The sequence below is a fragment of the Giraffa tippelskirchi genome, chromosome 7, assembly GCF_054371585.1.
Source record: "Giraffa tippelskirchi isolate mGirTip1 chromosome 7, T2T-mGirTip1v1.2.pri, whole genome shotgun sequence".
Lineage (NCBI taxonomy): Eukaryota > Metazoa > Chordata > Mammalia > Artiodactyla > Giraffidae > Giraffa > Giraffa tippelskirchi.
Window position 1 is genome coordinate 43,826,856 of NC_137281.1, and position 144,179 is coordinate 43,971,034.

General features: G+C 44.2%; 1 protein-coding gene, 1 long non-coding RNA gene and 1 pseudogene across 4 annotated transcripts; 2 read left to right on the top strand and 1 right to left on the bottom strand.

The window, feature by feature from the left end:
- Positions 1-13,802: 13,802 nt before the first annotated feature.
- On the top strand, positions 13,803-20,009 carry LOC145512392 (transcription initiation factor TFIID subunit 11 pseudogene; annotated as a pseudogene). The gene has a single exon (XR_014058491.1). The product of XR_014058491.1 is annotated as a transcription initiation factor TFIID subunit 11 pseudogene (transcript).
- Positions 20,010-38,080: 18,071 nt separating this feature from the next.
- On the top strand, positions 38,081-95,886 carry N4BP1 (NEDD4 binding protein 1). Of its 2 annotated transcripts, none has more exons than XM_081507938.1 (7): positions 38,081-38,523; positions 74,700-76,393; positions 83,400-83,530; positions 85,111-85,207; positions 87,303-87,410; positions 89,330-89,437; positions 91,112-95,886. In XM_081507938.1, exons 1-7 carry the CDS (start codon positions 38,326-38,328, stop codon positions 91,467-91,469), a joined length of 2,694 nt encoding a protein of 897 aa, XP_081364064.1. In that variant the 5' UTR covers positions 38,081-38,325; the 3' UTR covers positions 91,470-95,886. The 2 variants fall into 2 exon arrangements, with proteins under 2 accessions (XP_081364064.1, XP_081364065.1); XM_081507939.1 differs by lacking the exon at positions 38,081-38,523 and adding an exon at positions 43,730-46,350.
- Positions 95,887-126,872: 30,986 nt separating this feature from the next.
- LOC145514507 (uncharacterized) lies at positions 126,873-131,445 on the bottom strand. Its single transcript, XR_014060189.1, has 5 exons — positions 130,691-131,445; positions 130,398-130,476; positions 130,173-130,286; positions 127,327-129,651; positions 126,873-127,008 (listed from the first exon to the last, which is right to left on the bottom strand). It is a non-coding gene; the product is annotated as an uncharacterized LOC145514507 (long non-coding RNA).
- Between the last annotated feature and the right edge of the window lie 12,734 nt (positions 131,446-144,179).

A 144,179-nucleotide genomic window follows, 5' to 3' on the forward strand; every position in this document is an offset into this window, starting at 1 on the left:
ATTAGGAATAAACAACAAAAAAAGTGAAAGATTTACACACTGAAAACTACAAAACACTTCTGAAAGAAATTAAATATACAAACAAATGAAGATACATGTTCATAGATTGGAAAACTTAAATATCCTTACTACCTAAAGAAATCTACAGATTCAATGCAAAGTCTATCAAAATCCTAACAACTTTTTTTGCAAAAACAGAAATGTCTATCCAAAGTCTCAAGGAACCCCAAGTAGTCAAAACAATCTTTTTAAAAAATCTTTAAAAAAAGAATAAAGTTATAAACCTCATATTTCCTGATTTCAATACATATTGCAACTATAGTAATCAAAACTGTAGTACTGGCATAATAGCAGACCAATGGAATATAACAGAGATCCCAGAAATAAATCCTCATATGTGTGGTCAAATGAATTTCAAAAAGGGATCCAGGACTACACAATGGGGAAATACCTGTATCTTCAATAAATGGTCCTGGGAAATCTGAATATCCACATGCAAAAGAACAATGATGGACCTGTCCATACCTTATACAATAGACAAAAATGAACTCAAAGTGAATCAAACTTAAATATAAGAGCTAAAACTATAAAAACCCCTATTAGAGTTTTTACCTAAAAGTAAAGTGTCATGTCATTTGGCAATGATTTCTTGGATATGACACCATAAGCACTGACAACAAAAGAAAAAATATATAAGATGGACTTCATCAAAATTAAAAACTTTGTGCATCAGAGGGCACTACCAACAGAGTGGAAAAAGCAACTCATGGAATGAGAGAAAATATTTGCAAGTCATATACCTTATAAGAGGTTAGAATCCAGAACACATAAAGAAGTACAACTCAAAAACAACCACAAAATATCCCACTAAAAATTGGAGAAAGGAGACTTCCAGAGTCCAGTTCCACAAGAAAGGAGCTCAATGGACAGAAAAATTAGCAACTCTCTGTGGATCCATAAGAGAGATGGGTTCAAAGCTAAACTCTGTCCCCAAAATTAGAGAGATAGGCAGATACAAGGAATCAAGGTGTACTGCAGCAGAAACTCACAAATGGAAACTGTGTTGAGAACCAGTGTGAAGAAGGGCAGGAACAGGAACAAAAACCTTTGCTATAATTAGCTAATTGCTAGAGACTTGGTGTGGACAACTCTAGAGTTAAAAACTTCAGAGGGATCCAGTCATAGAGGGGCTCCCACACTTGTGAGTTTTACCTGCCAGAGAACCTCCAGGTTCTTACAGTAAATAATGGAGAGAAATCCTTTCACGCTTCCAGCAGGGGATGCCTTAATAAAACCTACCCTCAGGAGAAACACGTTAGCCAGAGTTGAACCTGCTGGGGTTTAGCAGAGCTCAAGGGACCTGGAGGAAGAGAAACACCCAACTCCAGACCATTCGAGCCATTCTATCCCAAATAAGATACGGGGATGGTGGGGAGGGGATGGTGGGGAGAATTCAGAAACATTTGTGAATTCATTGTCCAGGTACATAGTCTCACTAAAACACTGGAACATAACGGTAGGACTGCAGAATGCTTTCCCTCCTCCTCTCATACGTTACCACCATATTACTAAAGACCTACCACAGTAGTTTTTTATCCAGTACATCATGTCTGGACATCAAGAAAAGGTTAAGGTATACTTAAAGTTAAAAAACACAATTTGAAGAGACAGTGCAAGTATGATAACCAGACATAACAGGGATGTCAGAATTATCAGACTGGAAATTTTAATCAACTATAACTAATATGCTAAAGGCTGTAATTGATAAAGTAGACAGCATGCAAGAAAAGATGGGCATGTAAACAAAAAGATGAAAATCCTAAGAAAAAAAATTAAAAATGCTAGAGATTAAAAACACTAACAGAAACTAACAAAAATGCCTTTGTTGGGCTTACCTATACTGGATCCAGATGAGGTAAGACTCTCTGAGCTTGAGGATATATCAGTAGAAATCCTCAAAACTGATAAGTAAAAAGAACAAAGACTGAAAAGAACAGAATATCCAGGGACTGTGGGACAACTACAAAAGTTGTTGCATGACATGTAATGAGAGTACCAGAAGAAGGAGAAAGAGAAAAAAGGAACAAAAGAAATATTTGAAAGAATAGTAATTGAGACTTTCTTAAAATTAATGTCAGGCAGCAAACCATATATCCAGAGAGCTCTGAGAACACCAAACAGGGTACATGCCCAAAACAAAAATAACAAATAAAAAACTACACGTAAGCATATAATTTTCAAACTACAGAAAATCAAAGATAAAGAAAGAACCTGGGGGTGAGGGGGAATTTTACCTTACAAAAATAATCATTACATCCAACTTCTCCTCAGAAAGCAGGCAACCAAGAAAAGAGTGAAGCGAAATACTAAGTGTTGACAGAAAAAAAAAAATCTAGACCTAGAATTTTGTACCCTGCAAAACTATTCTTCAAAAGTGAAGGGAAAATAAAGACTTTCTCAGACAAACAAAAATTAAGAGGATTTGTTGACAGTTGACATGCTTTGCAAGAAATATTAAAAGAAATTCTTTTGAGAAAAGAGAAATACTATATGTCAGAAACTCAAATCTGCATAAAGTAAGAAAGAGCATCAAAGAAGGGATTAGTGAAGGTAATTTTTAAATCATTTTTCTTATTTAATTGATTTATGGAAAAAAATTCAAAATAATAATAGCAAAAATGTATTCAATTATGGATGCTTACATAGATTTAACATATACATGCTACGTATGCTTAGTCATAAGTGAAATGAATGAAAGCAATAATACAAGGAAAGGAAGAGGGAAATTAGATTAATTTATTATTATTTTAAGCACTTACACTACCTGTGAGGTGATAAAGTGTTAGTTGAAAGAGACTTGGATTGACTGTAAATGTATATTGCAAACTCTAGGGTAACCACTATAAATTATTGCTGCTGCTGCTAAGTCACTTCAGTCGTGTCCAACTCTGTGCTACCCCACAGATGGCAGTCCAACAAGCTCCGCCATCCCTGGGATTCTCCAGGCAAGAACACTGGAGTGGGTTGCCATTGCCTTCTCTGACAAATTATTGAAAAAGAAGTATAACTAATATGCTAAGAAAGCAGAATCACATGATCATCTCAATAGATGCACAAAAAGTATTTGATGAAATTCAATATCCACTTCAGTTCAGTTCAGTCGCTCAGTCATATCCGACTCTTTGCAACCCCATGAATCGCAGCACGCCAGACCTCTCTGTCCATCACCAACTCCCAGAGTCTACCCAAACCCATGTCCATCGGGTCGGTGATGCCATCCAACCATCTCATCCTCTGTCGTCCCCTTCTCCTTCTGCCCCCAATCCTACCCAGCATTAGGGTCTTTTCCAATGAGTCAACTCTTTGCATGAGGTGGCCAAAGTATTGGAGTTTCAGCTTCAACATCAGTCCTTCCAATGAACACCACTTATGATATAAAAAAAAAAAAAAACTCCACAAACTGAGTACAGATGGGATGAATGTGCCTTAACATATTAAAGGCCGACATGATAAGCCCATAGCTAACATCATACTCAATAATGAAAATGTTCAAAGTGTTAACTCTAAAATCAAGAATAAAATGGGGTTGCCCACTCCCACCACTTTTATTCAACATAGTACTATAAGTCCTAGCCAGAACAAGTAGGCTATAAAAAATAAAAATAAATAAACAAAAGGCATCAAAATGAAAAAAGAAGAATAAAACTGTCTTTATTTGCAGATGATATGACACAGAAAACCCTAAAGACTCCACTTAAAAATTGTTGGAGTTAATAAATGAATTAAAGTCACACGATACAAAATTAATATACAAAAATCAGTTGTGTTTGTATATACTAACAACAAACCATCAGAAAGAGGAATTAAGAAAATAAACCCATTTATGAGTTCATCAAAGAATAAATATTTGGAATAAATTTAATCAAGGATGTTAAAGACCTCTACACTGAAAACTGTAAGACATTAATAAAAGAAACTGAAGAAGATACAATAAATAGAAAAATATTCTATGTTCATGAATTGGAAGAATTAATATTGATAAAATGTCCATACCACCCAAAGCAATCTACAGAGTCAATGCAATCCCTATCAAAATTCCAAGGGCATTTTTCACACACACACAAAAAATCCCCAAATGCATAAGAAAACCATAAAAGACCCTGAATAGACAAAGCAATCTATAGAAAGCAGAACAAACCTGGAAGTATCACACGTCCTGATTTCAAAACTATATTACAAAGCTATACTAATCAAAACAGTGTGGTACTTGCATAAAAGTAGTCACATAAATCAAAACAAAATAAAGAGCCCAGAAATAAACTCACACATATATAGTCAACAAATTTATGACCAAGGGGCCAAGAACAACAGTGGGGGAAAATAGTCTATGCAGTAAATGATGTTTAAAAAAAACTAGATACTCACATGCCAAAGAATGCAATTGGACCCTTATAAGACACAAAAAGTAATCCAAAATAATTTAAAGACTTAAATGTAAGACGTGAAACCACAAAACTCCTAGAAGAATACAGGGGACAATCTCCTTGATATGGGTCTTATCAATGATTTTATTGGATATGGCACCAAAAGCACAGCAAACAAAAGCAAAAATAAACAAGTGGAACTACATCAAACTAAAAAGTTTCTGTAAACAAAAGAAACAATCAACAAAATGAAAAGGCAACCTCACGAAATTTACAAAAAATTAACCTGAAATAGATCATTGGCTCTAAAAGAAGACAAGGATAATTTTGAAGTAAGTTGGCAAAATTTTTTTCAATAGGATACAAAAAGCACAAATCTTAAAAGAAAAAAAAGATAAAATTAAACTGCATCAAAATTAAAAACTCCTCCAGGGTTATGTAAAAATTCCTCAGATGTGCCTTCACTTTCCATTTCTGAAGTTCTTTGGAATTACTTGAGGTTAACCCACCCAGAAAGTCTAAGTCTCAGCCCTGCACACTTGATGTGAAATTTGAGGCTGACACTTGCACTGTTACAGATGGCAATAAATTTTAAGGAAGATAATAATGCACACAAGGACTGCTGTTTAATTGGTTGCTTTGAAAAGAACGAATAATCCTTTTGGAATTTGTACATATAGTCATCTATGCTTACATTTATTGTCTTCGCAAATGAATTTGTCTACTGGTGAGTCTTTGAGGTCTTCCTCACATCTTATAGCTGGAAAGAGGGAAGCAGGGAGTTGCTGCAGGCAGGAAAAGACCCCAAAAGAAAGATAGAAAGAAGAGTGGAGACAGAGGATGTGGGAAAGAGCACGTAGGTGTGATGAGTCCCTTCATCACCTAACAGACCAGCAGGAGATCCACAAGGGGAAAAGGGGAAAGATGAAAATCAGTGTTTCCCAAGGCAAGGACCCCAGGAACATGGCCAAGAGGTGGGGTTCCCCCTGACTCCTGCTTATAAATGACAAGCGTGTGTGCCCTGGTCTAAGGACAGAGAACCATGAGGGACCCTTCTCAGTCACAAGTCAGAACTCCTTGTGGACTTTGAGAATGGGAATTGTCAGCCTGCTTACCACAGTGCTAGGCAAGTAGGGCTGTTAAACTCACTACTATTCTGCAAATTCTTGGACATTAAAACAGGCAAGGAGGGCTTCCCTGGTTGTCCAGTGTCTAAGACTTTGCACTCCCAGTTCAGGGGGCCAGAGTTTGATCCCTGGTCAGAGAACTAGATCCTACATGCTGCACTAAAGAGTCCATATACCACAATGAAGAGAGAAGATCCCACATGCTGCAACTAAGACCTGGTACAGCCAAATAGATAAATAAATAAAAATAGACAAGGTCCCTACCCTCAGAGTCAAGTGGGAAAGACAGATATATAAACCCACCAAGATAAGATTGCAAAATCAGCACAAGTGCTACAGAGAAAAAGAAGAGGATGTTTCTATTTTGATTCACAGCATCAGATGTTGCAAAGGTAGGGCCCCAGCAGGGAAGGAGTGCCGGAGTCCAGCTCCAGCAGGTCCAGGGGTTCTCTCAGGATGGACGGCGTCAGCGATGAGAATGAGAAGACACAGCGAGTCTCGGTGTTTCCAAGTGTCTCCCAAGTGTCTTCCAACTTTATTATTTTTAAGACAGCTTTTATATTTTTTGTGGTACATAGAAACAAATGTAAAGTATAGAGTCATACCAATTCAGCTTAGTGGGCATACCAATTTAGCTTAATGGGCATATGAATTCAGCTTAACGGGCCTATCAATTCAGCTTAATAGGCCAGCAGTTTTGACCTTCATCGAAACCATTTTCATGTTTTTAGTTACCAAAAGCCTCATTTTGTTTACATCATCTTCTGGCCTGGTGGCCTGCTAACACCTTGTGACTCTCTATTGATAAAGGTTGATCAATCAGAACACTTTTGTATAGGGCACATCAGGAAAGAATTCATCAACAGGAAGTTTCAAGGTAAAACCTGTTTTTGGTAATTTACTCTACGCCTTGAGCTTAACAGAAAAGAATGTAGTTCCATAAAGTCAAAGAACAACAAGCTGAAGTTCAGCTCTAAGTAAGAATCATCAGTTAAATCAACAATTGTCTTATTATTTGTATTAAAGCCAAACTTTTATAAATTTTTAACTATTATCCTTTCATTATATAGGCTAAATACATTAAGAGTAAAAACATAGTGAGTAAATATAGACTTAAGTAACAGTTTCATAAAGCAATATTTCTTATATTTCCTAACAAGCCTTTTTCCTGCGAAGGGTGTTGTGCCCATAGGGGCTTTCTGTGCGGAGGCTCTCAATGCTGTTTTATTATTAAGGAGTAATCAGGTATATTAGCTCTAAAGGCACAGGCTTATTTATTAAACAAACTAATATGTTAGCAAAAGGAATTTAGATCAGCACACTCTATATCCCAGATAATTTTATTTAGGGTGCTACCATTCAGGGGCCTTGTTGATTTGAGGTTTCAGAATGATCTATTTTAGAAGGGAATCAGGAAAGGCCTTTTGCCTAAGTCATAGAAAATAAGAAGAGGTTTATTATAGTAAACATCAGAAAGACAGATATCTTTAAGGTGAGCGCTGAGGCAGCCTTCCGAGAATCCCTGAGGCCTGAGAAGCCGTGCTCAATCATTCCTCTTTCCCATGACTCTGTCATGGGTGGGATCTCGTGAGCTGGCTCCCGGCAAAGGAGCCTACCCTGCTGACCCAGGACTCATCTTTGGTCCCTCTCCTCTGCAGCCAAGATGTCTGGGCCAAGGCACTTCCTAGCTGGCATTACTGACTGGGAGAGAGTCAGGGGGACAGATGGATCCCTCCCACACAGTGTGGTGAAACACTTACAGCAAAAGGGACTTGGCCAGAGGAAGACTGGGGACCAGGGCATGTTATGTGAAAAAATAAATAGCCTTCCCACTTCTTAAGCACCAAAAGAAAATGTGAAAATAAAATCTTGAGAATCCACTTAGCAAAAGAAAAGAAACATTTTAACTCCTGCTCTTCTAAAGATATTTTTAAAAAAATGAAAGTGCAAGCCACAGAGTGAGAGAAAATACAGTATATATATTTGAAAAAGGATTAGTGTCCAGATAGTGTTTTAAAAAATTCCTACAACTCAATAATAAAACGATGCCCAATAAAAACTGATCAAAAAAATAAAATAAAATGTGAGTAGACACACCACAAAAGAAGACATAAAAATAACCAATAAGCCCACAAAAAGATACTCAACATCATTAGTCATCAGGAAAGTCCAAATTAAAATCAAAATGGAAAGATACCAGTGCACATTCACTAGAACAGCTAATACTAAAAAGACTGGGGACTTCTCTGGCAGTCCAGTGGTTAAGATTCTGAGCTTCCACTGTCAGGGGATGGGGGTGGGGGGAGGTCAGGGCAGGTTCAATTCCTGGACTGGGAACTAAGATGTCACAGTATGCCAGTGCAGCATGGCCAAAAACAAATAAATAAAAGGGGGCGGGGGGGTGGGAAAGATCGACATGACCCATCATCAGTATGGATGTGGAGCAACCCAAGATTCTTATACATTGCTAATGGAAATGTAAAAAAATCTCCTTGGAAAGTAGTTTGGCATTTTCCTTAAAGGCTACCTGTTATCATATGTCTCCTCGGTACCTACCTAAGAGAAATGGAAGTATATGTCCACACAAAATCTTAAACAAGGAATGTTCATGACAGCTTCACTCATATCAGCTAAAAACTGGAGACAACCTAAATGTCTACCAAGAAATAAATGAATAAACAAATTAGAAAAAATACATACAACAGAATCTAGTCAGAAACAAAATGAATACACATGATCTATATGAGTCTCAAAACATGCTGGGAGAGTAAAGTCAGCCATGAAAGAGTACTTTATGCAGGAGTCTACTTAAAGAAAGCTCTAGAAATGGCAAATCACATCTTCAGTGGCAGAAAGGAGACCCGTGAACACAAGGAAATGTGGAGTGATGGTCAGTGTTCTATATCTGAATATGGTGGCAGTGGACACCTGGGTGTAAACATTGGCCAGCTCTTGTGGAACTGCCCACAAAAAGGGAATGCATGTTATTGTATGAATACTATACCTCAATAAAGCTGGCTTTAAAAATATCTCAGGCCTGGAGACTTAAAGCATGACACCACTGAAACAAGGAAATCTGGAGAATTTTCTTGGTGAGATAAGCGAGTTGAAACTTGCCTCTGGCCCTACCCTCTCTCTTGCCAGCTCCACCCTCTGCTGGCTTTTTCTCCCAGTGAGTCTAGATTTTCCAGCTGCCCAGAGTAGTGTCTCATCCATACAACAGTCCTGCAGAGAATTTTCTAACAATCCAGTGGTTAGGACTCTGTACTTTCACAACTGAGGGCATGGGTTCAATCCCTGGTCAGGGAATTAAAGTCACACAATCCTAGTGGTGCAGCCAAAAAAAGAAAAAAAAATAGTCTTGCAAATAGGTAAAGAAAGGAAAATACTAGGTTGTAACAAGTCCTAGAGTGAGGAACCAAAAGCCCCTCAGCATTACCACCCACCCCTCACTCCCAGCTGGGCAGCCTTAGTCAAGGAAGACGCTTCACTCTGTGGCCCCTTGGCTTCTCGTCTGTAAAAGCCCTGGTGACTTGGAGAGCGCAGCTTGCTGGAGTGACGAGGCTGGAGCTGGACCAAGGGGACTGAGAAGGGAGGTGCAGGAGAGCACAGTACTCTGTGTCCGCATCTCATCCAGCTTAACCACAGAACTCACAGTTCTTAATTCAGTGGATTAACACCAATGAATCCAGTCAAGAAAACAGGTCTGGGAGTTTCACGATGGGCCAGTGGCTAAGACTGTTTGCTCCCAATGCAGGGAGTCCGGGTTTGATCCCTGGTCAGGGAATTAGATTCCACATGCTGCAGTTAAGACCTGGCACAATCAAATAAATTAAATAAATAAGTCAATATTTTTTTAAATAAAGAAAACAGACCTGTAGGCCCTTTGCCAATTGTGAAGAGCCTAGTGGCTCCAATGGTCAAAAATCTACCTGCAATGCGGGAGACCCAGCTTCAGTCTCTGGGTCAGGAAGATGCCCTGGAGAAGGGAATGGTGATCCAATACAGCATTTTTGCCTGGAGAATCCCACAGACAGAGGAGCCTGGTGGGCTGCAGTCCATGGGGTTGCAAAGAATCAGACAGGACTGAGTGACTAACACAAGCAATTGTAAGAGATTGGCATTTTGTCCCACTCCTCTTGCATTTTCTCTCTTAGCTTATTTCCTCAACAGATCTTGACAGGACAGTTTTCTCCTGCCTCGATGCGTGTGCCTGCACATGGAGCAGGCACCTTATTTCATAGGAATTCCCTTTCTAACACTCCAAGTCCTTTTCCTTGGCTCTGTGTCCTCTTTTCTGTATAATCCAGTCTTTGGTGGAATTGACAGTTTGAAGCAGCTTCGATACATTCACTGTATTCAATCATTTTAATATTCATGTTCAGACCCATACGCAGAGATGTAGCACTTTGTGGGGGAGAGCACAACTCAACACTAAGCCTCTCAGAAAAACAGCCAGTCCTCACCTCAGCGGTTCCCCGGCGGCAGTCATGTGAATACACCTTCCTTATTCTGCTGAATTGCTATTGCATATTCCCTCGTGCAGCACTTAGTTGCTCAGTCCTTTTCGACCCCATGGACTGCAGCACGCCAGGCTTCCTTGTCCTTCACCATCTCCCGGAGCTTGCTCAAACTTGTCCATTGAGTCGGTGATGCCATCCAACTATCTCATCCTCTGTCATCCCCTTCTCCTCCTGCCTTCAATCTTTCCCAGCATCAGGGTCTTTTCTAATGAGTCAGCTCTTTGCATCAAGTGGCCAAAGTATTGGAGCTTCAGCATTAGCATCAGTCCTTCCAAAGAATATTCAGGGTTGATTTCCTCTAGCATTGACTGGTTGGATCTCCTTGCAGTCCAAGGGACTCTCAAGAGTCTTCTTCAACACCACAGTTCAAAAGCATCAGTTCTTTGGCACTCAGCCTTCTTTATGGTCCAACTCATACATCCATACACGACTACTGGAAAAACCATAGCTTTGACTAGATGGACCTTTGCTGCAAAGCAATGGCTCTGCTTTTTAATATGCTGTCTAGGTTTGTCATAGTTTTTCTTCCAAGGAGTAAGCATCTTTTAATTTCATGGCTGTAGTCATCATCTGCAGTGATCTTGGAGCCCAAGAAAATAAAGTCTGCCACTGTTTCCATTGTTTCCCCATCTATTTGCCAAGAAGTGATGGAACCAGATGCCGTGATCTTCGTTTTTTGAATGTTGAGTTTTAAGCCAATTTTTTCACTCTCCTCTTTCATCTTCATCAAGAGGCTCTTTAGTTCCTCTTTGCTTTCTGTGATAATGGTGGTATCATCTATATATCTGATGTTATCGATATTTTTCCTAGCAATCTTGATTTCAGCTTGTGCTTCATCCAGCCCTGCATTTTGCATGATGTACTTTGCATATAAGTTAAATAGGCAGGGTGACAATATACAGCTTTAACATACTCCTTTCCCAATTTTGAACCAGTCCGTTGTTCCATACCCAGTTCTAACTGTTGCTTCTTGACCTACATACAGATTTCTCAGGAGGCAGGTAAGGTGGTCTGGTATTCCCATCTCTTGAAGAATTTTCCACAGTTTGTTGTGACGCACACAGTCAAAGGTTTTAGTGTAGTCAATGCAGCAGATGTTTTTCTGGAATTCTCTTGCTTTTTCTGTGATCCAACGGATGTTGGCAATTGGGTCTCTGGTTCCTCTGCCTTTTCTAAATCCAGCTTGAACATCTGAAAGTTCTTGGTTCACGTACTATGGAAGTCTAGCTTGGAGAATTTTGAGCATTGCTTTGCTAGCATATAAAATGAGTGCAATTGTGTGATAGTTTGAACATTCTGGCACTGCCTTTCTTTGGGATTGGAATGAAAACTGACCTTTTCCAGTCCTGCAGCCACTGCTAAAAGAAAGTGAAGTTGCTCAGTCATGTCTAACTCCTTGCAACCCCATGGACTGTAGCCCACCAGGCTCCTCCGTCCATGGGATTTTCCAGGCAAAAATACTGGAGTGGGTTGCCACTTCCTTCTCCAGGGGATCTTCCCAAACCAGGGATCATACCCAGGTCTCCCATATTGCAAGCAGACTCTTTACTGTCTGAGCCACCAAATTTGCTGACATATTGAAAGCAGCACTTTTGCAGCATCATCATTTAGGATTAGAAATAGCTCAGCTGGAACACTATTACCTCCACTAGCTTTGTTTATAGTAGTGTTTCCTAAGACCCATGTGACTTTGGACTCCAACTAATCTAATTTTCTTTAAATCAACTTCACATCAATTTATTATTTTTTAAATATCGATTTATCTGACCGCACCAGGTCTTAGTTGCAGCATGCAAGGATCTTTAGTTGCAGCACGTGGGATTTAATTCTCTGACCAGGAGTCAAACCCAGGCCGTCTGCCTCGGGAGCACAGAGTCTTAGCCATTTGGACAACCAGAGAAGTCTCCAGTTTATTAGTTTTTAACTTACTACACTCTAAACAATAATAACCACGAAATCATGGGTATATGGGTTAATAATACATTTTCCCATTTTTCAAATAGAGCTTCCACTGTATATGCTCTGTCTAGACTGAGTTTTTTTCTTTGAGCGCTTATATTAGTTTGCTAGGGCTGCCACAACCAATTACCACAGGCTGGAAGGCTTAAACAACAGAAGTGTGTTTCCTCACAGTTCTGTAAGTCTGAGATCAAGTTGTTGGCAGAACTGATTTCTCCTGAGGCCTCTTGCCTTGGTGTGTGGATGCCGCCTTCCTGTGGAACAGGCAGAGATTCTATGAGGTAAACAGCTCAAATAGTATTACCCGCTGTCCCACAAACTTGGAAAGATTAGGTGAATGACTTGCCTGCGACTCCCTGGGTGGGAGAGAAGGGCACTCATGCCAGAACCCAGGTCTCTGACTCCTGGCCCAATGCTCACTATATGGCTCCAGTAAATAAAATAGCACAGGTCTAATGACAGTCTAAAATGTGGGGGTGGAGAAGGCAATGGCACCCCACTCCAGTACTCTTGCCTGGAAAATCCCATGGACGGAGGAGCCTGGTAGGCTACAGCCCATGGGGTCGCTAAGAGTCAGACACGACTGAGCGACTTCACTTTCACTTTTCCCTTTCATGCACTGGAGAAGGAAATGGCAACCCACTCCAGTATTCTTGCCTGGAGAATCCCAGGGATGGTGGAGCCTGGCGGGCTGCCGTCTATGGGGTAGCACAGAGTTGGACACGACTGAAGCGGCTTAGCAGCAGCACACCAGAAAGGCCTCCTTTTCTTGCTACAGAGGAAATATATCAAAAACTGTTAGAACTGGAGACTTCCCTAGGAGTCCAGAGGCTAAGATTCCATGCTCCCAGTGCAGGGGGCCAGGGTTCGATCCCTGATCAGAGAACTTGATCCCACATGCCTCAACTAAAGAGCACATGTGCGTTTGAATCAGTTTTAATGAGGTGGGTGAAACTGGAGCCTATCATACAGAGTGAAGTAAGTCAGAAAGAAAAACACCAATATGGTATATTAATGCATATATATGGAATTTAGAAAGATAGTAACGATGACCCTATATGCAAGACAGCAAAAGAGACACAGATATAAAGAACAGACTTTTGGACTCTGTGGAAGAAGGCGAGGATGGGATGATTTGAGACAATAGCATTGAAACATGTATATTATCATATGTGAAATAGATCGCCAGTCCAGGTTTGATGCAAGAGACAGGGCGCTCAGGGCCAGTGCACTGGGATGACCCTGAGGGATGGGATGGGGAGGAAGTTGGGAGGGGAGTTCGGGATGGGGAACACATGTATACTCATGGCTGATTCATGTGAATGTATGGCAAAAACCACTACAATATTGTAAAGTAATTAGCCTCCAATTAAAATAGATAAACTAATCTACAAAAAAAAACAAAACAAAAACCAAGGAGGGAAACCATTGAGAAGTTTGCATTCTGGGGCAATTCCAAAACAATAAATTAAAATGACTAATAAATATATACTGTTTAAAACTTCAAAAAAAATAAATAAAGATCACATGTGTGGCAACTGAAAAAAAAAAGATCCTACATGCTGCAAAGAAGATTAAAGATCCTGTGTGTCATAACTAGGACCCCACACAGACAAATAAATACATAAGCATTTAAAAAAAAAAAAGAAAGAGGGGCAGATCCTGGCTCTGAGTGGATTGTGAGTGACGGTGTTTCTCAGCCTCTGACTCTGCAGCAGGAGGGCCCAGGGCCCAGCTTTCTGAGCTAGGGTCTTTGACCCAGCGCCGGGATGGACAAGGCCAGGGCGTGGCTCTGGGACCAAGGTCCGGACCTGGGTGTGTCGCGGGAGGCACCAGGCGTGCCCCTGGGCCCGGAACCCAGCGACCCAGGCCGAATCCTGCCTCGGGACCCAGCCCAGGAAGCCAGGAAAGCCTCTGATGAGGAAGGCGGTGAGCCCACGCGTCAGGACTGCCCGCAGCCAAGGGCAGGTGAAGAGGAGGACTCCTCCTCATATCCCCCTGCAGCCAAGAGAAGGACAGTGGACACCAAGGGCAAGAGAGCCAGGCAACGGGAAGTGGACGAAGAGGAGGCCCAGAAGATGAGAACCCTCGTGGCTGCTATGAGCGAAGAGCAGCTGAACCATTACCAAGTGTTTCGCTGCTCAGCCTTCCCCAAAGCCACCATCAAACGTCTGATCCAGGCCGTGGCCGGCACGCCGGTGTCCCAGAACGTGGTCATCGCCATGTCTGGAATAGCCAAGGTCTTCGTCGGGGAGGTGGTGGAAGAGGCCCTAGACATGTGTGAGAAGTGGGGCGAGACGCCCCCACTCCAACCCAAGCATCTGAGGGCGGCTGTTTGCAGGCTACGCGAAAAGGGACAAATGCCCAGCACCAACCACAAGATCCTCTTCTTCTAGGCCTGAGTCCGGAAGGGCCTGTTCCTGAGGAACCGGGCCCTCCAGCCGACCAGCCTCTTAACCGTCAGGCTTTCTTTCATTGCGTTCCCCATACCGCACCCCTGCCCCTCAGGGAACCCGGAATCCCGTGGCCATTCCACCAGAGGACTTCACCAGGATGGATCAACTGCCTCAAAGGGGAGAGAGGACACCCAGCACCTCTAGCTGCTCCTTTGAAAAGACCTGTAACATGCAAAAGCCTCTCTCGCCCGGAGGCATGCTGGCGAGAGACCTGAGACCCAGAGTTGGATTCCTTGAGAGACACGACCTGCCGCAACGCACCCGTGAGAACAGACCCCTGAAATGGCGCCTCCTTGTGTATCAGAGAAGCTGAATCCATACACTGTAACCATGCCTGACTGGGAATACCAGGCCCTGGTGGTTTCACTCAGGGAATTCTAGCAAACCCATCCAGGCGACATATGAGAACCTCTGTAATACGCCGTCCAGGAGCCGGAAGCCCAGGGAATTCTTTCAAACTCACTGAAGGAGCAAAGCCTTGGTGTTCCTCCGCGGAGGCAAGGCCTTCCCAGAGGACACCAGACGACGATCTCACACGCAGAGAGACGCCAATGCGCTTCAGTGCCTTTCAGCCAACCACATCTGGCTGTGGGCAAGAGAAAGCCTAGGCCTCTGGATGCGCTGCCTCCCAGGTGTCCGGGGCAGTCTCAGCCTTCAAAGGCCAGGGGATGGGATCCCCGAGCCTTCCGTGGTCCCAAAAGGAAACCTCAGAGAATCCTTCCAGGGGTAGGGCGTGAGGAGTGAGATCCCAGCCTTTGACCAAGTCCCCCACTCACCAATTCCTGATCACATTTGGGCAGGCGGGGCCAGGAGACTGGCTTAGGACCCTCTTGCAAAGAATCAGAGCTGAGACCCTCGCACCAGAAAGGTGATGAAGCAGCGAAGTTCTCCCAGGTAGATCCGGGAAGAGGCAAGCCTCTGTCCTGTCCACACGATTGCTCCATTGGGCCAGTGGGGCTACCTCATGCCCCAGGTCACTCCAAGTTAAGAGACGGTGTCCAGGAGTTCAAATCTGGAAGAAAGCCTCCTGTCTTCGGCGGGTGGCCAATCAGAAACTCAGGGCCACGTGGACCTTCATTCCCCTGGCGTCTTCATTCCCATGGGGGCCCTTCTACCTTGAGTTTCTCTCAAAGGTGGGTACAGTGTGTGGGCCCACAGGACATGCTGTGCACACAGGACTCCTACCTCGAATATGCCTTCCAAAGTGCTGGAAGTCAGCAGCAACCAAACACCCCTCGGAGCCTGGGGATGAGAGGTGAATGGATCATGCTTGGCAACTCCATAAGCAGGACTACTACCATTGGCACTCGAGGGAACTGAGTCATCAGGCCAAGTCCGGAAGGGTGGGTTGAACTCCAAAGGCATACTTACACGGGAAAGGAACCAACGGGGAAATGGCCACAGATCTCAGCCGTCCCAGGATAGGGACACAGGGGATAGACTTAAGCCCTGGTGACCCTGAAAACCTTTACTGAGGTCAGGGATTCGGACAGAGGAAGTGTGGACCAGGCGGAGCAGAGAGCAGGTGGAGGTCAGAGAAAGGCCATTCCTTCCCGGCCTGGCTCTATTGAGAGATGCGTGCCTCGACTTTGGAGGCTTTGTGAAAACTCCAGGGAATAGAGCTCAGGGATGGCGATTCCTCATGGAAGAGATGAACCTTGGGGAAGAGAGTGTGTAGAGGTGGCTTCTTCCTGAAGTGAACGTCTGTACCCCACCCACCCCCAACACAGCCACCCTACTTCTGGGTTGGATGTCTTGATCAGGATGGTAGGGGAAGGTTTGTCTGGTTGGGGAGTGGATTTGTGTGGCTGCTGTGGGGGAATAAGAGGGAGAGAAGCAGGAGGGTGTTGAGAGGTGAGAGGAGGGAAGTGGGTGGAAGAGGGTTGGGGGACTGATTGCTTTTTCCCCTGGGCAAATTGAAGAGCATTTCCAGAGCAAGGTGGAAGCCTCCCCCATAGGCCTGCTGACCTATCTTCATGTCTGTGTCATCGGGGAGAGGATGGTCAGGGGCCACCCTCGAATGGCAGGAAAGTCTTCCAGAGCAGAACTCCCTGGGCTTTCTGGATTCGCTATCACCCCACAAGCCAGCCAGTCTGCTCTGAGGAGTAGTGGAGAGAGGACTTGGGCTCTTGGGCTGGCTGCTGGAAGGCTTTCAAGAGGCAGCTGTGAGAGACAGGTCTTCTGAGGACATGTCTACATTTCCATCGTGGCTCAAGATGAAGGGTTCAGGAACTCTTGAGTCAGGAGAAATCCTAGGAGACTGGTGGGACTGGCCCTCCCACGGTCCAGGGCAGCACAATCCGGCCCCGCCCTTTGCCTGGGGCAGCGGGAGGAGCCCAGCCAGCCTCCCTCCCGCTGTGCAGGATTGGCTGAGAGGATTACCCGACTTCCGGGTGGGCGTGGCTTCAGGTCCCCCCAGACCCTTATATAAGGGGGCTGGGCCCAGGCATGACTCAGGCGGATGCTTCCTCTGAGGACACTGAGGCTGGGGGCATTTCTTTTCCGCTGATTTTGCCTCAGAGAGGACCCAGGGCCCGAGCTTTCTGAACTAGGGGACTTGGTACCAGAGCTGGGATGGAGAACGCCAGTGCGTCTGGGAAGCACCAGGCGTGCCCTCAGGCTCGGACCTCAGCCACCCAGGCCGTATCCTGCCACGGGACCCAGCCCAGGAAGCCAGTGAGGCCTCTGACGAGGAAGGTGGGGGGGCTCAGACGTCAGAACTGCCCGCAGCCAAGGGCAGGTGAAAAGGAGGACTCCTCCTCACGTCCCCTTGCGGCCAAGAGACGAAAAGTGGACGCTGAGAGCGAGAAAGCCAGGCAACAGAAAGTGGACCAAGAGGAGGCCCAGAAGATGAGAACCCTCTTGGCTGCTTGATGGAGCAGCTGAACTAAGTGTTTCACCGTTCAGCCTTCCCCAAGGCCACCATCCAACATCTGAACCAGGCCATGACTGGCATGCCAGTGTCCTGATCGTAATCATAGCCATGTCGGGAATGGCCAAGATCTTCATCGGGGAGTTGGTGGAAGAGGCCCTGTTCCTGTTTGAGATTGAAGCAAGACGACTCCACTCCAACCCAAGCATCTGAGGGAGCCTGCATTCGCAGGCTAGGCGAAAAGGGGTATATGCCCCGCATCAAGCACAAGAAGTTTCTCTTCTTCTAGGCCTGAGTCCGGAAGGGCCTGTTTCCGAGGAACCAGGCCCCCTGGCTCACCAGCCTCTTAACCCTCAGGCTTTCATTCCACCCATGTCTCCCACTTCTCACCCATCTCTGGGGCAATTTCCATACCCTGTAACCTTCAGTTTGCCCAAAGAATGAAACAGTGTGTGTGCTCACAGGACAAACCATGAGCACACATAGGTTTGGTGCTAGAATGCTCCTAATTTTGGAATCATTTGTTACCTGATGCATCCTGGGGCATCAGGTAGTGGTATGTCTGGACCGGGTTAGGAGACAAGTAGTGTGGGCCCTCGGAGGAAATGAGTAGTCTGGTCAAGGTGAGATCTGCCTGTTAAGCTCCAAAGGCAAACGTTCCAAGTTAACTAAACCAGTCTGTGGTTGCAGACTCTCCATTGCTGTCCCTGGCAAACTTGCATGTTAGTTATGTTCACAACCCGAACAATCCTCTTTCATGGTTGCCTGCATGACCGTTTCATCAGAGTTATTGCGCTGTCTTGTTTTTCTGAGTTGCTCGAAAATGACCCATGTAGAGAGTCTTGTTTTGGATGGTGAAGACACTTTGTAGCTCTAGCTTTCCCCCTAGAAGTACAATATAATATAGAATGGTAGAAAGTCCTCTAATGTTAGTGCTTAGTTGGAACTGAATGGTGCTGAGAATTATGACTTTTCACATAGTTTGCCTTGGATGGAGGAGGCAGTTGAACTGAACTGGGATTTGCTTTTTTCTCTGCAATGTTTGTGCTACCACATTAGTTCTACTTATTTGCTGAATATAATCCAAATAATAAAGAGATGTGAATGAGCATATGAGATAGGGAATAGAAAGCAGACTCAATAGGAGCATGAAAAGACCTTTATACTCATGTTTCAAAGACTGAGACTGGCATGAAGAGTCACTATCTTCCTCAATATAGTGGCCAAGAAGAAGCATATATTTCTTTTAGCTCTGAAAATGCAAATTGCCCAATTCCTTATGTGCAGATTTTAAAACATGAAGTTGATTATTATTATTATTTTCTGATGTAATCCATACAGCTTGCATCCACTCAAACAAATGTTTTAGACCATTAATATTTATCTCTTGCCTACAAATATGTCCTTTTTTGAAGGAACATTTGTTGATTATTTGCCAAGACTAAGCACTGAGGATACACTATAAATAAGATATGGTTAAATAATGATTTACAGAGGATACTATATTCAAGTAGTATGTAAAAGATAAATTGCATATATATTGCAGCAAGCATTAAAGTAGAGGTATGGATAAAGTATTGTAGTGCAGTCATAGAAGGATGGAGTAACTGCTTCTGCTTGCTATTTGATTTTGTGGGTGAAGTCGGAAGAGTCAAAGACTGAAAGGTAGAGAAAGGGGAGGTAATAGAAAAGAATGTTTCAGCAAAGAGAAAGCATGTATAGCCATAGCATAGTGTGTGGGAGTGGAGTGATAGGAGATCCACCTCCAGAGGAAAGATGGAGGTTGATGATGATGATGGGGCATTCGGCTAAGATATAAGTGGGGAAAGAGGTGCTGGAAAAGACTCCTGAGAGCACCTTGGACAACAGGGAGGTCAAACCAGTCAATTTTAAGGGAAACCGACCCTGAATACTCATTGGAGGAACTGATGCTGAAGCTCCAGTATTTCCATCACCTGATGGAAACAACCCACTCATTGGAAAAGACCCTGATTCTGGGAAAGATTGAAGGCAGAAGGAGAAGAGGGCATCAGAGAATGAGAAGGCTGGATGGCATCACTGATGCAATGGACATTAACTGGGGAAAGCTTCAGGAGATGGTGAGGGACAGGAAGGCCTGGTGTGCTGCAGTCCATAGGGTTGCAAAGAGACATGACTGGGCAACTGAACAACAAGAGGTGATGAACTTGGATGATCCTCATTATTTCAGCCTTGCCAACCTCTCCTACCTCTATCATTGGCTACAGTTTCCCTCAAATGCAGGAATTTTTTCAGTCTCACAAGTCTTCTCACTTTGAAGCATTCATACGTATTGTATTTCTGTCTGAAAAGTGTGTTTCACCTGACTATTCTTTCTTGCCTTTGTCCACACGTAATCATGCTTGGGAATCTGCTTCCTCTCATTTCCCAAATTAAGTTCAATTCAGAAAGACCTTCCTTACACCTCTGACCTACTTAAAAGTTGTGGGCTTCCTCTTGTTATCCTCATTTTAATTTTTTTTCATGATATCTGTCACAATTTAGAAGTATATAAGTGATTTATAATGCACATAATCTATCATTATTTTTGTTATCTTGGTGTTTTACTTTCCTTGTTGACTTAAAATTCCCAACCAAGTTCCTAGAAAAAAAAAAAAGAAGAAGAAAGAAAGAAACTGTTAGAATTGTTTGCTCTGGAGCCAGGCTACCCTGAGTTCCCTCCTAGGTCCAGCCTTCACCTCCCAGGGAGCCTGAGCAAATCACTTCATCCCTTTTCATCTCTGCTCCCCCAGCCCTGCAACATGGGGGTAACAACAGTACCTGCTTCAAATAAGCTAATCCATGAGGAGGACTTGGCACAGAGTATAAGAAAGGCTCAGTAGGATGTAGCTATCAACTATCCTGTTAATCACAGACCGATTTCATTCTCCCCAGGGGCATTCTGAACGGTAATGCCAAGCTCTTGCCACAGGGTGGCACTCTTGTCTCTGGCCTCTGTTCTTTCCTGAGATAGTAAAGCTTCATTTCTCAAAATGCCAGATTGGGCAAGGATGAAAGACAGACACGGAAAAAGATGAAAAAGTCTGGGTACTACAGCCAAAAGGGTGTCCACCCTCTCACATCAAAAGTGCAGAAACTGCTTCATTCATCTCTGCTGGCTCTTACAACTATGTTCCCAAGCCTGGCTGATCCCCAAGCTTCAGAAAAGGCCGAAGGAGCTGGTAAAACTGGATGGTCCAGCCCCACCCACACACACACCCTGGTGAGGGGTCAGGAGTCTGACCTGGAAGGAGTCCGAGGGAAAAGGGTGAATGAAAGACACTGCCCCAGAGCAGACTCTCAGACTTTTCCTCTTCTTTTTTCCTTTTAATATTTACCTTTATTTATTTATTTGGCTGCGCCAGGTTGGGTCTTAGCCATGGCACATGGATCTTTGTTGTGCCATGCAAGATCTTCCTTGTGGAATCTTTAGTTGCAGCATGTGACTTAGTTCAGCATGCAGGATCTAGTTCCTTGACCAGGGATCAGACTCAGGTCCCCTGCGCTGGGAGCAGGTCCCCACTGGACCAGCAGGGAAGCCCCTCTCACAAACATTAATGCATATGCAAATCACCTGGGGACCTTGCTAAAATGAAGGTTCTGATTCAGCTAGTCTGGGAGTGGGGACCTGGAATTCTGCGTTTCTAACAAGCCCATCAGTGACAGACTTTATTTTCCTGGGCTCCAAAATCACTGCAGATGGTGACTGCAGCCATGAAATTAAAAGATACTTGCTCGTTGGAAGAAAAGCTATGACAAACCTAGATAACATATTAAAAAGCCGACCCATTCCTTTGCCAACAAAGGTCCATCTAGTCAAAGCCATGGTTTTTCCAGTAGTCATGTACGGATGTGAGAGTTGGACCATAAAGAAGGCTGAGTGCCGAAGAATTGATGCTTTTGAACTGTGGTGTTGAAGAAGACTCTTGAGAGTCCCTTGGACTGCAAGGAGATCCAACCAGGTCATCCTAAAGGAAATCAGTCCTGAATATTCTTTGGAAGGACTGACGCTGATGCTGAAGCTCCAGTACTTTGGCCACCTGATGCAAAGAGCTGATTCATTAGAAAAGACCCTGATGCTGGGAAAGGTTGAAGGCAGGAGGAGAAGGGGACGACAGAGGATGGGATGGTGGGATAGCATCACCAGCTCAATGGACATGAGTTTGAGCAAGCGTTGGGTGATGGTAAAGGACAGGAAGGCCTGGTGTGCTGCAGTCCATGGGGTCTCAAAGAGCCAGACATGACTGAGCAACTGAACAACAACAAGCTCTCGGGGGATGCCTATGTAGCTGGTCCTCGCACTGCTGTACCTTGAGTACCAAGACCCTAAAGGACCTGGCCCTTTGCCTGGAGAAGAGAAGCAGCGTACACTCTGTGCACTTACTATGTGTAAGCTCCTTATGGGAACTGATTCATCAAGGCCTCATGGTAGCACCATGCAATCAGGACTATTGTCCCTCCTTTACGGATGAGAAACAAAAATGCTAACTATCCCAGAGTCATAACAGCTAATTAGCCCCAGATCCGAGGCTCACAATACACTTTTGCTAAAGCAAAGGTTACACATGGCCCAGCTTTCTTCCCTCACTTTCCAGGACAAACAGGAAAGGCCACAGAGGCAGCAGAGCAGTGAAGAGCGCAGATTCTGGAGCCAAGCTCCCCAGACTCACAACCTCAGCCCTCCCACTTACGAGCTGTGTGACTTCGCCAGGTGGCCTGACCTCTCTGTGCCTCATTTTCTTCATCTCAAAACTGAGGCTAATGATAGCACCTATTTCAGGGAGTCGTTCCAAGGACAGAGTGAGGCGCTTGAATAAGGTGCTGAGCAGGCACCCGGGACATGATCAGGGCCCAGCGTTGCCTGTGCCCAGCTGGTTCCTCCAAGGCTGAGAGAACAGCAGGAACAACGGAGTCTCCACTTCAGGTTTTCAAGAGCTCAGAGTTCAGTGGGAGCAGCGGAAGAAAGTGCTAGTGGAAGGGCCATCAGAGCACTCACGGGGTGACCCCGTGCGGCACTGAAACAGATGGCACCCCGGCACGTCCGCGGGCAATTTATATTAATTCACTTGTGTGCATCCTCTCCCCACAAAAAACATTCAATACCTTGAGTGACTCCACCCACCACCCCACCCAGCTGCCAGTGGTCTCTGGCAGCCGTGGCCTGCAGCGGCTTGAAGCAGGATTTCGATTTCTGGCCAGACAAGGAAGTCAGGCCGAGGCAGTGAGAGCACTGAATCCTAACCACGAGAACACCAGGATCCATGGCCAGGGACAAGACCGTGACCCATCAGCTGTATAGAAATGAATTTCCACATAGAGATGGAAAGTAGTGAAACAAGTGTTTATTAGGAAGAAAAGGAGCACCTGTGGATAGACTCACAGGGGTGGGCTCAGAGAGAGACTCGCCACACCCTTGTGATAGTTTGAATCACTAATATGGGCATTTCTTCCAGTCTCCTCTGGCCAATCATCTTGCTTTGCCTGGTTCTGAGCCTGTATTTGGTCTATCCCTGGTGGTTCAAATGGTAAGGAATCTGCCCACAATGCAGAAGACCCAGGTTCGATCCCTGATTCGGGAAGATCTCCTGGAGAAGGGAATAGCAACCCACTCCAGTGTTCTTACCTGGAGAATTCCAAGGACAGAGGAGCCTGATGGACTACAGTCCATGGGGTCGCAAAGAGTCAGACACGACTGAGCGACTAACACACACAGGCCCATGTGTGCAAGGGCATCTCTTGGCCAAGGAGTCTAGGAAAGAGGCCTATGAGTAGGTTGGCATCACCTACTATGGGGTGACACCTCCTCCCTTTTTGATCTTCAAGGAGCCTTTCTGCACCTGTGTAGTCAAGAAGGTCTCCTTGACTTTGAGAATGAAGAATAGGTGGTCTTTTATCTCTTATCTGGGCAGGGCTGAGCTTTTCCTCCCCGTACTATTTTAGAGAATCTGTCCACGGGGGATGAATTCTGGCACTCAGCCTAGGACCCGTCTATTTCCTGCCTCACAACAAGCCCAGAGAGAGCCTGAGATGGGGACTGTGAATCTGCTGGACCCTCTGTGGCATAAGCCTCTCATGGTGTGGGGTGACTGCACCGTGTGAAGACACTTGGTTTGGACCACAAGGCCCCTAAAAGGCACACTTGATACCCTACATGGCATGTGATCCATTCCAGTACTGGATGAAAACCAACCTGGGATTTACTGAGGGAAGGGGTCAAGGGTTGAACGTGGGCCTGTCCATTTTCAAGGGTGAGTCTAAACAGTACATTTCATTTTGATGTCATAGTTTAAACTGTGGGTAAGTTAAATGGGCTCCTTTGGGTCATTAGTTTCTTGTGTCTTCAAGAAACTGGAAACAATCTTAACGCCCATCAGCGGGGGAGTGGTGAGTACAACTATGGTGTCAGTACAATGAGCAATTCTAGCAGCTAACAAAGGCAAGGAGGTGCGGCGTTATTTATTATACAATAGCCAAGATGTGGAAACAACTCAAGTGTCCATGGATGAATGGATAAAGGAGATGTGAATTTGCATGTACACAATGGAACACTATTAAGTCATTAAAAAAAAGAAGGAAATCCTGCCATTTGACCTGGGTGGACCTTGATGGTATTAGGCTAAGTGAAATAAGTCAGAGAAAGACAAACATCATATGATCTCACTTGTATGTGAAATCTAAAACAAAAACCACACCCATAGTTGCAGAGCAGGGAGTGGGAGGGTGGAAAATACAGGCAAAGGGGGTTAAAAGGTACAAACTTCCAGTTACAAAATAGATGCCATGGGGATATGGGGCTTCCCTGGTGGCTCAGACAGTAAAGAATCTGCCTGCAATGCGGGAGTCCTGGGTTTGATCACTGGGTGGGGAAGATCCCCTGGAGAAAGGCTAGGCAACCCATTCTAGTATTCTTGCCTGGAGAACTCCATGGACAAAAGAGCCAGGTAGGCTACAGTCCACGAGGTTGCAAAGAGTCAGACACAACTGAGCGATTAACACTTTCACTTTTCACAGGGATATAATGTACAACATGGCAACTCTAGTTAATAATACTATACTGAATATATATGAAAGTCGCTAAGAGAATTAATATTAAAAGTCCTCATCACAAGAAGAAATTTCTGTAAGGTGACGGATATTAACTAGACTTACTGTAGTTAATGTATACAGATGTTGAATCATTATGTTGTACACCTGAAGCTAATATAATGTTATATGTTGGTTATACCTTGATTTTAAATTTTTCATTATTAATTAATTTTAAAAAGGAATGAGGGGCCTTGCTGTTCTGATATATAAAGATCTCCAAGACATAGTGTCCCAGGACATTAACAAGATGCTGATTGGTATGGATAGTTTGTTACTCTTTGCGCAAAAAAGGAAAGGAATAGGATGTATTTGTATTTACTCATGTGTGCTTTAAAAAGGAAAGATATGAAACTAACAGCATGGTGAGGGGTCACTAGACAACAGGGGAAAATGGGAAGAGAGGATCCTTCCACGGAATGCTTCTTTTTAAAAATTGTGGTTTTAAAAAAAACACACATATTAAAAAATAAATACATGACAAGGAATAAATTAAAAAAACATAAAATTCACCATCTTTAAATCTTCAAGCACAGTGGTTAGGACTGTTAAGTGTATTGACATTGCTTTGCAATGGTGCTGAATATGTTTTAGTATTAATACTTCAGAAAATTGTTGAAGGCTTCCCTGGTGGCGCTGTGGTAAAGAATCCTCCTGCCAATGCAGGCGACACGGGTTCGATCCCGAGTCTGGGAAGATCCCACAAGCCTGGGAGCAAGTAAGCTCGTGTGCCACAACTACTGAGCCTGTGCTCTAGAGCCCCCGGGAACTGCAACCACTGAGGCCCACGGACTGTAGAGCCCGTGCTCCGCAACAAATGAGAAGCCCACACACCACAACCAGAGGGCGGCCTGAGGAGGCCCTCCCACTGCACCTGGAGAAAAGCCGGGGCAGCAACGAACGCTCAGCACAACTATCAATAAGTGAATAAGTCAATCGTTTAAAACATTGTTGAGCCACATACCTGTATTGCCTGTTTTAAACACTAACCTTAAAATCATTATACCCAAATAATACGAATAAAGAAAATCACTGTATTGGGACAAGTTGAGGGAAAAGAACATGTACCTTGAAATCAGAATGAACTGAATTCCAAGCCTCCCCCTGCCATTTACTGGTCTGGGGCAAATCAAGTAATCCTCTAAGCCGTAGATCTCCTCTTTCTTTAAAAGGTACAGAAAGAAGGTGCCCGCACAAAGGGCAGTTGTTGTTTAGCTGCTAAGCCGTGTCAGACTTTTTTGTGACCCCGAGAAGCCCACCAGGCTTCTCTGTCCATGGGGATTCTCTAGGCAAGAATACTGAAGTGGGTTGACATTTCCTTCTCAAGGGGATCTTCCCCACTCGGGTCGAACACACATCTCCTGCCTTGACAGGCAGATTCTTTATCACCGAGCTACCTGGGAAGCCCCTTCAAAGGGCAGTGGTGAGTTTTAAATGAGAATTCTCATCATGTCCATGTGTACTACCTAGCAGGAAGTTTCCCGTCCACAATCAGTTATTTTTTTTACCATACCTGGAAGAAGCCTGGACAAAGGGGTGCCTTTCAGGCCAGTGCAGTGGTGTGCAAACTTTGGAGGACAAGAATCACTGCAGGCGTGACTTCCTGGACCCCAACCCAAACCCACTGCCCCAGAATCTACAGGTGAGACCAGAACACTTCAATTCTAACGTCTGCCGCCCCTGCCACCCTCATCCCATCGAAATCCCCCACCCTCTCACCCCCACCACAACTCAGACCAAAGGGAGAGAACACCTAAGGTGGAAAGCCTGTGCTCCTGGGGGCATCCCAGCCTACAGCTGCAAAACCTAACTGGACTTTGAGCTGTTTGCTCAAGCCTCCACTAAGTGGAGGAGGTGGGGTGCTGAGGGTGGGGGGGGGTGGGGGTAAGAGGTGGCAGGCTCAGGCGGACTGAAATGGAGATGTCACTCTGGATGCAGAGAAGTTCCAGCCTCCTAGCCGAGGCTCCTAAGAAAGAGAGCTTTGGGGAGCAATTTCCGTGTGTGTTGCCGGAGGTGGAGAGAGGGGTTGCCGTGTCTGTACCTTGGATCTTGCATCGCCTTCCTCTCCACTTAAAGTATCATAAAGGATGCACTGTCCCAATTAAATTCACTCATCATCCACTTACTGAGCTTCTGATGCAGCTCCCCAGCTTCTCTCTCCACACGGTGGACGTGGTGGGGAAGAGACCCAGTGCTCCTTGCTCGCCTGCAGGTGCTCTCTCCACACGGTGGACGTGGTGGGGAAGAGACCCAGTGCTCCTTGCTCGCCTGCAGGTGCCAGGTTGTAACCGTTTATGTCCGAGAAAAGCGGCGGGACGGGGATGCTGCTGCCGCCCACTTTTCTTCGGTTCCCTCCGAGGCCCTTCCCGCCGTGGGAGGCTTTTTTTTTTTGCCTATCACCCGGATCTGTTTACTTTGCATTCCGGTTTCGGCCTTGCCACCTGCTCCCAAAAGATCTGCGCCTCGGAATTTCCCTGGGATTCTCATCCTCTGCCTCCGTAGGAAGGGCGCTCGAAATTGGCGGCTGCACTGCGCCATAGAGCCAGCAGGTGGCGCCCTGGGCTTTAGGGGGGCCTTGAGTACCAGATTTTCCTAGAGAGAGGAGTTGCCCGATGCAGAGGGACGTGATAAACGAAGCCAGTGTGCACGTGAAACGTGAAGTCGGTTCCCGTTACACCGTCTCCTGGTCTAAGCTCTAGAGCTGGCAGGAGAGGGAAAGAAGGAGGCGTCGGCTGGAAGGGCGGCAACCTCCTCATTGCAGAAAAGGGGAACTCAGCCCAGGGCAGGAAGGCTCACATAGGCCCCCAGGAGGAAGGGCAGAGCCCAGATTCCAGTTCTGGAGCTGGCTCTAAGACCCACCTACTGGGCTCTTTACAAAGATTTCCATTATTCGCCCATCCCTGCTTACCGGACGGTGTGCTGGATTCTGAACTAAGATGAGCAGTTCCCACATCCAGCCCTTTACATCCCTCTTCGTGATTCTGGCCGTTATCTCCACATCACTCGAGTTATTATCTGGTTAACATCTGTCTTAAAATCAACTCACTTCTTAAAGTTAAATATAATTATACAGGAAACATTTTATTGCTATAATAACTAGAAGCCCGATATTTCTTGCCAAAACAGGACTGTAAAAATAAATACTTAACAATTATGATTCCTTAGAGGTCTGGCTATTTCCCAACGAAAATTGTTTGCCATAGCAGCAGTGTCATGTTTTCCACACTTCAGGAAAAACTGGGATTCCAGCACAAGCTCTCCCAGGAATTCTGAACGAGAGGAGACAGGAGTAGAGATGGGGGAGAAGGGGGCAGGGGGAGCTGGAAAAAGAGAGGCAGCTACACTTTTTACCCGGATGAAGAACAAAGAGACCCTTGACTGATAGCCCATGTCCTTCCTGCAGTGTGCACATATTTCCGGAAACTGCGAGTTATTTTCTACTCTGGAAAGCTGGAGGAAAAGGGTGGAGGCCTGGCTTCCTGTGAGCCTTGCCCTACCCTGGAGCTCTTAAGGAAAGCAAGATAACATCTCAGGGTAAGGAGGTCCTTAGAGTCCCCCAGCCAGAGTGTTAGAGTGGAATGAAAGCAGGCCTCCACCCTTCTGCTTCTGCAGAGAAGTCTTCAATATTCCAGACCTGCTCCACCAGTTCTGCCTCTATCCCTTCCTCGTGATGGAAACCAGATGAGTTCCTTAAACTCCCTGAGTCTCAGTTTCCTCATCTGTAAAATGGGCATGATGCCTGATTCTTAGAGTTGTTTGTGGGGGCTAAATAGGATTGTTTGTGTAGAGTCAGCCAATCAATAATTTCCAGAACACCTACTATTTTAAGTGCTGAGTGCATAGCTCAGTTCCTCATGTAGGGTTAAGCATGCAAGAAGTATTTGGAAAAATAGCATATATAATATACATATAATTTTGTATGGTATATCTTCCACGCCACAGCAATTTTGGCCAATCCCCTCCTCATATGTGGTCTGCATCCTCTGAGCGCCCCTCAGCCCCTCCCTCCTGGTGGTGACAGCGTCCTCCTGTCACTATGGAGACATCAACTTCCCTCTCCTTCTCCAGGAAGACATGCAGGGTCCACTTTAGTCATCACTGCCCCCTCCCTCCCACCCAGCCTCTACAGGATGCCCCGAACATTATAGGCACTCATGTGAAGCTTGTTGTCTGAAATTCCACTGCCCACATAGCTCAGAGCAGAGGTCCCACAAAGCAAACACCTTTTGTTGGGCCATTTTGTTCTGAAAGCTTAACCAGCCAGGTGTTAAATCTGATTACAGTGCGCAAGGTTGAGCACCCAGAGGCTCCCCATCCAACCCCCAACTTGGTGGCCTCCCCAGCACTTGAATCTACAGCCCCTCCTACCTCCCACCCCCCTCCACCCCTGCCCCGGCTCAACCATGCCTCCCACAAACAGAAAATCTCATTACCAGGATGCTGAAGCCCTTGCCTCTGTGATTTGGAGACCTCATTTATCAAGGAATATTGATCATTCTCTGATGACTTTCCATCTCATGTAAAATAAAATCCAACATCCTTCCCCAGTTCACTTGGCCACCCAAGCTCTGGCCACCGCCCATCTCTCAGCTTCAATCCCTTCTCACCCTTACTCCCCAGCTTCAGGCACACAGGTCTTCTTGTTGCTCTGCAAACACACTAATCACTATCTCTGCCTAGAAGCTCTTCTCCAGATGTCCCCATGGCACCCCCATCCAGATTTCCACTCAAATGTCAGCCTCTCCAAGAAGCCTTCCCTGTCCAGTCTGTGTGTTGTTGTTGTTGTTCTGTCACTAAGTCGTGTCCAACTCTTTGCGACCCCGTGAACTGCAACACGCCAGTCTTCCCTGTCCTTCGCTACCTCCCTGAGTTTACTTAAACTCATGTCCATCAAGTTGGTGATGCTATCCAACCATCTCATCCTCTGTTGTCCCCTCCTCCTTCTGCCCTCAATCTTTCCCACCATCAGGGTCTTTTCCAATGAGTCGGCTCTTCGCATCAGGTGGCCAAAGTATTGGAGCTTCAGCTTCAGCATCAGTCCTTCCAATGAATAGTCAGAACTGATTTCCTTTAGGATTGACTTGTTTGATCTCATTGCTATCCAAGGGACTATCAAGAGTCTTCTTTAGCATCACAGTTCAAAAGTATCAATTCTTTGGCACTCAGCCTTCTTTATGGTCCAAATCTCACATCTGTATGTGACTACTGGAAAAGCCATAGCTGTGTAAAGTAGCACAAACACAGCTTCTCCTTTGCAGAATCCTTGTCGCTGTTGGGACCCTCTTTTTCTCCATTTTTTATACTTCCATGTGGAGGGAGACCAGCAGACCATCTCTCTTGGCTTGTCTCCCTACCCATTACTCCCTGTTCTCTGCAGGAGGATTGAGTTGTCTGATGGATGAGTTTGGGGGAAGACACTGAGCAAGCTCAGCTCCACCCTCTTCTTGGGGAGCCAGCCTTTCTGCAGAAAGCAAGTCCTCTTCTCTGTTCTCTGTCTCACAAAAGGGACCTCCCACCTGTCCTGGATGGAGGGGGAAGAAGAGAAGGCCGGAGGGTATGTAGCTGTGCCAGTCACTGGACTCTGTCAAGTTCATGAGTAAAGCACTATCTAGACACATCCTTCAGTCAACATTGCTGCTGCTGCTAAGGCACTTCAGTCGTGTCCAACTCTGTGCGACCCCATAGACGACAGCCCACCAGGCTCCCCCGTCCCTAGGATTCTCCAGGCAAGAACACTGGAGTGGGTTGCCATTTCCTTCTCCAATGCATGAAAGTGAAAAGTGAAAGGGAAGTCGCTCAGTCATGTCCGACTCCTAGCAACCCCATGGACTGCAGCCTACCAGGCTCCTCCATCCATGGGATTTTCCAGGCAAGAGTACTGGAGTGGGTTGCCATTGCCTTCTCCGTCAACATTGCTAGTTATAAGCTTAAATATCTATTGCTCTTATGTCGACCTGTCAATTGGTTATGGATTTAGATGTGTTTCTTTTACCTATCACTGCACAACAAAACACCCCAAACTCAGTAGCTTAAATTAAGAATGTACTATTTTTCATGAGTCTGTGGGTTGACCAGATAGTTCTTTTGCTTCCCAGGCTGTCAGCTGGAATGATGGATCAGCTGGAAAGTCCAAAATGGCCTCACTTGCATAGTTGGTATTTGGCACTAGCCACTAGCTGGGAACTCATCTGGAGCTGTCTGCTGGGCCTGAGAGGGGGCTGTGGGGGAAGGTCTTGGCTTTCCTCCATATAGCTGCTTGGGCTTCCTCTCAGCATGGTAACTAGGTTCCCAGTAGGACTGTTCCACAAGCAAGTGTTCCAACAGGAAGGAAGTAGAAGTCAATGGTCTTCTTTTTCTTCTGTTTTTAAATTTTTATTTTTTTACGTACTTATTTGTTTTTAGTTTTGATTGTTCTGTGTCTTTGTTGCTGCAAGAGGGCTCTCTATAGTTGTGGTGAGTAGGGGCTCTTCTTCGTTGCAGTGCTTGAGCTTCCTAATGTGGTGGCTTCTCTTGTTGTGGTGCACAGGCTTAGTTGTCCCACAGCATGTGGAATCTTCCTGGCCCAGGGATCGAACCCGTGTCCCCTTCATTGGCAGGCAGATTCCTATCCACTGCACCACAAGGGAAGTCTGCCAACACTCTTCTTAAGAATTGGTTCTAGAAGCTGTGGATTAGCACTCCTACTGAATTCTATGGGTCAGTGTAGTCACAGAGCCAGCCCAAAGTCTTGATGTGAAGGGCAGTCTATACATACAGGAAGGGAAGGGCCAGAATTGAAGACTACTTACCACAGATGGGGGATGGAATATTGAGCCCTCCAAACTCCTACAGTTACTTCCCCACACTGTATCATTCAATAATTCATTCATTCATTGTCTCTTCCCTTCCGCTAAGTTCATGAGAGCAGACATGTTGCTTTGTTGACTGCTGTAATCCCAGGACTCAGAACAATGCCTGACACATCCCAGGTGCTCAGTAAATATTTGCGGAATGAATGAACTAAACAGTCATTCAACTGCCCTCTACAACCAACTACAGGAAGTTGAACAGGCCAACAAGAATTCATGAAGGAAGTGCGATTTAAGCTTGTATTTAAAGGCAGGTAGTCCTGGCAAGAACATGTTCTACAGACAGGTTGAGGAGAAGCAGTGATGGGAGCTGAGTTGCTCAGTCACTTGCCTGGTGGACACAGGACTGACCAGGACTCTCTTGAACCCTGCTGTTCCACATTTGATACAGGAGAGCAAATTAAAAGGAACTCAGGGAGCTTTCATTACACTCGATGTGTGTGTGTGTGTGTGTGTGTGTGTGTGTGTGTGTGTCCCACAGGGAGTATGCAGAAGGCAGGAGGAGATGGAATCTGAATTTCCATTAGCTCAGCCCCAGAGACAGGGCTTTCCCTAAACTGGTTGTGTAGCCCAGTCATTCTCATTAGAGGTACTGGTGGGATTAGCACCACCCCCCCTTTCCTCAGGCAATATATCTGGAGACATTTTTGTTGTGGTCACAAGTGGGGTGGGATGGTGCTGCCGGCATCCAGTGAGTGAGGCCAGGGATGCTGCCAAACATCTAATAAATCACAGGATAGGCCCCCGCGACAAAGAATTAACTGCCCCAAATATCGACTGTGTCATTGTTGAGAAACCCTGATGTAAAGAATGATGGGAAAATACTGTGAATTAGGAGCATCTGGGAGCTGGCAGGCAATATTTGTAGTAGCATTTGGTCCAGAAACTGTGTTCCCATTTAAGATGACTGAGTTTTATAAATAACTTCTCCTCAATATTGTAGCAGTTGTAGTGCATTAAATTGATGTTAAAGGAGCTTCAATAGCATGGAAAATAAAAATGCAAAGGAGTTATAGAGGCAGAAAAATACACAATGAGAAGTAGCAGAAGCAGCAGGGTTTTTTCTGCAGTGAAGGAAAGAGCCCCTTGCACTTTAAAAAAGTTTATTTATTTATTTATTTATTGGAAGGACTGATGCTGAAGCTGAAGCTCCAATACTTTGGCCACCTGATGCAATGAACTGACTCATTGGTAAAGACCCTGATGCTGGGAAAGATTGAAAGCAGGAGGAGAAGGGGACCACAGAGGATGAGATGGTTGGATGGCATCACCGACTCAATGGACATGAGTTTGAGCAATCTCTGGGAGTTGGTGATGGACAAGGAAGACTGGCGTGTTGCAGTCCATGGGGTCGCAAAGAGTCAGATATGACTGAGTGACTGAACTGAACTGATTTATTTATTTGGTTGCACTGGGTCTTAGTTTCTGCATAGGGGATCTTCGATCTTTACTGTGGCACTTGGAATCTTTTGGGGACTTCCCTTGTGGCTCAGCCAGTAAAGAATCTGCCTGCAATGCGGGAGACCTGGGTTCGATCCCTGGGTTGGGAAGATCCCCTGGAGAAGGAAAAGGCTACCCACTCCAGTATTCTGACCTGGAGAATTCCATGGACTGTATAGTCCATGGGGTCGCAAAGAGTCGGACACGACTGAGCAAGTTTCACTTCACTTCTAGAATCCTTTGGCTTTGGCATACAAATTCTCAGTTGCAGCATGTGGGATCTAGTTCCATGATCAGGGATCAAACATAGGCCCCTGCATTGGGAACTGGTCTTAGCCCCTGGACAACCAGGGAAGTCCTGAAGTCCTTTCATTTTAATGTCAAGTTTCCACCACCAAAATCCCACTCAAATTCCCCCTCTCTGTCTCCATTCCAGTGTTCCTGGTCCAAGCCACTGTCATCTCCCTCCTAGACCCATGGCTTCCCCACTGGCTCAGCGGTAAGGAATCCGCTTGCAGTGCAGGAACAACAGGAGACACGGGTTTGATCCCTAGGAAGATCCCCTGGAGAAGGGCATTGGCAACCCATTCCGGTATTCTTGCCTGAAGAATCCCATGGACAGAGGAGCCTGGCAGGCTACAGTCCTACAGTCGATAGGGTTGTACAGAGTCCGACACTGAAGTGACTTAGCACGCCTAGACCCATATCCCCTGAATGCTCTTCCCAGGTTCACCCTGCCCCTTTTTCCCCCAGGCTTCCTCCCCCCGGGAAAGGAGAGAGATCCTGGAACATAAAACAAATGCACTTGCTGTTTAAAAACCTGGGAAGGCTTCCCACTGCACTTAAAATGAAACACAGAATCTGTAACTGGCCCACCAGGTTCTGAAGGATCCAAACTTATTTGGGGCTTCCCTAGTGGTTCAGCCGGTAAAGAATCTACCTGCAATGCAGGAGACCTGGGTTCAATCTCTGGGTTGGGAAGATACCCTGGGGGAGGGCATGGCAACCCACTCCAATATTCTTGCCTGGAGAATCCCCATGGACAGAGGAGCCTGGTGGGCTACAGTGTGTGGGGTCACAAAGAGTTGGATGCAACTGAATGACTCAGCAACTAAGCACAGCATAGCACAACCTTATTTTACCTGTGGGTGCCCCCTGCCTCACAGCACACTCCAGCCATGAAGGGCTACTCACCATGCCTGGATACTTCCAGCTCAATCCAGCCTCAAGTCACTGCCCCCATGAAACTGAAGGTCTGATGACATCTGGAGATGGGCATGGACCAATCATGTCACACAAATGCATGTAAAAACTGGTCCTGGTGCTATGAGAGGGCCACAGTGACCCAGGAGCCTGGGACCAGGGGACTTGACTCATCAGAGAGACCAGTGAATGAATTCTTGAACAAATCACTCCGGAACTGAGATCTGATGGATAGGCAGGAGTTAACTCTGTGGAAAAAAAGCTGGAGGAAATAATGGCTTGTGCAAATATCCCCGGGCAGTGTAAGCTAGGCAAAGTGGAGAGAGGAGCAGAGGAGTAAGCAGATGGATCTTGCAAGTGCTGCAAATCAAGGTAAAGAATTTGAATTAAAAAAAAAAAAAGAATTTGAATTTTACTCTGAGCATATTGCAAAGCTCTTGTAAGGTCTCAAGCATGAGATTAACTGACGAAATTTGCAGTTTGAGAAGAGAACTCTAGACACAGCATCAATACTTGTAAATAATTTCTCCCAATCTTATAGCAGTCATCACTCCTGAAATTTAGAGACAGGCCAGGAAGAATTGCAAAGGAGACCCCACAACTGTCAATGGGAAAGATGACATGACTTGAACTAGTGACAAGGGAAATCAGAAACACTGAACAATTTGTCAATGTATTAAAATTTGTGTGTGGCTAAGCACAGTTGTATTCCTGTTTCTTACGCTTAAGTCTTAGGTGTTATTACACCAAAGTAAAGAACCCAGGAAGACCTGTCATCTTGAGTCTGTTTATCAGATTAGTGGGTGAACCAAGCAATGTGACAGGTATAAGTCTATCTAGTTTTGACAGCATCCCAAGGTGAGGAGGATGGAAACATTACGGGGTTGGTGGGCTTCCCTGGTGGCTCAGACGGTAAAGAATCCGCCTGCCATGCAGAGACCCAAGTTCAATCCTTGGGTTGGGACGATCCCCTGGAGAAGGGAATGGCATCCCACTCCAATATTCTTGCTTGGAGAATTCCATGGACAGAGTAGCCTGGCAGGCTACAGTCAGTGGGGTCACAGAGTCAGACATGACTGAGCGATTAACACACACACATGAGATTATATTGTCTTCTCTTACTTAGTGTCAATGTAAAAAACATTTACAACCTAAAAGTTGAGTTATGTTTCATTTGGCAGGAATTTTTAGGACGGCAGCATCTCAAGTAGCCCTGAGAGAATTGCTCTGAGGAAGCAAAGGCAGGAACCAAGTTACATAGAAGTTCTGCAACAAAGGGCGGGTAATGTGAACATCAAAAGAGTGTTAATTAAAGGAAGATGCAAGAGTCGTGGCTCACCCACTGGAATCATTCTTTTGACATGCACCTCACCTATTTGGGGTCAGTACCCTATGTTTTCACATCCTGAATTTCCTCAGGGCTCACCATCAGTGGTGGCTGCAATCACTGAAGACTGCGATATCGCTGTTTACTGATATGGCAGGAAATACTTCATTTCTCATAACTTTTGCATAAGGGCAGAAAAAGGGGCCCATTGCACATAACAGCACTCAGTACAGAGTCAGACTGCCTAGATTCAAATGCCTATTCCTACCACTTCACTTACCAGCGCTGTGGAACATTCCAGAATCTCTCAATGCTTCTCTTTCCTCACCTTTAAAATAGGCATGATAAAAATAGCAACCACTGCTGGAGTTTTTGGAAACCAATAAACACTCTTTCTGCCCCTCCTGCGTTCAGAACTGAGAAATAAAAACAGGTGCCAGACAGGTAGAGATCAAAGTGTCATCTTTATTACTGACAAAGCTGGACTGGAGGATGTGGCTGAGGTGACAATACTTCACCCAGTCACTGACATAGTGAGCAACCACAGACAGCAGACACACCCTCTCTGGGAGCAGAGATCCTTCTCGGAAAGTTGGCAATTGGTGGGGTCTGACGAGTTCTGCTCCTGCCCTGGCGGAGCGTGGGCAAGGGGCACTGCGCCTGTTCTTCCACAGTCAACCCTGCTGGAGAAAAGAGGAATACACCCCCTCCCCTCCCCATGAAAACATGACCAAGGGGAAAAAAGTGGTTCCCTCAACATCCTCTCATTGGTTGCTATAGAGACTAGAGAAAAACTGGTACAGCATCTGTAATGTAGAATCTAGACTCCATGAAGGTCTCTTTCCTGGTGCCAGCTGTCGTGGGTGATAGAAACCAGTCAGGTAGTCAAGGCTGACCAACAGATGGAAGTTGTGGTTCAGAAACTACAGGAAGCAAGGGAGTTTCTTAAAAGGGGATTTCTCCCTCTCCTTGTTCCCTTTACTCAGGAAACCTTGAGAGTTCCCTAAAGGGAAATGCTGACCAGGATAGGAACTGGCAAGTCTTCTAACCACAGGGAAAAAACCCAAAGCTGTATCTCTGGTGATACACTAACCCAATGACTTCTGAACAGAGTCCAAATGCCCAACTTTCTTTTATGGTTGTGCGTATGCACTACTTACGTTGCTTCAGAGTGAGTTTTGAGGGGGAAAGGGGAAGAAGCTGTAGTATGCTTTTTAAAGCAGTGTCTCTCTCAGTCCTAACAATTAAGCAATTAAGACTCACCAGCAGGGAAGTCGTTGGGAGCAAACAGGAACCACCCGGGGAAAGCCCTGTCCAATCACTGAACAATAGCAACTCCATTTAAGGTGAGGGCACTGAGAAGACAGGAAATAACATGCTGTGCTGACTCCAGCTCTGAGTGCAGTCTATTTGGGAGGCCACTGTTCTCCACCTGACCTGCCTCAGCCAATCTCAGATCATCTACCTGATGGATGAAGGTGGCTGGCTACGTGGATACGCAGGGAAAAGCCCAGGGGAGCAGGAAGTTGTCGTCTGTAAGCCTAGTGGTTCTCTTCCCTGTGCTGAGTCACCTTTCGGTGGGGCACCAGGGGACCACACCTGTCTGAACTTCTGAGGCATATGGAAAACCCCAGCAACCAGGATTCTTGAGAGGTTTTACCTTGGGTAATCCCTCTTACCAAGACCTTTCCCCTTTGGCCTTTCCAACTGCAACATTTTTAGATCCCCTTCTTTCTCAAGGGGTAATCCATACAAAGCAAGGGGGCCCCCAGGCTCACTAATTCAGTATGGCTGCATAATCCACACAAAGCCTTTCTGTGAAAATAGAGCCCTAAATATGTTTCTAATTTAACAATAATAATAGCTAACATTGCATGCTCACTTATCGTGCCTAGGTACCATATTGATTTTCACAACAGCAGGAAGTACTGGTGTTATCCACATTGACAGATGAGAAAATGTGGGCTTAGACAAGTAATATGCTCATGATCCCTAAGTATCTATTATATGACAACATTTAGGACAGAGAAAGGAAACCACTTTATCTTCCAAACCTGTTTTCATGGAGTCAGAGAACATAATATCTGGAAAAGACTTCGGAGATACCTGGGTGCTCCCAGGTATCTAAACCCCAAGAGGGTTTAGAGTGTACTTGCCCACATCCCACATTAAAAATCACACAGGAGCCCCTAATCCCCCACATTTTATACTTCTCCTATAACACATCCTCCTCCTCCCCTCCCAGAAGAAAACACTGTTTTGATTTTTCCTTAATCATTCCTTTGCTTTTCAATTCTCCATACACTTTATTCCCATTTTCTTCTCTTCCTGTTACCATTTTTACTGAAATAACGACGGAAATAGGGAAAACAAAGGAAGCGGGGAGGAGGGGGTAGGAGAGGAGGAGAGAGGAGAGTGAAAGGAGGAGGGAGGAAGAGAGAGAGAACCATCTATCAACTCATGAGAAGCTGGATAACTCAATTTGCTAGAGCCCTAGGTTGGGCTTCAAAATGTCTGAAAGCAAGCCAAATCCCTAGCGTGACACTGGGTCAGTCTCGCCTACTGGCTCGGGGCTTCAATTTCCCTATCTGTGAAACCATTAATTCACCAGCCACCAGACCACTCAAAAGCCTCAGTGCCCTCACCAGAGACCACCCGGGGGCCTCTCGAGCGCCATCGTTGTGCCAACAACAAACATGGCGACTGAGCGTGACGTCGACTTCTATCGCCTCCGCCCCCACCCCAACCCCCGGGGCGTGGCGACTCTCAATGACGGCGGCGGGCGGGGCGCATGCGCGGCGGCGGGGCCCGGCCCGCGGTGGCGGCGGCGGCGGTGGTGAAGGGGCTATCTGCCTTCAGTTGCCCAGTTGCGGCGGCCGCGGCGGGATGGTGTAGTTGGCCTTCAGGCCAGGCGGCGGGGCGCGGGCCGGGGCGAGGCGGCCGAAACGGCCGACGCCGCCTGACGGGCTTGGGTGCAGCGGCAGCACGCTGAGGGGGCGTCGCCGCCGCCGGCCCCCGGCGCCGCCGCGGGAGGCCGCGCCCGCCATGGCGGCCCGGGCTGTGCTGGACGAGTTCACGGCGCCGGCCGAGAAGGCGGCGCTGCTGGAGAGGAGCCGCGGCCGCATCGAGGGCCTGTTCGGCGTGAGCCTGGCCGTGCTGGGTGCGCTCGGAGCTGAGGAACCGCTGCCCGCGCGCATCTGGCTGCAGCTCCGCGGGGCGCAGGAGGCGGTGCACAGCGCCAAGGTGAGTCCGGCCGCCGCCCCCGCGCGATCGCCTTCCCCGGCCCGGCCCCCTCCCGCGCGCGCGCGCGCGGTCTTGGGTTGATCCGGGGTCCCCTGGGCGCCCCCACCCCATTCTTCCCCGCGCCACCGCAGCCAGGCGCGATGGTGAGAGCGCCGTCCCGAGCCTCGGCTCTCAAACCATGTGACCTTGGCTAGCGGTTTCATCTCCGGCGCCTCAGTTTCCCTGTGTGTAAAGTAGCGTTGACGAAAGCACCTGACTCGGAGGGCTGTGGCGAGGATTCGCCTAGGTGATGTGCAGAGGCTGGCCCGGAGTGAAGGCGTCCAGAGAGTTGCCTGTTGTTATCTCCCCGCTCGCCCCAGCCCGCGGGCTGGTGCGTAGGGCCTGCTGGCTGGGCGCGCGACCTCCGGGCCCACCACTTCAGCCACTCTTCTCTTCCCAGGCCTCCGCTACAGGGATTCTGACCCTTCGAGGGATGTCAGTCCCTCTGAGAATCTGACAAAACCATCGTAGTAGTGCAGTAGTCAGAGAACATTAAGAAGAGAGGGAATGTTTAATAATGGTGCTAAAAATAGCATTATTCCTCGTATTGATTTTGTGTACCACTAACATTTATCGAATGGTTATAGCACATCAGACGTTATGTGCAATAGTTCAGAACGATTATCAGTTGCAGTCCTTAGAAAAAACCCAGTGAGGTAGATTTTATTATCTTCCTGTCTGTAACAGCTGGGGAAACTGAAACTTTCGGAGAGGTGACTCACCTTCTCTCTAAATCAGCATTTTAGACTTATACCTACTTCAGACATCTTCAGCTACTCCCGTCCCTCCGCGAGCCAAAATACTGCAAGAGTACATCCTCCCCTCACCCTCACCCCACCCCCACCAGCCAACTTTCTCCAGTTTTTCCCATCAAGTTAGTGGGAGAGTCACAGCTCAGACAGAGGCACTTTTGTTTCCAGAGACCTTGTTCTTGATAGCTATCTTCGAAATGATGAGCACTGGGGGTGGGGGGATCCTTTGTTGGCGTCCTACTTCAGAAATTTCACAGTGCCCTTGAAGAATTTGATTAGCTGTAACTCTTGACTTTTCTTAGCTTTAAAAAAAAAAAAAAACCTGGTTGCTTGCTTTTAATGTGTTTAGAGAAGATAGGACATTTAACTGTATGATTCTTCTCCAAGCTTAAAGCAGTGCAGATGTTGAATCAAGTTTACTTCCCGGTTCTTGATTTTTTTTTTTAATTACTTTCCTGATTTCAGACAGCTGGTCTTAACTTCTTCCCAGTCCTCTCCTGGTTTTCTCCTCCAGCTACCCAGTTTCTTCCCACTCGCCAGGGCTGAAAAGTTTGACATGACCAAGTCCTGTAATGGCTTCTGAGGTCTCTTCCATGCATTCATTCCTTTCTTTTCCATTACTTTTGCAGCAGTTAAGACCTTCTTTCTTGGTATGTGCCCTTTCTATTTCATTGCCTTCCCTCTCCCCACTACAACTTACATGAGACTAATCCTCCCACAATAAGTCTCCTATTGCCTAGCTCATTCACTCTAAACTTTTCTGATTTACAAAACACTTATTAATCCAAGCCCACTTTATTTTTGCAGTTTTCTGCATTAGCATCTCTCAGCTTAAAACTCGGCTGTAGTTTGACTAGTCTCACTGCTTTTATTGTGTACTCTGCCTGCTCCAAGTTCAGCTTCACTCATGGCTCACTGCAAAGTGTGGCAAGTGCTGCTTTTGCTCTGCAGAAAAACCCTGCCAGACCCTCCCAGCTCCAGTCCTCTTGCCTGTCCCTGCTGTGCAACTCAGCATAAGCTAATTGGAAAAGGTGTGTCTTACCTTATCTTGGTAGTATGTGTCACCTGCCCACTTATCTTTGTTATGTGTGTTGTGCATAATCCAACCTTCCCAGTTGTAAGAAATCCGTTGTTTTTTCCCCTTTGAGAGTTATGGGTAAGAGTTGAGTGCCATACTCAAAGGCTTTGTTCTTGTTAATTCGTTTTGGAGTTTGCTTTACCTTCTTTTGAGAAGAGAAAACTTGATTTTTAAAAATTAACTTGATTTCTAAAAACTAAGAACAGGAGGGACTTCCCTGGCGTTTCAGTGGTTAGCACACCGTGTGTCCACTGCAGACAGGGGGCATGGGTTCATTCCTTGTCAGGGAACTAAGATCCTGCATGTTATGCAGTGCAGCCAAAAAAAATTTAAGAATAGGAGAACAAACTTCAGCATCTACTATATTTTAAGTTAAGCTGTGGAGGAAAAGATTTAGGGAAGGAAGATTCAGGGGAAGGACTTTTTATAGCTTTTTTAGCTGATATGTGTATGTGCTTAGTTGTGTCTGTCTCTTTGTGACCGTATGGATTGTAGTCCACCAGGCTCCTCGGTCCGTGGGATTCTCAAGGCAAGAATACTGGAATAGGTTGCCATTTCCTTCTCCAAGGGCTTTTCCTGACCCAGGGACTGAACCCACGTCTCCTGCATCTCCTTGTACTTGCAAGCGGATTTTTTCCCACTGAGGCACCAGGGAAGTAGAGTCTCTGATTAATTGCAACTTTCTGGGTCTCATCAAGTGGTTCATCTTGTTTTCCTGCTTTAAAAATGTTAATTCACTACTCTTCAGCAAATGCTCAGGTAGAGGAGAATGTGGAGGTTTAGTTAGGGCTCCATGGAGAGGTGAGGTGTAGCCTCTGGTAGAAAGTGATAATGTTCTGGGAAGTTTGTTTTTTTTTTATAAAGGCACATGCTCTAGGAGTGACCACTTTTGTCAAAGGGGAATTTGTTGGAGGAAGTAGCACTTGAGCTGGGCATTGAAGAACCAGGACATTCCCAGGTAGAAATGGTTGCATGCAAGGACCTAGAAGCCAGAAAAACATGGAGTGTTTGGGTAGGAAGTATCAAGGTGCCCTGTGAGAGATGAAGCCTCTAGGGACCCAAATGCAGGCCAGTTGGGCCTTATCAGTAGGGAGTCAGTGAGGATTTAGGGAAAGGAAGGATTTGCTTGAAACTCTGTATTTGAAGATGGTTAAGACCCAACTGTGGAGGGAACATTGTTCCAATTTAGAACTAGACATGAATAGGTGAGGAGGTTTTCACTAGGCCTGGCAACTAAGTGTATGTAGAGACTGAGGAAGAGATTTGAAGCTCCTCTGCAGGAAGGATGGATGGTGGATACATTGTTTGACCTGTAGGTTGGTGGGATCAGGTTTCCCATACTTAAAAGAAAACTTCTGTGCCAAGAAGTATGTTAAGTTGCCTCTTGACTTCAAGGAACCCACAGCCTAATAAGCCTAATATGGGAGACAAAGTTGGAAACATTATTAAAGAGTTGATGTGCAGTGTGTTACAGTAATAGGGGAAAGGGAGGGTTGCTCTGCCCAAGGGGGTGTAAGGCCGTCAGATTTACATTTCTAAGCATTGCCTGCATAGTCAGTGTTTATACCACTTGGCTTATGCTGCTTAGTACTACTTGCTGGTTAGTGATGATATGATTACAGAAATTGGGGATAAGTGTTTAGCAACTTTTATAGCAACATGACATTACTACAAGGGCTAGAGAAGCAATGTCTGAAAGTGAGAGGAAAACCAGAAGGGGGCATTGTACATAAGGGACCAGTGGGAGGGGACTGAAGTCTAAGGTGGCAGACATCATGGAAACAAAGGAGACTGACTTGCAGAAAGGAAGTGGAGGCACTGATATGAGCTACCCAATTTACAAAGAAATCAAAGATGCAAAGCAAGAGTGGGATCCTTGGAGTCTGGCATTGGTGGGGAGAGATGAGGCTGAAGAGACCTCAGCTCCGGAGAGTGCGAAGAGTTAGATCCTTACTTTAGATCAAAGAGCCCCTGGGACCAGGTAAAGAGACTGCATGGGGAAGTGGCTGGTTGGGAGGAAGGAACTGGTGAACCAGGGTGCTCGTGCACTGTGTGGGCCTGGTGATGTCTGATCTCACCCAAAGGAAGCCAGACGTCTGCATTTCATAATGGGAAATCTGTTTTAAGAGACAACTAATTTTTGTTTTGAAAAGCATGCATGCTGTGAATTACAGCCCAATAAAAGTTCTATACCACTATATTTTTAAAGTACATATTCCGAAAAAAAAAAATCAATCACGCATACTAAACAGAACATGTCAGTGGACCAGGTTCAGCTTTTGAATTACATTTTTAGGACCTCTGTTTTAGATAGTAGGAGACAAGATGAATGAAGATACACATTTTTTTCCATTTGGGGAAGAGGGCATTTGAAGGCCTATAGTACTGTCTTAGTAAAATAGGATGCCAGTTTACACCCAGAGAGGGAGGGTAACAACTTGAAGACAGTGCAGTATGTCAGCATAGATGCAGTGGAACTGTTGAAAGTGCATTGGAAAGGAACAAAAAAAAGTAATGGACTTGAAGTAAGGACCAGGGAAGATTAGATGGTTTGAATTTATTATATCACTTGATCTAGAAATTCTCAAGTAGGTGATGATTTCCAGCACTCAGAATGTTGATGAAGCCAGCACATAAAGACTGCAGGAGTCTAAGGTGCAATTGAGGAAGGCAAAATGGGGCCCAGGAAATGTTTCTGAATGGTCATCTATGACAGTCCAAGAATATGCAAAACTTACCTTCTACTATCAGTGAACTAATAGCTTGAGAGATTCAGACCAGAGAGGAGGGAGGTGAAGGCAGAAAGGACATAAAGAACTGTAAGAATCAAGGAAGGGACAGGACCTTTGACTGTGTCCCCTCCTAGACTCAGAAGACCCTGCAGGCAGGACAAGTTCAGTCAGTGATGAAGAATTCTAGAGGTGGTCGTTAGAGAGGCAGTTCAGAGATCAGAATCTTGGATATGGAAGGTTTCTGAGGATGATTCTGAGGACCAAGGGGTGGTGCCTCAGTGGTCACGGGTAAGGCGAAAGCATTCTTTTTAACTTAGAGAAAGAAGTGAGAGGCTAAAGGATGATAGAGTGGGACATCTAGAGGTAATGCAGTGCTGGTCACTGAGGTCCATAGCAGGGAGTTGGGTGCTAGAGTTAGCGCGTGAGCTAGAAGCCTGTCCTGGAGGTTAACAAACAAGGAGTGATTGGAAGTGAACAGCATGGCTGCTTGTTGTATGGCTTCTCCATGAGCCTTTACAGTACTGTATTTGCTACCTACAGCTGCCCATCAGTTGGTGTTATCTCAGGCATTATTACTTCATGGCAATGAATAGCCACCATGAAGCATAGCCAGGGACCTACCAAAACCATCAATCTGGAGGACTTATAAGGAGGGTAATTTGGAGGACTTATCCATCTTAAACACTGAAATTATTACACAATACACCTGAGAAGCTGTGGTAAAGTAAACTAACATCCAACTTGCTTTTAATTTGGGAGGAAAAAAAGAGAGGGTCTTACGAAGAGTTGGTGATTGTCTTTACCTGAGTTTTTGCTTACATTTTTGTGGAGTAAGAGAGGAGAAAGATAAGGGTAAAGAAAATGCAATTCCAGTAGAAGTGGTGTATTACTTCACTGACTTCAGAGGGTTAAAATGGACCCTGTGTTGTTTAATTTCCTTTTTTGTTAGAAGAATTTGGTATCTGGTTTCATGAACAGTTTCTTGAACAGTAAATTTATTCATGGAGGAAATAATCCATAGATGTAATAGTGGGTACTGAAAGTTTTTGATTTGTTTTGATTTTACCAGAAGAGGTTGGAGGCCTTTTTGCATTTCCTGGAATGATAATTTTTAACTGACTGTGGTTGTGAAAATCATCTTCTTAAGAAAAAGTGATTTGTTTTTTAATGGTTAATATTTTGGGGTTATACCAAAATGTTGAAATAAGGGATACTCACACTGCTCGTACTAGGGTCAAAATGATTGCTTATGACTGTAGTTTCCTTTTCCCGATTTGTTTACCAGCTAGTATTGTAGGGTTTTAATTAAATCAGGGACATCTTGTTCTGTGTTGACTTTCTACTAAATTAATATAATTGTATGAAGTTAGAAATCTTGCATTTCAAGAACAATTATAGGGAGAAGATCCTTACAGTAATTAATAAAAGATCTGCTTTTAAAAAAATCAGTTATATCTTATGGAAAAAACATAGGAAAATCCTTTTGTTAAAGAAACCAAATTATTTCTTTTTTCTGGCTGCACTGGCTCTTTGTTACTTTGTATGAGCTTTCTCTAGTTGCAGTGAGTGGTGGCTTCTCTTCATTGTCACTGCGATGTGCAGGCTTCTCGTTGCGGTGGCTTCTATTGTGGAACACAGACTCTAGGTGCACGGGCTTCAATTTTTGTGACTCTCTGGCTTAGTGGTGCACAGCCTTAGTTGCTTCTTGGCATGTGGAATCTTCCCAGACCATGGATCGAACCTGTGTCCCCTGCCTTGGAGAAGATTCCTATCCACTGCACCACCAGGGAAGTCCTGAATAATTCTTTTAATTGTTAATTTAAGAGGTTCCTTTCAACTTAGAGAAAATTGTGTTCAGTTTTAGTGCTGGCAGAATTAGTTACATGAATTGGTGAGTAAGAGCTCTGTAGAGTCACATCTGAATTTTCTGTGTAAAAGTCAGTTGTGATTATGGCACCTTTTCATCCAAACTGTCTACCAGTCACCTGGGATCTATATCCATTCTTGAACCTACATGTTTAGTTCACAATGTGTTTCATTATTAACCCTGGTATTTTTGAAATTAAGATAGTTTAGATTAATGCTGATGATATTATCTCTAATAGGCTGATAGATCAAGATTTGGCTGAAGTGACAGAAATCTATACAAAATGGTTTAGTTTTCTTAAGAAGTCTTAAGATAAGCAACAGTTTAAAGCTGAGTAGTAGTTAGGAATTATCAGGGTGAAGGTCTCTGCAGTTCTTTTGGCCTTTCCCTCATGCTCACAAAATAACCGATGCAGCTCCAGCCACGACATCTCTATTTCAAGAAGGAAGAAAGTAGAAACAATACCTTTCAACAACATCCTAGCAGACTTTTCCTTATGTCTTGTTGACCAGGATGATGTCATATGGCCAGTATGGAAAAGGAGCTAGGAAATGTTCAGTTTTAACTAGATACATTGCTGCCCTGAACAAAATCTGGATTCTGTTGTTAAAGAAGCAGAACATGGATGTTGGTAGACAATAGGAAGGACTGCTGCATCATGTCATCTACTTCTTAAAATATGCCCTGAATCCCCACTGTTTGTTTTAGTTTTCTTTTCATGAATAGGAATTTTTTAAATGAGCACTTTAGTTTCACTTTTTAAAAAAGTGTAATTTCTAAAGATACAAAATGAGCATACATCAAACATTTATTTAACTCGTCTGTGAAATAACTAGCTGCATAGGAAAACTGGCTCAAGAAACAGAAGATATGATCAGAGGTACTGAAAAAAGAATGTTGGAATAAGACTGCTACACTGGATACAAAACTTGTTCATATCGTACAGGATAATGAAACCATAATTTTGGAGGTTTTCTCAGAAATCATCTGTGTCTTTACTGGACAGAAATCTGAAAGTTAATGTGTTGTTGCTTTTCATACATGGGCAAACTTTTTCCATAAAGAGCCAGATAATAAATTTTTCAGACGTTGTGAACCATACACGGTCTCTGTCTCATATTTTTCTTTGTTTTTGCTTTTTACAACCCTTTAAAAGGTAGAAACAATTCTTTGGGCCTGTACAAAAATAGTTTGAAGTCTGGATTTACACTGTCCAATATGTGGCCATTACCACATTTGGCTGTTTAATTAATGAAATTAAATATTCATTTCCTCATTGTATTTCAGGTGCTCAGTGGCCATACATAGCTAGTGGAATACCAATTTGGACAGTGCAGATATAGAACATATGTCATCACAGTAAGTTCTGTTGAATGGTGCTGCTCTAGCTATTAAATAACCCTTGGTTGGACAGAACTGCTAGATAGTTCTCTAGTATGGCATTGAAAGAGCTTGCAGCTATTCTTTTACCTTAATTCCAGTGTTTCTGTAATTTGTGTCCCTTTTAGTCATAAATAGTCTCAAGGATTACTCTTGATCACACGCGTGAATGCATATACATACAGACTAGCCTGGTTGTATGTAGAGTATGGCAGGAGGTATAAGCAACAACTAAGACTAGAGAATTATCCTCAGGAAATTTCATAAGGAACCTTAGGGTGCCTTTTCAGTAGCCAAGTACTTATCATTTGTTTTTAATTGCCTCTTTTAGCTCTTCTGTTTTAAAGCTAGGAAGCAAACCTCAAAAAAAAAAAAAAAAAAAAAATCAAGAAAATCGTTTCTACATATTTCACCTGTAGCATTTATACATTTGGATGAATTCTTCTCTCCTCAAGATTCCCAAAATATGCTAGAATTTCTGGCTTCCCAGGAAGGGATTTTTTTTTTTATATTGCGTTAATGCCACAGAGTAGGTATCAGAGCAGTTTTGGTTGGTTCCATACATGAACTACAATCCTTGTGTTTTAGTGGTAACCTTGCCATACCTGATTAAATGAAATTTATTCTTAAATATGACCTTGTAGTTGTGCCCTGGGTTGCATGATGAATTTGTCTAATTTTGCCCTAGTAAAAGGAAGGACAGATTCTTCACGGTCCTATGCAAATAACTACATTGCCATGAAAGGTGAGGAGATTCAGTAAAAGTGGACCCAGCTTCCCTTTTGATTTGACACAGTTCATAAATGTTCGCAATTTAAGAAATTCCTAGTACCCCAAAGAAAGGAATAGTTTTAGCATCCTTATGAGGTGAACGAGAAATCTTTGTGATTGATTGCCTGGTGACCTTTGCAAAACATCAAAGATAGTTTAGGTGTAGAAGACTTTCAGAGTGGTATACTACAAAGTGATAGAAAAGAACAAATTACTCAGACATTCAGTAACATGGATGAATCTCAGAAATATTATGCCAAGTGAAAACAGGCTTACACAAAACAGTGCATAGTAATTCTATGTGTGACGTACTAGGCAAGGCAAGACTTAATTGTGTAATTATGGTGGGGGAAAAAATCAGAATAATTAGAGCAGAACAACTGGAAAAAGACATTAAATACGAACTGAGTATTAGATGATACTAAGGAATTATTGTTCATTTTGTTGGGTACGGTAATGACATTGTGCTTATATTAAAAAGAAAACATGTAGTGTGTGTGTTTAAACTATGCTTGGCGTCTCTCACTTGGAAATTAGCCATGTATCCAAAGAATGTCCATTAGGGAACCATTTACTGTTAGTCCAACCAGGGTCTTAAAGTTAAGTAAGGATATTGGAAATTATGCTTAAACTGACAAGTACTGAGCAACATATAACTTCAGATATATAAAAAAAAGTTATAATTCAGTGTAGTTAAATGTGTACATTTTTCTTCTGCATAATCAGTCTTTTCATGAAAGAAAAACCTTAAAGTAAAAAAAATCTTATGCATGCATTGTTCTCTGCACTGGTAAAATCAGAGAAAGGACATGTGTTTTTAAGTTTGCATTAAAATGATCAAATCAGATTGATTTGTATAAGGAATTTTTCTAGCCATGCCGTGTGACCTGGATTATCTTAGTTTTCTACCGGGGACTGAACCCAGGCCAGGGCAGTGAAGGCTCTGAGTCCTAATCACTAGATCACCAGGGTTTGTTTTTCTTACATGAATTTATATTCTAAAAACAAGTGCCTTTGGAGTTTCAGCTTCTGTGCATTTTAGGTTGTTTTTGTCGTTAAAAAGTTAACTCATAAGTTCAGATGTTTAGTTTCTTTTATTTTCTAGGAGTAATATAGATTTATGTGAAAGCTTGTTCTCTATAAACCAACTTGAACAGAAGTTCTTTAGGAAACTTTATTATCTACTTTATTAATAACACCTGGAGATAGGAATAGATTTCACATTCACACCATGAAGAAATAAATGCTTTTTCTCATTTATAGACACAGAAAGCTTTTAGCTTTGGTTCCCTAATCTTAGCCACAGGTCTAAGTAATCCAAAAACACAAAACTGTTCCAGGTTTCATAAGGGCTAGTCTGTCAGTAGGCCTGAGACACGTTCTTGCACAAACAGAAGAACAGAAAAAGCTAAAACCAGATATTCCTGTAGTCTCTCATGCCACAAAATGTGGCTCCCTGTTGCCTGCTGACAGGTTACCATACGATCAGATTGTAAAATCAGATTCCTACAGACTAGATTTATGTGTGAGACTGAATAGGTAGAAATGCCCAAGGGATAGTCTGTAGCCTAACAGTATTAAAGGCTAGAGATGGACATTTGGAGTTATTGCCAAAGAAGTAAAAGTTATCTTTGAAACTTAAAAGAGCCTATTAGAGTGTAATTGAGGGAGAGGACCAAGATAGAACCTTATGGAATATCTGCATTTAAGGTACAGTAGGGAAAAGCAGCAAAGGATTTGGGGGGATAGTCAGAAAGATAGGCTTTAGTTATTATTCAGGAAAGTGGTTTCAATTTGAATGGGGGCAGAATCCAGATTACAAGGGGTTGACAGGGAGTGGGGTTTGGGATACTTTTTCAAAAAGTGTGAAGAGGAAAAGACAGACTGGTTCTATGTATATGCAGTTGGGCTGAAGGAAGTGTTTTTTAGGATCAAGGAGACCCACGCCGGTTTGTAGACAGAGGGACAAGGATGGGTGGATGAAGGGGGAGTGATGAATCAGGGTCTGAGAAAATGGCATGGCTTTGAAGGAGAAAAAAGGAGAAGGGTTTGTGAAAGGTAGAATGTTTAGATGAAAGCAGAGAGGCAGTCAAAGGAATTCATACATTCCCGGCTCATTTACTAGGCGTAAGGAGAGTGACAGATATGACGTTGGAGACCCAAAGAGCTTACTTGGTTAAGAGTGAAGAGTAAGTTGCTCAGGAGAACTGAAAGTTTTGGAAGCTGTAGGATTTCAGAGACTTACAGTTGTAATGGGGGTGAAGTCTAGGGTAGAGTGTGGCTCCTAGCAATATTATTAATGTTGCTGGTCAGATAGAGACATGTTATCTTAATGGATTAAAATATTATCTTAACCTGTAACAGATTTGTTAGTCAGTTCAGTTGCTCAGCCTGACTCTTTGCGACCCCGTGGACTGCAGCATGCCAGGCTTCCCTGTCCTTCACCAGTTCGCAGAGCTTGATTAAACTCATGTCCATTGAGTCGGTGATGCCATCTAACCATCTCATCCTCTGTCATCCCCTTCTCCTCCTGCCTTCAATCTGTCCCAGCATCAGGGTCTTTTCTAGTGAGTCAGCTCTTCGCATCAGGTGGCCAAAGTATTGGAGCTTCAACTTCAGCATCAGTCCTTCCAATGAATACTCAGGATTGATCACCTTTAGTATTGACTGGTTGGATCTCCTTGCAGTCCAAGGGACTCTCAAGTCTTCTCCAACACCACAGTTCAAAAGCATCAGTTCTTCAGTGCTAAGCTTTCTTTATGATCCAACTCTCACATCCATACATGACTACTGGAAAAAACATAGCTTTGACTAGATGGACCTTTGTCGGCAAGGGAATGTCTCTGCTTGTTAATATGCTGTCTAGGTTTGTCATAGCTTTTCTTTCAAGGAGCAAGTGTCTTAATTTCATGGCTGCAGTCACCATCTGCAATGATTTTGGAGCCCAAGAAAATAAAGTCTGTCACTGTTTCCATTGTTTCCCCAGTTATTTGCCATAAAGTGATGGGACTGGATGCCATGATCCTAGTTTTTTGAGTGTTGAGTTTTAAGCCAACTTTTTCACTCTCCTCTTTCACTTTGATCAAGAGGCTCTTCACCCATGGCAGATTCATGTCAGTGTATGGCAAAACCAATACAATATTGTAAAGTAAAAAAAAAAAAAAGAGGCTCTTCAGTTCCTCTTTGCTTTCTGCCATAAGGGTGGTGTCATCTGCATATCTGAGGTTATTGATGTTTCTCCCAGCAATCTTGATTCCAGCTTGTGCTTCATCCATCCCTACATTTTGCATGATTTACTCTGCATATAGGTTGAATAAGCAGGATGACAGTATGCAGCCTTGACATACTCCTTTCCCAATTTTGAACCAGTCGGTTGTTCCATGTCTAGTTCTAGCTGTTGTTTCTGGACCTGCATACAGATTTCTCAGGAGGTAGGTAAAGTGGTCTGGTATTCCTATCTCTCTAAGAATTTTCCACAGTTTGTTGTGATGCACACAGTCAGAAGCTTTGGCGTAGTCGATAAAGCAGAAGTAGATGTTTTTCTGGAACTCTCTTGCTTTTTCAATGATCTAGCGGATCAATTTGATCTCTGGTTCTTCTGCCTTTTCTAAATCCAGCTTAAACACTGGAAGTTCATAATTCACATAGTGTTGAAGCCTCGCTTGGAGAATTATGAACATTACTTTGCTAGTGTGTGAGATGAGTGCAATTGTGTGATAGTTTGAACATTCTTTGGCATTGCCTTTCTTTGGAATTGGAATGAAAACTGACCTTTTCCAGTCCTGTGGCCACTGCTGAGTTTTCCAAATTTGCTGGCATACTGAGTGCAGCACTTGAACAGCATCATCTTTTAGGACTTGAAATACCTCAGCTAGAATTCCATCTAGCTTTGTTCGTAGTGATGCTTCCTAAGGCCCACTTGACTTCAGACTCCAGGATATCTGGCTCTAGATGAGTGTTCACGCCGTCATGGTTATCTGAGTCATTAAGATCTTTTTTTGTATAGTTCTGTGTATTCTTGCCACGTTTTCTTAATATCTTCTGCTTCTGTTAGATCCACACTCTTTCTGTCCTTTATTGTGCCCATCTTTGCATGAAATGTTCCCTTGGTATCTCTGCTTTTCTTGAAGAGATCTCTAGTCTTTTCCATTCTATTGTTTTCCTCTATTTCTTTGCATTGATCACTCAGGAAGGCTTTCTTATCTCTCCTTGCTATTTTTTGGAACTCTGCATTCAGATGGGTGTAGCTTTCCTTTTCTCCTTTGCCTCTAGCGTCTCTTTTTTTCTCAGGTACTTGTGAGGCCTCCTCAGACAACCATTTTGCCTCCTTGTACTTCTTTTTCTTGGAGAGGGTCTTGATCACTACCTCCTATACACTGTCACAAACCTCTGTCCACGGTTCTTCAGGCACTCTATCAGATCTGATCCCTTGAAAATATTTGTCATTTCCACTGCATAATCGTAAGGGATTTGATTTAGGTCATACCTGAATGGTCTAGTGGTTTTCTTGCTTTCTTCAGTTTAAGTCTGAATTTTGCAATAAGGAGTTTGTGATCTGAGCCACGGTCAGCTCCTGGTCTTGTGTTTGCTGACTGTATAGGGCTTTTCCATCTTCTACTGCAAAGAATATAATCAGTCTGATTTTGATATTGACCATCTGGTGGTGTCCATGTGTAGAGTCATCTCTTGTGTTGTTGGAAGAAAATGAAAGTCACTCATTCATGTCTGACTCTTTGTGACCCCATGGTCTATACAGTCCATGGAATTTTCCAGGCCAGAATGCTGAAGTAGTTTGCCAGTCCCACCTCCAGTGGACCACGTTTTGTCAGAACTCTCCATCATGACCCATTACAGATTTGTAGTTATTTGTATTAAATGTTTGTTTTATGCAAGGCATTGTAATGCTTCTAATTTACATACATTCTGTAGGACTCTTGTATCAATTTCTAAAAATATTAGTCTTCCTCCTTTTTTTTCTCTTAGAGATAACATACAACACCATTTATGCAAGAGCATCCTGAGTTATAAGAAATCTTTAGAATCCTTAAGTGTACAGCCAAAGTAGAGAACTACTGATCAGAACGATTTAGAACTCAGCCTGTAGTATATTAAAGCTTCCTTGCCTGCATGGTTTCTCCTTCCTCACTGATGTGTGGTTGACTTGTGTATCTTCTGTTACATTGTGCCAGGGCACAATTACACTCTTGGCATCTGCCAGAGTGTGTCAGCTCTGCACTCATGATAGATGATCCCACGTTGCTATGTTTTTCAACCATTGTGTCTTCCTTATTTTTGCACCTGTGCTGTCAATTATTTGCTGTTGCATGCTCTGCAAGTAGCACCCTATGCTGTTCCTTTGATACTTTTATTCAGCTGCTTCAAACCATATGTGATTTGGGAGACAAGCTGATGAAGTCCTTCAAGTGTGTGCCCATAATAAGAGATGGTAGCTGGTGGACAGTGGTGCCAAGAACCCTTTCCCCAGGCACACATAGTCTGGAACAGCCACTTTGATCCTTTCTGCTTTTAGCTGTTGTGAGTAGCAGGGGTTGCCAGGAGCTTCTCCGATACATGAATTGTTACGATAGAGTTAAGAAGAACTGAACTTAGAGAAAGTAGAATAATAGAAATTCATTTTGCCATATGAAAGGGAAGTTACTGTTGTATATATTATATACTTTCCCTCCCCACCTTTTTTTTTTAAAAGCCTAAGTAAAACAAAACAGTATTAACACTACAAGATGGAGGAAAACAGTTTTTGACTGACTGACTGAAATGTTCAGATGCCAAATACGGTCAAATGCAAATGATGACTACTTGGATCCACAGAATCTTTCTTATCAATACAGCTGATGGCCAAACATCTAGAATGTAATAACACTGTATGCCTGTATACATTATTTCTCACTCCTGAAAGTGAAAGTGAAGTCCCTCAGTCGTGTCTGACTCTTTGCGACCCCATGGACTGCAGCTCACCAGGCTCCTCCATCCATGGGATTTTCCAGGCAAGAGTACTGGAGTAGGGTGCCATTGCCTTCTCTCACTCCTGAACTGGAGTATAAAAGTCAATTGTTGCTACTTAGTAATTTCCCAAGAGTAAATTATTTATGAAAAAAATTGAGTCTGAATCTCAAGGGATAATTACTCATTCCTCTTGGGGAACACTCAAACAAAAAGGAGTTTTGGGTAGGTGAAGCTGTGACATTAGCTCCTAGCACAGTTCTTCCTCAAGTCTGTGCAGTTAGTCTTGCATTAATAGTTTCGGGTATTTGGGGATAATGTCAGACAGCTCCACTTGTATTGGGCATGTCTCTGCCAGTCTTCCTAGCGCTTACACAACAGGAGTTCTCCTGAGGCCCTCTATAATCTTGTCATACAGCATCAGAGCATGTTGTACATCCACTTTTAAATTTTTTAAATAAAATTAGGAAGAAGGGAGGGTAATAAAATAATATTTGCATATGGTTAAATCAGATATTACTGAAAGTTTTTATGACGAAGAGTAGCAGTCCCTTTGTTTCTTCCCCACCCCCAACTTCCTAAAGGCATCTACTGTTTTTAGCTGTTTGCTCTGATGTTTACCTAAATAGTTATGAATAATATACTGCTATTTCTTATCAATATTGGACTTTATTCACTTTCTTCAAGAAAAATGATGAGGCAAAAACCAGATCCATTTGCTCAGTTGCTATGGTCTGAATATTTGTGTCTCCTCAAAATTAATGAATTAATGAATGTTGAAATTCTGATGCCCACTGTGATGGTATTAGGAGAATGGGCTTTTGGCGGGTGATTGGGTCATGAGGACAGAACCCCCGTGGATGAGATTAACACCCTTAGGAAAGAGGCCTGAGAGAGCTCCACTGCCCCTTCGCCACATGAGGACATGACATCCACAGTCTGAAAGGGGGCCCTCACCTGACCATGGTGGCACCCTGATTTTGGACTCCCAGCCTCCTCCAGAACTGAGAGAAATAGATTTCTGTTGTTTATAAGCCACCCAATCTGTGGTACAGCAGCTCAAACAGACTAAGACACCAACTTTTTTTTTTTTTCACTTAAAGCAAGCTTCTATAATTATGATGTATGAATGCTACTCGTTGCAAGGGCAAGTTCTATATGTATTACATTATGTTCTCTTTCTGATTTAGCCTTTTTCCTAGGATTTTTATCTCACCTACTTAGGAAAGTTGCTTTAAGCGCATCTCTGATATTTTATAAATATTCCTTTATATCAACTAATCTTTGAGTCTCTTTTTCCAGAACACCCCTAGAGCCCTCTTCTCTCCTCCAGTCAGCTGGTTGCTCATCTTATCTGCTGCACGGCTGTAATCTGTGGACTTCTAGTCTACTCTTGGATGGAATTTAGTAATTACCTCATCTCCCATATTTTTGGTGGCCTTCATCTTAAAATAGTTTCTCAAGAAAAGAATCTGTGGGAGTAATTTTTTCAGCCTGTAGCATGCTAGAAATGTTTTTATTCTGCTTTATGTTTGGTATGTATTGTGGACATTATAGATTGAAAATAAGTTTTCCTTAGAATTTTGAATGCATTGCTAACCTTTTCCCCCTAATTTTCCAGAATTGCTGTTGAGAATTTGACATTCTGATTGTCATTCTTTTGTGTGTGTCCTGTTTCCACCCTGCACCCAGGATTTTTCCCTAGTGGACCTTTAAAAAGTCATCATGTTTGGATATTCTGTGGACCCTCTCAAAGTGGGCTTTGGGTGCACTGGCTTCCAAACAAGACTTAATGTAATTTTTTGACTAATTATGCCTGAGGTCTTCGATATTTTAGTTTAAGGAAATGATTTGTGTTATTTCTTTATTAAGTGTCACTCGGTCTTTTTGGAATGCTTGTTATTGAGATTTAGGATATCCTCGATAGACCTTTAAAGTTTCTTTTCTCTCATTTTTTTCTGATACTTTTGGAGGGATCTCTTCCACTTTGCCTTTCAGTTCTTCTGTTGACTCTGTTAATATTTTGACCATTATATTCTTTTCTTAAAAATTTTATTATTTATTTGGACCGCACTGGGTCTTCTTTGTGACACACAAGCTCTAGAGCTACAGGCTCAGTAGTTGCAGCATGTGGGCTCTCCAGCTGTGACACCGGTTTAGTTGCCCCGCAGCATGTGGGGTCTTAGTTCCCCAACCAGGGATCCAACCACAGCCCCTGCTTTGGAAGGTGGATTCTTAACCACTAAGACCACCAGGAAAGTCCCTGCCCATCATATTCTTAATTTGCTGATGGTCTTATTCTGATTCTGTTTCTTTTTTTTTTAAACATTTGATTCCTGTTTTATGAGTTCATTATCATCTTACATCTGTTTGAAAGCACTAATTAAAATTTTGTTAAAGTTTTCTTTTCTACCCTGAATTACCTACTTTCCCTTTATTTTGTGTTCTACTTTATTGGTTTCTGTCTTCATATTTGCCAAAATTTCTTCTGACAGGCTTTTTTTTTTAATATTTCATTTCAAATCTGAAAAGCTGATTGGAAGCTTTGTGTCTGGGCAGGATCTGTTGATAGGTGCCCTTTATTTTAGATCAGTTAGAGAATCAGCCCTTGTTTAAGAGGGTATTTGTTTTGGAAGTCTGTTATCTGGAGAAGAAACTTCTCTCCAGGTTGGTTCACTGTTGCTGAGTGGATGTAACCAACTTTTTCTTATCCAGTAGCTGCATAGTAGTCTCAGCAGTATTTGACCCCTGTGAATTCAACCTTACTTACGCTAAATAGGCAACATCATTTACATATTAGCAGGCAGCCGGGAGCAACTCCAGTTCTGAGTAGGACTCCACCCTGCCACTCATACTGATACAGTGATAAAACTTGGACAAAATGCACTGAGCATCTACTTGAGAACTCTGAAAAGTAAACAGCAGGCAGAGCTGGGAAGAAGACCCTGGTTCACAGTACAACCAAACCAGTGGTGAGTTTACCAGTTTTACCCCTCCGTTATCCCTCAGCCTGGACTCAAGACAGCCTAACCAGGAAGCGGAAATGGGCACTAGGGCACAAAAAGAGCACCAGGAGAAGCCCTCCAGTTTTAACTCAAGGGACAGAAAATGGACTATCTATGATAGAACGTAAAGGTCTGTTTTTGTTTTTCTACCTGCCATTGGATACCAGGTTCTGAACACCCATGATGGTGGCAGTAGCTTGCAGAAGCCAGAATTCTGAGGGACGAGAACCTTCCCCTCTGATTGGTGGGGTTGTCATCCTGAGAGGATAGGGCCAGTCTTGTTGCTTTCTCTCCCTCTCCGTCCTTTGGCTGGACCCAGGCACAGTTGCAGAAGTGCAAGACAAAATGGGGTAACCAGAGCCCCAGCTTTCTGACTGAAGGACTGAAAAGAGGAGCCCAGGGAACCAGAAAGTACTAGAAAGATGGCAGAGAGGGAGGAGCTCAGAAAAATGACTCCCTAATAGTTGTTTATGATCTCCCAGGCTCATCTCCAAGCCACACACATGCATGGATATACTCCTTATCAGCACAACAAAAACTTTCGAGTACTGAACTAATAGGAAAACCACCAGCCACGTCCCAGATTGGCCACTGGGTACCACACCTGTGGGACAGATACAAATAGCACTGCAAAGGCTTTTAAAAATGAACTGATATTGGAACCACAGCTCACAGAAGACTGGGTACATCTTGCAGCCTGAATCTAACTAGATTGAATACCTGCTAGAACAGAAGTGCTGACTTTCATCACAGATTTATTTAAATGAGCCAGAACTCAGTATTGAAAATGCATACAATACAAAATTACTTAGCATGTGAAGAACCACGAAAATGTCAGCTCTCAAGAGAAAAGATAGAGGACATCAGTGCCAAGATAACACAGGTGTTGAAATTCAGTTCAGTTCTGTTCAGTCGCTCAGTCGTGTCCGACTCTCTGCGACCCCATGAATTGCAGCACGCCAGGCCTCTCTGTCCATCACCAACTCCCAGAGTCTACCCAAACCCATGTTCATCGAGTCGGTGATGCCATCCAACCATCTCATCCTCTGTCGTCCCCTTCTCCTCCCGCCCCCAATCCTACCCAGCATTAGGGTCTTTTCCAATGAGTCAACCCTTCGCATGAGGTGGCCAAAGTATTGGAGTTTCAGCTTCAACATCAGACCTTCCAATGAACACCCAGGATTGATCTCTTTTAGGATGGATTGATTGGATCTCCTTGCAGTCCAAGGGACTCTCAAGAGTCTTCTCCAACACCACAGTTCAAAAGCATCAATTCTGCGGCGCTCAGCTTTCTTCACCGTCCAACTCTCACATCCATACATGACCACTGGAAAAACCATAGTCTTGACTAGACGGACTTTTGTTGGCAAAGTAATGTCCCTGCTTTTAAACATGCTATCTAGGTTGGCCATAACCTTCCTTCCAAGGAGTAAGCGTCTTTTAATTTCATGGCTGCAGTCACCATCAGCAGTGATTCTGGAGCCCAAAAAAGTAAAGTCTGACACTGTTTCCACTGTTTCCCCATCTATTTCCCATGGAGTGATGCGACCAGATGCCATGATCTTAGTTTTCTGAACGTTGAGCTTTAAGCCAACTTTTTCACTCTCCTCCTTCACCTTCATCAAGAGGCTCTTTAGTTCTTCTTCACTTTCTGCCATAAGGGTGGTGTCATCCACATATCTGAGGTTGTTGATATTTCTCCCGGCAATCTTGATTCCAGTTTGTGTTTCTTCTAGCCCAGCGTTTCTCATGATGTACTCTGCATATAAGTTAAATAAGCAGGGTGACAATATACAGCCTTGACGTACTCCTTTTCCTATTTGGAACCAGTCTGTTGTTCCATGTCCAGTTCTAACTGTTGCTTCCTGAGCTGCATACAGGTTTCTCAAGAGACAGGTCAGATGGTCTGGTATTCCCATCTCTTTCAGAATTTTCCCCAGTTTATTGTGATCCACACAGTCAAAGGCTTTGGCATAGTCAATAAAGCAGAAATAGATGTTTTTCTGGAACTCTCTTGCTTTTTCGATGATCCAGCGGATATTGGCAATTTGATCTCTGGTTCCTCTGCCTTTTCTAAAACCACCTTGAACATCTGGAAGTTCACGGTTCACGTATTGCTGAAGCCTGGCTTGGAGAATTTTGAGCATTACTTTACTAGCATGTGAGATGAGTGCAATTGTGCGGTAGTTTGAGCATTCTTTGGCATTGCCTTTCTTTGGGATTGGAACGAAGACTGACCTCTTCCAGTCCTGTGGCCACTGCTGAGTTTTCCAAATTTGCTGTCATATCGAGTGCAGCACTTTCACAGCATCACCTTTGAGGATTTGAAATAGCTCAACTGGAATTCCATCACCTCCGCTAGCTTTGTTCGTAGTGATGCTTTCTAAGGCCCACTTGACTTCACATTCCAAGATGTCTGGCTCTAGGTGAGTGATCACACCATCGTGATTATCTGGGTCATGAAGATCTTTTTTGTACAGTTCTGCTGTGTATTCTTGCCACCTCTTCTTAATATCTTCTGCTTCTGTTAGGTCCATACCATTTCTGTCCTTTATCGAGCCTATCTTTGCGTGAAATGTTCCCTTGGTATCTCTAATTTTCTTGATTGAAATTACCTAACAAAGAATTTAGAACGTATTATAAAAATGCTTCAACAGGCAATCACAAGTACTATTAAAGCTATTAGAAAAATAGAAAGTGTCAGCAAAGAAGTAGAAGACATAAAGAAGAACCAAATGAAAAGGTTAGAACTGAAAGCTACAATAACCTAAATAGCACCTCTCTGGATGAACTTAGATTTTAAGTGGAGATGACAGAGGAGTTCAGTGAACTTTCTAATCTGAACAAGATGAGTAGAGGACAAAGTGTGGTTCTAAAAAAAATATTTGGAGAAATAATACCTGAAGACCTCCCAAATTTGGCAGAAGATGTAAACAATTCAAGAAGTTGTGAATGCAAGCATAATAAACTCAAAGAATTCCACACCCAGACATGTCATAACCACACTGCTGAAAACTGAAGACATATTAAAAATCATAAAAGCATCGAGACAAAAAGTTCAGGGAACAACTATAGTGAGTAAATGATCAGAAACCATGGAGGCCAGAGAAACAGCACATTATTACTTAAGTAGTGAAAGAAAAGGACCAAGAATTCTCTGTTCAGTGAAATTATTCTTTGAGAATGAAAGTAAAATAAAGCATGATAAAGCATTCCTGGCTGAGGAAAAAACTAAAGAGAAATCATTGCCAGTAGCCTGCTACAAAAGAATTGCTAAAGGAAGCTCTTCAAACAGAAATGATAGCACTGTATGGTAAATATAATAGATTACTGTCTCTTCTTGAGTCCTTTAAAGTGAGTTAGTGGTTGAAAGTGAAATTTATGACATTGTCAGATAGGATTTCAACTTTATACTTGTGTAATTTATGAGATAGCTATAACATACAAGAGAACAAGGAGGGTAGACCAAGGGTAAAGGAACTCATATGATGAGTTTCCTACAGGAGTTTAAGTTATGGAGGTGACAGAGTGATGGCACAGAGAAGTCAATGCCATTAAAAGACGATTTTGATTACTTACATTTTCCAAGAAAAGAGAGCATGCCTCCCCTTGCCAGGCCATCAGGTTTTTGGTTGTTGTTGTTGTTCAATCACTAAGCCATGTCTGAGTCTTTGCGACTCCATGCAACTCCAGCACGCCCAGCTTCCCTGTCCTTCACTATCTCCCAGAGCTTGCTCAAACTCATGTCCATTGAGTCGGTGATGTCATTTAACCATCTCTTCCTCTGTTGTCACCTTCTCCTCCTGCCTTCAGTCTTTCCCAGCACCAGAGTTTTTTTCCTATTAAGTCAGCTCTTCACATCATATGGCCAAAGTATTGGAGCTTCAGCTTCAGCATCAGTCCTTCCAATGAATATTTGAGATTGATTTCCTTTGGGATTGACTGGTTTGATCTCCTTGCAGTCCAAGGGACTCTCAAGAGTCTTCTCCCACACCACAGTTTGAAAACATCAATTCGTTGGCACTCAGCTTTTATGGTCCAACTCTCACATCCATACATGGCTACTGGAAAAACCGAAGCTTTGACTATGTGGACCTTAGTCAACAAAGTGGTATCTCTGCTTTTTAATACACTGTCTGTGTTTGTCATAGCTTTTCTTCCAAGGAGCAAGTATCTTTTAATTTCATGACTGCAGTCACCATCCTCAGTGATTTGGGAGCCCAAGAAGATAAAATCCGTCACTTTTTTCACTTTTCCCCCATCTATTTGCCATGAAATGATGGGACCGTATGCCATGATCTTTGTTTTTTTGAATGTTGAGTTTTAAGCCAGCTTTTTCCACCCTCATCAAGAGGCTCTTTAGTTCCTCTTCACTTTCTGCCATTAGAGTGGTATCATCTATATCTGAGGTTGTTGATATTTCTCCTGGCAATCTTGATTCCAGCTTGTGAGCCATCCAGCCCAGCGTTTCACATCATGTACTATGCATATAAGTTAAATAAGCAGGGTGACAATATACAGGAGACAGAATGCCAGGTACTACAGCAGTAAAGAACCTGCCTGCCAATGTAGGAGATGCAGGTTCGATCCCTGGGTCAAAAAGATTCTCTGGAGAAATAAATGGCACCCAACTCCTGTATTCTTGCCTGGGAAATCCCATGGACAGAGGAACCTGGCAGGCTACAGCTCATGGAGTCACGGAGTTGGATACGCCTGAGCAGCTGAGCACACGTGCAGCAGCAGGAGTGAGGGGAAGACACGGCAGGGCAGGGGGCAGCAGTTTGGGACTGTCTAGTTTGGAGAACTCCTGCTGGCTTTGGGGCATAGGGGCTGCCCTTAGTTGTTTGGTTCCTGGCCTTGGCTTGTTACAAGGCTTGGTATGTGAATTAGATAAGGAAAATGGGCCTGTGTATGTGAAAGGGAACCTCTAAGCTGGCTGCCCACAACTCCGAGGAATCAACTAACCCTGGCTGGAGGTGGGGGAATCTCTCCCCATGTCTGAAAGTCCTCCCAAGATGTCAAAACATATAAAGTTATAGGAAATAAAAAACACAATAGTATGGGTGGTAAGGCTTATACATTCTTCTTGAAATGGTAGAATATTGATTTTAAGTGGACTGTGAAAATTAAGTGTATATTGTAGTTGATAGCATGACTATTATAAAAAATACATAAAGCAATACAGTAAAAAGAATGCAATAAAATTGTAATACTAAAAAGTGTTTGTATAAGGCACAAAAAGTCCAGAGAGGGGAAAATGCTAGGCTTAAATCCAAACTTACCAATAATTTCATTAAAATTAAATAGTCTAAACACACCAATTTAAAAAGAGATTCTCAGAGTGGATTTAGAAAACAACCAAACTGTATGGTGTCTTGAAGAAACTTGTTTCATTGATATAGGTGAGTTAAAATTAAAAGGAAAGGAAAATATACTGTGTAAACATAAATCAAAAGAAAGCTGGAGTGGCAATATGCAGATAAAATATTCAGGCAAAATATCCTTCAAAGTGAAGAGTCAGTTCACTGAGAATACATAGCAGTGCCAAATGTGTATATTCCTAATAATATAACTGCAAAATAAAAATGAAAAACTGATAGAACTGAAAGGAGAAATTGACATATTCACAGTTATAGTTGGAGGCTTCAACGTGTTTCTCTTAACAAATGATAAAACCATTAGACAGAAAATCAACAAGAATATAGGAGAACTCAACACCATCAACAAACAAGATTCTAATCAATGTTTATAGAACATTCTGCCCAGCAACATCACAGTACACATTCTTTTCAAGGCCTACAGAATGTATATCAAGATAGACCTAACCTGGGCATAAAACAAATAACAAATTTGAAAGAACCAAATCATATGGAGTGTGTTCTCTGATCACAAAGGAATCAAACTAGAATTGAATAACAGAAAGATAAAAAGAAAATATCCAGATACTTAGAAACTCAACAACAGATCTCTAAATATTGGATAATTTGAAGAGAAATTTTAAAATACATTGAACTGACAAGAAAATGAAAATAATATATATCAAAATTTGTGAGGTGTAGCTAAAGTGAAAGTCAGTCAGTTGTGTCCCATGCTTTGCAACCCCATGGACTGTAGCCTGCCAGACTCCTCTGTCCATGGAATTCTCCAGCCCAGATTACTGGAGTGGATAGCCGTTCCCTTCTCCAGAGGATCTTCCCAACCCAGGGATTGAACCCAGGTCTCCCACATTTCAGGCAGATTGTTTACCTTCTGAGCCACCAGGGAAGCCCAAAGAGAAAGTCTATTTCCACCCAGTTTCAAACCGGGCACCTTTTGCATTTGAGGCAAATGTGATAACCACTACACTGTGGAAACAAGGTCTGTGTAGCTAAAGCAGTGATGAAAGAAGTACAACACATAATTAGAAAAGAAGAAAAGTCAAATCAATAAACTTTCACCTCTAGGAGCTGGAAAAAGATGAGTAGAATAAACCCAAAGTAAGCAAAGGGAATGAAATAAAGAGTGGAGATCAATGAAGTTGAAAATAATAGATAAACTTGATTAAATAACAAGCTTGTTCTTGGGGGGAAAAAATCAACGCAACTGACAGACTTCAGCAACACCGAAGAAGACATAAATTACAACTACAGTCCCTGCAAACATCAGAGATAAGGAGATCCTATAATTTTACACACATAAATTTAACAACTTAGATGAAATCAACCAATTCCTAAAAAAGTATAGACTACCATAACTTACCCAGTATGAAATAGATCATTTGAATAGATTTACAGCTATTAGGGAAATTGAATTAATAATTTAAAAATTCTCATAAAAGAAATTACTGGGCCCAAGTTGTTTTACTAGAGAAATCTGCAAGGTGTGTTTAAGAGTTAACATCAACTCTATACAATCTCGTGCAGAAAATACAAGGAGAGTGAAGACTCCTATATTCATTTGTAATCTGTATTTTCTCAATGTCCAAACCAGACAAAGGTGGTACAAAATAATAGCAAGTAGAATCCATCAGTATACAAAAGAATTATACATCATGACCCAGTGGTGATTATCCCAGGGATGCAAGGCTGGTTCAGTATTGAAAAATCAGTTAATGCAATCTATCATGCTAACAGGCTGAAAAAGTAAATCAGGACATGATTGCATCAGTACATTTAGTAAAGCATTTAACAAATTTCAACACTTGAGTTTCATGTTCATACTCATAGCCAAGTAGGAATATAGGTTACCATTGTATCTACTACCGGGGGCAAGAATTCCTTAGGAGAAATGGAGTAGCCCACATAGTCAACAAGAGAGTCCAAAATGCAGTACTTGGGTGCAAATCTCAAAAGGGACAGAATGATCTCGGTTTGTTTCCAAAGCAAACCATTCATCACAGTAATCGAAGTCTATTCCCCAACCACTAATGCCGAGGAAGCTGAAGTTAACTAGTTCTATAACTACCTACAAGACCTCCTAGAACTAACACTAAAAAAAGATGTGCTTTTCATATCATAGGGAATTGGAATGCAAAAGTAGGAAGTCAAGAGATAACAGGGCTTGGAGTACAAAATGCAGCAGGGCAAAGGCTAACAGAGTTTTGTCAAGAGAACACACTGGTCATAGCAAAAACCCTTTCCCAGCAACACAGATGCCTTTACAGATGACTTTACCATCACCACATAGTCAATACTGAAATCAGATTGATTATGTTCTTTGTAGCCGAAGATGAAAAAGTTCTATACACTCAGCTAAAACAAGACATGGAGCTGACTGTGACTCAGATCGTCAGCTCCTTACTGCAAAATTCGGGCTTAAATTGAAGAAAGTGGGGAAAACTACTAGGCCGTTCAGCCTAAAATAAATCCTTTATGATTATACAGTAGTTGTTCAGTTACTAACTGGTGTGTCTCACTCTTTGCAACCCCATGAACTGCAGCACACCAGGCTTCCCTGTCCTTCACTGTCTCCCTGAGTTTGCTCTAACTCATATCCATTGAGTCAGCGATACCATCCAACCATCTCATCTTCTGTCGCTCCCTTCTCCTCTTGCCCTCAGTGTTTCCCAGAATCAGGGTCTTTCCAGTGAGTCATCTCTTCGCATCAGGTGTCCAAAGTATTGGAGCTTCAGCTTCAGCTTCAGCATCAGTCTTTCCTATGAATATTCATGGTTGATTTCCTTTGGAATTGACTGGCTTGGTCTCCTTGCTGTCCAGGGGACTGTCAAGAGTCTTCTCCAGCACCACAATTCAAAAGCATCAGTTCTTTGGCACTCAGCCTTCCTTATGGTCCAGCTCTCAAATCTATACATGACTACTGGAAAAACCATAGCTTTGACTACACAGACCTTTGTTGGCAAAGTGATGTCTCTGCTTTTTAATACACTATCTAGGTTTGTCCAGAGAAGTTGCTCCGTCATGTGCGACTATTTGCAATCCCATGGACTGTAGCTTACCAGGCTCCTCCGTCCATGGAATTTTCCAGGCAAGAGTAGTGGAGTGGCTTGCCATTTCCTTCTCCAGGGGAACTTCCCAACCTGGGAATTGAACCCGGGTCTTCCACATGGCAGGCAGACGCTTTACCCATTGAGCCACCAGGGAAGCCACCAGGTTTGTCATAGCTTTTCTTCCAAGGAACAAGTGTCTTTTAGTTTTGTGGCTGCAGTCACTGTCTGCAGTGATTTTGGAGCCCAAGAAAGTGCATTCTCTCACTGTTTTCTCTTTTCCCCTGTCTGTTTGCCATGAAGTGATGGGACCAGATGACATGACCTAGTTTTTTGAATATTGAATTTTAAGCCAGCTTTGGCACACTCATCTTTTACCTTCATCAAGAGGCTCTTTAGTTCCTCTTCACTTTCTGCCATTAATGTGGTATCATCTCTATATCTGAGGTTGTTGATCTTTCTCCCAGCAATCTTTATTCCAGTTTGTGCTTCATTCAGTCCTGTGGTTTCGCATGATGTACTCTGCATGTAAGTTAAATAAGCAGGGTGACAATATACAGTCTTGATGTACTTCTCTCAGTTTTGAATGAATTCATTGTTCCATGTCCAGTTCTAACTGTTGCTTTTTGACCCGCATACAGGTTTCTCAGGAGGCATGTAAGGTGGTTTGGTATTCCCATCTCTTTCAGAATTTTCCAGTTTGTTGCAATCCACAGAGTCAAAGACTTTAGCGTAGTCAGCAAAGCAAAAGTAGATTTTGTTTTGAATTTCCTTGCTTTTTCTATGATCCAGTGGATATTGGGAGTTTGATCTGCTTACCCTGCCTTTTCTAAATCCAGCTCTTATATCTGGAAGTTCTTTGTTCATGTATTGTTGAAGCCTAACTTGAAGGATTTTGAGCATTACCTTTGTAGCATGTGAAATGAGCACAGTTCTGTGGTAGTTTGAACATTCTTTGGCATTGCCCTTCTTTGGGATTGGAATGAAAGCTGACCTTTTCTAGTCCTGTGGCCACTGCTGAGTTTTCCAAATTTGCTAACATATTGAGTGCAGCACATTAACAGCATCATCTTTTAGGATTAGAAATAGCTCAGCTGGAATTCCATCATCTTCATGAGCTTTGTTCGTAGTAAGGCTTCCTAAGGCCCACTTGACTTGGCATTCCAGGATGTCTGGCTCTAGGTGAGTGACCACACTATTGTGGTTATCTGGTTCATTAAGACCTTTTTTGTACAGTTCTTCTGTGTTTTCTTGCCACCTTTTCTTGATGTCTTTTGCTTCTCTCAGGTCCTTGCCCTATTTCTGTCCTTTATTGTGCTGATGTTTGCATGAACTGTTCCCTGAGTATCTCCAGTTTTCTTGAAGAGATCTCTAGTCTTTCCCATTCTATTGTTTCCCTCTATTTCTTTGCTTTGTTCACGTCTTTTTTATCTCTCTTTGCTATTCTCTGGAACTCGGCATTCAGTTGGGTATATCTTTCCCTTTCCCTTTTCTTCTTTTCTCAACTGTTTGTAAGACCTCCTCAGAAAACCACTTGACCTTCTTGCATTTCTTTTTCTTGGGTATGTTTTTAGTCACCACCTCCTGTACAGTGGTACAAACCTCCATCCATAGTTCTTCAGCTCTCTGTCTACCAGATCTAGTCCCTGGAATCTGTTCGTTACCTCCACTGAGTAATCATGAGGGATTTGATTTAGGTCATACCTGAGTGGCCCAGTGGTTTTTCCTACTTTCTTCAATTTGAGCCTAAGTTTTGCAATAGGGAGCTGATAATCTGAGCCACAGTCAACTCCAGGTCTTGTTTTTGCTGACTGTATAGAGCTTCTCCATCTTTGGCTGCAAAGAATATAATTAATCTGATTTTGGTATTGACCATCTGATGATGTCCATGTGTAGAGTCATCTCTTGTGTTATTGGAAGAGGGTGTTTGCTATGACTGGTGCGTTCTGTTGGCAAAACTCTGTTAGCCTTTGCCCTACTTCATTTTGTAACTCCAAGGCCAAATTTCCTGTTACTCCAGGTATCTCTTGACTTCCTACTTTTGCATTCCAGTCCTCCGTGATGAAAAGGACATCTTTTTTTTTTTTTTTGGTGTTAGTTCTAGGAGGTCTTGTAGGTCTTCATAGAATTGTTCAACTTCAGCTTCTTCGGCATTACTGGGATAGACTTGGATTACTGTGATGTTGAATGGTTTGCATTGGAAATGAACTGAGATCATTCTGTTGTTTTTGAGATTGCATCCAGGAACTACATTTTGGACTCTTTTTGTTGACTATAAGGGCTAGTCCATTTCCTCTAAGCGATTCTTGCCCACAGTAAGTAGATATAATAGTTATCTGAATTAAATTTGCTCATTCCCGTCCATTTTAGTTCACTGATTCATAAAACGTTGATGTTCACTCTTGCCATATTCTGTTTGACCACTTCCAATTTACGTTGATTCATGGACCTAACATTCCAGGTTCCTATGCAGTATTGTTCTTTACAGCATCAAACTTTTACTTTCACCACCAAACACATCCACAACTGGGCATTGTCATCACTTTGGCTCAGCCTCGTAATTGTTTTTGGAGCTGTTTCCTCGCTCTTCCCCAGTAGCATATTGGACACCTACCAACCTGGGGAGTTCATCTTTCAATGTCGTATCTTTTTGCCTTTTCATACTATTCATAGGGTTCTAAGGCAAGAATACTGAAGTGGTTGCCATTCCCTTCTCCAGTGGACCACATTTTATCAGGCCCTGATTAGCAGGGACGTGCCTTTCAGCCACTCCACATATCTAGATGACATGCCTGGCACACTGGTTGTCCCACTGCTGGTCCTTATTGAGTGTATAAATCTTCACTGGCCATTCACTGTTGGTCAGTGTGCCGCCTAGGGGCCAAGGCAGAGGCCCTGCTGGAGTTACTGGAAAGGGATCTGGAGAAGGCTGGAGCTGATGTTGGAGGATGCCCAGGAGCAGAGGGCTCCCCAGCCCCACAACTGCTGCTGGCCACCTCAGGCCAATCTGCTCCCCAGGAGCGGAGGGCACCTCACCTCTTCACTGCCGCCCACTGCTCTAGGATCATTCTGCTGCCCAGGAGCAGATGGCACCCCAGATTATACAGTGGAGGTGATGAATAGATTCAAGGGATTAGGTCTAGTAGACAGAGTGCCTGAGAAACTAGACAGAGTGCCTGAGAACTATGGACAGAGGTTCGTAGCATTATACAGGAGGTGATGACTAAAACTGTCCCCAAGAGAAAGAAGAGGTGGCAAGAATATACAGAGAAACTATACAAGAAAGGTCTTAATGACTGGGATAACCACAATGATGTGATCAGTCAGATAGAGCCAGACCTTCTGGCGTGTGAAGTCAAGTGGGCCTTAGGAAGCATAATTACAAACAAAGGTAGTGGCGATAGTGGAATTCCGCTATTTCTAATCCTAAAAGATGATGCTGTTAAAGTGCTGCACTCAACATGCCAGCAAATTTGGAAAACTCAGCGGTGGCCACAGGACTGGAAAAGGTCAGTTTTCATTCCAATCCCAAAGAAGGGAAATGCCAAAGAATGTTCTAACTATTGTACATTTGCGCTTACTTTGCATGCTAGCAAGGTTATGCTCAAAATCCTTCAAGCTAGGCTTCAACAATGCATGAACCATACAGACTGGATTTAGAAAAGGCAGAGGAACCAGAGATCAAATTGCCAACATTTGCTGGATCATAGAGAAAGCAAGGGAATTGCAGAGAAACATCGACTTCTGCTTCATTGACTCCGCTAAAGTCTTTGACTCTGTGGATCACAACAAACTGTAGAAAATTCTGAAAGAAAAAAAAAAAAGAAAATTCTGAAAGAGATGGAATACCAGATCACCTTACCTGCCTCCTTAGAAACCTGATGCAGGTCAAGAAGCAACAGTTAGAACATGGAACAACACTATGGTTCCAGATTGGGAAAGATGTACAACAAGGCTGTAATTACTACCCTGCTTATTTAACTTATATGCGGAGTATATCACACAACATGCTGGGCTGGATGAACCACAAGGTGGAATCACTATTGCTGGGAGAAATATCAGCAACCTTTCATATGCAGATGATACTACTCTAATGGCAGAAAGTGAAGAGAAACTAAAGTGCCTCCTGGTGAGGGCGAAAGAAGAGAGTGAAAAAACTGGCTTAAAACTCAACATTCAGAAAAATAAGATGGTACTGTCTGGCCCCATCACTTCATGGCAAATAGATGGGGTGAAAAGTGCAAATAGTGATAGATTTTACTTTCTTAGGCTCCAAAATCACTGTGGATGGTGACCACAGCCATGGAATTAAAAGGCACTTGCTCAATGGAAGGAAAGCTATGACAAATGTAGACAGTGTTTTAAAAAGCAAGGACATCACTTTGGTGACACACGTCCCTCTGGTCGAAGCTATGGTTTTTCCAGTAGTCGTGTATGGATGTGAGAGTTGGAGCACCATAAAGAAGGCTGAGTGCCGAAGAATTGACACTTTTGAATTGTGGTGCTGGAGAAGACTCTTTAGAGTCCCTCGGACTGCAAGAAGATCCAACCACTCAATCCTAAAGGAAATCAACCTTGAATTCTCATTGGAAGGTCTGATGCTGAAGCTCCATTACTTTGGCCACCTGCCTCAAAGAGCTGACATTGGAAAAGATCCTGATTTTAGGAAAGATTGAAGGCAAAAGGAGAAGAGGATGGCAGAGAATGAAATGGTTAGATGGCATCACCAGCTCAATAGACATGAATTTATGCAAACTGGGAGATAGTGAAGGACAGGGAAGCTTGGTGTACTGCAGTCCATGGGGTCAAAGAATGTCAGACACAACTTAGCAACTGAACAACAACAGTCCTTAATGTGATAAAGAATATACACAAAAATCTAACTTGGTAGTGAAAGACTGCATATTTTCTTTACCTCTCATTACTGCTCTTTGGCACAGTGCTGAAAGTTCTAGCTAGTACAACAAGGTAGGAAAGTAAAGGCATATAGATGAGAAAAAAAAAATCTAAATGATGTAATTGTCTACCTGGAAAACCCCAGGGAATATAGAAAACTCCTGGAATTAGAAATCAGATCAGCAGGGTCACAGGATATATGGTCAACATACAGAAATCAGTTGTATTTCTGTTTATTAGTATTGAACACATAGGAGCCAAAATTAAAATGCAGTGCCATGTTCAGTTACTCAAAAATATGAAAAACTTGGGTGTAAACCTCACAAAACATGTATAGGACTTGTATGCTCAAAACTATGAAACAGTGATCTAGAGAAAGCAAAGATCTAGAGAAATGAAGAGACAGCATGTTCATGCAAGAGTCTGCAGACGTAATTTATCCTCAAATCAAAGTGCAAGTTTAACATAATTGCTAAATAAGATTAAGTTAAAATTTGATATGGAAAGCAAAGAAAGTAGAATAGCTGAAAATAATTTTTAAAAGAAGAAAAATGTGGGAGCAGTCCCTATCCAATTTTAAGACATTAGAATAACAGTAGTTGATACTGTATGGTATCGGTGTGGTGTTGGTGAAGGGATAAATTCATAAGTTGATAGAACAGAATCGGGAATCCAGAAATAGCCCCACACAAGTATGGCCAGCTGATATTTGATGAACACGCAAAAGCAACTTAATAGAGAAAAGATAGTCTTCTCAGGAAATGATGCTAGAGCAGCTAGATACCCACAACCAAAAACATGAACCTTGGCTTAAACCTTGCATTTGATACTAAAATTAACTTGAAATGAATTCTAGATTTAAACATAAAACTTTTAGATGCTAACACACAAGAAGTCTTTGGGACCGAAGGCTTGATAAAGAAAAAAACCAATAAGTGGACTTCATTAATATGAAAAATGTTTCCCATCACAAAAGATCCTGTTAAGAGGATGAAACACAAGCTATAGGAGAAAACATTGCCAGCCTCTTACATCACAAAGTATTCATGTCTAGAATACATGAAGAACTCTCAAAGCTCAACAGTAAAATCTACACAGTCTGTTTTTAGAAAGTGAACTAAAAGAAATGAACAACCAGTTCACCCAAGAGAGACTATAGATGGTAAATAGAATATGTGAAATGTTCAACATCACTTGCCATTAGGGGAATGGCAAAGACCATGATGAGATACACTGCACTCTTTTGGGGGCGGGGGGCGGGGGGACTACCTCATGAAACCCAATCTCACAATTTATGAACCTGTTTTTAAGATTTTTATATGAAATGGAAACATTCTGTTTGACAACAGAAATATAAACTAGAGTAAACCCTGAGAGTTTTCATTACAAATAACTTTTCTACACTGCACCCTTATTGGTTTGGTTTAGCTGCTAAGTTGGGTCCAACTCTTTGCGACCCCATGGACTGTAGACTCCCAGGCTCCTTTGTCCATGGGATTCTCCAGGTGAGAATACTGGAGTGGGTTGCCATGCCCTCCTCAAGGGGATCTTCCTGATCCAGGGATCGAACCCAGGTCTCCTGTGTTGCAGGCACATTCTTTACTAACTGAACTACGCGAGAAAAACTCTTATTAGAATTTCTAAAATAAAAGCTCATGGCAATACCAAATTCTGGAAAGGATGCAGAGAAAGTGGATCTTTTATACATTGCTAATGGCAACATAAAATGGTTTAGTCATTCTGGAACATACTTTGGCAGTTCCTTGAAAAACTAAACATGTACTTACCTACCACCCAACAGTTGCACTCCTGGGCATTTATCTCAGAGAAATGAAAATGCAGGTCCACGTGAAATCTTGTACATGATTGTTCAGAGCATCTTTATTTGTAATAACCCCAAACAGGAGCAACCGAATTGTCTCTCAATAGACAGATGATTAGAAGACTAGTGAAGAGGACTTCCCTGGTGGTCCGTTAGTTAAGAATCCACCTTGCGATGCAGGGGAGGTCCACAGAGCAGCTAAGCCTCCATACCGCAACTAGAGTCTGTGTGCCGCCTGCAGCAAAAGATCCCACATGACACGATGATCCTGTGTCCCACAGCTGAGACCCGACACAGCCAAATAAATAATCCATATTGTAGAGTAGTACTCAGTGGTAACAAGAAATGAACTGGTGATGCATGCACCAACTTGGATGGATTTTAAAGAGTTAAGTTGAGTGAAAAAAGCCAGTCTCAAAAGTCACATATGGTATAAGTCTGATTATATAACATTCTCAAAATCACAGATTAGTCGTTGCCAAGGGTAGGGATAGTAAGTGGAAGTGCAGTAAAGTGTAATTATAAAAGAATACCATGAAGGAAATCTTTGTGGTGATAATTCTGTATCTTGATTGAAGTGGTGTTTTCATGAATCTATACTTGTGAATTAAAAGATGCTCCTTGGAGGAAAAGCTGTGACAAACCTAGACAGTGTATTAAAAAGCAGAGACATTACTTTGCTGGCAAAGGTCCGTATAGTCAAAGCTATGGTTTTTCTAGTAGTCATGTATGGATGTGAGAGTTGGACCATAAAGAAGACTAAGTGCCAAAGAATTGATCCTTTTTTGAACTGTGGTGTTGGAGAAGATTCTTGAGTGTCCCTTGGACTGAAGGAGATCAAACCAGTCAGTCCTAAAGGAAATCAATCTCAAATATTCATTGGAAGGACTGATGCTGAAGCTGAAGCTCCAATACTTTGGCCACTTGATGTGAAGAGCTGACTCAATACGGGAAAAAACCCCTGATGCTGGGAAAGATTGAAGGCAGGAGGAAAAGGTGATGACAGAGGATGAGATGTAATGGCATCACCGACTCTATGGACATGAGTTTGAGCAAACTCTGGGAGCTAGTGAAGGACAGGGAAGCCTGGCATGCTGCTGTCCATGGGATCGCAGAGAGTCAGACATGACTGAGAGATTGAACAGCAATGCTTGTGATAAAATGGCATAGAACTGTATGCACTCGCTGTATCAATGTAAATGTCCTGTTTTTGATTTTGTACTACAATTATTAATATGTATTATATAATGGTTGGAGGAATCTGGTTAAAGAGTACTCAGAACTTTTATGTACTATCTTTACAACTTCTTTTGCAATTTCAAAATAAAGTTATCTTTGGAATTTCAAAATAAAAAGCAACTTCAGACCACAATCTACATGCAGCATAAGTTCAAACAAGTGATAGTAGAATGTTGCCCATTTGGAAATCTTAAAAAGATGCTCACATTAATATTTAACACTGCTTGTACATCTAGGGAAAAAGGACAGTTGATAACTGTATTCTGTATTTAACACAATTACCGTGGTACAAAAGTCAGTTCAGTTCAGTCAGTCAGTCGTGTCCGACTCTTTGCGACCCCATGGACTACAGCATGCCAGGCTTCCCTGTCCATCGCCATCTCCAGAGTTTACTCAAACTCATGTCCATTGAGTCGGTGATCCCATCCAGCCATCTCATCCTCTGTCGTCCCCTTCTCCTCCTGCCTTCAGTCTTTCCCAGCATCAGGGTTTTTTCCAAGGAGCCAGCTCTTCGCATCAGGTGGCCAAAGTATTGGAGTTTCAGCTTCAGCATCAGTCCTTCCAGTGAATATTCAGGACTGATCTCCTTTAGGATGGACTGGTTGGATTTCCTTGCTGTCCAAAGGACTCTCAAGAATCTTTTCCAACACCACAGTTCAAAAGCATCAATTCTTCAGCGCTCAGCTTTCTTTATAGTTCAGCTCTCACAAAAGTAGCTCTAATAAATTGTCCCTTTTTTTAATGCTCCTCTGTCCAGCATCAGTTATCTTTATTCTTTACTAACAAGCCCACAAATATTCCAGGTCTATCCAAACGAACCTAAGGAAGTAAAGAACTCGTGACTGAACCTTATACTACTTGAGTCGAGCTTTTCCCCTTGTTGTTTTCCTTGTATTCCGTATGTTTCATCTCCTCATCAGGAATTTTGAATTCTAATTGTGTAAACACAGAATATGTACACATTTGTATGTAAATTCTAATAGAAGTTATGTGGCCATTGTAGTAGGTATACATGGTAGGTGCAGGTTTGTAAAGCCTCATAACTACATAGGTTGAACTTTTAAATAGCATCATTTTGGATAACACCATTCTAATTTTACTTTAAAGTTTAGATTGGGTGTCCCCAGGCCATCTGTCCAGAAAGCTTTCACTGATAATTTAAAGTAACAGTGTTTCTGTTATTTGGAAAACACTTGTGTCACCCTATTGTTAGAAGTTTACATTCATTATTTCATTGAATTTGTTTATAGCATCTCTGAAATTACACTAGCCTGCCTTTCTCTCTCTCTCTCTCTCTCTCTCTCTCTCTCTCTCTCTCTCTCTCTCTCTCTCATAGTTGCAGAAACCGGGCTCAGAAGGATTAGGTAACTTGAGCAAGGTCACCAGTTGTATGGCTGCAATTTGAGCCGGGAACTGATTCCAGTGCCTGTTATTAACAACTATGTTCCACTGCGGGTATGAGGGCTCACATGTTTACTTGATTCACACTTCTGCCTCCAGTGGCAACCTAATTGCTCAAGAACTCAGTTCCCTTTCTTAGCTCCTGCAGGCCTCTTTCAGTACCAGATTTCACTAGAAACTATAGCTTTATATCTGAGAATGGTGGTACTATTCAGCATTCTCTGGTTCTTTATATTTAGATCTACATTTAAGTAGTCTGGTCATTCTTAGAAAACAGACATAAAATTACATAGCGTATATACATTGTTCCAGCCAGCTAGAAAAATTTTTGTTGTTAAACTGATCTTGTTTTAAATGCCTTCAAAAATCAGTCTGTTTTATCTGGAAACAGTAGTTGCAGAGAAAAAGCCAAGGTTTGTTTTAGAGTAAATCCTTTGACTTAACTCCTCTCTGAATTATGTCATAGTAGTAGTAAATGATAACTAGTAGCAAGCAAAGATGTTTATTCTTTATAGGCGTAAATAAATCCAGTCTTGGTCATTATCAACTGTGCAGCTGGGCAAACTCCTAAAGATACACTACTGAAAATGTTACAAATAACCTGCCTTTTAGGCTTAGATGCAGTTTTCAGTTTGTCTGAAAACAATTAAACCGCTTATATCTTTTATTTTAAAAACATGGTATTTTTTTCAAAGATATTAGCAGGCATTTGACTTTTGTAAAGTTTGGTATTTGTAATTTCGTATGTAACATCATATGTGCTGTAAAGTGCTTTTGTAAATGGATCTAATTTCTTATCTTCTCTTTACAGGAATATATTAAAGGAATCTGTGAACCTGAACTAGAAGAAAGAGAATGTTACCCCAAGGCCATGCACTGCATTTTTGTTGGGGCACAGAGCCTATTTCTGAAGAGCTTGATTCAGGACACCTGTGCCGATCTCTGCATTCTCGACATCGGTCTCCTTGGCATCAGAGGAAGTGCCGAAGCTGTGGTCATGGCCCGGAGTCACATTCAGCAGTTTGTAAAGCTCTTTGAGAATAATGAGAACCTACCCAACAGCCAGAAAGAATCAGAGGTAAAAAGGGAATTTAAACAATTCGTTGAAGCTCGTGCAGACAGTTACACAATGGATTTGTTAATTTTACCCACTTCCTTGAAGAAAGAACTCTTGGCACTCACCCAAGGTGAGGAGAATCTGTTTGAAACAAGAGATGATGATGTTACTGAAATTAGAGATTCTACACAAGCAGAGTTTACACAGAATGCTGCCACAGGGCTGACTGTTTCCAGAGATGAAATTGTTTTGCAGGAAGATGCAAGAAATAAAGCTGGGACTCCCATTTCTGAGCTTACAAAACAAATGGACACAGTCTTTTCTAGTTCACAAGATGTACTTTTTGTTCCAATAAATGGTGTAACCCCAGATGAAGAGGCACTTTCCAAAGACAGAGTTTGTCACAAAAGGAGGTTTTCTGATTCTGAAGAAAGGCATACCAAGAAGCAATTTTCTTTGGAAAATGTTCAAGAGGGAGAGCTTCTACATGATGGTAAGACATTAGCTGGAAGTGTAACCATTGACGTCTCTGATTCTTCTACTGAGGCCGAAAATTTAAGTCCAGATGTAAAAGACACTACTGAGGAAATGGAGTACAACATTCTCGTGAACTTTTTTAAAACCATGGGCTATTCCCAAGAAATTGTTGAAAAGGTCATTAGGGAGTATGGGCCATCTACTGAACCATTATTGCTCTTGGAGGAAATTGAAAAAGAAAATAAAAGATTCCAAGGAGACAGAGAATTTTCGCCTGGTACTGTGTATCCAGGGACTAGCAGAGCCAAAAATAAAGGTGTTTGTAGCAGCATAAATGAGCTTACAGCAGATTCCACTCCAAAGAAAACACAAACTCACACACAGCAAAACATGGTGGAAAATTTTTCCCAGTTACCATTCAGAGTTGAATCAAAACCATGTACCTCAAATTGCAAAATTAATACTTTCAGAACAGTGCCAATAGAACAGAAACAAGAAATCTGGAGTTCAAATCAGAACTACATTTGTAACATAGACCTTGAAACCGATGGCCTTTTACCCTCTGTTGTCCCTTCAAGTCCCAAAGAAGTTGTCAGTTTTGTTTCAAGAGGAGCTTCAAGTCACCAGCCCAGAATTCCGGTTTTTCCTGAAAATGGTTTGCAGCAGCAAGCAGAACCTTTGCTTACAAATAGTATCAAGTCTGCCTGTGAAAACCGCTCAAGGTGTTGTGGCTCTCCTCAGGCTAAGCCTGGTTGTCCACCCCTTTCTCCACCGATGCCGCTCTCCCAGCTGTTACCTTCAGTTACTGATGCTAGGTTGGCGGGACCTTCTGAGCATATTGATTGCTCAGTTACGGGGGTTCAAAGATTTCGAGATACTCTGAAAGTGCCCTACAAGCTGGAATTAAAAAACGAACCAGGGAGGACGGATTTGAAGCACATTGTTATAGATGGAAGCAATGTTGCGATTACGTAAGTCCACTCTCTTGAAATTATAGCTTTCAGTAGGGCTCTTAGCCATGTCTCAGAATTGCAGTGTTTATAGGAACTATCCTGTGTGTAGTTGACCCTGTTTTCTTGCATTGTAAACTCTTTCTTCACTCCGCTGAACCTATATTTCTGAGGACAGGGAATGATAGAAAACTTGGCTTTTCACATTGCATTTCCCAGTGATAAGCAGCATAGAGACTTAAATCCTCAGGTTCTTAATGCTGTCTTAACACCACTGGGTTCTGCATACAAGGATGAAGCTTAAGACAAAAAGGAGATTTCTTTCTCTTTTTCTGTACAACATGCACCCAAGAATGTGCAGTGATATAGGCATGATGTACTTCTGTTACACTTTTGTTGGTAAGAGTGACAGCAGTTTCCTTTCTAAGGAATTCTTCAGTTTGAGTTTTTTTTATGGGCCTCTGCTCTTACTGAAAGTTTGTACAGTAAAAGAAGTTAAATGATCATTTGTATCTAGCCTGTCTTAGAACTCTAAGGGGCAGTTTGATATGAGGAGAGTGTAGGGGTCCGAGTCAGAGTCTCCGCCCCTGGGAACCAGCTGTTTGACCTCAGGCGGGTTTCAGCCTGCTTGGTTTCACTTGCTACAACTTTTTGCCCTGAGCTAAAGGACATTTTTATCATTTCTATTTCAACAACTGCTAGGTAAAATCTCTCTCTGGTTTTCAAAACCAGTCATTCTACTGATTTTGCAGATGTCTTTAGTTCAGTTCAGTTCAGTCCCTCAGTCGTGTCCGACTTTTTGAGACCCCATGGACTGCAGCATGTCGGGCCTCCCTGTCCATCACCAACTCCCGGAGCTTACTCAAGCTCATGTCTATTGAGTCAGTGACGCCATCCAACCACCTCATCCTCTGTCATCCCCTTCTCCTCCTGCCTTCAATCTTTCCCAGCATCAGGGTCTTTTCAAATGAGTCAGCTCTTTTCATCAGGTGGCCAAAGTATTAGAGTTTCAGCTTCAACATCAGTCCTTCCAGTGAACACTCAGGACTCATCTCCTTTAGGATGGACTGGTTGGATCTCCTTGCAGTCCAAGGGATTAGCATTTTAAGTAGCTGCAATTCAAGAAAAGGGGCACCTGGACATGGAATGAAGGAGAAGTTGAAATACAGTTGGCCCTTTAATGATGTGGGGTTAGGGGCCGTCGACCCTCTGCATGGTTAGAATTAACTTTATTGTCAGCCCTCCATGAAGCTGTTCAGCATCTTATAGTACTGTAGTATTTACTACTGAAAAAAGGTCCATGTTTAAGTGGACCCTGTGTTCAAACTTGTGTTGTTTAAGGGTCAGGTGTACTTTCCTGAATTGCTGGATGCTTATATGACCTCTTTCCTTGGAGTTCTAAAACATCAATTAATCCCCTGATTTTTCAGGAATACTTGATAAAATTGAAAAATGAATTGAAAACTATTATTAAATTATGCATTTATTACATATTTGTTTTTTGTGACAATTTTCAGAGAAATTCACAAGAAGATAATATGATGAATTCCATCCATGTTGGGATTCACATTCATTTGAGATTCACATATACCCATCACCTAACTTCAGTAATTATCAACTCATGGCCTGTCTTGTTTCATCATTTCAGACTTTGTTTCATCTGTACCCCACCTGCTTCCTTTCACCCATTTTAAAGGAATTTTCAGATATCTCATTTCCATCTATAAATATTTTAGTATATATTTTTTAAATATAAAGATTCTTTTGATTTTTATTTTTTGAATGGTACTATTCTTTGCTGTCAAAAATAAGAAAAGAAAATGCCAGCATTTCACATGTAAAAGTGAATATAGGTAGTAAAAATATGTAATATGGTTGTCTTCATTTCTAAGTAATGCTGTTTATTGTCATTTCACTTTGTTTTTTGGCAGTTCTTTTGGGGGAAACCCAGCAAATGGCCCAAAACTGTATGGTATTATCTAAGTAAAAATGTAAAGTGCAATTTCAGTTACTCACAGTCCAAGCCCCACAGCAGTTCCTCATTGTTATAATTTCTTGAGCCTAATGATGATATAAAATTTAGGTCACGATTGTGAGTAATATTAATCCTTTTTCATTTTTCTGTGTGTGGAGAGATTTCTGAAATTGGTGTTCAAAGACTAAGAAATGCAAATTAAGATAGAATGAACAGTGATAATGATACTTTTAAAAAGCCTTTTTGTAGTAATTAGTGTATTTCTCAAAGGAGTTACTGTTGGAATTTAGAGTCGCACTGGCTGTACAGAACAGGATGTTTTTGCATATCTGGTCCCTCCTACTTTGCCCATACTGCCCCCAAGCCATTGTGACACCCCAAAACACTGTTACGTACTTCCTAACATCCTTCAGTACGGTACCCTTTCTTTTGAAAACCACTGAATTGGTGCACTAAGGGAAACCACAGGCTGATTGAGAGGATTTTAATTTTCTTTGAATTCATAGATGTCTCAATTAAAAGCAATTCTTTTACAAAGGATGTATTATCCTAGGAAGACAGACTTATACTTAATTTGATGGAGATTGATCTGAAAATGTCAGTAATTAAAATTAACTCTTATTCTGGGAAGAAACTGTTTAATGGGTACAGGGGTTTATTTTTTTTGGAGTGATGGAAATGTTTTGGAACAAGATACAAATGGTGGTTGCACAACATTGTGAATATACTAAATTCACTTTAAAATGATTATTTTACATTGTGTGAATTTCACCTCAATTTTTTTGAGTCAGAAAAAAAATTATTCTAAATCAGCTGCATCAATTTAAATGTGAATTATAGACTATAAATTCCATAAAGGAAGTGATTCGTATGTGTTCGGCTCACTTAACTATCCTCAAGGTCCATTGTGCCTGGCACATAGTAACCACTCGGTGACAATGTTTTGAATGAATGAATGAATTAAAGACTTAATGAAGATTAGGATTGTTTAAATGACTTTTCACAACCTGTTTATAGCTTGCTATTCCAGTTGCTGTAGTAAATCAATTTGGATTATACTTCAACAAATATTTGGAATCTTGAAACTGAAACACTTTTTATATGTCAGGTACTGTACTTTATCTTTTAAAACGTAACCTTTACACCAGTTTTGTGAGGTAAAAATTATCTGTAATATACATAACATGAAATGGCTTGAAAATCTTGTCCAAGATTATGCAGCTACAAAATTTGGACCCATGATACAGCTCACAGCCATCGTGCACCCCACCTCTTCCCACAGAAGTTGAGATTGAATTTTTAGGCCTTAGCACCATTGGATACATTACTCCTGAGTTGCTTAGGCACTGCTGAGTAAATCTCACTAGCTTGATCCAGCTAGTTGGGGAAATAGTTAAAAAGGAAACTTGAGTATTTGAGCAATAGGTTTGAACCCTTCCTTAAAGCCACTCAGGCCCACCCATCCCTGGGTTTCTGCAAAGTCTTGTTTATTTGCCAGGCCAGTGTGATGTCTGCAGTTTATAACACACTGTGAGAAATTCCGAAATACCCTAATTAATGCGGCTGATTATGCATATCTCTACTTGGTTTTTCCCCTTTGTCACCATGAATGAGTCAAACAATGAGTAAATGGAAATTGTATGTGGTGTATGGCTAGACATCACCGCAGTGGCCAGATAACATTTGGTCTCTTGTCAGTCTGAAACTTCAGCAAAGAGCACCTGACTTATCTGAATAGATAATTTTCCATGTAGATGAGGTTTGTCCCTTCACTTGCCTGTATATTTTAACCATTTTTACATGGTAGTCTTGTATATCAGGGTTCCATGGCTCTTGTTATTAAATGAAGGGTATAGAAAAGAATTACTCTTTCCTGGGTAACCCAGAAAGGGTTTTTTTCTCTTTCCCCACACTGCCCTGCCTGGTTCTGTGATGGCCCTGTGTTCTTACCAGTTTTATCAGGTATTTATCACCCATCTCCTCTCTGTTTTGAATCCTCTTCTTTCTACTTGACTGTCTACTACAATACAGAAAAGGAAGACAACACAATGGTGTAACTTGTTTCCAAGTATATGGAAACAGAAGTTTAAATCTCCCTTGAGAGCCTGCACATCTGGCTTCTCAGGCTTAATATCTGTTAATTCTCCATTTGCATCTGGGAGCCCCAGAGCTTTGGCCTTCACAAGGATAGAGAGGTATTACTGTATGTGTATCCTTTGTCTCTGAGTCAAAAAAGACAGTTGGTCTGTGTTCACCTGTCAGCAGGTTGCTTTTCTGTGATTGCAAAGAGGCTAGGAGACAGCACATTTTTTGCTTGGTCATGATATGAAAATAAAAGTGGGACCTTATTATTTTAAGCTCAATAATTTGGCTCTACTTGATTTTATTTCTGTTGTTTTGTTGTCTGGATTAGTCCATCTATTCTTTACCAGAAGTTTGAACTGCGATTTATTCCTGAATCAGCTCTAGAAATTTTTCAGGGTATTAAAAATGTTTTGCTCTTATCCCTTTGGAATTTTTTTTTTCCTTTTTTTTTTATCTGTGCTGGTTCTTCATTGCTGCTCAGGCTTTTCTCTAGTTGTGGACAGCAGGGGCTACTTTCTAGTTGCAGTGTGCAGGCTTCTCATGGTAGCTTTCCTTGTTGCGCAGAGCACAGGCTCTCGGGCACGCAGGCTTCAACAGTTTTGGCACATGAGCTCAGTAGTTGCGGCTTCCAGGCCATAGAGCACAGGGTCAATAGCTGTGGTGCACGGGCTTAGTTGCCACTAGGCATGTGGGATCTTCCCAGACCAGGGATCAAACCCGTGTTTCCTGCTTTGGCAGGTGGATTCTTTACCACTGAGCTACCAGGGAAGCCCCTGCAATTTTGTTTTAGTTAATGTTTCTAGAAACTCCACTTTCCCCCTCTAAGCTTGGGAGGGGTTCCAGGGCAGTAGAATTTTATCTACTGTCATTTCCCTCCTTTTCCTTGAAAAGTGTTAAGTCGCTTGACCGTGTCCAACTCTTCGTGACCCTGTGGATTGTAACCCGCCAGACTCCTCTGTCCATGAAATTCTCCACGCAGGAATACTGGAGTGGTAGCCATCCCTTCTCCAGGGATCTTCCTGACCCAGGCATTGAATGCAGATCTCCTGGATTGCAGGCAGATTCTTTACCATCTGAACCACCAGGACCCAAAGGAATGGACTGAGACTTTATTTCCACTTAGTTTCTGCTGTTGCTATCAATAGAAACATTTAAGGAAAAGAGGAAAAAAAGTTCATATACATTTGTGTCTGATGAATCAGCTAAGAAGGCACTTAATAAGCTTTTTTAATGTATGTCTCTCAAGACTAAGACCCTCTGTACAAAAACTACCCCCCTCAAGCCAATTTTCCAGTAACAAATGTCATATTGCTACATTCCTGCCATATTTAAATGCTTTTAGATAAACAAGCCACTAAGTTATTTCATCAAGAATGGGTTTGTTTACTTTTATACATTTCCTGGAGTGGAGCTGATGCCTGTGCAGTCTCTGATTTATGATTCACTGAGCATATTTAAAAGCAGAGACATTACTTTGCCAACAAAAGTCCGTCTAGTCAAGGCTATGGTTTTTCCAGTGGTCATGTATGGATGTGAGAGTTGGACGGTGAAGAAAGCTGAGCACCGCAGAATTGATGCTTTTGAGCTGTGGTGTTGGAGAAGACTCTTGAGAGTCCCTTGGACTGCAAGGAGATCCAATCAATCCATCCTAAAAGAGATCAATCCTGGGTGTTCATTGGAAGGTCTGATGTTGAAGCTGAAGCTCCAATACTTTGGGCACCTCATGCGAAGGGTTGACTCATTGGAAAAGACCCTAATGCTGGGTAGGATTGGGGGCGGGAGGAGAAGGGGATGACAGAGGATGAGATGGTTGGATGGCATCACCGACTTGATGAACATGGGTCTGGGTAGACTCCGGGAGTTGGTGATGGACAGAGAGGCCTGGCGTGCTGCAATTCATGGGGTCGCAAAGAGTCGGACACGACTGAGCGACTGAACTGAACTGAACTGAACTGAGAAGAGTGGGTTTTAGCCTCTAAAAGGAGGCATTTCTGAGCCACTCTTCTGGATGTTTTAGATGTTTATTACAGGTCCAGCCCATTCTTGCTCCATGAAAACGTAGATTTAGTTGGGGACAATACTACTGGGGATAGTTGAAAGGGTTAAAACTCTGCTTTTCCTTAACTGCTGGAGAATAATTTTTAAATATTTTTCTTCATTTCTTTTGAAATTGGTTTGGGGGAGGGGACAGTTTTTAATCCTCTGTACCATGAGTTACAAAGTAAGGGCCCAATCTGGCCACCACCTGTTTTTGTAAACATGGAACTTAGCTCCAGTCCATCTCTTAGAGTTGACAGTTCTGTGATGCAGCAGGATCTGGTGCTCGTTCGTGTTCAGTACTGTCCTTTGTTTACTTACTTTCCCCTTGCTTTCCGCTTCCTTCAGCAGAATCACATGCCATGGCCCCCAGGTAGTTTCATGCGAGTCTTGCTGTCAGCTTGTTTCCTGGAGGCTGTAAACTGAGTTGGTTTCCCAGTTGTCCAGAGAGGGGATGCAGCCCTCCTGGGTGGAGGCAGATGCATGTGAAACCCCTGCAAGTTGTGGTGGTGAGAACATGTCATGGGATCATTCTGATCACAGCTGCTTCTGCTGCGGCCACAAATTCCTTCTAACATTCATGAAAGATTCTTGGAGGCCAGTGGACTAGGACTCTCTATAATGGGCTCTTCATCTAAAACCAAACATAAAAGGTATAGTAAACAAGTGTAGCCCCGAAGCTCAAACTGCCCTCTACCACAGAAGCACACTCAAATCAACTGAATAAAATCAACAGAAATCACGAAGCTATTGAGTCACATCTCCTATCATGGTTTCTCTTGGCTTTGCAAAGCAGCAAACTATTAAAGGAAATATTGTCCTAATTGTTTTTGTTGTTCATGGAATTTAATTTTTCGCTCTATCCTGGTAAAACTTAACATGCTTTAAAAATGCTTTCAACTGAAATAAATTTTACTTTTTTTCATATAGCCATGGTCTGAAAAAGTTCTTTTCTTGTCGTGGAATTGCAATTGCGGTTGAATATTTTTGGAAGCTCGGCAACAGAAACATCACTGTGTTTGTTCCACAGTGGAGAACAAGGCGTGATCCTAATGTCACAGGTGAGACAAACTGATTTTTCCAGGGTACTAATAATTAGGTGTTTAATCAGTTGGCTCTTAATTACAACACACACTACTTAGAATAGTGCCATGTACCATAGGCAGCATCTTTAAAGCTTTAAAAACAAAACTAAATTTGTTGCACCCAGTTAAAAAAAAAAAAAATCAGTTGAAGAGAGTGTTGTAGCATAAGACATGCTTGGGGGAGGGATGGAAAGTTTAAGAGATATTTGTATAGAAAGTTATGTTAGTCTTCATTATATATCAGAGAAATTTTCTTTGACTTTCTAAAAAGTCGATTAAATATGTCTTTCTACTAGGCTGGGTTTCTTCCTCTTTAAATAGTATTTTTGAAAATGGTCATTTGATAAATTTGGAACCCTCACATAGGATGTCCTTTTAACAGTTTGTTTAATAGCTTTTAATATAAGTCATTTATGTTCACTGTGTGGTACTGCATGGCTGACCTGCAGGCCACACACGAAAGATTTGAACTTATTATGGATCCTTAAATATCCAGAGAAACTTAAGGTTTTTCTTTTCTTGGGTCTTAATAGAAAGATTGGTGAAAGGGCTGTGCCAAGCAGCTTGATGCATCAGACTACCTGGAAATAAAAGGTAGACTGGGAGGAGGAAGGGTGAGGACAGAACCCACCCAGCACATTCAGCAGGAAGTAATAAAACTTAGTCGATGTTGAGGTAGAAATGGTAAAAGCACATTTCCCAGGTATCCCAACTTCCCTCCCTCAGGGGAAGCGTATTTGTCCTAGCAGAGGGTACTTGAGAATGAGGCAGATCTACTCACTTCAGTCGTTTTTGCAGTAGGATCTCTGAAAGAGTCTTGTAAATCTTATGTGCTGTGCATTTCTAGAGCCATAAAGCACTGTGTTTGGACATGTCAGCCTAAGTCAGTGGTGAGTACCATTGTAGGGACTGCAGGAGTGGGAATCTCAGACCCTGAGCCTATAGCTGCTATTTTGCCTATTACTCGTTTGTAGTTTTGGCCCTCTTTTATTCTCTCATGACCCACTCCCATGAAAATCAGTAAATATTTGTGCCAATAACAGAGAAGAGATTAGATAGGATAGCAATCAGAGGGAGATTTGACAGACTCTTGGAAGAGGGACCAAGCAGACCTTTCTTGGGACCAGGACACAACAGTGTCTGCCTCTCTGGCATCCCTCTTCCTGTTCCAAACCCCGCCCTCTCTTGGGGACTCTGGCCCTCACTGTCTTTGTCCTCTATTGCTTGTAAGGTAGCTGAGAAAAAGTTCTTAATAGTAAGATCCTTTATGTAGAGGTTTATGGTTTATTCTTCTTAAGAAGCAAATAAGTTGAACATTTTTAAGTTTAAAGAATAGCTAGAGTCAATTTTTACATTACATTTGTTTTGGAATATGTCATACTTCCTTGATTTTTTTCCCCCTTCCCAGTAAGTTCATAAAATGCAGTCTTTGTGAGTCAATAAAAAAAAGTTACCCATAACTCTCCAAGTGAAACATTTGGGGGTGCTTTCATTTATTCAAACATCTGGGAAGATAGCCTTTTTCTGAATGTGTATTCAACTTATTCCATAAACAGAACAGCACTTCTTAACCCAGCTCCAGGAGCTTGGAATATTATCTTTAACTCCTGCACGGATGGTCTTTGGAGAAAGAATTGCTTCTCATGATGACAGGTATGAAAGGCTGTTTTCCTTTCTAAAGTGGGTGTGGGGTGGTGAGGAGCCAGCCACCTGCTCCACCAGACAGTTCATCAGGCACCTGAATCCACATCTTAAAAGGACATGCTTGACCCGAGTTTGAGACTTTCAGAATTCGTAGTCTTTAAGGTTATACTAATACATTCAGGGACATTACCAAAGAAGCTATTGAGTTAAAAAACTTTTTTAATAAAACATGGCTGAGAATCTATAAGTAAAAGCCCATATTGAGTTGTAGTCTTTTTAAATACTTCCTAGAAGTAATGTTTGTCTTGTCTTAGTGTGGCAGCCTCAAGAGTGCTTTTCATACTTTCTCTGTCTCCTCCTGGTTATATCTGGCTGGTGACTTAGTCTGTCATTGTGATGCCTGAGCCCTCAGTATTTCTTCCATATAATAGAAGATGGTCTCAGCTGACCCTCGTGTTAAAGGAATAAGCTGCATTTCTTAGGCTGGTACATTGCTCAGAGAGCAGGTGCTGAGATAAGTGTCTAGAACTGAAGTGGTGGCCTCCTGTTCTTTCCTGCCCTCACCCTCTTTCACTCTGACCTCTAGCACTTAAAGCACCCTGCTGGTTTTGCCTCATTGTTCTACCACAGTGCTCCCTCACGTTGAAGACAGTGCTTAGCTTGTAACCCAAGGTAGTGAATGATGGTCAGATGGGTGAGAGATGAAAAGAGGAGCTTGGCAGGGGAAGAGAACTTGGAGTGATAGCAGACATTCAGCAAAAGGTCCAAAGGGCCTTCTCACTGACAGCCCCTTGCCCTTCCCCAGGCTGGTATGAGAGACCAGATCTGGGGAGAATCTGAGATGGCGTGAAAGAAGAGGGCAGGAGGACACACCTGGGGGTAGGGGCATAGGTGAGAAAGTATTGGGAGATTGGGATGGAGGGACTACCCTTGCTCCAGAGACACTGGCTAGGGACCCTGGAGTGCTCCCATGAAAAGGCAGGTTGGACTGCCAGGCTCATGAAGAGCCTTCAGATGCTTTTAACGCAGCAGCTTCCTTCTCACACCTCCAGAATTTGAATGCATACACAAGTATGTAAACTTTCACTTAATTTATATGGCTCTCTGGGTTTTTAGCAGATGTGAATATGTGTCCTGATTCACAGTACACGCCTAGAAGCTTTACTACCTATTTTCATTAATACTTGTGGGCAAACATTACTTACTGTTCACGCCAATTAGAAATAATTCAAGATACTCCTGCTAAATCATGTTTACTTATCAAGGTTTCCTAAGACTTCTGAAACTAATGAGGCTTGTTTTTTGATCTCCTTTTAAGTACCCCCTACTGATAATAAAAGCAGTTGTTTTGCACCTTTAATTCCAGTGATTTCCCTTATTTTATTGTTTCATTATCTTTGTCTGCATTGCCTCAGACATATGTCATCCTGACTAGAGGATGAAACTCATATTATCCTCACAAATCTCTCATTAAGAGAGTTTGAACATGAATAATCTCGAACAATGAAATAGAGTTCTCTGTAATGTTTACTTGTTACACTTTTTGATCACCATGTATCTTCTCATAATTTGCATTTGAGTGGATCTATAACTTGGACTAAACCTAATGGCAGTTCTGGACAGCTCTTCTTAAGTCAGAGCAGAAAATGTGAATTTAGGCTAAAAAAAAAAATTGCAAGGCTGACTGTGGCAAGGATAATCTGAGAACCAAAGTACTGTAGCTTAGCAACTGAAAACCGAATAGTGATTTCACAGGCATCAATTCTGATTCATTCCTTCTCTAGTTCTCATGCATTATCATATTACCACTCTTTATTGATAATACAACTTGTCTAGAAAAATGTATAAATTACAGTTAAGATTATTTTTTAAAAAGCTAGACTTGATGAAAACCAGACCTTTATTTATAATCATTCTAGTAATTTCAGATGTTCAATATTTCAAGTTTATGTTCAGTTGACAGGGGCTTAACTTTTCTGAATCCCAGGCTTGGTTAAATTCTTTGATTTTCCTGTGACGAGGATCCTTTTGTCTTTTTATAGAAAAGCTACTCTGAGCCACGGATGCCTGCTTGCCTGTTTTAACCACTCTTATATTACCATAGGTTTCTACTACACTTAGCGGACAAAACTGGTGGCATAATTGTAACAAATGATAACTTCAGAGAATTTGTGACTGAGTCAGTCTCCTGGAGAGAAATAATTACAAAAAGGTAATACTTTTTTCTTTGTCTTTGGTCAGAGATGTTTTTTGTTGTTTACTGTTTGTTGTTTGTCCACCTTGGAAGCAGTTTAGGAGACCAAAGGTATCATAAGACCGTGCTTCCAATCCACGGGGTAGCTGGCCCCTCTCAGTAAGCGGGAGGACTGAGCACTGAGCACCACCACCAGCAGGTGATGTGTGAACATGCTCTGGTGCCCACGGGTGTCTTCTGTAGACCAGTTTCCCCTGGCAAGAGGCCTATCTTTGTGGCCCAGTTAACTCTCTGTTAACTGTGTGATGAAGCAGAAATGACCACCTAGCTTGACCTTGGCCTGATGCTGAGGGACAATTGAGCGAGTCATTGGGCCTCCCCCAGACTTTACTCAACAGTGAAATATGAAGGCTAGGTTTGATAACAACTGTGATTTCAGCAAGAGGATAGTACCAAAATCAGCATGCTGACTGGGTTTTCACTTTTGGGAAAGGAAAGAATATTTCTACTTTTTAATATCTGATACTTTTCTTGAGCATTTTACCATCAAAGTTTAGTCATCTGTATTGAAAGCACATTGTATATCCAAAATAACAAGGTAAGTTTTCTGTTTGTGATGACACCCTGAGTGTATTCAGCTGCATTAAGATCAGTGAACACAGGCTTCCAGGACTTTCTGTAAACAAGCGTCATCTGACAAGTACTTACCAAAAAGCAGTAGTCTTATGGTAGTGCCAGGGATGAGTCATAAATGCCGGAAATCTAAAAAACATACCTTGAGGTTGTGTATATCTGGTATGACTGGTATATAACTAGTGTAACTACATACTTACCTGTCTAGGGGGTTTCATGGTTGCCTCTTGTCTGATATTTATATGTTTTTTGAATCATTAGATGGTTTTAGAAAATGATACCCAGGAGAAAGTTAATTACTATATGCATTTGACCCATATGCTGTTAAGAAACTGTTGTTGATAGCTGAAGTGAGAATTGGTCTTTGACCTTCTGGGCACAGTTAACAAGCCATTAATCTTTTAGCACATGTTTCTGTTGGATTTGTGCCCTGAGCTCATTGTCAGTATTTATTGGACACTCATCTGTGTGTGCATAGAAGGTGTAAGTATAGTGAAGACTCACTCACACAGCAACCCATTGCCTTCAGAAGTCATAAAGCAAGGCAGAAACCAAGACCCAGGCAGCAAACCAGGCATTTGGAATTTTTAAAACATTTTTCAAGACTTGATAAATCATGTTCAACTGACCTTCAGTATTTCTTCATATACTAATTCCCTTTTTTAAAAGAACATCAGTAGGTTTGCTTATGAGCTCATTTATTCAAAAATTAAACCTTTGTTGAGCACCCATTGTATCCTAAGCTGACAGTCTTTCCATCTTGTTTTTCAAAGTTATATTGAACATAATGTTCAATATAACGTTAGGAAAAGAAGCTGCTTCCCAAGCCCAGATAAAAATCTGAAAGTCTTGATAAGAAATATGAGAGCCAGTAGGTAAACGTTTCTTACTCTTTTGTATTTGTATCCAAAAGAGAAATTGGTTTCACTGGGGTGTGTTTGGTTTTTTTGCTTTAGAGGTTAAGTGAAAGTCGCTCAGTCATGTCCAGCTCTTTGTGACCTCATGGACTATACAGTACATGGAATTCTCCAGGCCAGACTACTGGAGTGGGTAGCCTTTCCCTTCTCCAGGGGATCTTCCCAACCCAGGGATCGAACCCAGGTCTCCCACGTTGCAGGCAGATGCTTCACCAGCTGAGCCACAAGGGAAGCCCAAGTATAGTGAGTAGGTAGCCTATCCCTTCTCCAGCGGATCTTCCTGACCCAGGAATTGAACTGGGGTCTCTTGCATTGCAGGTGGATTTGGTTAAACAGTCTTTTAATTTACTTTTTTCTCCAGCACTGTAATTATTCTCCCTGTTGTAGATTGCTCCAGTATACCTTTGTGGGGGACATATTTATGGTTCCTGATGACCCTCTGGGAAGAAGTGGACCTCGATTAGAAGAATTTCTTCGGAAGGAAGTCTTCCTTAGGTATCTATTTCCTTTTCCAGATTGTCTTGTGTTTACAAATTTGTTTCAGTTCTTTGTGCTTCAGTGCAGGTGAACTCTCTCCCTGAACGTTATAAATGGTATTTTATTTTAAAAAATAGCCTTAGATTTAGTGCTGGTGAAATATAGGTGGAATGTCTCCCAGAGACCAAATCTTCATTTGTGGTCCATTTGGTTTTAATCCCAGAAGAGAGCATGGGGAGCCAGATTTTCTGTAGGCCAAAGAAGACAGAGCAGATTTTGCTAGTGATCACTTGCTAGTGAATGTTAATTAAGTTCTTCGTGTGTGTGAGTATCTTTTTAAGTTCATTTTGCCAAGTCATTTACTTTGAATATTTTATGCTTACATGAATTTATTTACTATTCAGGAATCACTACCTGGGAAACTGTTACTAGATATCTGTCTCACTGAATAGAGAAGCAAGTATTCTATATTTGTCTGAAATTAATTTGATAGTTTAGTCTGAAATTAGTTTGATAGTTTTCTTTGTTGTAGATGGGGGTTTTTTGTTTGTGTTTAAAGATGTGTTTCCATTTTCAGAATTCTCAAGTATGGACATTGTTAGTCCTATGTGCCCAAGTGGCAGTTGGTATCGTAAAGGCCAGTGATAGGCCTTTTCTCTTTTTAAAAAGTGAAATAAGCTACATTTTTGTTATTTCTCAACTGAAAGGGGTATAAGCTAAAAGGAATGAGAGACAGCTCCCCCAGCGTTTCAAGACAGTGAGACTTTAGAGCTGATCCTCTCCGTTCATGACAGGGCCTTTGGGGGATTCTGGGTTTGGATTGGAAAGGGCAGGTGGCTCACATAGAACTGTCTTCAGCACACGAGACCAGCATGATTTCCACTCCCAGGTCTTGTGACGCATTTCTCTTTTGAGCCAAAGTCTTAACTTGGAAATTCTCTGCTAGGCATTAAGACCTGAGGCCTGTGTGCAAGTATCAAGGTCCATGGGTCAAACTTAATGGAAGGAGAGTTCTGTCTCCTTCTCCAGCCTCAGCAGCCTGGCAGCAGGGTCAGTCCTGCCTGCTCACGTAAGAGCCATTGAATACAAAGTTAGTCATTGCACCCCCCCACCCCCCCAACGGAGGGACTGAGCTTTTGAAGTTGGGAAAAGTGTTCAGTCAGCCCCATTTTTCTACTGCAAGCAGAATCAAGTTGGGGGGCTTTTTAATGGTAGAGATGCCCTAGACACACTCATGTGCATTCATGTTGTGGATACCAACATCTCACTCAGAATTGAGGGGCTGGGGAGGCAGCCTCTCTGCCCAAAGATTCCCATCAGCCTGGCCCCACAGAGAATCTGAATCTGCAAGAGCGTGTGGCCCTGTTTCCAGATCTTTTGAAAGCTTCCTGGTGCACCCTGGTTCAGAGTCAAGCAGCTGGATGGGGTCAGTCCTCACAGCAGCAGGCCAGGAGGTGGAGTGGCTCATGAAGAGCCAGCATTCCATGTCACAGCTGGGCTGGAGTTGGTGTCAGCGGCATCCCCACGGGTCTGTCTGTGGGTGGTTGCCCTCCCTGCCATGGCTACAATCTTCTATTGCCTTCAGAGGCCAGGGAGCAGCTTCTTGAGCTTTGGAGTCAGCGGCAGATATTTTTAGACAGATTTCTTGTTTGTCTCATAACCTAGCTCACCAGGACTTGCTTCCATCCACAGAGATATGCAGCCCCTACTCAACGCCCTGCCAAATGTGGGCATGTTTGACCCCAGCTTCAGAGTCCCTGGCGCCCAGGCAGCCAGCACCAGCCACCAGCCTCCGACCCGGATTCAGGGCACCCCACCCAGCCACTGGCTTCCTCAGCAACCCCGCTTCCCACTTTTCCCCAACCTTCCAAACATCCAGCAGAATCTGCCTATGCCAGCACAGAGATCTCCTGCAGAAACCAACGAGCTGAGGGAAGCCCTTCTGAAGATCTTCCCTGACTCAGAGCAAAAACTGAAAATCGACCAGATCTTGGCGGCTCACCCATACATGAAAGACCTAAATGCGCTCTCTGCCATGGTGTTGGACTGAAGGCTGTTGGGAGCTGGGGCTCCAGGCTGAAGACACACACACTCAAGCTAGTATCTGCATGTGGCAGCCGGAAGTAACATAATGTGAAGAAACCAATTTCCCAGTGGAAATGCTGTTGTAGTGTATAGGAGAAAAAAAAACACAGATGTTTTGTGTATAAAAAAAATCTGGGTTTTCAAAACCAGCTTTTTTATATATATACATTATGCTGCTATTATGGATTTAACATTTTCTGTAAAAGGAAAGTCTACATTTTCTGCCTGTTCAGAACTGTTTAATAGCAGTTACTCTTGAGTGCACTTACATTTTTATGTTTTTTAAACTATTTTCCTTAATGCTGAAAATATTGACAAATGGATATGATTAGCCTTTCTAAATAAATAAAAAAAAAAAGAGTTGCTTTCTTAGGGAAAGCAAGACCTCTTAAAGTATATTTTCTTGAGATGACTATGTCACGTCCACTGACATGAAGTGTGCTCACCCTCGCAGCCTCCTCTACCCTCACCCCTGGAATTAGAGTCCGTAGGAGTTAATTTTGCTCCTCTGGGGTCTTTCATTGGAGCCATTTGTGAGAGTGGACAAGTGGTGCCACTAGATGGCACCTTGTGCCTAGCCATTGTTAATGACCAGGGCAGAGGTAGATGCACAGAATATCCGGCTGGAAGAAACTTGAGAGCCCACGTAGTCCAGCCCTTCCTCCCTTCCCACCCTGCAGAAGAGGGAACTGAGGCTCCGAGTGCCCTCTGTCTGGACGAGCCCAAGTCCACAGCTGTGAACTGGATCCCTTGTCCATGGCTGGGACACTCACCACTCAGTCCCCGACTGACTTAGAAGTCACATCTTAGCTTCTGAAGATACTAGTGGGATGTGAGGAAGTTTAGTGAAGAGCGTCATTATTATAGTAGTTTGGTGTCCACAACCTTGGGAGACGCCCCATGTGAAGTTTGTGCAGCTTTGCCAAAAGACTGGTTTTCTATTCTCAAGAATGACCCAAGCCAATAAATAGCATTAGTAGCTTCTGTGGGGGCCCAGAGCCCCATATTTATTTTTCCTGTGTTAGTCTCTGTAGTGTTCTCCTAAGCTGCCCTTCCTATGGGTCTTTCTCAGAATTGATATCTTAGTATTGTGTTTTCAGTGTTACCTAAATTCTGTGTCAGTGAAAGTTCTTTTTCTGGATAATTAACTGTTAACATCTTTCTTGTTCTCTGGACCTTCAAAGGGCTTTGTATTTTATACTTGTTCTTTCCCCAGGCTGCTCACGATCAGTTTCACATCTGCCTTGTAGATCACATCTCTTGTGGCCCCAAGAAACAATTCCAGAGGACTCAGTGCAGATTTGTTCTTCATGGTGAAGGGACTTAGTTGGCCATGAGCAGACCTGGGTGGCTCCCCATAGTGCTCCCTCCAGGCATGATCCTGCATCCCTCTGGGGGTGAGTCCAGAGTCCTCAGGTGGCCAAATTTGGACTTCAGTCATGTTTTCTCTAGGATGCCTTTAAGATGCATCCTGGTGTGGAGCTGGTTGTCAGCTGGGGGTAGGATACCCAAGTCATCCAGCTGTGCACGTGGAGGCCAGAAGGCAACTTCAGTCACAGCCCCTGTGCCTCAGCTTCACAACTGGTGGTTTTGAAAAACAACAGCAGAGGTGTGAGGGCTGGGTCCCTCTCACAGTGACTTTACCTTCCAGATCAAGTGGCCTTGCCAATCCAGCACTGCTCCTGTTCAGAGAAGGACCCAAGGGGTATGCCTTGATTGCCAGGACCTAGCCACTGGTCTTTCTGGAAGCAGGGCTGAGGTTCCACTGATGGTAGGTAGAGCTGGCTAGGCCTAGAGGTCAGGAGTTTTCTAGGCTCTAGAAGTGACCTGACCTTTGAATTAGATAAGCCTCTGTGATCTTAGTATTGTCTCTGAGAGCTCTACCAGCCCCTTTCCTCTTTCTTGGGTGCAGGAAGGAAGAGTGCAGAAGATAAGTGGGAGGAGTTTCAGAAAAGCATTACTTACTTACCTTGGTAAATTATAACATGAAACAGAATTCACAATTCTTTCTGAAATCTATCAAGTGTAGTTAAATTTAATATTTTAAAGCTCAATTCTCAAACCATTATTTTAAGAAGTCATTACTTGTTCTCAGACTCCTCTTAATACTAGGCTCAATGTTGATACTACCGGTCTGCCTCCCGCGGTAAATTTTCTAAACCACCTTGGGGACTGTCTGTAGCAGTGTTTCCTGTAACTCCTCCAGGTGGTTCTGCATCCTGTATTCCATGGCATTCCTGTGAAGCAGGTGGCAGGGCAGAGGGCGCCACCCTCATTCAGTAGACTCAGAAGTTGTCCAGAGTTAAAGAATAAGTAGGCAGTGATGCTGAATGATCCCCGGGCCTGGATTCTTCCCCACGCCCCAGACTGCCACCTGGGAGAAGAAAGACTGGTTTGGTCTTTCTGTCAGGTAGCCAGTGTTTGAGACCCTATAGGCCAGCGGCTAGAAAAACAGTAAGAAGGCCTCTCAGCCATCCTGGGTGAAGGGTCAGCATTATTCTGACAGGCTTAGCAGGGTGTGACTGTCACCAGGGACTCTGTTGACCTGTTGTAGTTTTTGGTACCAGTGAGAGGAGGGATAATCTTGCTTTATTGCTTAGGCTTATTGAGGCATTTGTGGAATATGGCCCCCACATAGAAACCATGATGCTCTGAACCCCCACTCCCACTGAGTCTCATGCCCTTCCCCCCACCATGGGAAATGGCACTGGGCCCCCTGGAGTTGGGCCTTGGCACCACTCCCACCTCAGGCCCAGCCTGCCTCCCACACACCTCTGAGACGCAGCCTTCCTTAAGGAATCTCTCCCCACCTCTACGTCCCCACCTGTCCTCCCTTCCATCCTGTGTCCCTCAGCCCATCTCCTCTCATCTCCCAGCTGAGCTGTAGTTTGTTTGGTTAGTTACTCTGATTCACTTCATTTCTTCGTTATCTATCTCTCTCATTATTCCCCACATATTTCAAATCCTGAGATTAAAACAACCTGATTTCCCTAAGGATCTCTGTTCATTGCTACTTTCCTTCCCCTTCCCACTTTTCACTTCTGTGTCTGCAAACTTGTCCACTACCCCATCACGTGGGATTAATTGAGGGAAGTCATTGGAGACCATTCAGTTTCCAAATTCTGAAGCCTTTTCCCAATCCTGAATTTCCATGTCCACATTCAGTAACTATAGCATGACATTGTTGAGCCTTACTTTCCCTATTTTCTGAGATTTCCCTCACTCCTAAACAGTCTTCATTCCTTTTCCTTGTTTCACCTAAAGGCCAGTTCAACAGAAAGACCATCTCAACAGGTGGTTTCCAAACTTCGGACCAGCTGTGGGATGCATGATGGGGAGGGCAGTTCTTAGTAAAAATGCAGATGACTGGACACTACCCCCAGAGAGGTTTATTCAGTAGCTCTGGCGTAAAGCCTGGAAATCTGCCATTTCAGCAAGCTCCCTGGATGGTTCCCACACAGGTGGTCCATGGGCTACATTTTGAAAAGCTCTCACCCTTAGAGATCAGCACACTTCCTTGACTCGAACCGCCCCCTCTTTGCTGGAGTGACTCCCAGCTCTGACCCTGCCCCTTATGAGTGCATATTTAGCTCTACCTAGAAGCCCTGAGACATCCCCAGACCCACTGCCCCCGAGACCCTCGGCCTGCATCTGTTCTTATCTTTTGCCACCCACCCTGCCACAAGGTCCCATCATCCACTGTTGTCCCTTTTTGGCCATTCCCCCCTGCCCCGCATCTTGTGCTCATGGCCTCCCTGTGGGCATCAGCCTCTGACCTGTCAGCCCACCTCACAGCTTTCCCCCTCTAACTACCCCCCTGAGACTGCACAGCTGCTAGATTTAATTTCTGAAGATAACGCTTCTGCACACCCCTCTTCTTGTTCAGTGACCAGTGGCTCTCTTGACCAGAGTATCAAGTTTAGACCTTTCTGAGCTTAGTATCCTTGGCTGTCTACCTCCCAGTCATACATGATGGCCCACTCTGTATAGCCCATCTGCCCACTCACTGCAGCCGCACAATTTCCTGAGTTACCTGTGGGCTCCCACTCCAAGTGAATCTCTTCTCTGCTAAAAATGCCCTTTCTCCCAGATGGCTTCCCCCTCAAAGGCCCAGCCCTGTGTCCTCTCTACCCTTGCCTAAAGCTTCTGACCAGAAGCAGCCTCATGGTGTTCTGTGACCCCACAGCACTTGTGTCTTGCTTTCGGCACTTGCCACTCTGGTTGGTGTCACTGCGGCTGATCGTGTACTCTGTCTTACCTCTTTTTCTAGACTGTGAGCTCCTCGTGGGCAGGGCTTTCTGTGTTCACACTCTGTATTTCCCACAGCACCTAGCACAGTGCCTTGCACTTAATAGGTGCTCAATAAAGTCTGCTCAATTGAACTGGAGGATGGTGCCTTCTTGACAGCGGCATCTAGCAGCCAGCAAGGCCTTCAAGGATCAGATTCTCAGCAGTTGCTCACTGGAACCCACTACTCTCCATTTTTCCTTCTTGTCAAGTCTCTTACCACCAGGTCCGGGAGTGGTCACCTGCCCCCGGCTGAGCCAAGCAGTGTGCTCTGACTTGCTGCCCACAGGGCGGCCAGTCTAGGCCAGTCAGAGAACGCCTTGTGATTGCCCCTCTGGTGGTGGGGGCTAAGACGTGTCATGCTCAGACCTGATGGAGGCTGTTTTCTGCCCTGGGTGGGAGGGGGAGTGGAGAGAAGCGGAAGCATGACAGTGTGATTCCTATTGTCATGGAAACCTGACGACACTCACACTCTTTCCCAGATGCCTGTTATCCTGACACGCTTCACTTTTTCTTTACGTTGGGTTTACATCCCTTGAAATCAAAGACTCTTAAGTGAAATACATATCACTGTCGTTACACTTGGCAGATTAAATAAGGGAGGCTCATCAGACACGACTGAGCGACTTCACTTTCACTTCTCACTTTCATGCATTGGAGAAGGAAATGGCAACCCACTCCAGTGTTCTTGCCTGGAGAATCCCAGGGACGGGGGAGCCTGTTGGGCTGACGTCTGTGGGGTCGCACAGAGTCGGACACGACTGACGCAACTTAGCAGCAGCAGCAGCATCACATCTTTAGGGAGATCCCAAAGACCAGTGCTTCCCAAGTGGCTCAGTGGTAAAGAATCTGCCTGCCAAGCAGGAGACCCGGGTTTGATCCTGGGTTGGGAAGATACCCTGGAGTAGGAAATGGCCACCCACTCCAGTATTCTTGCCTGGAAAATTTCATGGACATAGGAGCCTGGTGGGAAACCATCCATGGGGGTCACAAAGAGTCAGACACAACTGAGCGACTAACCACACACACACAAAGACCAGTGCGTCAGTGCTGCGGGAGTGTCCCCCTAGTCAGTTTTTAAGGAACCTCAGGAGACTCCACCCCCACCTTCACACAGGCTGGTTCCTCCCTGGCGCATCCATCCTCCTGAGGTTTTGTCTTACAGATGCCTTCATGTGAATTTCCTTGCTCTGTTCCCTAGCTGGACAGAGGCCTGGCCAGCTTCTTGTGAGTTAGACCTTCCATATTCTGCCATGTCCTCACTGGTAAGACAGCCATGATGGGGTCAGCCCCGCTAGTCCAGGGCTGTCATGAGGAAGAAACGGGCCTAGAGCAGTGCCTGACAGAACCCGCTCGGTGATGGTCATGAGCGACTCTGCCCCTCAGCCCAGTGGACACTTAACGAAACTGTTCACACCCTGTAGGTCATCCCAGAGGCGGAGACTTTGTCTTCTGGATGCTGGATGTTCTCCTCTGTCACTGCCAACTCACCCTGAGTGTGGTCCAGACCCTCCTCAGGGCTGCAGAGAGGTCCTGCTGTCCCCCAGGCAGGACGTCACTCCTCTGACACGCTCCGTGCCCTTGAAAGCACATCAGGGTCATGGCAGGGAGGGACCCAGGGGGACGCCAGCAGAGCCACACTGCTTGGCCACAGAGTGAGGGAACACTGATCCCCTGGCTGACACAGCTCCCTCCAGGCTGGGTCTTGACTCATCCGCTCCTCCCACCGCTCCTTTGAAGTCTCCATCTTGGAGGCTCGTGTGTGTGTCTCAAAGCACGTGTGTGTGTGTGACTGCCTCCCTCCATCCAGTGAACAGAATGGAGGACTTGTGACCTGGTCAAGATGGTCAGCCCACTGGCCAGAGGGAGGCTGTGGAAGGAAGCTGCCTCCCACGTTCCTGAGGCGTGGGGCCCGTGTCCAGCCCAGTTCCCGTGGGAGGTGCTGGGAGCACATTGTTGTTTCATGTTTTGTGTTGACCAGCACTGTAGAAGTGCCGTCCGGAGTACACCTCTCTGTGCGTCATACCCTCCTTTCTTTTCCTTTACGGGGATGCAGAGCAGTAGAATGACCTTTGATGGTTTTTGAAACTGAAAGCAGCCTTTTTTACAGCTCGGGTTCCAGTCTCGTGTCATATGTGGTTCCAGGGCTGGTGACAGTCATCGGGGAAACGGAGCCTGAGCAGGCAGGGGTTTGCCCAGAAACTGGTCATCAGTGTGCAGAGTAAGCACTGGAGTTGCAGCCCCCTGCCACCTCCTCCCACAAGACTCCAAGCCGCAGACGATGGCCTTTGGGGCTTTCCTTCCCACTCCCTGCACAAGTCCCCAGGGAGCCCTACTTGGCCTCACAGCCTGAAACCCAGTCTGGGGTCAGGCCTGGGCAGGCCCTGCCCTCTCCCCTCCCGGCTCCCAGAGAGACGAGGAGGGGGCCTCCCCTGAAAAGAATGTGCTTGTCTGCCCGCCTGTCTGGCTCTGGGATCAGTCTAGGGTTTCAGCCACCAAAAAAGGCTGCAGGAAGGAGAGAGCCTCCTGCAGCTGGCCCAGAGAAGCTTCAGACACTGGCTCACATGATCTCCCAGACTAGAGGGTCCCTTGACGGCAACAGCAGGTCCCACCCACCCGCCCCTTGCAGCCCCTTCCCACCGAGGTGGACAGGGCACTGGTGCCTATTCCCATTTTAAAGCTAAGGAACCTGAGGCCCAGTGATAAGTGGTGGGGGGAGGGTGTGCTCTGCTTGGCAGCCCCTCTCCCCCGTCCCCTAGCTGTCCCAAGCAGCCGCTGCATGCCTGGGACAGCGCTGGGGGAGAAGAGGAGGCCAGAATGGCCCTTTCCAAAGCGCCCCGTGTTCCCCCAACCCTGGCAGTGAAGGTGTGGGGCCTGCTCTGGCCCTTCTTGCTGTGTGATTTAGAGGAAGTTGCTCACCCTCTCAGATGAGGCCAGTCCCCTCATCTTTGAGTGAAAGTGAGGGTGCCACCCTCACAATGGGGTGTTTTCCATCCTGATGTGCATCAGAGCCACCTGGAGGAAGGGCTGTAAATATGCTGGCGCCCAGGCCTCACCCCAGACTGGGGAAATGGGTGAATGGAAGCCCAGGGATCCTGGTGAGCCCCTGACTGAGAACCGACATCCCATGAGGAGTTGGTCCTAGTGGGATGAAATCCCAAGACAAGGGCCTGGCCCCTGACAGTCCTTCCCTTTCCTGACACCCACCTTCCGTCCTGCATGTGGCTCCAGTAAGGGCTCGTCCTCAATATCTCATCCAACTTCCAGTATTTTACAAATCCTCAGCCCTGCAGAGGCAAGACTCAGAGCAGGAGAGCAGAAGGGGCGGCAGGATGGGGCCCTCTCTCCTGTGACCAGTGGCTGGAGCTGGCTTGGTCATTTCTCCCACCACCAGCCTGGCTGTGTGTCCTCGGTTCCCGGCTCTACTTAAACCTGGGGACGTTTTTGAACAAGGACAGAGGGAGTGGGGCTCCTGGTGATCTCCTAGCACATTGGCCTCTTTTCCACCAAGCAAGGGCCTCCCTGCCACCCGTTACCCACCCTGTAGACCCCGGTCACTGCTCCACATGGGCTGACAGGGCCTGGGAGCCCAGTGCGGTCAGTGCATGCCTTGAAGACAGGAAGAGTCTGCCACATGAAGACCTCCTATTTCAACAGGCAGAGGCCAGTGGGCTTGGGCTCCGGCAGCCCCAAGCCATTAGGGGAAGCAAGCCCTCGTCCAGATCGCATCTGCTGCCCCAATGGGAGAGGCGGTGTCTTCCCTCAGAATGTTTCTAGTCATCTGACACCTGCAGCTTTCTTGGCCCAGAGCCTGAACATGAGCGTTGAGGATCAGCCTGAGCATCGCCAGCAGAGGGAGGTTGTGCTGCGTGGGGACCGTGGAGGGAGACTAGCTGATGGCACAAGGCAGCCTGTGGGAAGAGGCCCTCGTCCGCCACAGCGCTGGTGGCATCAGGGGGCTTCCTGCCTCAGAGGTCCCAGCACTCAGCTTGAAGCCGTCTGCCACTGCCACCTGAGAATTACTGTCAGAATTACTGTCCCAGCTTCACCCACCTTTGGGGCCTCCATATCCGCCATCACTGTCAAGGTGACTCCCAGGAAAGTCTGAGGCCTGGGGCTGAGAACCCTCCCAACAGGAAGTGACTTGACGACATGAGCCTCAACCCTCTCCCTTTCCCACGGCCCCATCCAGACTGAACCCAAACCCCATTTGTCTGGTCTTCCCAGGTGTCTTTCGCAGTCCCACCCGCAGCTATTCACCCTCTTCCTACTTGGGTGGGTCTCTACAGCTGCCCAGTGGGGCAGGCGAGAATGATTCTCCTACCCTACAGATGTGAAAACGGGGGCAGGGCTGTTGTGAGATGAGACCTGCAGGGCCAAGACTTGAACCCTGGTGTCCATACTCCTGTGAATGACTGTCCAGTGAATGAATGACTCCGGAAGCCACAGCAGGGCGTCCCACGCATCCGCACACTGATGTCAGTCTCTAGTCCCTGCTGAGTACGACTTTTCTGCTGGGATGGGCAATGGTAGGGGGCTGACCACCTACCTGGGCGAGGAGACTAGACACAGAAGTGCGAGTGCGGTGGATGGGGGCCAGCCTGGTGGAGGGGGTGGGTCTGTGGATGGGAGAGTGCTCGGGGCAGAGGAACAGCAGCTGGAGAGGAAGGCCATAGGGGAGGCTGGAGACATCAGGGAAGAGGGCTTGCTTCCTCCTAAGGGAGGTGTTCTGCCTTCTTATTTCTCTGAATTGGGGGCCAGCTGGGGTACACAGTCTGCTCTTTGGAAAAGCCTTTCTCAAGCCTGTTTCCGCACCTTGCAGACAGCCCTTGCCCCAGCCCTTCCTGGCTTTTGGAACAGAAAGGCGGCCTAAGTTTCTGGCTAACCCAGCTCTGCTCCTGCAGTGGGTAGAGGGGGTGACTGGGGATGGGCTCCACCCAAGGAATCCCCGCTGGGCTCCCAGGGTGTCTCCTGGGAGCCCCACCTCTAAGCAGCATGTGGTGGCCTTGCACCAAATGGTCACGCCTAGATCTTCCCCAAGACGGCTGGGCAGCAACACCTTGGGCCCTCCATTTGTCGCTTCCCTGAAGAGCTGGGACCGAGGGGTGTTCTGTCCAGTCGCCTGTGACCGCAGAGCTGCAGGGCCTTCCCTGGCATAAGAAAGGCACTTTGGCTCCTCTCTGGGAAAAGGGCAAGTTGGCTTTTCTAGGGGCAGAGATTCATTCCTAATCACGACAGTGTATAACTTCCCTAACTCCTGCACACCTCAGTTTTGGTCATCCCCATTTCGCAAGATAATGCCTGCTGTCTGCCTTACATTAATCAAACAGATTTAATGCCTTTGTCCTTTTTTTAAACTTTTTTGTTTTAACCAAATTCATTTGTTTATTAAGTTATTGGGTTTTTATTATGTGCCAAACAGCATGTTTTGCTAAGTTCAATATAATTCATGAGAGAAATAAAAAGCTCAAGAAAGAGATCACTCTGATTCATAAAGCAGTTTTATTGCAAAATTTGCAAACCAAGTGATTTCGGATAAGCTGTTGTTAATAAAATATTTTAAATCTGATTTTTTTCACGTCGAAACTTTACTATCTCTTTTAATTGAAGCTAACATTTATTGATTTAACTCAGGCCTTGGTTTTTTTTTTCTTTTTTTAACTGTTTGAAGTGTGGCTGACATATAGAAGAGCACACAAGTCATAAACAGGCAGTTCGCTGAGTGTTCCCAAACCCATCATACCATGCCACCAGCATCCAGGCAAAAAACAGAACACGCGCCCTCCGAGGAGCCCAGGCCCTCCCCATCCCACCAAGGTAACCACGACCTTGACTTCCAATGGGCTTTAAGAAGGCGTCACCCTCTTCCTTCTGTACAGGGTGGACCAGAACCCTTACAAAGAAGGGGAGAGAAAGAGCAGAAAGGCGGCTTCCAGGATTCCTGTGCACTCTTGTGCCCTGGAGCTGGTTGGGGCCCCATGGGCCCCAGGGCTTTTCCAGCCAGCCGTGCCCAGGAGTACCCAGGGGTCCTCTCTGGCAAGTGGATCTACAGAAAAACACTTGTCCATTGCTTTCCAAGAAAAAGAGCACTTTTTTTCTTGTCTTTAAAAATTGCATGAGGTCTTCAGAATCACATGCCCAATTGGTGGGGACCAGAGAAAAGAAGCAGTTTCATTTTTTTTAAAGCTAGAACATTCAAGGAAGAGCCGTCCAGCTAGCTTGCATTCCAAGGCATTTTTTCAGCACCCTGCCTTCCCTCACCCTTCTCTGAAGGCAGGGCGCCCCTCGCCTGCCTGTCGTCCTGCACTTGGTAATTGCAACCAGCTGTCCAGAGCGGAAATTCACCCTTCCAGGTCCATGCAGGCTGCTCTCTGGGTGGCTGTGAGGGCGGAAGTCCCCTGCCAACCCCAAGCTCATCTCCCCTCAGGTCAAGGAACACCACCCCACTCCAGCTCTGGTTCCAGCTCTTCTGTGAACTCCCTCAGGCTTGTCCCTTTCCCTCTTGGAGTATCAATAACCCCAGATGTAAAACAAGTGAGTCCCCACCCTGCTACTGGACTGGCCTTCTGTGAGACAGACCCACGGAAGTAAGATTGCTGCAAGATTTGGGAGGGATAGTTCTCCAGGCATCAGCTCCATGCCCACTCTTCCAGGAAGTCTCCCAGGAAGGCCCCTGTCCCTCAGCACATCAGCATCTGGCAGCTAGTCCTGTGTATTCAGCAGGTTCTACATGCGCTGCAGGGAGCACACAGCTGTGCACAAGGCGGTGTGGCCTCTGTCCTACTGGAGCCATGGCTTGGGTCTCTTACCTGGCTGGCATCTGCCATTACTCCTTCGTGGTGAGTGTTATGTGAGTAGTAGGCTGGGGCTTGAGCTTGCAATTCTCTTTATATATTTCTCTCAAGAAACCTGGTTGCAAGAACAGATGCGCTCAACCTGGCTGAAAATAGGAGCAAATTTTTCAGGAGCCGCCAGTCCCAGGTGGCGCTAGTGGTAAAGAACCCACATGCCAATGCAGGAGATTCAGGAGACCCAGGTTTGATCCCTGGGTCCAGAAGATCCTCTGGAGGGGGGAATGGCAACCCACTCTAGTATTCTTGCCTGGAGAATCCCATGGACAGAGGAGACTGGAGGGCTACACTGCATAACTTCGCAAAGAGTTGGATGTGACTGAAAGTGACTTAGCATGCACGCACCAGTCCAGTTCTGGCTCTTTCAGGTCTCACCAGGCTTCCTTGGACAAACTTCACCCCTCCACCACTTCAGGGTGAGGGGTGAGGGGCTGACCTCTGAAAACTCGTCCAGCTCTGATCTTTGCTGATTCTTGGAATCTCTTTTTCTCATCCAGAGAACAGGAGGCCAAGAGCAGGAAGAATAAACTGAGACTTCCTTAGAAAGCAAGCAGAAGTTTCTTAAAAGTTAGATGAATATCTACCCTATGGCCCAGCAAGTCCACTCCTAGGTATTTACTGAAGAGAATGAACACATATGTCCACAAAAAGACTTGTACAAGAACATCTATAGCAGCCTTACTCCTAATTGCCCAAACAGGAAGCAGCCCAAGTGTCCAAGAGATGACGTAACAAACCAATTGTGGAACATCCAGATGATGGAATATTACTCAGCAGATACTCAGACAATACCATTCTGGCTGTACAGATGATGCAACAGGATGTGTGAATCCCATAGTCATTACACTGAATGAGAAAAGCCAGATGAAGCATACATGCTGCATAAATTATGTATAGAAAGTTCTAGAACAGGCAAAACTACTCTATGGGAGTAACAATCAGAAAGTAGTGGTGAAGGGAAGCCCTGAGGAAATTTTCTGGGGCAATGGAACTCTCTTTTTTTTTTAATAGTAATATTTATTTGGCTGCACCGGATCTTAGTTGTGTCATGCAGGATCTGGCCAGGGATGGAACCTGGACCTCCTGTATTGGGAGCTCAGAGTCTAAGCCACTGGACCACCAGGGAAGTCCCCTGCAACTGTTTTGTATCTTGTTTTGAGTGGTGGGTATATGGGTGTATACTACTGTCAAAACACTGACTAAACAATTAGGATTTTTACGTTTTAATGTACGTAAATAATGCCTGAATTTAAAAATTAATTAAAACAGGAAAAGAAAAGAAGGAAAAGCAGCTAAAACCTTCAGGTCAGGCAGGGAGGCCACAGGCTGGGAGTCCAGTTTGTCTTGTTAGAAGTTAACAGTTTGCGGGCCGGAGACACGAGGATCCTGGTGGGCCATTTTCAGAGGCACAACGTCATCAAGTGAGACCAAGAGGCTGGGGGTGCAGGGGAATCAGGGACATGAGGAGCAGCTTAAAGTTTCATTAGCTACAGCCCAGGAGAAGGGCTCTGTCCTTGAATTGGACGTTCACTGAGCTCTCCCCTGTGCAGACACCATGGCGGGCACTGAAGATACAGCAGTGATCAAAAGACATGGTCCCCGCCCTCAGGGAGCTCTGTGAGTGAGAGAGACCCCGAACAGCGTGAATCACACCAACAAGCCCCTCACCCCTGGACCAAGGCCTGAGAGAAAGCACAGGGAGCTCCCAGATCACCAGCCTGGAGTCCTCCCCCTGTTCAGGTCCAGAAAAGTCACTCAGGAACCCCGGGATTAGAGCTGAGTTCTGAATGGCTGCAAGATATTAACCAGATGAAGAGTACCGAAGAGGGCATCTTTCCCCAAAGCCAGAACCTAACGCAGGAACCACAGACCCCAGGGCCTATGGGGCCAGGCAGGCAGCAGCACTGCTGGAGGAGCAGGGCCTGGGACAAAGCAGAGGCAATCGTTGCCGTGCAACAATCGATACAGGCCTGGTGTGGTCCCGTCTTCCTATTTTTTTTTCAAGGAAACCTAGAAATCTGGAGTTTTTTCAATGTAAACTCAAATCAGTTTTCAACTCTTGTCACATTTTAAAATCACTTTTATAAATTTATCACTTCTTTAAATCACATCAGAGCAGCTCCAATCAAACTTCCAGCAGGATTTTTTGGTAAAAATACGCAAACTGATTTTAAAACTTATGTTGAAAAGCAAAAGCACCTAGAATATCCAAAAACAATCTTGAAAAACAACAAAGTTGGAAGAATCTCACTACCTGATTTCCAGATTTAGTAGAAATCTACAGTCTCAGGACGTTATGTTTCTGGCCAAAAGACAGATACGTTGATCAATGGAATAGAAGAGTGTCCAGAAATAGACTCACACAAATATGATCAACTGATTTTTGACAAAAGTGCAAACAGAATTCGATGAAGAAAGGATCATCTTTTCATTAAATGATATGACAGGTGACAGATGGACTCTTAGGTGGCCCCTCATGACTGCTGCCTTCTCGTGTTCACACCTTTGTGTAAACCCATCCTCTTGAGTGTAGGTGGGACCTGTGAATTGCTTCTAACCAATGGAATATGGCAAAGTGATGGGATGTCATTCCCATGGCTACATCATGTTGTATGAGGCTCCATCTTGCTGGCCACTTGCTCCAGAGACTCTCCTTGATGACTTGATGGAGTGGGCAGCTGTGTTTGGAAAGCCCACATGACAAGGAACTGCAGGAGAGAGACTTCTAGGAACTAGGTGGCCTCTAGGAGCTGAACGTCACCAGCAAGATGAATTCCCCCAACAATTTGGATGAGCTTGGAAGCATATTCTTTCCAGTCAATCCTCCAGATGAGAACACTGCCCAACGAGACCCTAAGATGATCCAGTTAAGCTGTGCTCAGACTCCTGAGCCACAGAAACTGTGAGATAATAAATGCGTTTTGTTTTAAGCCTCTAAGTGTGTGATAATTTATGATGCAACACAGAAAATCCATAAGCCAAAAAATAAAACCTCTGGATTTCCCTGGTGTTCCAGTGGTTAAGAATCTGCTTGCCAGTGCTGAAGACGTGGGTTCCATCCCTGGTCTGGGAAGATCCAGCATGTCTCAGAACAGCTAAGCCCGTGCACCATAACCACTGAGCCCACACGTTGCAACTGCTGAAGCTGTGTGCCTAGAACCTGTGCTCTGCAACAAGGGAAACCACCACAATGAGAAGCTCTCACACAGCAACAAAGAGTAGCCCCCGCTCACCACAACTAGAGAAAGCCCATGCACAGCAGTGAAGACCCAGCACAGCCAAAGATAAATAAATTTTAAAAAATAAAGCCTCTACCTAAATCTCATATCATATACAAAAGTCAACTCTCAATGCAAAAGCATAAAACTTACAAATAAAAACATTGAACACAGGTATATTTGGTCAGACAGTGGCCAAGGTAGGAGCCATGGGGCAGGGCAGAGGCAGTGATGGAGGGAAGCACAGTTGTAACCCAGTAGGACTCAAGGCCCAGAGCTGCCCAGGTGGCATGTAAATAGCAGCAGCTTCAGCCCTGGGATCTCTCTGGTGGCATCTCTGGTCTCCTCTTGCTCCCAGCTGCCCAGTCCTTCTGCTTTCTCTAATCTAGTCCAAATCTGATTGGTTTAGCTAACACCACCCCAACAGGTTAGAGTTCTTTGCCGCATCATAGGTAACTGACCAACCTATGGATGCACAGTCCTGGCTCAGTGCCACCCTAGTTCTTTCAGTTTCCACGCCTGAGCACAGCCAACCACTGCCACCTTCCAGTGGGGCCACAGAAGAGACACTGGATGATGCAGATGGCTGTGACTGTCTCATTAGAAAGACACCTCTCTGTGCCTAAGTCCCTTTATGCCCTCGTTCTGAGGTTCCCTGGAGAGGGACAAAGGCCAGGGATCCCCTGATCCTCTGGTGCACCCCCCCACCACGCCCTTACTCCTGCTGCACTGCAAGCTCAGGGGAGCTGCAGCTGCTGGAAGCCCCACTGAAAAGACTGGGAAGTGACCCAGAGACAAGTGTTAGCAGCTGGGGCAGGAGTGGTGCAGAAAGCTACCCGGGAAGGGCAGAGCCATCCCTTTCTAAGAAGATGCTCTGGGGAAATAGGCAGTGCCGCCCTGAGTCACCACTGCCAGCTGGTTCCCAGGGGCCTCTGCGCGGAGTGAATTCAGCAGCACATCTGTGTGCAAGAGTGATGCAGGGCCCTGGAGATGGGAGGACTCAAGTAACTGAAGAGAACGACTCGTGAGCCAAGCAAGTGTGGGCACCTGTGGAGGAAGAGCAAAAGTGTCCTATGGAACCAAAGTTGGGTAGAGGGTGCTGGGCTCCCCATTAAAGAGGGGCTGAGTTTTGCACCGCTTTGGCTAACCTACCCAGATCAGTCCCTGATACAGCCCCCCAACAAACACCCTCCTGTGTTTTTTCATTCATGGACAAAGCCCCCAGGGCTCTCAGAACACTCTGCCTCCCTCTCTCCCAGGTTGTTGATTCAGTCAAGTCTGTATAAGCACAGCCTTGAAAGAACAGAATAGAAGGATTAGCTGGCTTCCCAATGGGCAGTGGGTGGCAGCAGGGTGGGGTGGGCACCATGACTCCTCCTCGAATGTCCAAAGGACTCAAAAGCTGTCGCAACGATCACAAAAAGTAAATCTCAGTTTGTTTTTTCCTGTGGCCTTCATCAAGCTAGGAAAGTAGAAGAAAGAAAACGGGGACTCTGCAGGAGAGGGGGTCACCGTGCTCTCCCTCGTCCTAAACAAGATGTCAAGCAGGCATCCAACCATTCGGAAGACCTTGGAGGTAAGAGACGGGACAAAAACCCCTGAGGACAGATGGAGGCAAAGGCCTGTGACTCCCAGGCCTCCTGCGATGCCGCTGTTGCTTGTCATGAAATGCAGGTTGCCATGATGATGGGCGGACGCAAGGTCCAACTGAGGAGAGGAGACTGGGAAAATGTCTCAAGGGAAAGTGCTGGGGGAGGCTATTTTCTTGTTCTGTTGTGTACCCCACAATGGTCTGAGGACTTTACACGGCCTCCCCCTAGTGTTGACCAGGGGCCACAAGGTGCACAAACCATCCTGTGACAAGTGACAAGGGTGATCCAAAATATAAGGGGCTCCATGGTGGGAGGCTTCCTGGAAGAGACACATGTGGGATGGGCCAGGCTGTAACAGCCATGGACTGTGGGAGTGTGCAGAGGGACAGAGCACTCTGGGGTGAGGGGGCACCAAGGCCCCTGCAGGAATCAGCAAGTTGTGTGCAATGGCCTGGGAAGAGACCAAAGGATCCTCAGCTATGAGGGAGAGCTGCCAAGTGGACCCGAGTCTGAAGTCTATCACCTCCAGTGGCCATCAGGGTCTGCCGTCTGCTGCCACCCACTGGTCCCCAGCCATCCTGGTGCACCTCCTCATTCACCGTCACCTGCTGGTGCCCAGGAGATTCCTGGAAGCATCGGAATTCTGCCCTGAGGTCGCTGGAGCAGGCCCCTGCCTCTCACCAGCTTCGTTCAAGCCTCACATTGCGAACACAGAGCCAAGCACTGTGCTCACTGTGGGGACAAAACAGACAAAGCAGACAGGGTTCTGGCCTCATGGAGCTTACGGTCCAGTGGGAAAATGAAACATCGCTCACAAAAACATGCAAATAGACATCATGGCAGTGCTGCTGTGTGCATATGATGGGGAGGGCAGGACCATGGAGCTGGTCAATGCATCTGTTGCTACATAACAAATTACCCTCAAATGCAGTGGCTTAAACAGCAATGATCTTTTACTATCTTTCATGGTTTCTTTGGATCAGAAATGTAGAAAGGACCCAGTGTGGGTGGCCTATCTCTATGATGCCTGGGGACTCAGCTGGAGGACTTGAAGCCTGGGTGCTGGAACCATCTGAAAGCTCACTCTCTCCCGTGTGAGCCTGTCTTGTTGGTTAGGACACTCCTGTGGTCTTTCTCTGAGGCTCAGGCTTCCTCACAGCATGATACCTGAGTTCTAAGAGCAAGCAGTCCAAGAAAGAGCCAGGAGGAAACCACACAGCTTTGAAAGGACTTCAGAAACCATACAGTGTCACTTTGACATTTTCTATTGGTTGAAGCAGTTATAAGGATGGAACCAGGTCCAAGTGTAGGAGACAGAGACTCTGACCCCTTGGAAGAGGAGCATCAATGGCATCTGGTAAGGACCTGAGGGATGGGATATATATATGATATATATCATGTTCATACTTATTCAGTCATGTCTGACTCTTTGCGACACTTTGAATGGTAGCCTGCCTGGCTCCCTGTCCATGGGACTTTTCAGGCAAGAATACTGGAGTGGGTTGCCGTTTTCCTCCTCCAGGGAATCTTCCCAACCAAAGGATTGAACCTGTGTCTCCTGCATAGAAGGCAGATTCTTTACCAGCTGAGCCATCAGGGAAGCCTATAATATATATACGTATATATATTATATATATATGTATGTATATGATATATAGATGCAGCCTTCTTTGGAAAATAGTCAATACATCTCAGAAGCAAGCCTTGCAAGATGCTCTGGAGTCAGCCAGATTCCAGGAAGGAACACTCCAGGCAGAGGGAGAACATATGGACAACATTGAGTTAGAAAGGAGTCGAGTGTATGTGAGCACCAAAGAGAAGCCCTATGCTCCTAAACGAGGGTGTGCGGGCTCAGAAAGTGAGGCCAGGAAGGTGGGTGGGGCAGAGAACACAGGGTTCTGGGGTCGTGTGTGTGGATTTGGGCTCTGAGCCCGAGGGTACTGTTGAAGCCAGGAAGTGACCCAATCAAACAGATGTTCCATCAGGCTTCATCTGCTGCAGAGTGGAGATGGGCTGGATGGAGCAAGAGTAGGTGAAGGGAGACAGAAGCATCAGTGCCCCTTGGTCTGAGAACCACTTGCCTAGAGGCAGTGGAGTGAGGACTGAGCCCACCCAGGGGTGTGAAAAAGACCTCCGGAGAAGGCAGGGGGTGGGACGGGCAAGGTGGTGCCAGGCAAAGAGGGAGATCCCAGAAGGGAACCTAAGCTAAGCGTGAGCTAAGAGCTGCCCCGAGAAATTGCCTGACCTGGCGACAAACCTGGTAAAATCTCTCTGACAGGTGCAAATCCCCTGAGGCACCCCAGGTGAAAGGAATACTGTGGTTCTTGGCACTTCATGATGACAACTCTTGGTCTTTCTAAATAAAATTAAATCCTTTTGGGGCCCCATTTGCTAAGGTTGCAGAGACCAGATATCTACCATGATTCAAGGTGTCTTCCCCTGCCTCTGGTTGTACAAAAACTGCAGAATGTTGCCATCTGGATCTACGGGGACAAGGTCCCACTACCCAGTTGGGGTGTTCCTTGCTGGGGGCCCTGGTTAGAAAGATGAGGGCCATTCAAAGACAGACCCACATCTCTAGACCCAGGTCTGCATGCCAAAAACAGTGCGGCCCCACAGCAGGGCCACAGGGGACCAGCAGCTTCCTGGAGCCGGTTCTCCAGAATTGGGGGGAATATGCCATCCTCCAGAAGTCCAGCTTCCCATTCTGGGGCTCCTCCCTCTTCCTCCTTCAAAGCCCACAGCCCAGCCCCTCCCCTCCTTGGCCATCTAGCACAGTCCTGCCAAAGAGCCCCCTATTCATCAACAAAGCCTCTCTGAGGAGCTCTGTCTGGAAATCAGACAGCCACTCATTTCCTCCCCTGGGCTTCAGGTGAGTCACAGACCCGACCTCTGCATTCTGGGGATGCTTGGACATCCTCCAGTGTTGACAGCAGTGGAGAGCAGACCCCACGCTACATGTTCACATAAATCCTCCTGCTGCTTTGCCCTTAGAGGACAGTGTGGTGGGGGCCTCAGGTTTTCCAAGAGTGGAGGAAATTGTTGGCCCAGTTGATCTCAGAGATCCCCTCCAGCCCTGCTGCTCTGAGATTCCGGGACAACAGAGTCACATGCAGCAGCCATGGCATCAGAGAGGGCCCCTCCCCCAGACCTGCTGGGCAGGGCTGCAGACAGCCCCCTCAGTGGCTCCTAAAGCTCAGACAGCCGCTGCCCAGGGAGAGTTCGCCTCCCAAACAAAGGCTGCCTTTTCTTGTCTTCCCACACGCGATCCCAAAGCAAAACAAAACCCAACACGCTCTTTCCAGCCACCTGGTTGCCCCTGCAAGTCACCTGCCTGGATGCCAGACAAGGCAGCCTTCCCTGGAGTCCCTAGGGATCCCAGCAGACCTGCATCCAGGCAGGCTGCTCTGGAGCGGGGAGTCAGGGCTCCAAGCTGGTGGGAGTCAGGCCAGCTAACAGCATCCCTGAAGCTGGGTGAAGTCTCATAGCAGAGGCCACCTGAATATTTCCCTGCCTGAGACGGAGGGGAGCTTGGTCCAGAGCCAGGAGCTGGTGGCTACCCTCCCAGGGCTGGATCTGTCTTCAGCACGGCAGACCCTGAACTGGAGTTCCACTCTGGACTCCTAGCCAAGCCTCACTGCTAGGACTGATTTCCCAGAGCCCTGAGCTGCTCCGAGGTTCTGAACAGTTTAGAGCCCAAGGCTCCTCTCTCCCCTTGACCTATCATTCATCCTTGTCACCTCTCCTCTAATGGACTGCTCACCCCTCCTTGTAACTCCCACTCCACCCTCAACCAAAAGTCACCCTCCCACCCAGTGCTGCTGCCTGGAGCCCTGATGTCTTTCCAACCAGGGATCTTGGAAGTGCTCCTGGTTTTCAGGGCAATGCCAACACCCTCAGACTCTCTCCTGGGACCAAATAACAGCTCCTCATGTCTCAGGTGCCTCTTATGAGTCTGATGATCAGCAAAGTGATGACCACTTAGGTCTTATGAATTCCTGTTTCACCAGGGAAAATAGTCAGGCTCAGGGGGTTAAGTGCTTCTCCCAGGAAGACACAATGGGAATTCAGTTCGGGTCTGTCTGACCCCCAAAGGCCATGCTCCCTCTCTTTCTCTCTCTACTGCACAGCCTTTCCTCACTACAACCCACCCCTGAGCCTCAGCTGAGTCCTAGCCCTCTGCACCCCAGCTTGGCGATTGTGGTGGCCAGGCGCCTCCTTTGGAGAAAGCGGCGCCCCCTGTTAGGACAGGGTTAGGACAGGGCTCCAGGAAGAGCTGTCAGTCAGATAATCTGCAGCCACCAGGCCCTGTTGGCTTCCAGGTGACTTTTCCACTGTGCAGTCTGGTTCCCGCTGCTGCTGTGCCCTGCCCTCCTGCCCCTGGGGAAGGCTGGTGGTGGGGGAACGGACTCCCACTTCATTCCCTGCACATCACGAAACTCTGTTCCTGACTTCCCTTCCTCAAATCTGGAAACCAGTCTCCTCCCGGGTCCCTATTACTTTTCATCTCTTTTTTCAATTTAGTTTTTACTTTATATTGGAATATAGTTGATTTACAATGTTGTGTTAGTTTCAAGTGTAAAGCAAAATGATTCAGTTATATATATACATATATCCTTTTTGAGATTCTTTTCCTATACAGATCATTACAGAGTACTGAGTAGAGGCTCTGGTGCTATACAGCAGGTCCTTGTTGATTATCCATTTGATATATGCATGAGTGCGTGCTCAGTCATGCAGTCATGTCTGACTCTTTGCAACCCCATGTACTGTGGCCCACCAGGCTCTTCTGTCCATGGGATTCTCCAGGCAAGAATAATGGAGAGGTCCTGACCCAGGGGTCAAACCTGAGTCTCCTGAGTCTCTTGTGTTGGCAGGTGGATTCTTTACCACTTAGCCACCTGGGAAGCCCCATTTTATATATAGTAATGTGTATATGTTAACCCCAAACTCCTAATTTATCCCCACCCCACCCCCATGTTTCCCCTTTCGGTAACCGTGTTTATTTTCAAAGTCTGTTTCCTGTCTCTGTTCTGTAAATAAGTTCATTTGTGTCATTACACCTGAAAGTGAAAGTGAAGTCACTCAGTCGTGTCCAACTCTTTGCAACCCCATGGACTGTAGCCTACCAGGCTTCTCCATCCATGGAATTTTCCAGGCAAGAGTACTGGAGTGTTCGATGCATGATACAGGGCGCTCGGGGCTGGTGCACTGGGATGACCCAGAGGGATGGGATGGGGAAGGAGGTGGGAGGGGGATTCTGGAACGGGAAAACATGTACACCCATGGTGGATTCATGTCAATGTATGGCAAAACAAATACAATATTTTAAAGTTAAAACATAGATAAATAAACTAATTAAAAAAAAAAAAAGAGTACTGGAGTGGTTGCCATTTCCTTCTCCAGGGGATCTTCCCAACCCAGGGATCGAACCCGGGTCTCCTGCATTGCAGGCAGACGCTTTACCATCTGAGCCATCAGAGAAACCCAATTATACCTGAGGAACTTTAAATACTGATGCTCAGATCCCACCCCCAGAGATTCTGATCCAATTGTTCAGGAGTGTGGCCTGCTCATGGGCAGCTTCAAAGCTCTTCAGGTGACTAGAGAGTACATCCAGGACTGAGAGCCGCTACAGTGCACTGGGTCTGATCCATATGTATCTGTCCCAGAGCTAGCATTTCAGTCTCATTCAGAGTTGGTTGGATGAATGAGGTGACCCCCATAGTCCAGGGAGTTGGTATGGCTGCTGGCTAGTGCCCTGAGATGGGAGGAATACTGCCTGTTCTCTCTTCCTGTACCTTTTCCCTCTTCCCCACCCCTCCTCCTTCTTCTATCAATGAATAAACTTCATTTCTTAGAGCAGCTTATGTTCAAGGCAAAATTGAGCAGGATGCACAGAGATTTCCCATATACTCCCTTTCCCTATACACCTACCTATGCCCCTACCAGAGAGGTACATTTATTACAATCAGTGACCCTAAGTTATCACCCAAAGTCCATAATTCACTCTTGATGTTGGACATTCCATAGGTTTGGACAAGTGTATAATGACTTGTGGGAGTTCCCAGGTAGCATTAATTATAAAGAACTTGCCTGCTGAGACAGGAGACATAGGAGATGCAGGTTCCATCCCTGGGTTGGGAAGATCCCCTGGAGGAGGGTATGGCAACCCACTTCAATATTCTTGCCTTTGGAGAATCCCATGGACACAGGAGCCTGGTGGGCTACAGTCCATAGGGTCGCAAAGAGTTGGAAGATTACCTTAATGATTTTAAATCTTTATTCTTTTCTAAAACCTACATTCAATGCTATAAATTTTCCTCTAAATACTACCTTTGCTACATCCCACAAATTTTGATAAATTGTGGTTTCATTTTCAGTTTAGTCACTCAGTTGGGTCTGACTCTTTGCGACCCCATGAACTGCAGCACACCAGGCCTCCCTGTCCATCGCCAACTCCCGGAGTCCACCCAAACCCATGTCCATTGAGTCAGTGATGCCATCCAGCCATCTCATCCTCTGTCTTCTCCTTCTCCTCCTGCCCTCAATCTTTCCCAGCATCAGGGTCTTTCCAAATGAGTCAGCTCTTCGCATGAGGTGGCCAAAGTATTGGAGTCTCAGCTTCAACATCAGTCCTTCCAATGAACACCCAGGACTGATTTCCTTTAGGATGGACTGGTTGGATCTCCTTGCAGTCCAAGGGACTCTCAAGAGTCTTTTCCCACACCACAGTTCAAAAGCATCAATTCTTCCGTGCTCAGCTTTCTTTATAGTCCAACTCTCACATCCATACATGACTACTGGAAAAACCACAGCCTTGACTAGATGGACCTTTGTTGGCAAAGTAATGTCTCTGCTTTTTAATATGCTGTCTAGTTTGGTCATAACTTTCCTTCCAAGGAGTAAGCGTCTTTTAATTTCATGGCTGCAATCACCATCTGCAGTGATTTTGGAGCCCAGAAAAATAAAGTCAGCCACTGTTTCCACTGTTTCCCCATGAAGTGATGGGACCAGATGCCATGATCTTAGTTTTCTGAATGTTGAGATTTAAGCCAACTTTTTCACTCTCCTCTTTCACTTTCATCAAGAGGCTCTTTAGTTCTTCTTCAGTTTCTGCCATAAGGGTGGTGTCATCTGCATATCTGAGGTTATTGATATTTCTCCCAGCAATCTTGATTCCAGCTTGTGCTTCCTCCAGCCCAGCATTTCTCATGATGTACTCTGCATATAAGGTAAATAAGCAGGGTGACAATATACAGCCTTGATGTACTCCTTTTCCTATTTGGAACCAGTCTGCTGTTCCATGTCCAGTTCTAACTGTTGCTTCCTGACCTGCATACAGGTTTCTCAAGAGGCAGGTCAGGAGGTCTGGTATGCCCATCTCTTTCAGAATTTTCCCCAGTTTATTGTGATCCACACAGTCAAAGGCTTTGACATAGTCAATAAAGCAGAAATAGATGTTTTTCTCGAACTCTCTTGCTTTTTTGATGATCCAGCGGATATTGGCAATTTGATCTGCCTTTTCTAAAACCAGCTTGAACATCTGGAAGTTCACGTTTCACGTATTGCTGAAGCCTGGCTTGGAGAATCTTAAGCATTACTTTACTAGCGTGTGAGATGAGTGCAATTGTGTAGTAGTTTGAGTGTTCTTTGGCATTGCCTTTCTTTGGGATTGGAATGAAAACTGACCTTTTCCAGTCCTGTGGCCACTATTGAGTTTTCCATATTTGCTGGCATATTGAGTGCAGCACTTTCACAGCATAATCTTTCAGGATGTGAAATAGCTCAACTGGAATTCCATCACCTCCACTAGCTTTGTTCGTAGTGATGCTTCCTAAGGCCCACTTGACTTCACATTCCAGGATGTCTGGCTCTAGGTGAGTGATCACACCATCGTGATTATCTGGGTCATGAAGATCTTTTTTGTACAGTTCTTCTGTGTATTCTTGCCACCTCTTCTTAATATCTTCTGCTTCTATTAGGTCCATACCATTTCTGTCCTTTATTGAGCCCATCTTTGCATGAAATGTTTCCTTGGTATCTCTAATTTTCTTGAAGAGATCTCTAGTCTTTCCCATTCTATTGTTTTCCTCTATTTCTTTGCGCTGATAGCTGAGGAAGGCTTTCTTATCTCTCCTTGCTATTCTTTGGAACTCTGCATTCGAATGGGTATATCTTTCCTTTTCTCCTTTGCATTTCGCTTCCCGTCTTTTCACAGCTATTTGTAAGGCCTCCTCAGACAGCCATTTTGCTTTTTTGCATTTCTTTTTCTTGGGGATGGTCTTGATTCCTGTCTTCTGTATGTCACAAACCTCCATCCATAGTTCATCAGGCACTCTGTCTATCAGATCTAGTCCCTTAAATCTATTTCTCACTTTCATTTAGTCCAAAATGTTTTAAAATTTCTCTTGAGATTTCCTTTTCGATCCATGTGCTATTTAGAAGTGTGCTGTTAAATCTCCAAATACTTTGGGATTTTCCAACTATCTTTCTGTTATTAATTTCTAGTTTAATTCTATTATGGTCTGAGAGCAGATACTGCATGATTTACACTCCTTTAAATTTGTTAAGTTGTGTTTTATGGCCCAGAATTTGTCTATCTTGATTAATGTTTCATGTGACCTTGAGAAGAATGTAAAATCTGCTGTTGTTGGATGAAGTAGTCTATAGATGTCAATTATATCCAGTTGACTAATGGTGCTGTTGAGTTCAACTATGTCCTTACTGATTTCCTTCCTGCTGAATCTGCACATTTCTCTTAGGGAGTGATAACGTCTCCAACTATAGTAGTGGATAATCCTTTGCTCCTTGTAATTCTATCAGTTTTTACCTCACATGTTTCAATGATCTGTTGTTAGATTCATATACCAGAAGATAGCTGTGGCTTCTTGACCTCTTTATCATTATGTGATGCCCCTGTCTATCCATGATAATTTTCCTTGCTCTGAGGTGTGCCCCTTCTGAAATTAATACAGCTACTCCTTCTTTTGATTACTGGTAGACGCGTATAATTTCCCCATTTCTTTACTTATAATTTATATGTATTTTTATATTTAATGTGGGTTTGTTGTAGACAACATATAGTTGGGTCTTGTGTTTTTAATTCACTCTGATAATCTCTGTCTTTTAATTGATGTATGTATTTATATTTAAGTCATTGATATTTAAAGTGATTACCGATATAATTGGATTAATATCGACCATGTTTGTTACTGATTTCTATCTGTTGCCCTTGCTATTTGTTTCTATCTTTGTCTTCTACACTTTTTCTACCTTTTGTGGTTTTAATTGAGCATTTTATATAGTTCTATTTGTTCTCCTTTCTTGGCATATCAATTATACTTCTTTTTTAATGGCTGCCCTGGGGCTTGCAATGTATATTTACAGTTAATTACAATGAATCCAAGTCCACGACACTACACCACCTCACCTGAGGTCGTGCAAATGCACTATAATGCTTTTAATTTCTCTCTCCCATCCCTTGTATCGTTGCTGTCATGCTGCTTCTGCCTAGGCACTCAGTCATGTCCGACTTTTTGTGACCCCATGGACTGCAGCCGGCCAGGCTCCACTGTCCATGGGATTCTCTAGGCAAGAATACTGGAGTGGGTCTGCTGCCTTGCAGGCAGATTCTTTACCAGTGAGCCACCGAGAAGCCCCAGTGCTGTCAAAAATATATATATGTTCAGTTCAGTTCAGTCGCTCAGTCATGTCCGACTCTTTGCGACCCCATGAATTGCAGCACGCCAGGCCTCTCTGTCCATCACCAACTCCCAGAGTCTACCCAAACCCATGTCCATCGAGTCAGTGATGCCATCCAACCATCTCATCCTCTGTCATCCCCTTCTCCTCCTGCCCCCAACCCTACCCAGCATTAGGGTCTTTTCCAATGAGTCAACTCTTCTCATGAGGTGGCCAAAGTATTGGAGTTTCAGCTTCAACATCAGTCCTTCCAATGAACACCCAGGATTGATCTCCTTTAGGATGGATTGATTGGATCTCCTTGCAGTCCAAGGGACTCTCAAGAGTCTTCTCCAACACCACAGTTCAAAAGCATCAATTCTTCGGCGCTCAGCTTTCTTCACCATCCAACTCTCACATCCATACATGACCACTGGAAAAACCATAGCCTCAACTAGACGGACTTTTGTTGGCAAAGTAATGTCTCTGCTTTTAAATATGCTATCTAGGTTTGTGTGTGTATATATATATTCAAATGCATTGTTGTTGTTATTATTTTAAGCAAGTTGTCTCTTAAGATCAATTAAATAATAAGTTTTTTTACATTCACCTTCTCATTCTCTAATGCTCTTGATTTATGTAAGTCAGAGCTTCTGACCTATGTCTTTTTTCTTCTTATGACAAACTTCTTTTAATATTTAAGACAGTTCTATGATAACTAGTTTCCTTAATTTTTATTTATCTGAGAAACTCTGAATCTCTTTTTCACTTTTGAAGAATAATATTGCAGGACACAGAATTCTAGGTTGGAGTCTTTTTTCTCTCAACACTTTAAATATTTAACTCTACTTTCTTTTAGCTTGCATGGAGAGAAGTCAGATGTAATTCTTATCATTGCTACTCTGTAAGTAGGATTTTTTTCCTCTGGTGTCTTTCAAGATTTTGTGTTTATCTTTGATTATTTGAAGATTAAATATGATAAGCTTAGGTGTAGTTTTTTGTGTTGTTTTGTTTTGTTTTGGCATTTATCATGTTTGCTGTTTTGTGAGCTTCTTGGATCCATAATTTTGGAATATTCTCAGTCATTATTGTGTCAGATATTGCTTCTGTTCCTGTCTTTCTTCTCCTGCTAGTTCTGTTACACTTTTTAAGTTGTTCCACGATTCTTGGATATTTTGTTCTGTGGGGTGTTTTTTAAGTCTTTTTTTCTCTTAGCTTTTTAATTTTGAAAGTTTCCGTTATCATAGTTTCAAGCTCAGAGATTCTTTCCTTAGCTAATGAGCCCATCAAAGGCATTTAGCATTTCCGTTACAGTTTTTTTTTTTTTTTAATCTCTAGCATTTCTTTTTGGTTCTTTCTTAAAAACTACATGTTTTTGCTTACTTTATCCACCTGTTCTTGAATGTTGTCTATTTTTCCCATATTTACCATAGTTTTTTTTTTTTTTTAATTCCTCTTCTAGTAATTCTAACATTCCTGCCATATCTGACTCTGGTTCTGATGCTTGTCAGTATCTTCAAACTGTGGTTCCTGCCTGTTAATGTGTTTTGTATTTTCTTTGTTGAAAGGCAGACATGATATATTGGGTAAAAGGAACTGTGGTAAATAGGTCTTTAGTAATGTAGCGGTGAGATGTAGGAGGAGGGAAAGCAGTCTGTAGTCCTGTGATTAAATCTCGGTCTTTTGGTGACCCTGTGCCCTGAATTATGAACCATCAGTGCTTCTCGTTTGCCCCCAGCCCCTGCCTTAGGTGGGGCACAATGGCTGGAAGGGGCTGGAATTGTGTGTTTCCTTTCCTGCATATGACTTCCCTGGTGGCTCAGATGGTAAAGCGTCGGTCTACAATGTGGGAGACCCGGGTTTGATCCCTGGGTAGGGAAGATCTCCTGGAGAAGGAAATGGCAACCCACTCCAGTATTCTTGCCTGGAAAATCCAATGCATGGAGGAGCCTGGTAGGCTATAGTCCATGGGGTCACAAAGAGTTGGACACAACTGAGCGACTTCACTTTCACTTTTCACTTTCCCCCATATGGAAGGCTAGCGTGGGCCAGAGGTAGGTATTTTCCTTCCTCCAGGTTGGTTGTTGTTGTTCAGTTACTAAGTCATGTTCAACTCTTTGCAACATCATGGACTGTAGCATACTAGGCTCCTCTGTCCTCCACTATCTCCTGGATAGATTGATTAGGTTGATTAGGCTCTGATAAAACCCCAAATTTAGGGTCTGGCAAATAGAGTCTCCTTGTCTACTGAGAACAGAGTGCTGTGGTATATTTCAAAATGATGTCTTTTCCCTTCCCCCTGCCAGAAGCACAAGGGGATTTTATCTCCAGTATTCACTGTGAGAACCTGATAGAGCTCCTGGAGATAAAATTCACAAAAGCATGGTAGAACCCCCATGACAGGTTCCCCCTGGAGTTTTTAACCCTCAGAGTTGTTTGCATTGAGCCTCCAACAGTTCACTAATTACAGTTCAGGTTTCCTTACCTTGACACTGGTTCTTGCAGACATTTCTGCTCTAAAAAGTTGTAATTCTCTGTATCCAACCTATCTGAGTCTCCAGTTTTGCAACCTCACTTCTCTGATGGTCTTAAGAAGAGTTGATTTTTCAATTTGTTTAGTATTTTAACTTGTTGTTAGGACATAGGGGCAACTTCCAAGCTCCTTCTGTGCCAGACTAGAAACCCAAAGTTCCTTCCTCTGCTTTCCAATGCCTTTGCTGTTGTTCAGTCACTCACTCATGTCCAACTCATTGCGACCCCATTGCACCAGGCTCCCTGTCCTTCACTAGCTCCTAGAGTTTGCTCAAATTCACGTCCATTGAGTCAATGATGCCATCCAACCATCTCATCCTCTGTCACTCCCTTCTCCTCCTGCTCTCAATCTTTCTCAGCATCAGGATCTTTTCAAATGAGTCAGTTCTTCACATCAGGTGGCCAAAGTATTGGAGCTTCAGCTTCAGCATTAGTCCTTCCAATGAATATTCAGGGTTCATTTTCTTTAGGATTGACTGGTTTGATCTCCTTGTCATCCAAGGGACTCTCAACAGTCTTCTCCAGTACCACAATTTGAAAGCATCAATTCTTTGGTGCTCAGACTTCTTTATGGTCCAACTCTCACATCCATACGTGACCACTGGAAAAACCATAGTTTTGACTAGATGGACCTTTGCTGGCAAAGTAATGTCTCTGCTTTTTAATATGCTGTCTAGGTTTGTCATAGCTTTTCTTCCAAGGAGCAAGTGTCTTTTAATTTCATGGCTGCAGACACCCTCTGTGGTGATTTTGGAGCCCAAGAAAATAAAGTCTGTCACTGTTTCTGTTGTTTCCCCATCTATTTGCCATGAAGGGATGGGACTGGATGACATGATCTCAGTTTTCTGAATGTTGAGCTTTAAACCAGCTGTTTCACTCTTCTCTTTTACCTTCAACAAGAGGCTCTTTAGTTCCTCTTCACTTTCTGCCGTTAGAGTGGTGTCATCTGCATATCTGAGGCTATTGATATTTCTCCCAGCAATCTTGATTCCAGCTTCAGCTTCATCCAACCTGGTATTTTGCATGATGTACTCTGCATATAAGTTAAATAAGCAGGGTGACAATATATGGCTTTGACGTACTCCTTTCCCAATTTTGAACCAGTCCATTGTTCCATGTGTGATTCTAACTGTTCTTCTTGAAATGCATACAGGTTTCTCAGGAGGAAGGTAAGGTAGTCTGGTATTCCCATCTCTTTCAGAATTTTCCAAAGCCTGCCCTCCAGCAACTCCTCCCCACTCATGGACAGGCCCATGCAGGTGAATCTTTGAGGCCTCAAGGGTAAAAGAGAAGAGCACATGCTGGGGAGGTTACATTTGACCAGGGAGATGGACCAGCAGGAGGTACACAGAACAAGCACCACGCCCAATTCCATTCCGCTCTCCATCCTTGGGCCCCACTGCCTTCCTCTGGGAGGTAACTAAGTTCTAGGACCTGTACATTCTCAGTTTAAAGTACTCTCTACACACACTCACCCACCCCAGGCTCCCTCCTAACTTTCCTAATTAGCTCTGACTCAGCCTCCAGAATAACTCAGATTGGACCCCAATCTAGTTTGGGATTTTCTGATACACTGTCATGGAACAAAGCCTGACTGTAGAAGGCCTTCAATAAATCTTTGTGGCAGGACTTCCCTGGTGGTCCAGTGGTTAAGAATCCACTTTGCAATGCAAGGGACATGGGTTCAATCTCTGGTTGGGGAATTAAGATTCCACATGTGGCAGGGTAACTAAGTCTATGTACCAGAACTTCTGAGCCCATGCCTCAGCATGAGAATCCATGTGCCTCAAACTACAGAGCCCATGCACTCTGGAGCCTGCCTGCCACAATGAAGATCCTGTGTACCACAACTAAGACCTGCCGTGCTATGCTTAGTTGCTCAGTCATGTCCACCTCTTTGCAACCCCATAGCCCTCCATGCTCCTCTGTCCAGGGGATTCTCCATGCAAGAGTACTGGAGTGGGTTGCCATACCCTCCTCCAAGAGATCTTTTGAACCTAGATCTCCCGCATTGCAGGTGGATCCTTTGTCATCTGAACCACCAGGGAAACCCAAGAATACTGGAATGGGTAGCCTATCCGTTCTCCAGGGGTTCTTCATAGCCCAGGAATTGAACTGGGGTCTCCTGTATTGCAGGCGGATTCTTTACCAACTCAGCTACTAGGGAAGCCCAACTCAGACCTGACACAGCCAAAATAAATAAACAAATAAATATTTTTAAAAAATTCCTTGTTGTAGAAATGAGTGCATAGAACTGTATTTCCTTCCTTTAGTGGGTATAGCTCCTGCTGTAATCAAACAGTCATTGAGGTTATTATATATAATGTCCATCTTTCCCTTTAGGTCATAAGGATTTATATTTTCATCAATTGAACTCCCTACATTTAGCACAATTTGGTATGTATTAATAGTAGTTAATCAACAAATAGTTCATGAATGGATGGGTGAATAAATGATGAGAGATGAATTGAGCCCTCACTGAACAGAGGGGTCTAAACATGTTTGGGAGGCGATGTCACATACATGGCAGCAGGGGTGGGAAAGCACTGTTTGGGGATGAACTCACTGGTGTTCTGGGGAGACTGTCAGCAAGACAAGCTTGCACCTGGAGGCCAAATACCTTATGGATTATGCAAAAGCATTTTTAGGTGGATGTGTTGGGGTGGTGGAGAAAGGAAGTGTTTTACCCCAGTCTGCAGCTCATGTCAAAGGCAGGCAGGGGGAGAGCAGGCAGGCCCAGGTGGGAAGACAGCTTGTTGGGACCAGACACCAAGAAACCAGTCAGCGTTCCCAGCAGCCACTGACTCATGGGCAGCCTCTAGGCAAGAGGCAGAAATGGGCCCTCCAAACCCAGCGTCTGGGGCCCTGCTTTGGTGGGGAGTTTCATATCCTAGTTGGCTGTAGGAAACAAAGGTTAATAGGATGATGAAGGCTCATGGGAGCCTTAGGATCCTGGTGGGGGAGGCTAATGTCAGGAGCAGGTCCTCCTTGGGTGGTCAGAGCCCTCAGTGGGAGGAATGGAGGCCAGGCTCTCATGGAGCTAGTCTTAGACTTCTGCTAGCCCGAGGATGGAGCCCCATGCTGTGGACTGCAAGGTTCTGGCTCTCCCCATGTATGAGACCTCAGATTTGTTGTGGCAATACAAAAGCCAAGAGACCCACAGGCTCACTGTATAGATGGGAAAACAGGCCTAGAAGGAGTAAGACAATGTCCAGGGTGCCACAGGAAGGCAGCAGGTGATCTGAGCCTGGGGCCAATGTCCCAGGACACCAGGGCCACCCACTTACTATCTTTAGAAGGTTGCCCAAACCTCTCTGAGCCTCAGAGCACTCATCTATAAGATGGGAATAATAATACCTACCTTAGAGGACTGTTGTATTAAATGATTCCTTCATTTAATAAGTATTTACTGAGGGCTATGGCAGATTCTGCTAGTTATTCTCCCTTGTTGGAAACAGAACCCCTCTTTTAGCTGGGAACACAGCCACCTGGCACAGATTACATTTCCCTTGTATGTGTGGTGATGAGACTTAGGAAGGTAAGTGGAAGTGGTGTATGAAACTTCTGAGAACTTGAGAAAGAAGAATGGAACTGGAGGAATCAAGCTGCCTGACTTCAGGCTCTACTACAAAGCCACAGTCATCAAGACAGTATGGTACTGGCACAAAGACAGAAATATAGATCAATGGAACAAAATAGAAAGCCCAGAGATAAATCCATGCACCTATGGACACCTTTTCTTTGACAAAGGAGGCAAGAATATACAATGGAGAAAAGACAGTCTCTTTAACAAGTGGTGCTGGGAAAACTGGTCAACCACTTGTAAAAGAATGAAACTAGAACACTTTCTAACACTATACACAAAAATAAACTCAAAATGGATTAAAGATCTAAATGTAAGACCAGAAACTATAAAACTCCTAGAGGAAAACATAGGCAAAACACTCTCTGACATAAACCACAGCAGATCCTCTATGACCCACCTCCCAGAATATGGAAATAAAAGCAAAAATAAACAAATGGGACCTAATTAAAATTACAAGCTTTTGCACAACAAAGGAAACTATAAGCAAGGTGAAAAGACAGCCTTCAGAATGGGAGAAAATAATAGCAAACGAAGCAACGGACAAAGAATTAATCTCAAAAATATACAAGCAACTCCTGCAGCTCAATTCCAGAAAAATAAACGACCCAATCAAAAAATGGGCCAAAGAACTAAACAGACATTTCTCCAAAGAAGACATACAGATGGCTAACAAACACATGAAAAGATGCTCAACATCACTCATTATTAGAGAAATGCAAATCAAAACCACAATGAGGTACCATTTCACACCAGTCAGAATGGCTGCTATCCAAAAGTCTACAAGCAATAAATGCTGGAGAGGGTGTGGAGAAAAGGGAACCCTCTTACACTGTTGGTGGGAATGCAAACTAGTACAGCCACTATGGAGAACAGTGTGGAGATTCCTTAAAAAACTGGAAATAGAACTGCCATATGACCCAGCAATCCCACTGCTGGGCATACAGACTGAGGAAACCAGAATTGAAAGAGATGCGTGTACCCCAATGTTCATCACAGCACTGTTTATAATAGCCAGGACATGGAAGCAACCTAGATGTCCATCAGCAGACGAATGGATAAGGAAGCTGTGATACATATACACAATGGAATATTACTCAGCCATTAAAAAGAATACATTTGAATCAGTTCTATTGAGATGGATGAAACTGGAGCCCATTATACAGAGTGAAGTAAGCCAGAAAGAAAAACACCAATACAGTATACTAATGCATATATATGGAATTTGAAAGATGGTAACGATAACCCTATATGCGAGACAGAATAAGAGACACAGATGCTTAGAACAGTCTTACGGACTCTGAGGGAGAAGGTGAGGGTGGGACGTTCTGAGAGAATAACATTCAAATATGTGTATTATCATATGTGAAACAGAACACCATTCCAGGTTTGATGCATGAGACAAATGCTCAGGACTGGGGCAATGGGATGACCCAGAGGGATGGGACGGGGAGGGAGGTGGGAGGGGGGTCCAGGAAGGGGAACACAAGTAAACCCATGGCTGATTTATGTCAATGTATGGCAAAAACCACTACAATATTGTAAAGTAATTAGCCCCCAACTAAAATAAATAAATTAATAAAAAAAAAAAAAAAAGAAACTTCTGAGAAGCCTGACAAGAGAGCATGATTTGCATTCCCTCCTCCTTGCTGGCTAGAATTTGGCAGTGATAGCTAGAGCGGCCATCATGGACCATGGCACAGAAGTCAAGGTAGAAGGTGCCTGGGTTCCTGATTATCATGGGGTCACCACTCCACAATCATGGTGTAAGCAACGGGACTCCTTACCAGTGGCCTTTGATCACATGAGACAAGAATAAGTGTGTATTTCTTTAAGTCACTATTATTCTGGGTTTTCTGTCACTCACTGCTAAACCCAATCCTATTTGACATGAGAGCCATTTACGCACCAGACTTAGGACTCTGCACTGGGGATAAAACAAAGCAGAACTGCACGCAGCCTCTTCCCTCCTGAAGCTCCTGGTCTGGTGGAGGCGAGAAACAATGAGAAATGCACACACAGAAGTGAGAAGTACAAATGTGCCCAGAGGGTGGACGATGGAAGGTTTCTGAGGAAACCACACGGAAGCAGCAATCTGAAGGGTGAGAGGATTCACCAGGAGGTAGAGAAGTGAGGATGGTTGCAGCATAAACACCCTGCGGCAGGAGGACCACAGAAGGGGGCCAGGGAGGCCACGGGCAGAGCTGGGACTGCCTGATGTGAGGCGAGGCAGGGCCAGACCACACCAGCCACTGCAAATGCAGTGTTGTTCCTCAAAGCAACACGGAGGACAATACCTGTAAAGGGGTGCATGGTACGCTCAGCAGCAGCCAGGCTGTCTGCAGTGTGTTTCGAGAGGATGGGATGGTAATCATCCCATCAGAATGGGGAAGACACCAGAGCATGAAAATGATAGACCTGGAGGAGGTGAAGGGGAGGAGAAGGGAGAGGGCCAGGAAGGCCCTTGATCGCTTTAAGGGCTTGGTCTGTGGCCCATGTGTGACCCTTGCTCTTGATGCCTCAGACAAGCTCTCACTCCGGAGAGCCCTGGGTAAGAATGTCCTTCTTTTCACATAGAAACTGACAAAGGGCTTCTCTGAGGTCCCCAAAGTGCAGAACAGAGACAGCAGACAGAAGGGACAGCCAAGGCCAAAACCAACCACAAGAAAGTGAGGCCTCTGGGAATCTGCCCCAAAGTCAAGAACAGTGGACTCCCCAGAGCACAGCAGGGGTGTGAGCTGGCTTGTCTGGACCTCAGAGGCCAGATGCCCCCTCCCCGCTCACAGTCAGTGACGCAGCTCTGAGCTGCCTGTCTAGTAGGTAGGGGTTGAGGGTGAGTCACTGGCTGGGAGAGGGATTTAGGGAAACTTGAAAAGCCCCGGGGCCAGAGTGATGGAGTGTTTGGTCCTCTCAGCACTCCTGAGTCATCCACCTGCACTGGCTGGACCCCCAGCCCCCTGGGAACCAGGGGTGCAGCTTTCCCAGGAAAGGTGAAGGAGAACACCCAGGACGCTGCTGTAGTTAGGATGGACATGCTGAGTTAAGGCTTTATCACCCCTGAGCAAACCTGTACTGGGGTGTGAACCCAGGATCAGGACAGCTGAGGCACCTCTGAATCTCTGAGGACTCATTTGGCAGGAAGGGACCCAGGCCTCCCTGCATCTCACCTGAGACAGCTGATGGCTGAGCTGGCTGGTGTTTGCCACTGCACTTGCTTTAGATTTTTCCTTCCTCCCTTCTTTCTTCTTTCATCCGCCCCTTCCTTCCCTTTCTTTCTTCCTTCCCCCCTCCTCTCTTTCTCTCCCTCTCTGCTTCCCTTGCTCTCTTTCTCCCTCCCTCCCTTTCTTTAAATTTTAAAAATTTAGTATAACAAATACAAAAAAAAAAAAAACCCAAAGAATAAGGAAGAAAATAAAAAATCTCTTAACTCCCACCCTCCCTGAGATAATTACCATTCTGTTGACAATCTTATTCTTTTCAAAACCAACATTTTTTTTTTTTAAGTAAATAGTTCAAAAATGGATTTAGATATTCAGAAAGTCTGCAATGATGATCCAGAGAGTTCCTGTATATTGCCCCTGTCTTAGTTTGGGATGGTATAACAAAAATACCACAGACCAGTGGCTTAATCAATAAACATTTATATCTTACAGTTCCAGAGGCTGAAGAGTTCAAGATCAAGGTACTGGCAGATCCAGTGTCTTGGTGAGGGCCCTCTTCCAGGTTGCAGACAACTGTCTTCCCCTTGTAGCCTCCCCTGGAGGAGAGCAGAGACCATAAACAAGCTGTGTCTTCTTATGAGGCACTAATCCTCTTCAGGAGGGCTCCACCCCCATGACCTAACCACCACAAAGGCCCCACCTTCTAATCGTCCATGCTGGGGAGGATACAAATATTCAGTCCATGCACCCCCACAAGCAATTTCTCCTATTACTGTTAACATCTAAGGCATGTTTGACACATTTGTTGCAAGTAACAAGCTGACACATCATTAACTAAAGCCTATACTTCTCTCAGATTCACATTAGTTTTCCCTAATGTCCTTTTTCATTCCAGGATCCCATCCAGGATTTACCTGTCATGTTTCCTTAGGCTCCTCTTGGTTATGATAGTTTCTCAAGACTTCCCTTGTTTTTAATTAACTTGAGAGTTCTGAGAACTGGCCATATTTATTATACAATGTCCATAAGCTGGGATTTGCCTCAAGTTTTTCTCGTGATGAGGCTGAGGCTATTGGGTGGGGGTTGAGACCCCCTGGAAGAGGCAGCATCTAGCAGGTGAAGGAAAACCAAGAACTGTGCCTTCCCTTAAGAGAAGGAGCTTGTCTGGTTCCTATTGACACTCCTGGTACCAGCTGATTTCCCAGACCAGCAGAGAAGAGGAAAAAGGATGCAGCCAGACTGGAGGTCCCCCAGGGCAATGTCTGCCCCCTATGCTTCCTTCCCAAGTGACTCAAGTTCATGACCTTAAGTTGATTATTAATAACGATGAATGGCATGTGTGCAGTTCTTCAGAGCTTACAAAGGATTCTTATTAATAACAAAATGAATCACTAGAAAAGCTGCCCCAGCGCTGAGGTCAAGTAGCTATTGTGAGTAGCCCTGGAGCGGGCTAATACATGCCCATTTCACAGATGAGAAACAGGCTTACTGACGCTAAGTGACTCGTGCAGTCACAAGGTTGAGAAGTGAGAAAATGGAGATTCAGAATCCAGACCTGACCTGACTCAGTTCCAGGTATTCTCTATTACACAGCCCTCTATGCACGTTAACTTACAACCACTGGACTCATGTATACAGATGAAGAAACCCAGGCTCACAGTGGCCCAGACCAGCCTTACCAATGGACCTGGACAGAGCCCAGGTGTCCTGATCCACCCAGGATCAGCATTGGGGCCCTGGGGTGTGGTCTGAGGGGCAATCGGCAAGCGGCCCACCAGGTGGCCTTCATGGGAAGGCATGTGTGAGTGGAGCCTCATTAGGTTGGTGGTCCTGTTCCTCTGCTCCCTGCAGGGCTGCCCAAGTGTGGTCAGTGTTCCCAGCCACACCTCAGCAGCAAAGGAACCAGAAAGAACCTTTGCAGTCACCTCTCCCTGGACCTGGAGAGCCTGGGGGGGCGTCAGTCCACAGTTGCTCCCTCAGCACAGCCCAAGCCTGTGAGCACAAAGCAGTGCTCACACAGTACTGAGGCGTGAATGAGTCAGTCCACTGCCTGCGGGCTGGAATGCCAGCCTCACTGGCCCTGGTGTGCCACCAATCCCTCCTCCTTCCCAGAGACAGGGTGCTCACTTCCCACTTTCAGAGCACCTGCCTCTGTTTTTGTATGGTCCTTTCCTCTTACCTCCGGCTTCTCAGATGGCGCTAGTGGTAAAGAACCCACCTGCCAATGCAGGAGACATAAGAGACACAGGTTTGATTCCTGGGTCGGGAACATCCCTGGAGAAGGAAGTGGCAAGCTGCTCCAGTATGCTTGCCTGGAAAATTCCATGGGCCGAGGAGCCTGGCGGGCTACAGTCCTTGGAGTAGCAAAGAGTCGGCTGTGACTGAGCTCACACACACACCTCTTAACTTACAGGTTTCCCTTTAATTGAACCCAAACATCTTCCCTTGGGCTTTAGTTCATCTTTCTGGAGCCACACACAACAAAAAGGTCTTTTCTCTTCTTTTAATGCTCAGGTGGGTGCCCCAGCCTCACCCCAGCTTCCCTGGCTTCCCCTCCAGGCCCCGCCTTTGCCCGTCCTCTCACCCTAAGGCACGTCCACCTCCCTCCCCCCTCCTTCCTGTTCCCCTTTACAGGTTGAATTGCATCCTCCCATAACCATCCCCTGTTAGCTGTTTGGGCTCCCCTGGTGGCTCAGACAGTAAAGAATCTGCCTGTGATATGGGAGGTCTCAGCTCATTCCCTGGGTCAGGAAGATCCCCTGGAGAAGGAAATGGCAACCCACTCCAGTATTCTTGCCTGGGAAATTCCACGGACAGAGGAGCCTGGCGGGCTACAGTCCATGGTGTCACAAAGAGACATGACTGAGCAACTAATACATAACTGATACAGTGACGTCCCGATCACCAGTACCTCAGAGCGTGACCTTATTTGGGAATAGGGTGGTAGCAGATAAAGTGAGTTAAGACAAAATCATTAGGGTGGTCCTACTCCGATATGACTGGTGCCCTTCTATAAAGCGGAGATTTGGACCCAGAGGAGAACACACACAGAGGAAAGGGGCTGTGAAGATTCACAGGAAGAAGACGCCAATCTGTGAGCCAAAGAGAGAGGCCCGGAGCAGTGCTTCCTCACTGGCCTTAGAAGGAACTCACCCTCTGACTCAGACTGAATCTCAGGCTTCCAGCCTCCGGCAGTAGAATATATTTCTGCTGTTTAAGCTCCCAGTCTGTGCTCCTCGCTATGAACACAAACACACCCTGTCATTCATTTATTCAAAAACGCTGAGCCCCAGAAGCATGCAAGGGATAAAGCAGTGAAGGTTAACATAAGGGGCAGATGATAGATAACGTGAAGGGGTTGCCTTCAAGGGGCTTACATTTCACGAGGCTTACACAGGAAGATAATAAATATCTTAAGATGAAATAATTCCACACTGATAAAAACTCTGAAGGAAATAAAACGTGACCTCCTTTGGCTCTTCATCATTTCTCTCCCTATCAGCCCTTTAGTCTCTCCTGAACAAATGGCTTAAGATTCTCCCAATCTAAGAAGTTTTGCCCAATCCTGCCTGCCCAGCCATCCACCATGCCATCTCTGGAGAAACCCTTGAGAACATGCTCCTGACTCCTGGTACCTCCGGTTCTCCTACATTCCCTAATCTCAAGACTGCAGCATCCTTTCCACAGTCCCTCAGACTGCGCTTCAGTTGCCCCCCACCTTCCCACCTTCCTGCAGCCTCTGCTGCCTTTGTGGACTCACATCCCCTCTTAGCTGCCAGGAGCCTGCCCTCTCCCTGCTGCTCTTCTCCTTTGCTGCCTCCTCTCACTATTCCCCCTTCTTTTCTTTAACTTTTCATTTGGAAGCATTTCAAGTCTACAGAAAAGTGGCAAGAACAGTACAGTGAATACCCTTATATCTTTCATCTAAATTCATCAATCATTAACATTTTGCCTCTTTGCTTTATCTCTACATGTGTATACTTACTACTAGTATTTGCTGAGCCATTGGAGAGGAAGTTAGAGCCATCATGACCCACCATCCTGAAATACTTCAGTTGTATCTCCTAAGAGAAGATATTCTCTTGTGTAATCACAATTTAAATATTAATTAAGAGAATTTTATACTGAAACTACTATCATCGAAACTACAGTCCAAATTTAAGTTTCATTCAGTTCAGTTCAGTCTCTCAGTTGTGTCTGACTCTTTACGACCCCATGAACCGCAGCACACCAGGCCTCCCTGTCCATCACCAACTCCTGGGGTCTACCCAAACTCACATCCATTGAGTCCGTGATGCCATCCAACCATCTCATCCTCTGTCGTCCCCTTCTCCTCCTGCCCTCAATGTTTCCCAGCATCAAGGTCTTTTCCAATGAGTCAGCTCTTTGCATGAAGTGGCCAAAGTATTGGAGTTTCAGCTTCAACATCAGTCCTTCCAATGAACACCCAGGACTGATCTCCTTTAGGACGGACTGGTTGGATCTCCTTGCAGTCCAAGGGACTCTCAAGAGTCTTCTCCAACACCACACTTCAAAAGCATCAATTCTTCGGTGCTCAGCTTTCTTTACAGTCCAACTCTCACATCCATACATGACTACTGGGAAAACCATTACTTGCCCTAATTCATGTCCTTTGAAACATTTTTCTCCTGATCCAACAGCCAACCTGAAATCTCACATTGCACTGAGCTGTAATGTCCTGCTCCCCCTCAGAGAGCCACCAACGCTGAGAGCAGCCCAGAAGTGGCTTCAGTCACCTGGCTGTGTGGACTGCCCTGGGTTTGAACCTGTGCCATGATCTCTGGCCCTGCTTTGCCCCCTTCTTTATCTCATGGTTATTCACTGTTCCCTGCACTGCCAGTTTCCCGGGGCAGGGATCTGAGACATCTTGTTATCCTTGCTGCCAGACCAGAGCTTGAGAAGCACCATCAGGCAGAGTAGAAGAAACGCCTACGTGGAGTCAGCCAGACCTGGGTTTAAACTGTGGACCCACCAGGCTCCGCCATCATGCCCTCCATCAGGTTACTCAACAGTAGCTCTGAGCAGATAATACAGCCTACCCTGCAGGATTACTATGAGTATTGACTTAGGTACTGGCACATAATAGCCTGGAAGGAAGGCAGGAAATAAAAAAGGGCGGGAGGATTCGAGGGAGTGGGAAAGAAGAAGGACGTCCAGTAGAGCTCACAACCTAGGCGCACAATGGAGTGTCAACCCTGACCACCTTGGGGCTCCTGGATTCACCCTCATGCCCACCCCAAGCCCCTGGCTCTAAGCAGCCTGACCTTCCCAAGCTTGGTGGAGAGAGAGCCTCGTGTGAAAGAAAGCACGTTGAATGACGCATAAGATCAGAGGAGTTGGACTCCTCTGGTGGTCCAGTGGTTTAGAATCCATCTGCCAGTGTGGGAGACATGGGTTTGATCCTTGGTTTGAGAAGATCCCACATGCCACGGAGCAACAAAGCCTGTGTGCCACAACTACTGAGCCAGTACACCTAGATCCTGTGTTCTGAAACAAGAGAAGCCATCACAATGAGAAGCCCGAGCGCTGCAACTAGAGAGTAGCCCCTAATCTCTGCAACTAGAGAAAGACTGACCAACAACAAAGACCCAGTGCAGCCAAAAATAAATAAATAAAAATTAAGAAAAATATATTACATATATATGTAATATATATAATATTATGAAGGTAGTAGAGTTTTAAAAAATAGAAATAAGAAATCAAGCTGGTCTGGAGCTGACTCCCAAGATGAAGAAGTGAGATTTGATCACCTTTGAAAGAGACCAGCCCATCATCTTGACCAGACACTTGATGAACACGATAACCTGGCCACATACCAGCCCAGCTGGGGAACACTGCCCACAGAAGAAATGACCCACATGGGATCCAGTGGGCCCAGGGCCCTCTAAAACTACCAAAACTGGGCTGCAGGCTCAGGGCTGCCCCAGGAACACGTTTGTTAATATCAGATTCCAGGGCAACAGCTGGACCCAATTTAGCTGTGAAACATCAACAGCGAGCCTGGCCACCTGCCAGCATCCCGCAGGAGGCCTGAGCCTGCCATTCCCTTTTCCACGGAGATAGAGTTGCTGAGGGCTCACCCTGGCCCACCTAGCCGTCTTGCACCTTCCCAGCAGCCCAGGAAAGGAAAGGGAGCAACCAGCACTCACTGGCAACTCAACCTTTGTCTTCTGCAGACTGGTCTCCCTGCCTGCCTCCCAGGTTTTCCCAAACATTGAAGTGATTGCCATGGCTCTCTGTCTACAAGGATTTGGGGGTTTCTGGGAGTAACAGCTCCACCCATCCAGTGCAAAAAGACACACATATACTCATTATCCCCGAAAACACACACACGCACAGGTGCACCATGCCACCCTCTGGCATTGGACTTCCATCATGCACTGCACTTGGCAGTCCCAGGTTCTCAGAGGAGGCAATACACCTAGCTCAAACCTCACTGCCCAGAGATCGTTAGGGACTTGCCGGAGGTCAACCAGCAAAGCAGGTTCAGATCCCAGTGTACTCCACTGTAAATAAATACTATTTATTAATGAGAATAGTAACATTATGCTTACTGGGTGCCTAGTCTAAACCAAATCTCCCGATGAGTATTTGAAATACAGTCATTCTTTTAAATAAATCCTCAGAATAACTGGAGGCTTGGTGAAAGTAAATATTTCTCCCAAAGGTGCAAACTTCTAAAAAGTGGCAAAGCCAAGACTCAAACTCAGGGCTGCCTGACATCAAATGATCGGGTTTCCTCCACTGCAGGTCTGATGTCTGAAATTCCACCAGTTAGCTTTCTCAGGTCCTGTGATTAGAATGTAAATGGCCCTGGAAAGGTCCCCCCATAAGCCATCCCCAGCCAACGCGGATGGGGAGGAGGAGGGAAGGGCATCAGAAGGGGACCTAGTACCTCCCAGAAGGAGGTGAAAGGGTGTGAAAGACTACTTGTTCCAGCCTTCCCAACTTGTCAGACTCAGAGATGTGAGGTGAAGGCGGAGACTCCTGAAAATGCCTTTCTGGGAAGAGACCAATTCTGTGCAAGGACAGCTTTCTAGCTGGGCTGTGCTGGGACCTGGGGTAGAGAACAGGGCTCTGTGAGTATATAGATGGAAGCTTCTTGGGACAGTTTGGTCATTTAGATCAAGAGAGCTTCAAGTATGCTTACTTTATGACCCAGTCTTACTGTCCCACACTTCTGTCTAAGCTTAGATTACTGGGTACACTCAATGCTCAATAAATATGTGAAAAAAACCATGTTACAAAAAGGTATATAGAGACTGTTCCCAAAGATACATCTGTCTAGGGATTGTGAATGTCTTTCATGTTCCCAGTATGTCCTCAGTTCTTCTCCTTGTTTTTTAAGTAGATATATATAAAGCCATTGTTCTAGTCTGACATTTACCCCCTCTTTTTGATAACTCAACCCTGGTTTCCCTCCTACTCAATTACTTCACGTGTTCCAGGCACGTGACCTGGGCATGGCCAATCAGAATCCTCCGACTTGGCCACAGTGATTGGTTCAGGGATGAAATATGACTTGAACTAAGCGAATGGGATTAGATTTTGAAACTATTGGGAAAGAGGGCTTCTATCGGGCTTCCCTTGTGGCTCAGCTGGTAAAGAATCTGCCTGCAATGCAGGAGACCTTAGTCGATCCCTGGCTTGGGATGATCCCCTGGAGAAGGGAAAGGCTACCTAGTCCAGCATTCTGGCCTGGAGAATTCCATGGACGCTATAGTTCATGGGGTCGCAAAGAGTCAGACACAACTGAGCGACTTTCACTTTCTTTTTCACTTTCATTGGGAAAGAGAGGCTTATTTTCACAGTTGTTAGGAAGCTAGCAGGAGGTGAGCCTGGTGCTGTCTGCAGCCAACCTGACACTCGTTCCAGGTGTGTGTGTAGGGGGGTTGCCCTCTTCCTCATTATGAGGGCTGGTGTGTGAAATGGGAGCCAAATTCTTCCCGACTGTCAACCACACCACGGGACATTCTACCATCATTTTTCCTTTGCCTCATATAGGCTTTCTAGACTCAAAATGGCGATGCCCTTGGGAAGCATTATATGGGTTAGTGACTAAAATAGATCAGAATCCTCCAATCTGGGCCTGCTTGCTGTGGTGCATGATGAAAATGAGACCAAGGCAGGCAGTGAGGTTGGCAAGATGAGGAGCCGATTGACAGCATCCGAGTTCCTCCGTCTATCTCCTGTAACTCCTTGAGAATACGAAAATTTCCCTTGGGTGGGTGGGAGTGGCGAAGTCACGTAAGAGTCAGGATGCTTAAAGAAAGTAGAGAGAAAATGTGAGATTGTGGTATAAAAAGTGGGTTGAATGAAAAAAAAAAATCTTGCTGGGCCTGAAGATTTAAAATGGCACAGACTGACTTCAGGGGAGTCTTCATCCATGTTAGAAGCCAGAGGTTTTTGCTCCTCACTCTAAGCCAGGAGTCGTTTGTGCTTCTGGGTTGGGCAAACACCAGAAGTAGCCAGGAGAAGCTAAATCTACATCTGAATCCATTTGCTTTAGGTTCTACTTACCGATGTGGCAGAAGTCACAGGGAGACAGAATCAGGGGTGAGGGGCGGGGAGAAACACACCATCCCTCTCCATGGTCACTCCCAGCCATCAAGCATTCAACCAGCTGCTGAAATCATAGGGCATCTTATGAAAGTGTGTCTTTTTTTTTTATTTTTCTTTCTAGAACTGCAGCTTGTAAGAAGTTGGAGCTGTGAAGTCATTAAGGATCAGTTGATTAAAAGCCTTGGATTACACAGCTTTCATAGTTATTTGCAGGAGCAAAGTACCTTCTTCAGGAAAAATAGATTGCCCAGGAGGAGCCTGCATTTCTGCTTTGACATCTGCAGAGTTCTATCTTTAATGTCCATGTACACTGGTCCTTACTGGTTTGGAACTGAACTCTGGATTGGGGGACAGATTTTTGCTGTTCAACATGCTCTTTTTTAAATTTTTGTGTAAAGCTTTTAAAGAGATGTGGAGTTTATTTTTGAGTTAGATACTCTTCCCTTTTTCTCCATTGTGAAAAACATTGTGATAGTCATGGACCTGAAGAATTACAAGTGTGTGATTTTAGTTAAGAATGTGCTTTTTATTTTTCTTAGAAGCTTTCTTACTTCGAAGCTAGTTTTCAGTGTCTGACACCATATTGGCAGAGACTAGTGGGAGAGGAAAGGGATGTAAATTGGCAGCCTGCCTGGAAATGAGAGAAAATTCTTCCTTACTCGAGTCACTAGCTTAGCCAAGTCTATAAAGAAAGAAATATTCTTATGCCACTTTTTTCCTTTAAATTTTCTTGTACCAAAGTAACACAAACATGTTAAGGAAAAAAAAAATGATACAGAAGGGCTAATAATGAAAAGCAATTGTTTCTTGCTCATGCTCCTAATAAAAAATTGCTTTTAAGTCTGCCTTTCCATGAATCTTTCCATATCTCCAATACTTCACTTACACAGCTTTTTCTGTTCTTGTTTTTGTTTTGTTTTTTATTGACATACAATTCACATATAACAAAATTCACTGTTTTAAAGAGTACAATTAAGTGGGGTTTTTTTTTTTTTGGTATATACACAATGTTGTGTGACCATCACCACTATCTGATTCTAGAACATTTTTATCCACTCCCCCCCAAAAAAATTATTCATTAGCAGTCATTCCCAACTGCTCCACCCCCCAACTCCTGACAAATAATAATCCTTTATGTTTCTGTATATTTGATTCATCTGGACATTTCATAGAAATAGAATCACACAATATATAATATTTTGTTATCTGGCTTCTTTCACTTAGCAAAATGTTTCCAAGTTTCAGCTATGTTGTGATATATATAAGTATTTCATTCCTTTTTAGAACTGAATAATATTAGAGATACCAAGAGAACATTTCATGCAAAGATAGGCACAATAAAGGACAGAAACAGTATGGACCTAACAGAAGAGGAAGATATTAAGAAGAGGTGGCAAGGATACACAGAAGAGCTGTACAAAGAAGATCTTATGACCCGGATAACCACTACAGTGTGATCATTCACCTAGAGTCAGACATCCTGGAGTGTGAAGTCAAGTGGGTCTTAGGAAGCATCACCACGAACAAAGCTGGTGGAGGTGATGGAGTTCCAGCTCAGCTATTTCAAATCCTAAAAGATGTTGCTGTTATAAAGTGCTGCACTCAATATGCAAGCAAATTTGGAAAACTCAGCAGTGCCACAGGACTGGAAAATCTCAAAGTAAGGCAATGCCAAAGAATGCTCAAACTACTGCACAATTGCACTCGTTTCACATGCTAGCAAAGTAATGCTCAAAATCCTTCAAGCCCTAGGCTTCAACAGTATGTGAACTGAGAAATTCCAGATGTACAAGCTGGATTTAGAAAAGGCAGAGGAACCAGAGATCAAATTGCCAGCATCTGTTGGGTCATAGAAAAAGTTAGAGAATTCCAGAAAAACATCTAGTTCTGCTTTATTTACTGCACTAAAGCCTTTGACTCTGTGGATCACAACAAACTGGAAAATTATGAAAGAAGTGGGAATACCAGATCACTTTACACAGGGAACAGATAACCGTGTACAGGGAAACCTGTATGCAGGTGTGGGGAGAGAGAAAATTGGCCAAGATGGCATGTTCAGGCTCTCTTGCCCCACGTTTTGTAAATAATGACTATGTAACAGCTGAGATCATTTGTAGCACTGCATACGTGTGTCATGAGGTACTCGCTTGGTTGTGGGCTACTTTGTGTGGTACCCCTGTATGAGCTCCACCCATAAAGCAGCGGGAATTACTGCTTTATCATAGCTGTGTTTGTTGGGTCAGCCAGGAGAGGAGAGAACACAGCGTGTCTACTGCTATGGCTGCTGTGTCAGCCAGGATAGAGGCTCTGTTATGGCTGCCGTGCAAGCCAGGAGAGAATAAACGTGTCTGCAGTTCCTATGGCTCCTTGAGCCTCTTAAGCTCATGCTTTGCCTACCCTGGCTTCAGTGAACAGTGTGGACAGTGAGATACAGCAATACAGCAGGTCAAGAAGCAACAGTTAGAACCAGACATGAAGCAATGGACTGGTTCCAAATTGAGAAAGGAGTATGTCAAGGCTGTATATTGTCACCCTGCTTATTTAACTTATATGCAGAGTACATCATGTGAAATGCCAGACTGGATGAAGCACAAACTGGAATCAAAATTGCTGGAAGAAATATCAATAACCTCAGATATTCAGATGACATCATTCTTATGGCACAAAGCCAAGAGGAATTAAAGCCTCTTGATAAAAGTGAAAAAAGAGAGGGAAAAAGCACTTTCCTTGTGAGTGAAAAAACTTAAAACTCAACATTCAAAAACCTAAGATCATGGCATCTGATCCCATCACTTTATGGCAAATAAATGGGGAAATAATGAAAACAGTGACAGACTTTATTTTCTTGGGCTCCAAAATCACTGTGGACAGTGACTGCAGCCATGAAATTAAAAGACGCTTACACCAGGAAGCTTGGGCTTTGCTGGTGGCTCAACTGGTAAAGAATCTGCCTGGAAAGTGGGAGACCTGGGTTTGATCCCTAGGTTGGGAAGATTCCCTGGAGAAGGGAATGGCTACCCACTCCAGTATTTTGGCCTGGAGAATTCCATGGACTGTAAAAAGAAAGCTGAGTGCCGAAGAATTGATGCTTTTGAATTGTGGTGTTGAAGAAGACTCTTGAGAGTCCCTTGGACTGCAAGGAGATCCGACCATCCTAAAGGAAATCAGTCCTGAATATTCATTGGAAGGACTGATGCTGAAGCTGAAACTCCAATACTTTGGCCACCTGATGCGAAGAGCTGACTCATTTGAAAAGACCCTGATGCTGGGAAAGATTGAAGGCAGGAGGAGAAGGGGATGACAGAGGATGAGATGGTTGAATGGCATCATCAACTCAATGAACATGAGTTTGAGTAAACTCCAGGAGCTGGTGATGGACAGGGAAGTCTAGCGTGCTGCAGTCCATAGGGTTGCAAAGAGTCAGACACGACTGAGCAACTTTCACTTTCAATTTTCTCCTAGAAAGAAAAGCTATGACAAACCTAGACAACATATTAAAAAGCAGAGACATTACTTTGCCTTCAAAGGTCCATATAGTCAAGGCTATGGTTTTTCTCCTGTAGTCAAGTATGGATGTGAGAGCTAGACAATAAAAACGCCCGAGTGCCAAAGAATTGATGCCTTCAAACTGTGATGCTGGAGAAGACTCTTGAGAGTCCCTTGGACAGCAAGGAGATCAAACCAGTCAATCCTAAAGGAAATCCACCCTGGATATTCATTGGATGGACTGATGCTGAAGCTGAAGCTCCAATACTTTGGCCACCTGATGCGAAGAGCTTGGTCATTGGAAAAGACCCTGATGCTGGGAAAGACAGGAGGAGAAAGGGATGACAGAGGATGCAACAGTTGGATGGCATCACTGATTCTGTGGACATGAGTTTGAGCAAGTTCCGGGAGATGGTAAAAGACAGAGAAGCCTGGTATGCTGCAATCCATGGGGTCACAAAGAGTCGGACACAACTGAGTGAGTGAACAACGATAATATTCCATTGTATGGATATACCAGTCTTTGTTTATCCATTAATCAGTTGACGAAGAACATTTTGTTTGTTTCTTCTTTGGGGCTATTATGAATAAGGCTGCTATGAACATTCAAGTACAAGTGTTTGTATGGACATATGCTTTTAGTTTTTGAGATACATATAACTGTTTTTGATGTATCCCTTTAGACTTCCTGTTAAGAGATATGAGTATTTAGCTTGTTTATACTACTCTTTCTCCTCCTCTGCCCCATCCCACCAATATAGTATTAGACATTTTTACTTCCTCTCTTCATTACATTTGTAACTGTAGCAGTTGTGATTGCTTTTCACTCAAATAATAGAAACCTGACTACAGTGACTTAAATACATATGGAGATATTTTTCTCATTTAATAAATCCAGCTTATTGCTAGTTCAGCTGCCAAAAACTGCCAGTGGGGGCCCAGATTCTTTAGCTTTCCTTTCTGCTATCCTTAATAGACTAGTTTTTATTCAAGCTTATCTATTTTTGATTACAAGATGGCTGCTGCAGCTCCAAACATCACATCTGCATATAAGCAAGAAAGAAGAGAATGGATGAGAAGCAGAAGTTATGTTGGTTGCCTTTTATCAAGAAAGCTTAAGATTTCTTTGACCTCCTCCCAATAGCAAAGCTCTACTTAAATCTCATTAGCCAGAAGTATATTACAAAAGAAGAGGGTAGCAGAGAATGAGATGGTTAGATAGCATCACTGACTCAATAGACATGAATTTAAGCAAACTCCAGGAGGTAGTGAAGGACAGGTAAGCCTGGCATGCTGCAGTCCATGGGGTCGCAAAGAGTCGTACACGACTTAGTGACTGAACAACAGCAACAACATCACATGGCCATGCCTTATTGCCAGGGAGTTACAGAAACCTGCAAAAAATTGAGGCCACCTGATGAATTGACATCATCATTTAGATCATTGGTTCTCAACCTTAGCTGTGTATTAGAATCTTCTAGGGATATTTTAAGATGTAGTGATGTGTACATGGTCTTACCCTAGTTTAATGGTTTTCAGTTCAGTTCAGTTCAGTTCAGTTCAGTCGTGTCCAACTCTTTGTGACCCCATGAACCGCAGCACGCCAGGCCTCCTTGTTCATCACCAACTCCTGGAGTCCACCCAAACCCATGTCCATTGAGTCAGTGATGCCATCCAACCATCTCATCCTCTGTCGTCCCCTTCTCCTCCTGCCCTCAATCTTTCCCAGCATCAAGGTCTTTTCAAATGAGTCAGCTCTTTACATCAGGTGGCCAAAGTATTGGAGTTTCAGCTTCAACATCAGTCCTTCCAATGAACACCCAGGATTCATCTCCTTTAGGATGGACTGGCTGGATCTCCTTGCAGTCCAAGGGACTCTCAAGAGTCGTCTCCAACACCACAGTTCAAAAGCATCAATTCTTCAGCTCTCAGCTTTCTGTATAGTCCAACTCTCACATCCATACGTGACCACTGGAAAAACCATAGCCTTAACTAGATGGACCTTTGTTGGCAAAGTAATGTCTCTGCTTTTTAATATGCTGTCTAGGTTCGTCATAACTTTCCTTCCAAGGAGTAAGTGTCTTTTAATTTCATGGCTGCAATCACCATCTGCAGTGATTTTGGAGCCCAGAAAAATTAAGTTAGCCACTATTTCCACTGTTTCCCCATCTATTTGCCACGAAGTGATGGGACCGGATGCCATGATCTTAGTTTTCTGAATGTTGAGCTTTAAGCCAACTTTTTCACTCTCCTCTTTCACTTCCATCAAGAGGCTCTTTAGTTCTCCTTCACTTTCTTCCATAAGGATGGTGTCATCTGCATATCTGAGGTTATTGATATTTCTCCAGGAAATCTTGATTCCAGCTTGTGCTTCCTCCAGCCCAGCGTTTCTCTGATGTACTCTGCATATAAGGTAAATAAGCAGGGTGACAATATACAGCCTTGACGTACTCCTTTTTCTATTTGGAACCAGTCTGTTGTTCCATGTCCAGTTCTAACTGTTGCTTCCTGACCTGCATACAGGTTTCTCAAGAGGCAGGTCAGGTGGTCTGGTATTCCCATCTCTTCAGAATTTTCCACAGTTTGTTGTGATCCACACAGTCAAAGGCTTTGGCATAGTCAATAAAGCAGAGGTAGATGTTTTTCTGGAACTCTCTTGCTTTTTCGATGATCCAGCAGATGTAGGCAATTTGATTTCTGTTTCCTCTGCCTTTTCTAAAACCAGCTTGAACATCTGGAAGTTCACGGTTCATGTATGGTTGAAGCCTGGCTTGGAGAATTTTAAGCATTACTTTACTAGCGTGTGAGATGGTTTTCAACCAGGGGTGATTTCCCACTCCCCCATGGGACATTTGGCAATGTCTGGTGCTATTTCTTATTGTCATGAATAGGGGTGCAGTGTTCCTGATACTTCATGGGGAAAGGCTAGAATACTGCTAAATATCCTACAATGCACAGTACAGCCCCCCACAACGAAGACTTATTCAGTCCAAAATGTCAATAGTGTCAAGATAAGAAACTTTGCTTTAGGTCAATGAAATTATAACTGGCAGTTCCAGTGTGCAACCAGTGTTGGAAATCATTGCTTTGTGAATGACCCATGGGCTGTGGCTGGGCACATTGATGCTCTGAATAAAATTGGCATTCTGTTACTAAGAAGCAGAGGGGAGTAGATATTGGTTGGGTAGTATGTCTTCTTTGGCAACTTTTAGTCACATACTGATACTTTCACCTCTAATTCCATTAGTTATATAGTATCTTTGGGGTCTTCTTTGTGAGATGAAGTTAGCCCCTCACTTTGCATTCTTATTCCCCCTTGTGCCTTTCAAACTTCTATAATTGGAACTTTTACACTGACAGTATTAACAGCATTTATTGTCTTTCTTCTAATCTAAGTTATATCTGTATACTGTCTATCTGTAGCTTCTAAACACTGAAGTTTAATAAGCAGGATTTATATTTTGACAATGTGAAATTTCACTGAAGAACCAAGAAATGTTTTATAATAACTTTTTTCCTTTATCAGTTTTCGTTTTCCTGGAGTTTGTAGTTTCCTTTTCCCCTTGCACTGTCTAACTTGGGCCATTTTAAAGTGTTGTTCATATAACCCCATTTCTATCTGGTACTAAAAAAATGATCAAGGAAGAGATAAGCACAAAAACTGACCAAATTCCTTGAGAACAGAAAGCTTTCACAATCAATCTCAACTTTCTATTACATGAAAAAAAATGACTTAGAAATCTAATTAATATGAACTTGGGAATACAGAATTGAATGCTAATATGTATTTTATGTATCTTAAGATCTTACATATCTTATGTTATCTTATCTTATGTATCTTATGTATCTTTAGGATTTGAAATAGCTCAGCTGGAATTCTATCACCTTCACTAGCTTTGTTTGCAGTGATACTTCCTAAGGCCCAGTTGACTTCACACTTCAGGATGTCTGGCTCTAGGTGAGTGATCACACCATTGTGGTTATCTGGGTCATTAAGATCTTTTTTGCATAATTCTTCTATGTATTCTTGCCACCTTTTCTTATTATCTTCTGCTTCTGTTAGGTCCATACCGTTTCTGTGCTTTTTTGTGCCCATCTTTGCATGAAATATTTCCTTGGTTTCTCTAATTTTCTTGACGAGATCTCTAGTCTTTCCCGGTCTGTTGTTTTCCTCTATTTCTTTACACTGATCACTTAGGAAAGCTTTCTCTCTCCTTGCTATTCTTTGGAACACTGCATTCAGATGGATATATCTTTCCTTTTCTACTTTACCTTTCACTTTTCTTCTTTTCTTAACTATTTGTAAGGCCTCCTCATACAACCATTTTGCTTCTTTGCATTTCTTTTTCTTGGGGATGGTTTTGATCACTACCTCCTGTACAATGTTACAAACTTCCATCCATGGCTCTTCAGGCACTCTATCAGATCTAATACCTTGGCCACCTGATGCAAAAAACCAATTCACTGGAAAAGACCCTGATGCTGGGAAAGATAGAAGGCAGGAGGAGAAGGGGATGACAGAAGATGAGATGGTTAGATGGCAAAACTGACTCAATGGACATGAGTTTGAGCAAGCTCCAGGAGATGGTGAAGGACAGGGAAGCCTGGTGTGCTGCAGTCCATGGGGTCACAAAGAGTCAGACACAACTGAGTGACTAAACAACAACAAATGTTTAATAAGTATTTGGTGAATGTTGTTAAATATTTATATCTGTTTAGAATAATGTCACGGAATGGATCTAACTAAATAGAAGGAAAATCTCTTGATGATGCATTTGTCAAAAACAATAACACATGATTATATATATCATGCAGGGTGACCTAAGGATGTAGTGATGGATCAGCTAGCAGTGGAACAACTGCAAACATTCTTATCTGCAATGGCTATTTTTCATTACTGACTGCTGTATAGCTGACAAACTTTAAGTGAAATTATGTTCAGACTTCCTGTGACCAAGAAGCAAGTTCCCTACTGTTGTGAATATGACCTCCAGGCTGCTGACCATCTACCCTGATTGCAATTCCACTTATGAATTCCTTCTGGACCTCAGTGGCCATTTAAATAGCTTTATGTTATACTTTCAAGAGCTCTACACAGCAGTGTAGATGAATATGTGGATTCCCAGAAGCTGTGTAATTTAACTTACCCTACAGGTAGTACAATATCATATTTCCACAGATTATTTTAGTATGCAGTACAGTTACCTTTTTTTGTTACTACTGATTGGCTAATTTTTATTAAGATTAAGTTTACATACAGTGAAACAGAGATATTAAGTACATTCAAGGGATTTTGACAAATTTGTACACTTGTGTTATCAACATCTTAATTGGCTAGTTTTCCCTTTGGTGAATTTTGGGTTATTTTGAGGTCATGTCTAAAGATCTGTGAAAAGGATTTTTTTTTTCCTTTTGCTTTCTAGGACAGTTTTTTTTAACTGTGTTAAAATATACATAACATAAACTTTACTATTAGTGACATTTAGTGCATTCACAGTGTTGTGCAGTCATCTCCACTGTAAACTCCTAGATCATTTTCATCACCCAAAGAAAAACTGATACACATTAAACATTACTTCTTATTTCTCCCTTCCCCAGCTCCTTGTCACCCACTAATCTGCTTTCTGTCTCTATAGATTTGCCTATTCTGCATATTTCCTATGAATGGAATCATACAGTATATAGCCTTTCGTGTCTG

Coding starts and splice junctions, on each gene's coding strand:
- N4BP1 (XM_081507938.1), top strand. CDS start 38,326: ATGGCGGCCCGGGCTGTGCTGGACGAGTTCACGGCGCCGGCCGAGAAG. Junction 76,394..83,399: donor GGAAGCAATGTTGCGATTAC/GTAAGTCCACTC, acceptor TTTTTCATATAG/CCATGGTCTGAAAAAGTTCT. Junction 83,531..85,110: donor GCGTGATCCTAATGTCACAG/GTGAGACAAACT, acceptor TTCCATAAACAG/AACAGCACTTCTTAACCCAG.